The sequence below is a fragment of the Phyllobates terribilis genome, unplaced genomic scaffold (genome assembly GCF_046119375.1).
Source record: "Phyllobates terribilis strain yellow unplaced genomic scaffold, ASM4611937v1 Scaffold_4__5_contigs__length_816908805, whole genome shotgun sequence".
Lineage (NCBI taxonomy): Eukaryota > Metazoa > Chordata > Amphibia > Anura > Dendrobatidae > Phyllobates > Phyllobates terribilis.
This window is the reverse complement of record NW_027362764.1, coordinates 501,420,268-501,564,446: the sequence shown is the minus strand read 5'-3', so window position 1 is coordinate 501,564,446 and position 144,179 is coordinate 501,420,268.

Below are 144,179 nucleotides of genomic sequence, written 5' to 3'. Positions count from 1 at the left end.
TGATGGAAGACTCATCAGATGAGGGAGACCTTGATCACATTTCTGTTGTGCGAGGTTGGGGGGAGAGGACAGAGGAAGGAAGCATGATTGTTACCTCGCCACCAACACAACAGGGACTTGGTGCTCCTGGATGCGCAACACACATGAATGCCTTCTGACTGCACTACCTGCAACATGACCCTCGAATTGTGAGAATTAGAAATAATCCTGACTACTGGGTTGCCACACTGTTAGATCCCCGGTACAAAAGTAAATTTGCAGAAATTATTCCTGCCATAGAAAGGGATGCATGCATGCAGGAGTATCAGCAGAGACTGTTGCAGAATCTTACATGTGCTTTTCCACAAAACACCAGTGGTGCACGTACTGAATCTCACAGTTCCAACTTGCCAACCGTGGGACCGTCGAGTGTTCAGCACTCAAACCGTAACAGAAACACAGTATCTGCTGGTAACATCAATTTTGCGGAATCATTTCGGCACTTTTTTAGCCCATCCTTTGCAAGGCCACAGGAGACAAGAAGTCTGACACATAGTCAACGCCTAGAGACGATGGTACAGGAGTATCTCCAACTAAACATTGAAGCCATGACTGTGTCACTGGACCCTTGCTCTTTTTGGGCTTCCAATCTGGATAAATGGCCGGAGCTAGCCACTTACGCCTTGGAGATCTTGTCATGCCCCGCAGCCAGCGTTCTGTCTGAACGTGTGTTCAGCGCTGCTGGTGGTGTGTTGACAGATAAGCGCACGCGGCTCTCCACTGATAATGTAGACAGACTCACATTTATAAAGATGAACAAATCATGCATCCGAAATGACTTTTCTACCCCTGTGTCATCCTGGGGAGAGTAAAAGCTTGATGATTGGTTAAAATCACCTCACCAACCATTTTAAGCTTTCAAATTACTAATCATGTTTATCTGTATCTTGGCTGGAAAATTATTTGGGCTTTGTAGCAGTGTGCAGTACTGATTCTATTAGGCCATCTATGCTAAGCTCCACCAGATTTAAAATTAATAATAATTTTTAGCTGCATCTAGCCCGGAAAATAATTTTGGGGCTCCGAGATGCGCAAGACACATAAGTGCCTTCTTGCTGCACTACCTGCAACATGACCCTCAGATTGTCAGAATTCGAAGTAATCCTGACTACTGGGTTGCCACACTCTTAGATCCCCCACACTCTTCGATCAACCTTTTCATTTTAATAAAGACCAAAAAAATGGTAATTTTTGAAATTATAAGCATTAGCAGGTTATTAGAAACTGAAATCAAACAGTTTTCAACTCAAAACTTTATTCTAGGTGATGTTACATTTGCACATAGGACCCCTTGTTCGAAAGGAGCTTCTGAACTCTCTCGTCCATTGAATTTGTCAGGTTTTGGATGGTTTCTGCTTCAATTGTTTTGCATGAGGACAGAATACCCTCCCAGAGCTGTTGCTTAGATGTGAACTGCCTCCCGCCATCATAGACACTCCTTTTGATGATGCTCCAGAGGTTCTGAATGGGGTAGAGGTCAGGGGAGCATGGGGGTCACACCATAAGTTTGTCCCCTTTTATGCCCATATCAGCCAGAGATGCAGATGTGTTATGTGCAGCATGAGACGGTGCATTATCATGCATGAAAATGATCTTGCTGTGGAATACACGGTTCTTCTTGAACCATGGCAGGAAGTGCTGTTTGAGAAACTCCACATACATTATGGAGTTCATCTTTACCCCTTCAGGGATCCTAAAGGGGCTGACAATCTCTCTCCCCATGATTCCAGCCCAAAACATTACTCCACCTCCTCCTTGTTGGCGCTGTAGCCGTGTTTGCGTGGGGTGTCCATCAACCAGCCATCCTCCACTCCATCCATCTGGACCATCGAGCGTTGCACGGCACTCATCCGTGAACAAAACCGTTTTGAAATCAGTCTTCATGTAATGTTTGGCCCACTGGAGCCGTTTCTGCTTGTGTGAAGTGGATAGAGGAGGTCTACAGGATGGCGTATGCACAGCTGCAAACCTCTGAAGGACCCTGCATCTTGTTGTTCGGGGGACTTTGGAGGCACCAGCAGCTTCAAAAACTTGTCTGCTCCTATGACAAGTTTTTTTTGCCGCTGCTCTTTTAACCTGACGTAATTGCCTGTAGGAAAGAGTCCTCAATTTGCCCTTATCAACACGCACATGTGTGTACTGTGAATCAGCTACATACTTCTTGATTGCCAAGACACTTCATCCTGATCATCGCACAATGTTGATTGTAGTCATGCCTTGACCTAAACACTCCACAATTTGTTGCTTCTCAGCAGCCGACACATCCTTTTTCTTTCCCATTTTGGCAGAAAATGTAGGCTGCTTAATAATGTGGGACAGCCTTCTTAAGTAGTCTTGCCTGTCATTGGACACACCTGCCAAACTAATTAGCACAGGTGTCTGCAATTGCTTACAGTGATATAAAGAGCCCTGACACACATCACCATCAATGAGTTTAACTGACAAACAAACAAATTCTTCCCTTATCACTCCTAAACACTTTTTGCATAATAATTTGGAACACAGTGTACATGTGCTTTTCCACAAAACACCAGTGGTTCACGTAGTGAATCTTACAGTTCTAACTTGCCAACCGTGGTCTGTATGGAGTTGTTCAATAAAGGACCCAAAATTAAGATAACATAGATGGGAGAGGTCTATATGAATAGGAATTCCTAAGTATTTGATACCCTGTGAGGGCCAGGCAAAGGGAAAGTTGGACTGGATGGAATCCTGTATGGATTTGGGGAGGGAGACATCGAGGGCCTCAGACTTCGCTGCATTGATTTTAAAATTTGACCATGTAACAAAGTGATCTATTTCAGCCATAACAGCAGGGATGGATATATGTGATTGAGTGATATATACTAGGACATCATCAGCAAATAGAGAGCACTTGTACTCGGTGCCTCCCACCTCAATCCACCTAATATTGGGATTATGGCGAATTGATGAGAGCAGGTGCTCCGTCACTAGGATGTATAAGAGAGGGGACAGAGGACATCCCTGCCTTGTCCCATTGGTGATTATGAAAGGTGATGAAAATGTTCTGACGCGCCCCCTGGGCCTTGGGACAGCCGGAGTTGGACCCTTTTTGGTGGATGCTGGTGGTTGTAGTCTCCGTGGCGGCGACCCGGTTCCGTGGCTCAGGGCGGTCAAACCAGTGGCGGAACTATTTATGTGGTTTTGATGTTTAAATGTCCGACTACGCCACCCGTGGATTGCGAACAGAGTGAACCGCCGCTGCAGGGCAGACCGCTGAGGCTGGTGTTGTGGGTGCAGCAGAGTGTAGCATAACTCCCCACGGGAGGAGTATAGCCTCAGGGCAGTGTATGCGGAGGATGGGGGTGATGGTGCAGGGCAGCAGCAGTAACGACACGGAGTCAGTGATTCAGTCCAGGGCCTTTACTCACAGTTCTTATTATCCAGACCACTTCTGCAGGTAACGGCTGCCCAAGTCGTACTGTGCTCACCAGGTGAGGGGCTCAGACAACTCCCAGATAACTTTGGAGCACTTCACAGGACCCCCTTTGTGTGTCCTTTGTCTGGCCTTTCTTACCAACCCTTCTGTCCGGCTGCCTCGGGCCTCCTCTTGGTAAACTTGGCGCCAGTTTCCCTGACCCTATGTGGTGCCTTCCTAGCGGGTGTAGCGAGGGGCTGCGCCACATAAAATGTCACAGCCTCCGGTTTCTAGCTGAGGGTCGTTTCCCGCCTCCACTAGTTTCGAGGACCAGTCTCCCCCTTTGGCCTGACCCCTCCACGCAGGTGGATTCGGGCGTGCGGTGGCGACTCGCCCGTCTGCACCCCTGGGATCCCTTCGTTCCTCATTCCTGGAGCCTTCTCCGCTCCTCTTCCTTCCTTCTCCCTCTTCCAGGCCTGGGCCTCAGTTACTAGGCCCGCCTCTGGAGCAGAGCTCATGCAGAGCCCCTGCTCCCTGTCACTTCTGCTCAGACTTCTCTGCACTGAACTAAGATGGTGCCCACCTTTTATACTCCCTTCTCAATGCACCCAGGAACTGCTTCCTCCCTGCTCCTGCACTACAGGGTTCCCCTTCCTCAGTGTTCCCTCCCCCCACTCCAGCCAGGGACAGGGACTGTCGTGCCCATCTCAGGGGCATATTGGTCGCCCTGCCCCACGGCAATGTGGTGTAATGCATGCAGGTATCGGGTCCTGATCCACACTCCATCCTTACCTGAGAGTGAGATATCACACCTCTGGGTGAGGTGCAATACCTCTGTAGCAACCGAGCCCTCAGGGTGCTACAGTTCCATTTATCTTCAGCCTAGGTGACGTATTGCGATACAGGGCCGTGATTTTGGCTATAAAAGGGTCCCCTAGACCCCTACCCCAAGCTTTTTAAGAGAATAATATATGGCGTGCCAGGAGACTCTATGGAATGCTTTCTCAGCATCCAACGAGAGTATCTAATTACAAATTTTTAACTGCATCTAGCCCAGGAAATACTTTGTGCCTAGTAGCAGTGTCTGCTAGTCAGCGGATTATCCCGGCTGTTAAGCAAGCTACACCACCTGTAGTTTGGACACTTATTTTTTTTCAAAGGAAATGCTTCGGGACCACGGGATACTCAGTGAAGAGCATCAGGAGGCACCCCAAGGCATAGGGGCTGGGACTGGCAGTAGGATGCCTTGCGGTGGACAGCCGAGCTCGATCCTTATAAAAGCTTTTTAACTGCAGCAGCTTTAGTGGACGCTACTGGAGCTGGAATTACGCGCCTGCTGGCATGAGACTTGCCCTCCAATAGATCCTTGTAAATGGATTTAAAGTGTATTCATTCAAATTAGAGAGACAATTTAAATGAAAAAGCTTAGAGCTGCCTCCACCACAGGGGGGCTCGCTCGACCCACCAGCGGACAGGCACCAGTATTGGGAGAGGGGGGCTGGCCGTCAGGGTTCACCGCGGCTCTGGCACAAACCCGGCGACACGGAGGTGGTACGGGCAGGAGCGGACTGGCCGTGTCGGCTTCTCACTTTTTGGATTTTAGAAGGGCATGACATGCCTATATCTGTGTCTCCCCCTCCTTTTACTCCTCCACCTCTTTTCTTTTCGCATGACCATATGTACTTGTCACTTTTCCATGTGTTAGTTATGTCTTCTGAGCAGTTTGTCAGCTTTTGGACACCTTTTGAAGGTGTTTTCTATGTGTTTCTATGTGTTTTTGTTTGCCTGCCATTGGTTTTAACGGTGTTCGAAGGTGTTCGACGAACAGTTCGACGAACAGTTCGGCGAACACACGGGTGTTCGACGAACCGAACCGAACTCGAACACTACGGGGGTGGCTCAACACTAGTCAAAATCCCCAAAACAGTACTGTTTACTGATGATATTAGCTACTTACTTTTATCCTATGTATATACAATAAATTAGTTTGTAGCTGAAAATTATTAGGACACATACATCTATATGAGCTTTTAGGACACCCCATTCTAAACCCGTAGGCATTAAAGGGCTTATCTGGTACTTTGCTTATTTTTCCTTATGAGGCTAAGAATGTACAGACAGGTAGTTACTAACGAGTTAAAATGTTGTTTTGGCCACCTAGATTATATGGAACAGTAGGAAATGGCACAAATCTACAGTAAGTGTAGATGTTAGATGTAATTTCTGTATAGTTAGTTAAAAATGTGCCACAATGTTTAAGTGGCGTACTTCACTTTTTGACACATATTATTCCGCTGCCTCCTTAAGTCAGCCTGGCGAAAGAAAACTGCCAGTCTTAATAGAATTGGGCTTATGTCTCTACATGAGAACATGTACTTTATCATTTTTATTAATCTAAAAGGGAACCAGTCAGCAGACTTTTAGTCCCCAAAGTAATATCATCATAGTAAAGTACCTGCAATGATGATTTTGTCATCCGAGAGAATTGGGCGAATTAGGCGAAAAACACTCTGATCAAACACTGACCAGATTGTGAGCACAGTGTGAGCCGATTCTCTCGGATGAGGAGAAGATGGAGACCAAAATTTCTCCACCTTCTCCATTTTGTCAGTGCATGGAAATCAGACTGCACTCAGTTGTCATCCAAGCGCAGTCTCATTTTTTCCACGCACTCACTGACTTGCATGGCTGAGTGCGATCCAAATATCGGATCAAACTTGTGCATGCAGACTCTGAGGAAAAAAACAGACATGTGTACGACCCCATAGAATAAAATTGGTCCAAGTGCTACCCGATGTTCTGTCGGATCGTACTCAGACCGAAAATACGCTTGTCTGCACCTGCCCTTATTTACGGTGATAGTGACAGAATTGTGGTGCATTTTACTTAGTAAACCTCTTCTGTTGGTGGCAGTTCATACTGGTTTCGATTAATCCAAACCTTGCATTTCATCAGTATTGAGTGAATAGTTCACTGAATTACCATCTGTAGCCTGAGTTAATTGAACAGCTGACTATAAATATGACGCGCCCCCTGGGCCTGTGCTGTGGTGCAGCGTTGCGCACCCGGGGAATACCCGGAGCCGGATCTGTTGGGGGTAGTAGTCCTCGTGGCGGTGACCCGGTCCGTGCCCAGGGTGTCAAACTAAATGGCAGTCTTTAGCAGTAGATGTTAGAGTGTTCGACTACGCCACCCGTTGAATGCGGCTATGAAGCTGCCGCTGCAGGGCAGACCGCTGAGGCCGGTGGTACGGATGTGCAGCGTGGATGGTATAACCCCCAACGGGAGTTATGGCCTCAGGGCAGCCGACGTGAATGATGGGGTTAGCAGAGTTGCACGCAGGCACCAGGAACCACTCAGAGACGGTGCGGTGTAGTTCAGGGTCTTTACTGGTGGCAAAGGTAGACCCTCCCGGAGTACTGGCTAGCGATCGGGGCCTGGTCAGTCTGTGAGCAGATAGGATCTCCCCTGGCCAGGCGGAGTTGTAGGCCTCCCCAACTAATTGTACTCTTCTGGCTACCTTGCTAGAGGCGGGTAAAAGTAGCCCACGTCCCTGAGTGTACCGTGTGGTGCTCACCCGTATGGCCGGTGACTCGGGGCCTTCTGGTAGCTTCTGCTCCACGACGGCGGTGCTGGTCCCTTGCGTGTGACCGTGCCTTCGGGTTTCTGGGCCAGAGGACCTGAAATCCCCTGCCGGTCGGTTTCTGCTGCTGGGTAAGGATTAGTCCCCACAGCCTCGGACTCCGGGTCCGGTGAGAACTCTTCAATCAGGGCGAGCTCTACAGCTTCCAGCCCCTGACTCCTTTTAGCACTGCTCCCACTGAGCTCCTGATCTTTCTTTCCTTGCTTTTGCTACACTCCAGACCAGACTGTGTCTCTGGAGAAAAAAAAATGAACTTTTTAGAATTTACCAAATGGCTGCAATGAAACAAAGAGTGAAAAATTTAAAGGGGTCTGAATACTTTCTGTACCCACTGTACCTGTTCAAGGTTTCCACCTGGGCTGTTGGAAGGATTTCCAGAAAAGTTGGAGTCTTTTAGTTAATTGACTGTCAGTTAGAGATTAATGAATATATTCAAGTAGAATTGAATTGAATTCTACTCGAATATTACAAAAATCAGTTTTTGCAAAATGCGGATTTTTACTAATTCGCTTCCATGCAAAGCTATCAAAATGGTGGCCAAAAAGTTAAAAAATTCTTATTTTCTCCTCTCACCTCTCCGGCCCCTTCACTCTGCACCATTCCGTGTCTGGTCCTCTGCCAAGTAGTGTTGAGTGAATTTGTTCGGCATTTCAAATTCAGGTTCGTGTTCGGGGTTCTGGCTTGTTCGCGACAAAAAATCGGCTCCGCCCACAAACATCCCTGATTTGCCACACTGTTCTGGACGAACCCGAATTTGAAATGCCGAACAAATTTGCTCAACACTACTGCCAAGCACTGAATACCTGGGACTCTGCGCGCTTGACTGGGAGACCTTCGATGAGGCCTCGGACATTTCTGCACATGCGAGTGTAAACTCACTGCGCATGTCGTGACATTATGACCTTACACGTGCTTGTGTAGAAACATTCCGCACCTCATTAGAGACAGAAGTTTCGAGCAATCATGAAGAGGCACGGATATTCAGCGCTCGGTGGCTGATTACTGATTATTACTCTCTACATTTTACGTTTATTATGTCAATTATTAGAGAATAACATCATTGTGAATCAAATTTTTCAGGAAAATTCTTGAGATTTGGCAAATTTGAATTTTGTCAGATCTGCTCATCTCATGAGATGAGCGAACATGTTCGGAAAACGTTCGCTAATCTCGAAGTTGGCACGAACATTGCACATTCGGATTTGTGTTCGGATTCCAGAGCATTTTTCTCAAAACCGGCAAAATTCAGCAGACACGAACACGAACATCAGTGGTGTCCCACACTGTCATCTGTGTGACAGTGCAGGAAACAGGGGCTCTGATCGGCAGTAAAATCATTACCGCTGTAGCGCCGGCATCCCTGCCCTCTGCTAGGCAGGGACGCTGTTCCCCTCACCCCTCTGCTCCGAGCTCGGCGTCCTCCTCCCGCTCTGCTGGCAGCGCGCGCTCCTTCCCGGCCACTGTGCTTAGGGTGTGCGCGCTCCCTCCCTCTTAAAGGGGCCGCGCGCGCCGTCCTAAGGAGTCCCCGGCCAATGGCCGGAGGACTTCACCATATATAAGGCACCTCCTCCAAAATGGAGGTGCCCGAGCAATGTTGTTGCACTGTTCACTACTCTGCTTCAGCCCTCAGGTCCCGTTGCCAGTTACCTGCCAGTTACCTGCCAGAATCCTGCCAGTTTGCTGTCTGTTTCCTGCCTGACATTCCTCCTACCTGCTTGCTAGCCTGAGGTCCGACGGTCTGCCTTCCTACTCCTGTCAGTCTGTCTATGGACCAGCTTGCCCGCTCACCTGGGAGCGCACATCTGCTACCTGCCTGCTAGCCTACCTGGAGGCTCCGCCGTCACGTGCTGTGACCACCTGCCATTCCAGAGACTCCTGCCCGCTCACCTGGGAGCGCACATCTGCTACCTGCCTGCTAGCCTACCTGGAGGCCCCGCCGTCACGTGCTGTGACCACCTGCCATTCCAGAGACTCCTGCCCGCTCACCTGGGAGCGCTCATCTGCTGCCTGTCTGTTGGCCTACCTGGAGGCTCCGCCGTCACGTGCTGTGACCACCTGCCATTCCAGAGACTCCTGCCCGCTCACCTGGGAGCGCTCATCTGCTGCCTGTCTGTTGGCCTACCTGGAGGCTCCGCCGTCACGTGCTGTGACCACCTGCCATTCCAGAGACTCCTGCCCGCTCACCTGGGAGCGCTCATCTGCTGCCTGTCTGTTGGCCTACCTGGAGGCTCCGCCGTCACATGCTGTGACCACCCGTTTATCCAGAGACTCTCGCTTGCTCACCTGGGAGCACACATCTACCATCTGCCTGCTAGCCTACCTGGAGGCTCAGCCATCACAGGTCGTACCTACCCTTTACCCAGAGACTGCCCCGGTCACTTGCCGTGACCTCCTGCCCGTTCATCCAGAGACTGCCCCGGTCACTTGCCGTGACCTCCTGCCCGTTCATCCAGAGACTACCCCGGTCACTTGCCGTGACCTCCAGCCCGTTCACCCAGAGACTGTTCCGGTCACCTGCTGTGACTGCCTGCCCGTCTTCCCTGGTCGCCACCCGCTCCCTTACGAGGACCGCCCCCTTGTATAGTAGCTCAGAGGTTCCGCCTCCCAGACCCGTTACAACCGCCAGTCAGAGTGCTGTGGGATCACGCTGTCGGATGTCAGCGTGATCCCACAGCCATTACTGTGGCCCGCAGTTAAAGGCATCGGCTGATGAGACTACTACCCCCATCTTCCCATGCCTGCTGTCACTGTAAACTCCGAGCGCATGTGCCGCTGATGGGATGAGTAGGTGCTGCCGATCAGAGCCCGTTTCCTGCGCTGTCACACAGATGACAGCGTGGGAAATCACGATTGTTCTGGGCCCAATTCGGGTTCAAGTGCCCGAACCTTTTTTTGATGTTAGGGTAAAGTCGACGAACCCGAACATCCAAAAGGTTCGCTCATGTCTACTCATCTCTTCTGTAAATGAGTAATTCAGTCATCCGAAGGCTCCTATGTTAGGAAAGTTTACTGTGCAGTTCGGGATACCTCTGTATAGAAAAGTGGTATCCTTCATGTATACCACCCAATGGGGGCAAAAAGCACACACTCGATTAGAAGCGTTTGACGTATGCACGGGGAGCTTTCGTAGAGCATATGGCAAATGTGCAGGGGAAATCTGAAAGTAGCTTTACATTGCTAGATGCATTGAAAGAAAACAATAAATGACTTGGGAGCGTACAGACTGAGGCCTCCACTATACTCACTACTCAAACAAATAAATCAATAAATTCCATTTAGAGATGTTGAGGAACAGGGAGGTTCCCCTACACATTCCACCTGCGTGCACCTGTGCACATTCCTCTCTGGTAACGTTACCTTGGACTTGTGAAGGGACTCATTACTGCAAATTAAAAGAACGACTTATGCCATTGAAATCTTGTCATTACATTGTTTCTACATGTTATGTTTTCAAAATTTTGCAAATAAAAGGCAACAAAAAGAAGAGAAGTTGGTGTCCTTGCTGATTTCTTGCTTTATTTCACCTGATTTCCATTATTTTCCAAAATAGAATTATCTCACCATGATGTTAGAAAAAATCAGCATAGGGGCAGCTCTTAATCTAGAGGAATTCCTTGTCACCAGTCTTCAATGTCTGCAACGAATATCTTAGCAACCTGTAAGTGTGGAAAAGGAAACGTGTGAGCTAGAAAATTAATGAAGCTTACGTAAGTGATCAGCGTCACATGGCAAGTCATTCTTTTGCCCTTACTAAAATATTAAAATACTAAATGTTATTTAACCAGTTAAACACAAGGCATTTACCCCGGTTCCTGGCCAAGCATGTATACTGTATGCATATAATATGTGTGTGTGTGTGTGTGTATATATACATGTGTGTGTGTGTGTGTGTGTGTGTGTGTGTGTGTGTGTGTGTGTGATATATATATATATATATATATATATATATATATATATATATATATATATATATTTACATATATACAGAGTGGGCCACTTATATGGATACACCTAAATAAAATGGGAATGGTTGGTGATATCAACTTCCTGTTTGTGGTACATTAGTATATGGGAGGGGGAAAACTTTTCCAGATGGGTGGGGACTATGGCGGCCATTTTGAAGTTGGCCATTTTGGATCCAACTTTATTATTTTCAATGGGAAGAGGGTCATGTGATGCATCAAACCTATTGAGAATTTAATAAGAAAATCAATGGTGTGCTTGGTTTTAACGTAACTTTATTCTTTCATGAGTTATTTACAAGTTTATGACCACTTATAAAATGTGTTTAAAGTGCTGCCCATTGCCCAATGGCCGACTTCAAAATGGCCCCCATGATCCCCACACATCTGGAAAAGTTTTCCCCCTCCCATATACTAATGTGCCACAAACAGGAAGTTGATATCACCAACCATTCCCATTTTATTTAGGTGTATCCATATAAATGGCCCACCCTGTATACATATAAAAATAATTGTTTTGCAAAGGACAACAAAATGTAAAATGTAAAAAATGTGAAAAAAACTGACACATATTTCTTCTTTTTTCCCAGCAATATCGCTCGATATCGGCAGGAAAATAAAAAATGATAGTATGAAAATAGAATAAAACTTAAAACTACATATCTCAAAAATATGCAAAAATCAATTGAATATCTGAATGAGAAAAATTTTACAGCTCTTTAAAGTGCATGTATGAAAAAATATATATACAGTACAGACCAAAAATTTGGACACACCTTCTCATTTAAAGATTTTTCTGTATTTTCATGACTATGAAAATTGTACATTCACACTGAAGGCATCAACACTATGAATTAACACTTGTGGAATTATATACTTAACAAAAAAGTGTGAAACAACTGAAAATATGTCTCATATTCTAGGTTCTTCAAAGTAGCCACCTTTTGCTTTGATGACTGCTTTGCACACTCTTGGCATTCTCTTGATGAGCTTCATGGGGTTGGGACCATCAGTTGTGTTGTGCATAAGTCTGGTGGATACACAGCTGATAGTCCTACTGAATAGACTGTTAGAATTTGTATTATGGCAAGAAAAAAGCAGTTAAGTAAAGAAAAACGAGTGGCTATCATTATTTTAAGAAATGAAGGTCAGTCAGTGCGAAAAATTGGGAAAACTTTGAAAGTGTCCCCAAGTGCAGTTGCAAAAACCATCAAGCGCTACAAAGAAACTGGCTCACATGAGGACCGCCCCAGGAAAGGAAGACCAAGAGTCATCTCTCCTTCTGAGGATAAGTTTATCCGAGTCACCAGCCTCAGAAATCGCAGGTTAACAGCAGCTCAGATTAGAGACCAGGTCAATACCACACAGAGTTCTAGCAGCAGACACATCTCTACAACAACTGTTAAGAGGAGACTTTGTGCAGCAGGCCTTCATGGTAAAATAGCTGCTAGGAAACCACTGCTAAGGACAGGCTACAATCAGAAGAGACTAGTTTGGGCTAAAGAACACAAGGAATGGACATTAGACCAGTGGAAATCTGTGCTTTGGTCTGATGAGTCCAAATTTGAGATCTTTGGTTCCAACCACCGTGTCTTTGTGCGACACAGAAAAGGTGAACGGATGGACTCTACATGCCTGGATCCCACCGTGAAGCATGGAGGAGGAGGTGTGATGGTGTGGGGGTGCTTTGCTGGTGACACTGTTGGGGATTTATTCAAAATTGAAGGCATACTGAACCAGCATGGCTACCACAGCATCTTGCAGCGGCATGCTATTCCATCCAGTTTGCATTTAGTTGGACCATCATTTATTTTTCAACAGGACAATGACCCCAAACACACCTCCAGACTGTGTAAGGGCTATTTGATCAAGACGGAGAGTGATGGGGTGCTACGCCAGATGACCTGGCCTCCACAGTCACCAGACCTGAACCCAATCGAGATGGTTTGGGGTGAGCTGGACCGCAGAGTGAAGGCAAAAGGGCCAACAAGTGCTAAGCATCTCTGGGAACTCCTTCAAGATTGTTGGAAGACCATTTCCGGTGACTACCTCTTGAAGCTCATCAAGAGAATGCCAAGAGTGTGCAAAGCAGTCATCAAAGCAAAAGGTGGCTACTTTGAAGAACCTAGAATATAAGACATATTTTCAGTGGTTTCACACTTTTTTGTTAAGTATATAATTCCACATGTGTTAATTCATAGTTTTGATGCCTTCAGTGTGAATGTACAGTTTTCATACTCATGAAAATACAGAAAAATCTTTAAATAAGGTGTGTCCAAACTTTTGGTCTGTACTGTATATATTTTTTTTCGTACATGCGCTTTAAAGAGCTGTAAAATTTTTCTCATTCAGATATTCAATTGATTTTTGCATATTTTTGAGATATGTAGTTTTAAGTTTTATTCTATTTTCATACTATCTTTTTTTATTTTCCTGCCGATATCGAGCGATATTGCTGGGAAAAAAAGAAGAAATATGTGTCAGTTTTTCACATTTTTTACATTTTACATTTTGTTGTCCTTTGCAAAACAATTATTTTTATATGTGTTTTTTCTTTCGACGGCGGCGTGGCTGGTAACAGCAATTTGGATCGGCAGCGCCTTCTTTTTTAATTGCATTTTTTTACCCTATATTTTATTTAGCTTACATTTATTACACATACTGTACCCTGCTTGCAAGCTTACAATCTACTATCATTTAGACTGGCATATGGCCTTTGCCTTTAAAGAAATTGAATCATTCAATTTTAAGATTCAAATTGTTGCAGCAAGTTCTGGGTAACCTCTGAATTCCTGAACTTCACTCCTTAGAGGGGACATTATAGGGGAATCTTGTGAGAACTACCTTTTTCTGGGAGCTCTACAGCATCATTTCTGTGCGACCTCAGGGTCGAATGAAGGATACACAAAATTTGGAGCAACAGGGTCAAGCATTGGGAGGCTAACAATGGGGCTTTTATCTCTGGTCGTTATATGGCATTTGATACCCCCCTTGTTCAGGCTCGGCATTGTCACAGGTTACACAGATAGCCTATGACTTGATGTGTGAGGTCTTGGACCGCAAACTCTGCTCACGGGCCAGGTTGAATTTGACTCCTTTGATAGTGTTTGTGTTGCTTTCATCAAGAAGTAATTTGTAGGAGAAATGGACACTACAGAGTTACAATGAATTAGAATTAGTGCAGAGTATACGGTATACGGCAAGTAGTTGGATGTAATGCTGCAAAGTGCTCGGAGAAACGTTCAGATGTATCGGGGGATTGACCAATGGAGAAGGCCTGTTCATCCTCACAGCCTAATGTAGAGTTGCTGTTGGTGCAGGCGTTTCTGGTGTACAATAATAACCAGGAGGAACGCCCACTTGTCCTCTCCTGTCATTCTCATTTAGTTGTGATCTATGCCTGGTCTATGCGGGTGTGGACAAGCTGTCTGTGGCGGTGCTGACTGATTTCTACTAAATGTTAGTCAGGAGTAGGCAGCCAGGAAGTTTTGTATCCCGCTGCTGGACCAAACATTAGCTGTGGTGGAAGTGAAGGAGGCTTCGGGCCTGGTTGGGTCAATAGACTTTGATATATTTATGTGCCTGCACTCTCCTCAGGAAAAAATCAGTCCTTTTATTTGTTGATAAATTAAAAATGCTGCAGTGGAAAAGTCTCCGATTTCTTACTCTGAGACAAGCAGTTTGATATGTAAGCTTATGCAATCATGGTTTTTTTTCAGCCAGTATTTAGCCATTATTTTATTCTTTGCATCCCACCTTCTTTTAGATGTTGCTGCAAAAAAAAAAAACAACTAAAGGCATAGGAAATTTCCTCATAGGTAAAGTCTACAAAAATAGAATTAAGCAATCAGTAAAGCAAAAGGATTTAATGAGGTCTCAATAATGTTGAGCTTCATACTTCTCCCTCTCATTAACACAGCGGACAGCAATTAATTAAAGATATTCATAAAAATGATTTACCTTAGCCCATTCCTATCTGACAAATTACCCTTAAAGACTAACCGTTGTTTTCATTTCTTTCTTCATAAATCAATGGTACATGTGAAAATAATCGTATTAGAGATATCTGCTTCTCTCTCCTCCTGGGCTGATCTTTCATTCTCAATGATCTCACTTCAGGTATAAATTTGTTTTCAGTGAAGACAGTTGGAGCTCATAAAGTTCTATGGAGAGCTTCAAAAAGACGTGCAGCAAAATGTCTGTGCCTCTAGCTCCTCCCTCTTCCTCTCCCTCCATAGAATTTTAAAAGCACCAACAGTCACCTCTTATCCAAGTAATGTGAACATGAATACAGTGAATTCATTGAATACAGATTTTACAGATTTGACCTATGAATTAAGACTGAAAGATCAGTTTAGAGTGAGCAAAAAGCATTTTTTTCTGGCAAGATATATTTCAAAGTCGCTCATTTTAATGTGTACTATTGATCTTTCAAATAAAAATTAAAATAATGGTTACTCCTTAAAAATTAAGACTATTCTGGTATGAGGTGCAGCATTATGTAGTATTCTAAAGCTTTACAGCCTGTCATCTGATATAGTGGCAGGAAACCTTTTTTTTTTCTTAATTTTTATTGATAGCAGACTTAGGGGATTTTACCGTGTCCATGGCTGACATGATACCGCATCATGAAGAGAAACAAGGGAGCAAAAAGGTGACAGATTAAAGCCTCTTCCATCTGTCAAGCCATTTAGGTGTCGCAATTGCCAATTATACCAGCATCTAAGATATTGTGCTGCCAAAATTATAGTTTACCCTGGTTGAGACAGTTGTGTTGAGATTACGGTTTTGTATCCCTTCCACCCTCCTATTGTAATCTGGTGTGTAAAATGGCCAATGCCAAAAGAGTCACAGCAATGAATTTCAGTCACCTCGCCTCAGTAAGTTTCCATCTGCTATGTATGTGGTGCCCCTGCGGGTCCAGTTGCCACAGAGGTACTGCATCTCACCTAGAGGTGTGGTATCCCACTCTCAGGTAAAGAGGGAGCACTACACGGGACCCACACACTCACATCCAACACACACCATTCCTGAGGGAAGGGTGAGATTGCTCTTGAGGGAGAGCACAGTCCCTGTCCCTGTAAGGAGGGTGGAACCAAGTAGAGGGTGTGGGTGGAGGAAGGAGATCAGTGAAGCACAGAAGGTAGGAGTATAAAAAGAAGGGTAGAAAGTTCTAGAAAGAGTGAGTGAGGAGTCAGTTGGGAGCTCAGGAGAAGCTCTGCTCTGGAGAGCAAGGAAGGAGAGAGAGGAGTTGGGCCCAGTCAGAGAGGCCCAGGAGGAGGAAAGTGAGGAAAGAAGACAAGAGCAGTAAGGAGGTTTCCAGAGAGACAGAAGGGATCCCAGGGGCACGGCGAGTGCAGAGGCCACCCGTGGGCCCGAATTCACGCTGACGTGGAGGAATCAGGCCACAGTAGGGGACGGCCCCAGCCTAGTGGAGTACTTTAGGTCTCAGCTAGCAAACCGGAGGCTGCAGCATTTCAGGTGCTGCAGCCACACTTCACACTTAATCGCTGAAAAGGTGGCCATAGAGGACCAATTGGACTGCGGCCACTGGCTTGGGACACTGGGTGTGAGGCGCAGGGCAGGAGGGCGAGGGCCAGCGCAGTGAGATGACCAGGAGAGGTACACAGAATGGGGTCCCGTCCAAGTGCTCCTGAGATACCTGAGAGTTTGCTGGATCACTACCCCGGAGGACACAGAACGACGTGGGCGGTTATAACCGGCTGCAACGGTAAATCGGAACTGCCTAGAACTGTGAGTAAAGTCTGAAGACTGCACCCCACTGTGTCCTTGACTTATTACTGCGTCACCAGCCCTGCACTACACCGCACCAACAACATCTACCTCCACAATTCATCATTTACTTCCCTGGAGCTTAGCTCTGCCTGTGGAGAGCTAAACCAACTCTGCTGCGTCACCATCAGCTCCAGTGGATCTGCACTGCAGTGGCGGCACCATATAACCCCATACCACGGGTGGCGTCACGAACATTATCCCAAAATCTTTATTCCCCTTTTTCTTTAATTATTTGACCGCCCGGGGCCACGGACCGGTTCACTGCCACCGTGACTACCCCGAAAAGGACCAGCCGAGTACCCCACGGCCCCAGGGGGCGCGTCATATACATCGTTGGTCATTAAGGGGTTACTATATATAAAAGCTTTAATATGAAAATTATTATTATACTCCTTCTTATACTGTCCTTAAACGCCCAAATAAACATGCCAGGAAGCAATCTGGCACACTATTCCACAATATTCAAATGAAATTCATTTTTCCATATTAAATGTATTCATATGGTAATAACAAAAATACAGTACATAGCTGCATGTTTTTGGCTGTGAATAATCATTTGTTTTTTTTGAAGTGACTTTTCTTTTTTGTCTTGTGGTATCCGTTACCATTTTTAGAGGCATATTCTTTAAAATGGTGTAAGGGGTTAATAAATTAAAAATGGTATAAGGGGTTGATAAATTAAAAATGTTGTAAGGGGTTGATAAATTAAAAATATATTCTCTAAAAAGGTGCAAAAAAAGGTAAATGACAGAAAAAATGAAAAATCTCATAATCCTTTAAAATATTACACGTTAATTTCAACTGTGCCAAAATAAAAATTCATCAGAAAACTTACTCTAGGCAAGACCTGGAGTAGGATTCTCCAAAAATGTGACATTTTAAAAAGCTGTATTTTATGAATCTGTCTAAAACATTTGGCTAAAAAAAGTTATTGAAGAAAAGAAAAAAAAGACTCAAAGGAGAAAGACAACTTAAAATGGTGCTAAATGTATAGAGAATAAGCAACAAATTCTTAAAGGGGTTGTCCTTTAATCGGATAACTCCTTTTCAATCATATGTTCTCCCCAAGTAATATAATAGCAGATATACTCACCAAGTATTGGCTGTCCCGGAGCTCGTGGGACATTGTTCTGCTACGAGAGCCCTGCAGCCGATCAGCAGCGGCTTCACTTTCTCCACTGTCAAAGAAATCTAACCTCTGGAGGAAGTGAGAGCTATGGCTGCTCTCGCACTTCCTCTGGATGTCTGGATTGTCCAAAGGAGGGTGAAAGTGAAGCGGCTGCTGGTTGGCCCCAGGGCTATTGATGTTATGATCTGCAACATGTACTAAGGAAAGATAGGGGAAAGCTGTCCCTACAGTAAGACTAAGCTGAATCCCTACGATGTAGCGGGCTGCCTGTTCCTAGTTAACAGACCCGCCTTAGTCCTCGGCTAGTCTGAACGAAGACCTATAGAATTAAGGGAGGGGTCCCTAAAAGAACTAAGGACTGGGACAAAAATGGGACACCTCCTAAACAGAGAAGTTGTTGCAGAACACAAAAAGACAAACTGACAAAAATGTACTAGAGGTCCCAGAGGACCAAGCGAACTGACAGAGAAAGGCACCGAAGCACCAGGCTAGAGAAACAGTCAAATACTAAAGTCCAGCACAGCCACAAGGGCGGAGCTGGAATATAAAGGCAGATGGTCACGTTACCGCAAAACACAAGATGGAAAAAACAAACAGGAGGGTTCTAACAGTACCCCCTCTTTTATGAGGATCCTCCGGATCCTCCAGGCCCAGGTCTATCTGGAAACCTCCTGTGGAAAGCTTTAACAAGCCTAGGAGCAGAGACATCATCCATCCTTACCCAGGAGTTGTCTTCGGGACCAAAACCCTTCCAGGAGACAAGATACTGTAATCTCCCTCTATGCCATCTAGAATTCAAGATACGAGAAACTTCATATTCGCCGTCTTCCACTACAGGAGGAAATGTGACAGTGGCGTCCCTATCAGATACATCAGCCTTTTTCAACAAGGAAACATGAAACACAGGATTAATATTCCAGGAAGTAGGGACATCCAACCTAACAGCAGACGGGTTAACAACCTGAAGCACTTTAAATGGACCCACAAACTTAGGACCCAGTTTTTTAGAGTGAATCCTCAACCGCAGGTTCTTCGAGGACAACCAAACCATGTCACCCACAGTAAACAAAACCTCCTTACGTTTCCTGTCAAAATACTTCTTGGATTTCTTGTTAGCATCTTGAAGGTTGCAACGTACATTAGTCCAAACTCTCTCCAAATCACCGGAAAAATTCTCTTACACCGGCACCGCCAACCCCAATTTGGAGAATGAACCAAAAGACGGATGTCTCCCAGTACAACAAAAAAAAAGAACACCCAGCAGAGGAGGATGTATGATTGTTAAGAGCAAATTCTGCGAGAGGCAGAAACTCAGACCACACCTCTTGATTGTCCGCCACAAAACAACGCAAAAACTGTTCAACATCCTGGTTCTTTCTTTCAGTCTGTCCATTCGACTCAGGATGATAACCAGACGAAAATGACAAATAGACTCCCAACCTGTCACAAAAAGCACGCCAAAAGTGAGCCACAAACTGAGGTCCTCTATCAGAAACAATATCCGTGGGAACGCCATGGAGCTTGACAATCTCCTTAACAAACGCCTTTAGTGAGTGTCTTGGCGCAGGGCAACTTAATTAATGGAACCAAATGACACATCTTACTAAAACGGTCCACGACCATCCAGATGATAGTAAAACCCTCGGACACAGGAAGATCAGTAATAAAATTCATTGTGAGATGCGTCCAAGGCGCACTAGGAACCTCCAGAGTGCAAAGCAACCCCGCAGAAGGAGTATGTGAAGCCTTTGAGCTAGCACACACAGTACACTGACGCACCCACTTGATGACTTTCTTCTGCCATCCAGGCCACCAAAAACTGCGACTGATAAGTCTCTTAGTCTCCGAAATTCCAGAATGACCTGCCAATCGAGACTCATGACACTTGTAAGGTGGCGGTGTTCACACCATGCAGTAACTGAGGCAGTGACCCAAGCAAGTCCAACATAAACCGCTTTATTCAGCAACTCACGGGTAAACAGGACAGTCCTCCGGTTCGCAGCCGGGTTAACACAAGTCTTTAAACAACGGTTGCCGTGGGCAACGGCCGCGCCGGGCCGCTTAGAGCCAGACAGGTGCAGAGCTTTCCCAGGCGTGGGTTCAACCACACTCAATACTGCTGAGCTTTCCTGCTGTGCTCCTAGCAGGTTCAACATAGAACACCACTAATCCTTAGTGCAGGGATTTTAAAGGACCTGTGGCAAGAGCCACTGGAAAACCCGGGTTGGAGGGAGGAGGCTGCCCCACTGCCTCCTGTGACCTCCTCCAAGAAATGAAGGCCCTGCCGGGTTTTACTTAATCTGCCTTAGCCAGGTAGTCTGACCAGGTCATTGCTCACCTTCATTCCCGCATTGCAGCCGCAGCTGTGTCTGTGACTGTAATGCACTCCAATGGATTTAATAGGTCTCTGTACACATTCTGGGGGATATATAACGTCCCTCGTATACGATCCCGGTCACTGCCTCACATATCCCCCCCATCTGATCAAACTTGTGGGGTTGAACATTTGCCACCATACAGGGTGCCCGGGACAGGGCATCCGCGTTTTCTTGCAACTTCCCAGGGCGATGCTCTACAGAGAAACTGAAATTTTGCAGTGACAGGAACCACCTGGTGACTCGCACATTCCTCTCCTTTGCATTCCTCATCCATACCAAGGGTGAGTGGTCCGTCATCAAGCGGAACTGACGCCCGAGTAAATAATAACGTAGTGATTCCAAGGCCCACTTAATAGCCAAACACTCCTTCTCTACCACGCTATAGTTTTTCTCTGCCGGGACAAGTTTTCTACTCAAGTAGGTGACCTGGTGCTCTTCACCATTCACTTTTTGTGACAATACCGCCCCTAGGTCTACCTCCAAGGCATCTGTCTGTACAATGAAGGTTTCCTTGAAGCTGGGGCTGATGAGGACCGGCTGTCCAGACAGAGCCAGCTTCATGGACTGAAAAGCTTCTTCTGCCTGAGGGTTCCACCAAACCATTACCGATTTTTTTTTCCTTTCAAGAGATCGGTCAGGGCCGCCGTTCGCCCAGCAAAATTAGGTATAAACCGGCGGTAATACCCAAGGATGCCAAGGAACACCCTCACCTTTTTTGTACTTGACGGTTTAGGCCAGTTTTTTATGGCCTCAACTTTATTAATTTGGGGCTTGATAGCTCCTCGGCCTATCACATACCCCAAATATCGGGCTTCCTCTAGCCCTATCGCACATTTTTTTGGGTTTGCCATTAACCCCGCGGCTCTGAGAGAATCCAGCACCGCTTGTACCTGTGATAGGTGCGTATGCCAGTCGGTGCTAAAGATGATAATATCATCTAGATACGCGGATGCGAACTCCTGATGAGGCTTGAGCACTATGTCCATCAACCTCTGGAATGTAGCCGGGGCCCCATGTAACCCAAAAGGTAAGACCACATAGTGGTATAGACCCTCCGGAGTTACGAAGGCGGTCTTTTCCTTCGCCGAATCTGTGAGAGGTACCTGCCAGTAACCCTTGGTGAGATCAAGTGTGGTAAAGTACTGGGCCTGCCCCAGTCTCTCAATCAGCTCGTCCACCCTGGGCATTGGATAAAGGTCAAACTTTGACACTTCATTCAATTTCCGGAAATCGTTACAGAAGCATAATGATAAGTCTGGTTTTGGATTCAGTACGATGGGGCTAGCCCACTCACTCCGTGATTCCTCTATGACGCCTAATTGAAGCATTTGTTTTACCTCAGCCGTGATGGCTTGCCTCCGGGCTTCGGGTACTCGGTACGGTCTTATTCGCACCCTTACCCCAGGTTCGGTGACAATGTCATGTTGGATAACCGTAGTCCTACCTGGTAGCTCTGAGAACACGTCGGTATTGTGCTGCACCAGCGAGCGAGCCTCCCGTCGCTGCTGTTTAGTGAGGGCATCACTTATCCTGACCTCCCCCTCGGACGCTTCCTGGTTGAAGGTAGAGAACTCTCTGGTGATATGCCCGGGGTGACATCTGTAACTAAACACTCTCGATCTTTCCAAGGCTTTAGCAGGTTTACATGGTAAAGCTGCTCAGGTTTCCTCCTTCCGGGCTGATACACCCGGTAATTTACCTCCCCCACTTTTTCTCGAATCTCATATGGCCCTTGCCACTTGGCCATGAGCTTACTCTCGGCTGTGGGTATCAGTACTAACACCCAATCGCCCTTGTTAAAAGACCTGACTCTGGCTCTTTTATTATATGTGCGCCTCTGGGCTGCCTGGGCATCTAACAGATGTTCTTTCACGATGGGCATGACCGCCGCGATCCGGTCCTGCATACTAGCCACGTGTTCAATTATACTCCTATGTGGAGTCGGCTCTTGTTCCCATGTCTCTTTGGCTACGTCCAACAGAGCCCTAGGGTGTCTGCCGTACAATAACTCAAAGGGAGAGAACCCTGTGGAAGCCTGGGGTACCTCACGGATGGCGAACATCAAATAGGGTAGCAACATGTCCCAATCCCTTCCATCCTTAGAAACCACCTTTTTTAACATGGACTTGGGTTTTATTGAACCGTTCTACTAGCCCGTCGGTTTGAGGGTGGTACACCGAGGTGCGCAATTGTTTAATTATTAGCAATTTGCACAGTTCCCTTGTCACTTTGGACATAAAAGGGGTCCCCTGATCCGTCAGGATCTCCTTAGGTAGTCCAAGGCGACAGAACATGGCAAACAGCTCCCGTGCAATCAGTTTTGCCGAGGTGTGGCGTAGTGGTATAGCCTCCGGGTACTGGGTGGCATAGTCGACGACCACCAGAATATGTTGGTGGCCACGGGCGGATTTTACAATGGGCCCTACCAAATCCATTGCAATCCGTTCAAAAGGTACCTCTATCACTGGCAGGGGTACCAATGGGCTACGGAAACTTGCAGTGGGTGAGGTCAACTGACATTCGGGGCAGGATTCACAGTACCTTTTGACCTCCGCGTAAACCCCTGGCCAAAAGAACCGCTGCAAGATACGTTCTTGCATTTTTTTTCCCCTAAGTGTCCACCCAGCAGGTGTGTGTGTGCCAAATCTAGAACCACCCGACGGTACGACTGAGGTACTACCAACTGTTCCACGACCTCGTCCCTGATCTTATCTATCCTATAGAGCAACTCACCGTTGACTACCATGCGTGGAAATACAGTATCTGCATTGGGCTCTTGGGCTACGCCGTTTACCTCTACCACCCTTTCCCGCGCCTGAGTCAGAGTGGGATCCTGTAGCTGAGCCGTCCCAAACGTGTCCCGGGACACTTCCAGCTCGGGGATCGATGGGGTCTCCTCGACCTCTCCTGCCAGCACCTCTAAGGGAAACCTATCGGGGTCACACTCTGTCCCTAGGTTGGACACCCCTACGGCAGGTTCGTCGGGTACAGCGTCTGTAATACATTTTACCGGGGGAGAGTGGATTTTGTTTTTCCACAGAGTCCAGAACAGGGGCAAGTCTCTTCCCAACACAGTCCCATAGGGAAGAGTTTTTACCACTCCCACCACATGTTTTATGTCTCCACATGGCGTGGACAAAACTACCTCCGCAGTTGGGTACTCTCGGAGGTCCCCATGGATACACACAACCCCAACTGGCCGTCTACTGGGGTTGTCTCCGGCCACCAGCGACCCATGTACCAGAGTCACGAGGCTCCCTGAGTCCAGGAGGGCCTCCGTGTGGTACCCATTAACCAGTACCTGGCATAGTTGGAGTTCACTGTCCCGGGGGTCGGCGCTCGCTGTGCAGACGGTCTGGGCATACATTGAGACCCGGCGGCTATATCCACAGTCCATGGGTTCCGTAGTCAGGGGACAATTAGCAACCACATGTCCCGGCCCCTGACACCGCCAGCACCTAAGGGTGGAGGTACTGTTAGGTCTTATGACAGTTTGGGAGGGAATCGGTCTCCTGCCACTCTCACTCCGAGGTTCCCCTTCTGCACGGGTATGGTGCTGACTGTCCCCAGCAGTGGGACGCGACCCCTTTCCCGACTCCTGGGTTGGCAGGGATCGGCATGACAGCCGCGTGGGGGCAGAGTTCCGGATAAAGTCCTGAGTGGCCGAGTAGCGCTTGATCAGGCTGACCACCTGGTCGAGTGTGCCGGGGTCCCCTTGCCCCACCCAACGTTGGATAGCGGCTGGCAGAGTCCTCACCAGCCGGTCAACCACCACCCTCTCCACCATCTGGGCTGGAGACAAAGTCTCAGGCTGGAGCCACCTCTTTACCAGCTGCAGGAGGTCATAAGCCTGAGACCGGGCGGGTCGGGTCTCCACATAGGCCCACGAAAACACACGCTGAGCCCTCACGTATGTATTAACCCCCAGCCAGGCAAGGATCTCACCTTTGAGCCTCTGGTAGTCCTGGGCGTCCTCTCAACTTAGGTCGAAGTAGGCCTTTTGGGCATCGCCGATTAAAAACTGAGCCACCACTTCTGCCCACTGGCCTGCTGGTAGGTTTTCCCGCTCTGCCGTGCGTTCATAGATGGTAAGGAAGGCTTCCACGTTGTCCTCCGGTCCCATCTTCCTCAACGCTGAGCGAACCTTGTCCCGGGCCTCTCGACGTTCTGGGGCTGGTGCCGTTGACGTCTCCTGCAGGGCTGTGAGCTGCTGCACGATCAGCCCATTGGTGTGCTGCTGCTGCTTGAACTGCTCCTGCTGCTGCCGCTGCGTGAGGACCAATTGCCTTAACAGCTCCTCCATTTTGTCCACGGGGTGGAACTGAAAGGTGGCAGGCCGGATTGTGGTCATGCAGCTGCCAGTGGGGTATGCCTCAGTCACAATACCCGCATTCTCCACCAAGCTGTAAGGTGGCGGTGTTCACACCATGCAGTAACTGAGGCAGTGACCCAAGCAAGTCCAACATAAACAGCTTTATTCAGCAACTCACGGGTAAACACGACAGTCCTCCGGTTCGCAGCCGGGTTAACACAAGTCTTTAGACAACGGTTGCCGTGGGCAACGGCCGCGCCGGGCCGCTCAGAGCCTGACAGGTGCAGAGCTTTCCCAGGCGTGGGTTCAGCCACACTCAATCCTGCTGAGCTTTCCTGCTGTGCTCCTAGCAGGTTCAACATAGAACACCACTAATCCTTAGTGCAGGGATTTTAAAGGACCTGTGGCAAGAGCCACTGGAAAACCCGGGTTGGAGGGAGGAGGCTGCCCCACTGCCTCCTGTGATCTCCTCCAAGAAATGAAGGCCCTGCCGGGTTTTACTTAATCTGCCTAAGCCATGTAGTCTGACCAGGTCATTGCTCACCTTCATTCCTGCATTGCAGCCGCAGCTGTGTCTGTGACTGCAATGCACTCCAATGGATTTAATAGGTCTCTGTACACATTCTGCGGGATATACAATGTCCCTCGTATACGATCCCAGTCACTGCCTCACACACTCCACAAACAAATCTCTCCTAAAGGCTCTAGGCATGAACAACCTCCCATGGGGAGTGTTAGATGGAGCATCATCTTGAGCTTTCAGAATCCTATTCTCCAAAACGGAGTCCAAAGCCGCCACAACTCCTTTCTGTAAAATGCTCTCCTCCTCCTCGGCACCGACCGTAGGATAGAATTAAGGGAGGGGTCCCTAAAAGAACTAAGGACTGGGAGAAAAATGGGACACCTCCTAAACAGAGAAGTTGTTGCAGAACACAAAAAGACAAACTGACCAAAATGTACTAGAGGTCCCAGAGGACTAAGCGAACTGACAGAGAAAGGCACCGAAGCTCCAGGCTAGAGAAACAATCAAACACTGAAGTTCAGCACAGCCACAGGGGCGGAGCTGGAATATAAAGGCAGATGGTCACTTGACCGCAAAACACAAGATGGAAAAAACAAACAGGAGGGTTCTAACAATTGAGGCAGAACAATGTCAGACAAGCCCCGGGTAAAGCCAGTGCTGACACCACTCCAGAGGTGAGTATAGGTGTTATTATTTTGCTTGGGTGGAACATAGTGATTGAGAAGGGGTTGTCCGAATAGTGGACATCCCCTTTAAGCCATTAAAAATGAGTAAATTACTCCAGAAAACATGAAACAGCAATGATGAATCAAGGACTTTGTTTTTTTAAGTATATATTCAAACCTTGGTATTAATAGTTAGAACTGTATATTCATTTAAAAAAAATGGAATGAATGGATCCTGTAAGTCAAAAGTAGGAAACTTTGTTTTCCCTATTTTATCCATTATTATCTTAGGAAAGTATTATACTGTTGACTCGCCCCCAGGGCCGTGGGGTACTCGGCAGCCGGGCCTTATGGCTGTTTTTTTGGGGAGATCACGGTGGCTGGCCCGGTCCGTGACCCAGGGCGGTCAGTGCAAAAAGGGGATATTTATAGGGGGATTTGTCGTGACGCCACCTGTGGTGTCTGGTGAGGATCACCAGCGCTGCGACAGTCTTCTGAAGCAGGTGTTAGGGCAGCTTGAGATGGAACGGCTCCCCACAGGTGGAGCAGGCCTCAGGGCAGTGGAAACAATGCAGGTTGCGCTGGGCGTTGTGGTGCAGGGGGAGCGATGGCACAGCAGAAGTAACGGACAGAGACAGGGGATTTGCTTCATTACCTTTACTGGTGCTGTTGTTAGGTACGGTCCAGGGTACTCCAGGTGAAGGGCGCAATTTTGGACTCTCCCCAGTGAGCGGGTATAGGGCCTCCTGATCCGTTGCTGTCTCTGTGCATGTTCCTGGCCAGCCTGCAACTGAGCTTAGACTATGTGTCCTGCTTTTACTTCACCTGTTGCTCAGAAGTAGGACCTCTGGTTGGTAACCACTTTCCCTGGGCGTCGGGGCCTTCGTGGTTCCTGGTCCTGTAGGTGTCTAGCTTCAGGTTTGCCAGGGACTTGTAGTCCTCCTGGGATTCCGGTTATCCCTACTGGGTGTAAAGGGTCCCTATAGGCTCGGACCCGGTGTCCGGTTTGTATAACGGGGTGAGCTTACTAGGCTCCTCTGCCCCTTTAGCTCCACTCTCTTTTCCTCCTCGCCATCGACCACACTCGGGGCCCTCACTACTCGGCAGCTGGCTTGCTGTGTCTTCACCACTCTTTGAGCGTCGGCACGCTCTCTGCTCACTCTGAGCTGTGTTCCTCTCTGAACACTGACTGAAACTAACTTCAAACTGAGCTGCCCGTCTCCACCCTCCCTATATATATCCCTATCAGGGCTCCCTCTGCTGGTCTGAGGTGGTAGGGTGGAGGTGTGTGAATGTGTGAGGGCCTCTTGTGGAGAATTCCATCCATGCACCCTTCTGGGTTCTGTGGCACCAATGCGCAGCAGGGTTCCACATTCCCCCCTAGTAAAACTCAGTACTCCTGGACTGAAGCATTTTTTTTTCACAAACAGGTTAACAATAATAATAACAATTACAATAATAACAATATGGTTACAGCAAGTCCCCTAACCTGGTGTCCTTTTCACCGAAAGTGGATGAGTAGCATGAGGGACCCGTCCGAAAACCCTCAACGTAGGCCCTGGGCGTGATCCAGGTGGTGGACCACGTCTTCGGCCACGCCAAACGGGTTTTTGTTCAGTGGTTACTTATAAGGCACTCCAGGGAGTGCAATTATGTACATGAACAGTTTTTGGGCTGCTCACAGTCCTCAGTCACAGAGTCTTTTATATATATATATATATATATATATATATATACCTTTACGGGTAACTAAATGCAATGCTAAGTGTCCATGTCACCTAAATTGTCCATTGTAAGGCAAAACACATCAATAATTAAATTCATGAAAATTACACAAAAACAACATACCCCAGGGGCAACTATTTATACTACCAGAGTTCCTCTTTTTACTCTCTGTATCTGACAGGGTTCTGACCTTGCGTGCTATGTGTTGACCTACAGTTAGGTCCATACATATTTGGACAGAGACAACGTTTTTCTAATTTTGGTTCTAGACATTACCATAATGAATTTTAAACAAAACAATTCAGATGTAGTTGAAGTTCAGACTTTCAGCTTTCATTTGAGGGTATCCACATTAAAATAGGATGAAGGCTTTAGGAGTTTCAGCTCCTTAACATGTGGCACCCTGTTTTTAAAGGGACCAAAAGTAATTGGATAATTGACTCCAAGGCAATTTCACGGACAGGTGTGGACAATCCCTTCGTTATGTCATTCTCAATTAAGCAGATAAAAGGCCTGGAGTTGATTTGAGGTGTGGTGCTTGCATTTGGAAGGTTTTGCTGTGAAGTAAACATGCGGTCAAAGGAGCTCTCCATGCAGGTGAAACAAGCCATCCTTAAGCTGCAAAAACAGAAAAAACTCATCCGAGAAATTGCTACAATATTAGGAGTGGCAAAATCTACAGTTTGGTACATCCTGAGAAAGAAAGAAAGCACTGGTGAACTCATCAGTGCAAAAAGACCTGGGCGCCCACAGAAGACAACAGTGGTGGATGATCGCAGAATAATCTCCATGGTGAAGAGAAAAGCCTTCACAACAGCCAACCAAGTGAACAACACTCTCCAGGAGGTAGGCGTATCAAAATCCAAATCTACCATAAAGAGAAGACTGCATGAAAGTAAATACAGAGGGTTCACTGCACGGTGCAAGCCACTCATAAGCATCAAGAATAAAAAGGCTAGACTGGACTTTGCTAAAAAAACATCTAAAAAAGCCAGCACAGTTCTGGAAGAACATTCTTTGGACAGATGAAACCAAGATCAACCTCTACCAGAATGATGGAAAGAAAAAAGTATGGCGAAGGCGTGGTACAGCTCATGATCCAAAGCATACCACATCATCTGTAAAACACGGCGGAGGCAGTGTGATGGCTTGGGCATGCATGGCTGCCAGTGGCACTGGGTCACTAGTGTTTATTGATGATGTGATACAGGACAGAAGCAGCCGAATGAATTCTGATGTATTCAGAGCCATACTGTGTGCTCAGATCCAGCCAAATGCAGCCAAACTGATTGGTCGTCATTTCATACTACAGATGGATAATGACCCAAAACATAAAGCCAAAACAACCCAGGAGTTTATTAAAGCAAAGAAGTGGAATATTCTTGAATGGCCAAGTCAGTCACCTGATCTCAACCCAATTGAGCATGCATTTCACTTGTTAAAGACTAAACTTCAGACAGAAAGGCCCACAAACAAACAGCAACTGAAAACCACCACAGTGAAGGCCTGGCAGAGCATCAAAAAAGGAGGAAACACAGCATCTGGTGATGTCCATGAGTTCAAGACTTCAGGTAGTCATAGCTAACAAAGGGTTTTCAACCAAGTACTAGAAATGAACATTTTATTTACAATTATTTAATCTGTCCAATTACGTTTGGTCCCTTTAAAAACAGGGTGGCACATGTTAAGGAGCTGAAACTCCTAAACCCTTCATCCAATTTTAATGTGGATACCCTCAAATGAAAGCTGAAAGTCTGAACTTTAACTGCATCTGAATTGTTTTGTTTAAAATTCCTTGTGGTAATGTCTAGAACCAAAATTAGAAAAATGTTGTCTCTGTCCAAATATATATGGACCTAACTGTACGTAGTACTGGGATGCGTGTGGTACTGATGTTTGTACTACCTCCCATTCTGTCAGTTCTAGGTGTGGAGGAACTGCAAGGCTGCCTTAACCTCCCTACGGGACTGGCAAGTGTACCATTGGCTGGGCCTTCTTGCTCTGCTCCAACCGGAGATCCTTCTTCCGGGGATTCTTCCTGAGCAGGCTCTTCTGGGGCACCTACAGGTTCTACTTGCTGTGGAGGGTCTTCTGGCTGTTGGTAGAAGTGGATCACAGGTATTATCACTACTCCTCCTAGTTGGGGCCAATCTGCCGGGAAATCTCCTAATTCAGTATGTATTACTGCTTCTTTAGGCTCCTCCGGTACGATGAGAGGCACTTCTTCCTGGGGCTTTAGCAGACCTGGACACAACTTCAGATGGTCTCTAGATACCATTGCAGTCGTTCTTCCTCCGTCCTTGGTAATTAAACAGGTCTTCCTGTTATCAAATCTTGAATTTAACACACTGTAGGGTTCCCTCTCCCACTGGTCATCAAGTTTGTGGTTTCTTCTTTTTCTCTTTAGCACAACTTCTCCAGGTGTAAAGGGTTCTGCTGATGCACTCTTGTTGTACTGTGCTTCCTGTTTGTCTCTTACCCTACTTAGACTGTCTTCGACACAGGCCTGTACTCTCTTGTACTGCTCCTGTCGAGTCGTATTCCAGTCCTCAGTGGACATATCTGCTTCTGGCTCTACCACTCCAAGCTCCAGGTCCATGGGCAACTTTCCGGGTCTTGCTCGCATGAGATATGCTGGAGTACAATTGGTGGAACTCACAGGTATGTGGTTGTACAAATCTACCAGGTCAGGTAGCTTGTCGGGCCACTGGTTTCTTTCTTGTAGCGGTAAGGTCTTCAACAGGTCGATGACGATGTTATTCAACTTTTCACATAACCCATTGGTTTGGGGGTGGTGCGGTGTAGTCCGGATCTTCTTACACCCGTACAGATGGCAGAACTCCTTGAACAATTCGGCTTCGAAGGCAGTGCATTGATCTGTCAGCACCTGCTCCTGGTATCCATGGGGCCTGCAGAAGTACGCCTGAAACATCTTTTCCGCAGTTTCTTCCGTCAGATCCTTGACGGGGGCGACCACCAGGAACCGGGAGTAGTGATCCACCATGGTCAGGGCATAGGAATATCCTGACCTGCTGGGTAACAGCTTGACATGATCCAGGGCCACGATCTCCAAGGGTCGAGTTGTCTTGATGGGTTGCAGGGGTGCCTTCTGGCTGCTGTAGTCTTTTCTTCTGAGGCTACAGGGTCCACAATCCCGGCACCATCTCTCTATGGAACCGCGCATTCCAACCCAATAAAACCGACCTTTCAGCAGGGTTTCTAGCTTTTTCTAGCCAAAGTGCCCTGCTTGATCGTGGTAGGCCTCCAACACCATCTGGATGTCCGTCCTGGGCACTACAATCTGCCATACCATCTCATGGGTCCTCGGGTTGACGTACCTTCGGTACAGCTTCTCCCTATAGATGAACATCCGGCTTCTCTCATTCCACAGTTGCTTGGCTTGTGGAGACACGTCCTTCTCCAGGGAGGAACCTTCCTTAGCTATCAGTTCTTTGATACGGCTGACAACTGGGTCGCTGTCCTGGGTCTCCTTCCAGCTGTGGTGAGGCAAAGGGTTTAACGTCTTACCGCGATCCCTCCTGGAGGCTCGTTGCTCGTGGACCACTCCATTACGGTAGAAGGCAGGTAGCTCAATCTCCTCCAGGTCATCCACTTCTTCTTCAGTGTCCTACTGGTGAGGCATCCTGGACAGGGCATCGGCGTTGGCATTCTTGCGGCCTGCCCGGTACTTAAAAGTGAATTGGTAGTTTGACAGCCGAGCCATCCATCGTTGTTCCATGGCTCCTAACTTGGCTGTTTCCAGATGAGTCAAGGGGTTATTATCAGTGTAGGCAGTGAACTTACTGGAGGCTAGGTATTGCTTGAAGCGCTCGGTGATGGCCCAGACCAGGGCCAGGAACTCCAACTTGAAGCTGCTATAGTTCTCTGGGTTCCTCTCGGTCGGGCGGAGCTTCCTGCTTGCATAGGCGATCACCTTCTCTTGGCCATTCTGCTTCTGACTTAACACAGCTCCTAATCCCTCGTTGCTGGCATCAGTGTACAGCAGGAACGGTTGGCTGTAGTCAGGGTAGGTTAGGATCTCTTCGCCGGTCAGGATCTCCTTCATCACCTTAAAGGATTCAGCTTGCTCATTACCCCACTGGAACGGAGGGTTTCTGCCTCTCCCGGACTGTCCTACCAGGAGATCTTGCAAAGGCACCGCTTTCTTGGTATAGTCCTTCACAAACCTCCGGTAATACCCGACTAGTCCCAGGAACTGACGTACTTCCTTGAGGCTCTTCGGCTCCGGCCATTTCTGGATGGCAGTGACCTTCTCCGGGTCTGGTGCTACTCCTTCTGGACTGACGATGTGCCCCAGGTACTGTACCTTTCGCTTGAGCAGGTCGCACTTGGAGGGCTTCAGCTTCATCCCATACCGGGACAGCGACTCAAATACCTCTGCCAGGTGCTTCAAATGGTCCTCGTACGTTTTGGAGTACACTATCACGTCATTCAGGTATAGCAGTACAGTCTCAAAGTTGCGGTGTCCCAGGCAGCACTCCATCAATCTCTGGAACGTTCCGGGGGCGTTGCAGAGTCCGCACGACATACTGTTGAACTCGCAGAGTCCCATCGGGGTAGTAAAGGCCGTCTTCTCCCGATCCTCCTCAGCAACAGCTACTTGCCAGTACCCACTAGTGAGGTTAAGGGTGGAGAAGTAATTTGCAGACTTTAATGCAGCCAGGGATTCCTCTATACGGGGCAAAGGGTATGCATCTTTGTGTGTGATGCGATTTACCTGTCTGTAATCTACACACATTCTCATGCTTCCGTCCTTTTTCCTGACTAGGACAAGGGGAGCTGCCCAGGGACTACAGCTATCCCTTACTACCCCTGCCTTCTTCATGTCGTGCAACATCTCCTTCGCTTTCTGGTAGTGTGCTGGTGGTATAACCTGTAACGTTCTTTGATAGGTGGATGGTCACCTGTGGGTATATGGTGTTGTACCCCTTTAATCCTCCCAAAGTCAAGTGGGTGTTTACTGAATACCTACTCGTATTCCTGAACCACCCGGTGTACACCCTGCTTCTGATGGGCAGGAGTGGTGTCTGTCCCAACATGGAGCTGTTGACACCAATCCTCCACCTGGGTTCCCGATTCATTATCCTCCACTTCGTCTGGTGAGGTTAAGGACTCCGCCGTGTGTATGGAGTTGTTATCTACCGTGTACAGTTTGGCAACAGTGACGTAGCGTGGTAATCTAACCTCGTCCTCCCCATAGTTTAGGAGGCGTACGGGCACCCTCCCATTGCGTACATCCACCACCCCTCAGGCAGTCAAGAGCGTAGGTTTATGCTCCGAGCTAAGGGGCTCTACTACCGCCTGGTAGCTCCATCCTTTGAGACCTATTGCTACTCTACACCAAATCAGCATCTCACTCATCTGGGTTATCATAATGGGTATTGGGTCTGTCACCCGTACATTACCAATTTCACCACCTGTTAGCTTTACCTGTTGCTGGTACATAAGGGCTCGGATCTCTTTCTGGAGCACCCTCCTCTGCCCTGGTCTGGCGGTGTCAGCCATCTGTTGGAGCAAGAACATTTCTCCCAAACAGTTACTAACAATATTTGTGCCAAGTACCATATACAAGTCTGTATCATCAGGATTAGTCTCTACTATAATTAGTCCCTGGTCCTTCAGTTCCACTCTTCCCACCTTTACTGCCACATCCTTAACCTCGACTAGGTTAAGGGGGAGTCCATTAGAGGCATACACGGAAAGGTTTGGATCCTGCGGGTGAAGTTCGTCTATGGACCAGAACCTTTTGTAGAGGACATCAGGCATGATCGTTACCTGAGATCCTGTGTCCAGCAGGGCAGGTGTCGCGATGCCGTCCAGCACAATGGACAGGAAAGGTCTTCCTCCCACGAACCGGCGGTAGCAGTTTGATGGGCCTAGTTGGTCTACTCCTGGGTGTCGGCCCTCGGCCCCAGGGTTTCCTCGTTTAAAGGGCAGGTCCGCGTGGTGTGGCCTGCTTTATGGCAGCGGTAGCAGATGAAGTCTTCTGGAGGGTGCCGTTGGTCGTTGGTCCTCCCATGGGGTGGCGTTGTCCTCCTCCGGGGTGGCGTTGTCCTCCTTCTTCTTCTCATCCAGGGGACATCCTCAGGGCTGTCAGCGAGTAGTATCCTTCCTTCCGGCTTGGGCTCCGTCTGTAGCTGCAGGGTACTCATGACAGTGGCCAGAGTTTTACTTAACTGGCGCACTTCAGAGCGTAAGCTGTCCAGCTCGCTAGGGGGCACTGTTTGCATCCTTGTTTCAGCCGTCAATGGAGGAGCAGTGGGTGCTGCGGGCACTGGGGTGGCCCCACCCTGGTAACGCTGGATAGCAGTGTTTGTTGTTTCCAGGGGCTGCAGGCCCTTTATAGCCATGTCCTTAAGGGTGTCAAAGGTGGCATCTGGATGGTCTAAGGCCCACCACCATACAGTTCTGCTCTCTTCCTGGGACTTCAACCCCCGGATGAATTGTTCCATAAGCATTTTATCTTCCTCATGGATGCTGGCTGGGCCCGCAGGGCCTCCTGTAAGCACCAGGCATAGTCCCGGATACTGTCCTCGGGTTTCTGGACACACTGGTAGAACCTCATCCGGAGATCTGTCTCGGTGTGGTTTTCAAACGCTGTTTGCAATCTTTTAAAGATGATGGACACTGATTCTTGGTCTGCGGCTTGCCAGGTTTCAACTTTTCGCTCAGTGGCACCATTCAATTGTCCTAACACTACAGCGGCTCTCTGCTTGCCAGTCATAGAATACATATCCAGTATGCCGCATATTTTCCTCTTGAATCCGGACAGTGTGTCTGGCGTACCATTATACTGGGGGAACCACTTCGCTCCAGGGATATACGGCAGGGCCATATGTATCAACTCAGTTACAACCCCTGCTGGTGGAGCGGCAGCTCCGGCCTGTGCGGCGCCGGGCGCAGGTTGGGCCTCACGAGCGCTAACCGGCGCTCCAATGGCTTGCTGGTCGTCGGCCATGGTTGTGCCCCCCTAGTGAACCGGAGCCTACCTTCTTCACTTTCTTTGCCAGGTAGGCCGCAGCTCCGCGGGCGACTGTCTTCTTCCAGGACCTTGCGTCGCTCGCGTCTGATGTCAGAGCGTGCTCTGGCTCCTTCCAGGACCTGACGCTTCCTGGTTCGACGTCAGTGGCGGGGCGTGTCCTCAACTTTGCGCGCTTCCAGCGGATACACCTCTCTGATTCCCACGGTTACGCCCTCTTCTTCCCGCGCGGCGACAGGAAGATGGCGGACAATGGCGGGAAATCTCGGGAATGGCGGGAAAACTTCACCACAGTGAGTACTACAGTCTTTTTAAGGCGCACAGTACCCGGTGGCAACGGGCACGCAATCCTGTTCGTGACGCCAGGATCTGACTCGCCCCCAGGGCCATGGGGTACTCGGCAGCCGGGCCTCATGGCTGTTTTTTGGGGGAGATCACGGTGGCTGGCCCGGTCCGTGACCCAGGGCGGACAGTGCAAAAAGGGGATATTTATAGGGGGATTTGTCGTGACGCCACCTGTGGTGTCTGGTGAGGATCACCAGCACTGCGACAGTCCTCTGAGGCAGGTGTTAGGGCAGCTTGAGATGGAACGGCTCCCCACAGGTGGAGCAGGCCTCAGGACAGTGGAAACGATGCAGGTTGCGCTGGGCGTTGTGGTGCAGGGGGAGCGATGGCACAGCAGAAGTAACGGACAGAGACAGGGGATTTGCTTCATTACCTTTACTGGTGCTGTTGTTAGGTACGGTCCAGGGTACTCCAGGTGAAGGGCGCACTTTTGGACTCTCCCCAGTGAGCGGGTATAGAGCCTCCTGATCCGTTGCTGTCTCTGTGTATGTTCCTGGCCAGCCTGCAACTGAGCCTAGACTATGTGTCCTGCTTTTACTTCACCTGTTGCTCAGAAGTAGGGCCTCTGGTTGGTAACCACTTTCCCTGGACGTCGGGGCCTTCGTGGTTCCTGGTCCTGTAGGTGTCTAGCTTCAAGTTTGCCAGGGACTTGTAGTCCTCCTGGGATTCCGGTTATCCCTACTGGGTGTAAAGGGTCCCTGTAGGCTCGGACCCGGTGTCCGGTTTGTATAACGGGGTGAGCTTACTAGTAGAGATGAGCGTTGTTCTACTCGAACTGTTCGCCAATCTCAAATTCGAGCTGTTTTGGGCGGTGTTAGAGCCGTTCGGCGAACACGAACAATTTGAGAAAAATTCGGCTGTTCGAGGTTATGTTCGATAACTGTTCGTGCACCAAAATCATAACTGGATTTTTTCTCAGTAATGATGAAAATTAATGTTAATACGCAGTTTGAGTGTACAGCGGGGTGGGGGGAGGGGCAGGGGATGGATCTCTGCAGGAACAATGATGATCTCCATTTTTTTTTCTCTTTCCCGCATTTGCAGTGGGGAGGTGCAATCTGTCAGCCTATCAGCAGCGCACACACGGAGTGAAGTGCTTTTTTTCACACAAGCAAGGGCATGTGTCATTGGCAGTGTATGTCACATGTCCTTGCCCTATAAGACCAAGCCATTTTCCCCGTCGCCACCATTTTCTCACTGCTGCAGCTGCGTGTTAGACGGCACCGCTGTTGCTGTGTGCGCTATACCTTGTTAATTTCAAGCCAATTTTCGCACAAATCTACAGATAGCTTGGGAGTAGGGAATAGTTGTGATTGCAGTCCTTTTAAGGACTAGGTTACAGCATTTCCTACGACTTTTATCAGGGAGGTCTGTGCTCTTAAATAGATAGGTTGTGGGAGTAAAGACTAATTGTAATTGGAGTCCTTTTCAGGACTAGGTTACATGAGTTCCTATCAGTTTTTGCCAGGCAGGTCTGTGCCAGTGCTGTGCAAGTTTTTTTCACAGCATTTGGCTGAATCTAGCAAAGCTAATCCTTTTTGGCCTATTGCAGAGTGTGTTAGTCAGTGGAGTAGCCTATCTGTGTTGCAAGATATAACACCTGTGTATAGAATACCAATTTTTTTACTGCACCTAGTGAAGTAAAATCTTTTGGGCATAGCATCATTCTATTAGTCCATCTATACTGACCTCCATCAGGTTGCAAATTGAATATAATTTTTTTCTGCATCTAGCTCTGAAAAAATAGTTGGGCTTCTAGCGGTGTGTGGGACTTGGTCTATTAGTCCATCTATACTGACCTCCATCAGGTTGCAAATTAAAAATAATTTTTTTCTGCATCTAGCTCTGAAAAAATATTTGGGCTTCTAGCAGTGTGTGGGACTTGGTCTATTAGTCCATCTATACTGACCTCCATCAGGTTGCAAATTAAAAATAATTTTTTTCTGCATCTAGCTCTGAAAAAATATTTGGGCTTCTAGCAGTGTGTGGGACTTGGTCTATTAGTCCATCTATACTGACCTCCATCAGGTTGCAAATTAAAAATAATTTTTTTCTGCATCTAGCTCTGAAAAAATATTTGGGCTTCTAGCAGTGTGTGGGACTTGGTCTATTAGTCCATCTATACTGACCTCCATCAGGTTGCAAATTAAAAATAATTTTTTTCTTCATTTAGCTCTGAAAAAATATTTGGGCTTCTAGCAGTGTGTGGGACTTGTTCTATTAGTCCTTCTATACTGACCTCCAGCAGGTTGCAAATTGAATATAATTTTTTTCTGCATCTAGCTCTGAAAAAATAGTTGGGCTTCTAGCGGTGTGTGGGACTTGGTCTATTAGTCCATCTATACTGACCTCCATCAGGTTGCAAATTAAAAATAATTTTTTTCTGCATCTAGCTCTGAAAAAATATTTGGGCTTCTAGCAGTGTGTGGGACTTGGTCTATTAGTCCTTCTATACTGACCTCCAGCAGGTTGCAAATTGAATATAATTTTTTTCTGCATCTAGCTCTGAAAAAATAGTTGGGCTTCTAGCGGTGTGTGGGACTTGGTCTATTAGTCCATCTATACTGACCTCCATCAGGTTGCAAATTAAAAATAATTTTTTTCTGCATCTAGCTCTGAAAAAATATTTGGGCTTCTAGCAGTGTGTGGGACTTGGTCTATTAGTCCATCTATACTGACCTCCATCAGGTTGCAAATTAAAAATATTTTTTTTCTGCATCTAGCTCTGAAAAAATATTTGGGCTTCTAGCAGTGTGTGGGACTTGGTCTATTAGTCCATCTATACTGACCTCCATCAGGTTGCAAATTAAAAATAATTTTTTTCTGCATCTAGCTCTGAAAAAATATTTGGGCTTCTAGCAGTGTGTGGGACTTGGTCTATTAGTCCATCTATACTGACCTCCATCAGGTTGCAAATTAAAAATAATTTTTTTCTTCATTTAGCTCTGAAAAAATATTTGGGCTTCTAGCAGTGTGTGGGACTTGTTCTATTAGTCCTTCTATACTGACCTCCAGCAGGTTGCAAATTGAATATAATTTTTTTCTGCATCTAGCTCTGAAAAAATAGTTGGGCTTCTAGCGGTGTGTGGGACTTGGTCTATTAGTCCATCTATACTGACCTCCATCAGGTTGCAAATTAAAAATAATTTTTTTCTGCATCTAGCTCTGAAAAAATATTTGGGCTTCTAGCAGTGTGTGGGACTTGGTCTATTAGTCCATCTATACTGACCTCCATCAGGTTGCAAATTAAAAATAATTTTTTTCTGCATCTAGCTCTGAAAAAATATTTGGGCTTCTAGCGGTGTGTGGGACTTGGTCTATTAGTCCATCTATACTGACCTCCATCAGGTTGCAAATTAAAAATAATTTTTTTCTGCATCTAGCTCTGAAAAAATATTTGGGCTTCTAGCAGTGTGTGGGACTTGGTCTATTAGTCCATCTATACTGACCTCCATCAGGTTGCAAATTAAAAATAATTTTTTTCTGCATCTAGCTCTGAAAAAATATTTGGGCTTCTAGCGGTGTGTGGGACTTGATCTATTAGTCCATCTATACTGACCTCCATCAGGTTGCAAATTAAAAATAATTTTTTTCTGCATCTAGCTCTGAAAAAATATTTGGGCTTCTAGCAGTGTGTGGGACTTGGTCTATTAGTCCATCTATACTGACCTCCATCAGGTTGCAAATTAAAAATAATTTTTTTCTTCATTTAGCTCTGAAAAAATATTTGGGCTTCTAGCAGTGTGTGGGACTTGTTCTATTAGTCCTTCTATACTGACCTCCAGCAGGTTGCAAATTGAATATAATTTTTTTCTGCATCTAGCTCTGAAAAAATAGTTGGGCTTCTAGCGGTGTGTGGGACTTGGTCTATTAGTCCATCTATACTGACCTCCATCAGGTTGCAAATTAAAAATAATTTTTTTCTGCATCTAGCTCTGAAAAAATATTTGGGCTTCTAGCAGTGTGTGGGACTTGGTCTATTAGTCCATCTATACTGACCTCCATCAGGTTGCAAATTAAAAATAATTTTTATCTGCATCTACAGTACCTCTGAAAAAATATTTGGGCTTCTAGCAGTGTGTGGGACTATTTGTATTAGTCCATCTATACTGACCTCCATCAGGTTGCAAATTCAAAATAATTTTTTTCTGCATCTAACCCAGCCAATAGTTTTGGCCTAATACCACAGTTTGGCCACTCAGCTCTGCTCGGTTACCATCCATTGTTTTTTTGTGCAAACAACTCCAGAGTTGTGAATTAGTTAACCACCAAAATGAGTGGAAAAAGGCCTGCTGCTGGTGGAAAGGGGAATAGGCGTGTTGGGAAGGGGAAAAAAGGTTGTGTCCGTGGGGTAGGTGTTAAAGCAACAGTAACATCTGCAGAAGAAAGACCATCTTCCAGCCAAACTAAAATGTCTACTTCTTTTAGCGAACAATGTGATAAGATCCCTTTCTTACGGCCACGCCAATCGCTACAAATTCCAGATGAGGCACAAAAACAGCAGGTGCTTCAACGGATATCAAATGCTCCTTTAAGTGGGCTCTCCTCCACATCAACTTCAACATCACAAATACTCCAGTCCTCAAAGGTGTCACCCAAATCGCACTTGCTTCCTCACAGCTCCCAAATCTCCAGCTGCCCGTCTGAGTATGAGGTAGAACAGATGGTTGAGTCTGCAGAGCTGTTTACTCATACTATAGCCTGGGAATCAGAGGTCGACTCCAGCGCTTCTGTGAATCCAGACGAGGAAATGATCTGCACTGATGCCCAGAATCTTTATGAGTCGGATCCAGGACCAGACGCAGAAGGTTCTGACCATAATGTAGACCCTCATTCCCAAACTGTAACTCCTGTTGGTGGAGACAATGAGGAAGACGATGATAAGACTCAAATACCTGATTGGAGCGACAACTTTAGTTTTTTGTCAGGGCAGGAACAGGTTGGCTCTGAGGACGACGGGTGTGATAACGCACAGGGTGATGATGATGAGGTCGGAGATCCCACTTACTGTCAACCCACAGTCAGCCAAGAGATGAGGTCAGCAGAGGAGGTGGAGGAAGATGCTAGTGACGACGAGGTCAGGTTGCGCCTTCCTGGACAGAGACGTAGTACTGGAAGCACGTCAACAACTGCATCCTCAAACACAACTCTGCCTCTCACCACAAGTCATGGTGGCTCTTCAGGTCGCATGGGTGCTAAGCCTTGCATAGCCTGGGCATTTTTTCAGATCGATAAAGATGACCCAACTCGTGTTATCTGTAACATTTGTCAGCAAAAGCTAAGTAGAGGCCAAAAAATACATAGTTTGAGTACTTCATGCATGAACCGGCACATGGACATGAAGCATAAGTTGCAGTGGGAAGCTCAGTGTGCTACAATGCGGCCTAGCCGGCCGGGCCAATCACCGTCTGCCATATCTTGTGCATCCGCGGCCTCTTCATCCTCTGTGACTGGGGGGACAGCAGTCACACCTGTTTTGGGGCGCAGACCTGCCACCTCTTTACCCGCAACAGCCAGCGTGATTGGCAGGTCATCATTTTCTTTGGAGGTGGTAACACCAGCTGGTGTTGAGCGCTGTCCGACATCGATAGCACCACCTTTGGATCAAGGCAACCTAACATGTCCGCCTGCATCTTCCTCACAGACCGGCAGTTTGCCGGGGACACCCTTATCAACCCCGTCTAAGCACAATAGCCAGCCCTCGGTCCCTCAGATGTGGACAAGTAAAAGACCATTTCCTCCTAGCCATGAGAAAGCTAAGAGGTTGAATTTCACCATCTGCAAGCTCTTGGCTACAGAAATGCTGCCTTTCCGCCTGGTGGACACAGAGGATTTTCGAGACCTTATGTCCGTCGCAGTGCCCCAGTACCAGATGCCCAGTCGGCACTACTTCTCAAAGAAAGGTGTGCCTGCGCTCCACCAGCATGTCGCACACAACATCACCGCTTCTTTGAGAAACTCTGTGTGTGACAGGGTGCATTTCACCACAGACACTTGGACGAGTAGGCATGGACAGGGGCGTTACATGTCGCTGACTGGGCACTGGGTAACTATGGTGACAGCAGGACAAGGGGCTGCTGTCCAAGTCTTGCCGTCCCCACGAGTTGTGCATCAATCCTCTTTATGTCAAAGTTCCTCCACTGCTTCTGCCTCCTCAACCTCCTCTCGGTCTTCCACCTGCACCCAAAGCCTGTCTGGTCATGCCACAAGCTTTCTAACTACGCAGAAGGGATCCTGCACACCTCCTTACTATGCTGGCAGTAGGGCTCAACGTCATCAGGCGGTTTTTACATTGAAATGTCTGGGAAATGTGAGTCACACAGCTGAGGAGTTGTGGTCAGCTCTGGAGAACCAATTTCATGAATGGTTGTCTCCACTGGACCTGAAACCAGGGAAGGCCGTGTGCGACAATGCTGCAAACCTGGGTGCGGCCCTTCGCCGGGGCAATGTCACACACGTGCCTTGTATGGCTCACGTGTTGAACCTGGTTGTCCAGCAATTTTTAGCCCACTATCCCAGACTAGATGGCCTTCTGCAGAGGGCACGGTCGCTGTGTGCTCACTTCCGCCGTTCGCATCCCGCAGCTCAGCGACTTACATCTCTACAGAAGTCGTTGGGCCTGCCACTTCACCGGCTAAAATGCGATGTGCCTACCCGGTGGAATTCAACTCTGCACATGTTGCAGCGACTGTGGCAGCACCGACAAGCCCTGGTGCAATACGTTCTGACGTATAGCCTGGGCCAACGAGATTCAGAGGTGGGGCAAATCACGCTGGAGGAGTGGTCTCAGATCAGGGACCTATGCACCCTTCTGCACAGTTCTGAAATGGCGACGAAGATGTTTAGTGCTGACGATGCCATTATCAGCATGACTATTCCGGTGATTTACATGCTGGAGCACATGTTAAACAGAATTCGGAGTCAGGTGGTGGCACAAGTGGAGGTGGAAGAAGTAGAGGAGGAGGAGTTGTATGCGGAAGGGCTAACATCTGCAAGGTCCAGACGGTCGGCAGCACCAAGGCGGCAGGCATGTGAGGGTGGGGGAGATGGTTTTACCAGGGCGCATGGTAGCAGCCAAACTAGTGAGGAAGGTGCAGGAGCCCAGGAAGAAGTGGAGGACGAACTGATGGAAGACTCATCAGATGAGGGAGACCTTGATCACATTTCTGTTGTGCGAGGTTGGGGGGAGAGGACAGAGGAAGGAAGCATGATTGTTACCTCGCCACCAACACAACAGGGACTTGGTGCTCCTGGATGCGCAACACACATGAGTGCCTTCTTGCTGCACTACCTGCAACATGACCCTCGAATTGTGAGAATTAGAAATAATCCTGACTACTGGGTTGCCACACTGTTAGATCCCCGGTACAAAAGTAAATTTGCCGAAATTATTCCTGCCATAGAAAGGGATGCACGCATGCAGGAGTATCAGCAGAGACTGTTGCAGAATCTTACATGTGCTTTTCCACAAAATACCAGTGGTGCACGTAGTGAATCTCACAGTTCCAACTTGCCAACCGTGGGACCGTCAAGTGTTCAGCACTCAAACCTTAACAGAACCACAGTATCTGCTGGTAACATCAATTTTGCGGAATCATTTCACCACTTTTTTAGCCCATCCTTTGCAAGGCCACAGGAGACAAGAAGTCTGACACATAGTCAACGCCTAGAGACGATGGTACAGGAGTATCTCCAAGTAAACATTGAAGCCACGACTGTGTCACTGGACCCTTGCTCTTTTTGGGCTTCCAATCTGGATAAATGGCCGGAGCTAGCCACTTACGCCTTGGAGATCTTGTCATGCCCCGCAGCCAGCGTTCTGTCTGAACGTGTGTTCAGCCCTGCTGGTGGTGTGCTGACAGATAAGCGCACGTGGCTCTCCACTGATAATGTAGACAGACTCACGTTCATAAAGATGAACAAATCATGGATCCGAAACGACTTTTCTACCCCTGTGTCATCCTGGGGAGAGTAAAAGCTTGATGATTGGTTAAAATCACCCTACCAACCGTTTTAAGCTTTCAAATTACTAATCATGTTTATCTGTATCTTGACTGGAAAATAATTTGGGCTTTGTAGCAGTGTGCAGCACTGATCCTATTAGGCCATCTATACTAAAGCTTCACCAGATTTAAAATTAAAAATAATTTTTAGCTGCATCTAGCCCGGAAAATAATTTTGGGGCTCCGACATGCGCAAGGCACATAAGTGCCTTCTTGCTGCACTACCTGCAGCATGACCCTCATATTGTCAGAATTCGAAGTAATCATGACTACTGGGTTGCCACACTCTTAGATCCCCCAAACTTTTCGATCAACCTTTTCATTTTAATAAAGACCAAAAAAATGGTCATTTTTGAAATTATAAGCATTAGCAGGTTGTTAGAAACTGAAATCAAACAGTTTTCAACTCAAAACTTTATTCTAGGTGATGTTACATTTTCACATAGGACCCCTTGTTCGAAAGGAGCTTCTGAACTCTCTCGTCCATTGAATTTGTCAGGTTTTGGATGGTTTCTGCTTCAATTGTTTTGCATGAGGACAGAATACCCTCCCAGAGCTGTTGCTTAGATGTGAACTGCCTCCCGCCATCATAGACACTCCTTTTAATGATGCTCCAAAGGTTCTGAATGGGGTAGAGGTCAGGGGAGCATGGGGGTCACACCATAAGTTTGTCCCCTTTTATGCCCATATCAGCCAGAGATGCAGATGTTTTATGTGCAGCATGAGATGGTGCATTATCATGCAGAAAAATGATCTTGCTGTGAAATACACGGTTCTTCTTCTTGAACCATGGCAGGAAGTGCTGTTTGAGAAAATCCACATACATTATGGAGTTCATCTTTAGCGCCTTCAGGGATCCTAAAGGGGCCGACAATCTCTCTCCCCATGATTCCAGCCCAAAACATTACTCCACCTCCTCCTTGTTGGCGCTGTAGCCGTGTTTGCGTGGGGTGTCCATCAACCAGCCATCCTCCACTCCATCCATCTGGACCATCGAGCGCTGCACGGCACTCATCCGTGAACAAAACAGTTTTGAAATCAGTCTTCATGTAATGTTTGGCCCACTGGAGCCGTTTCTGCTTGTGTGAAGTGGATAGAGGAGGTCGACAGGATGGCGCATGCACAGCTGCAAACCTCTGAAGGACCCTGCATCTTGTTGTTCGGGGGACGTTGGAGGCACAAGCAGCTTCAAAAACTTGTCTGCTGCTATGACAAGGCTTTTTTGCCGCTGCTCTTTCAACCTGACGTAATTGCCTGTAGGAAAGAGTCCTCAATTTGCCCTTATCAGCACGCACACGTGTGTACTGTGAATCAGCTACATACTTCTTGATTGCCAAGACACTTCATCCTGATCATCGCACAATGTTGATTGTAGTCATGCCTTGACCTAAACACTCCACAATTTGTTGCTTCTCAGCAGCCGACACATCCTTTTTCTTTCCCATTTTGGCAGAAAATGTAGGCTGCTTAATAATGTGAGAGAGCCTTCTTAAGTAGTCTTGCCTTTCATTGGACACACCTGCCAAACTAATTAGCACAGGTGTCTGCAATTGCTTACAGTGATATAAAGAGCCCTGACACACATCACCATCAATGAGTTTAACTGACAAACAAACAAATTCTTCCCTTATCACTCCTAAACACTTTTTGTATAATAATTTGGAACGCAGTGTACATGTGCTTTTCCACAAAACACCAGTGGTTCACGTAGTGAATCTTACAGTTCTAACTTGCCAACCGTGGTCTGTATGGAGTTGTTCAATAAAGGGCCCAAAATTAAGATAACATAGATGGGAGAGGTCTCTATGAATAGGAATTCCTAAGTATTTGATACCCTGTGAGGGCCAGGCAAAGGGAAAGTTGGACTGGATGGAATCCTATATGGATTTGGGGAGGGAGACATCGAGGGCCTCAGACTTCGCTGCATTGATTTTAAAATTTTACCATGTAACAAAGTGATCTATTTCAGCCATAACAGCATGGATGGATATATGTGATTGAGTGATATATACTAGGACATCATCAGCAAATAGAGAGCACTTGTACTCGGTGCCTCCCACCTCAATCCACCTAATATTGGGGTTATGGCGAATTGATGAGAGCAGGTGCTCCGTCACTAGGATGTATAAGAGAGGGGACAGAGGACATCACTGCCTTGTCCCATTGGTGATTGTGAAAGGTGATGAAAATGTTCTGACGCACCCCCTGGGCCTTGGGACACCGGGAGCCGGACCCTTTTTGGTGGATGCTGGTGGTTGTAGTCTTCGTGGCGGCGACCCAGTTCCGTGGCTCAGGGCGGTCAAACCAGTGGCGGAACTATTTATGTGGTTTTCATGTTTAAATGTCCGACTACGCCACCCGTGGATTGCGGTCAGAGTGAACCGCCGCTACAGGGCAGACCACTGAGGCTGGTGTTGTGGGTGCAGCAGAGCGTAGCATAACTCCCCACGGGAGGAGTATAGCCTCAGGGCAGTGTATGCGGAGGATGGGGGTGATGGTGCAGGGCAGCAGCAGTAACGACACGGAGTCAGTGATGCAGTTCAGGGCCTTTACTCACAGTTCTTATTATCCAGACCACGTCTGCAGGTAACGGCTGCCCACGTCGTACTGTGCTCACCAGGTGAGGGGCTCAGACAACTCCCAGATAACTTTGGAGCACTTCACAGGACCCCCTTTGTGTGTCCTTTGTCTGGCCTTTCTTACCAACACTTCTGTCCGGCTGCCTCGGGCCTCCTCTTGGTAAACTTGGCGCCAGTTTCCCTGACCCTATGTGGTGCCTTCCTAGCGGGTGTAGCGAGGGGCTGCGCCACATAAAATGTCAGAGCCTCCGGTTTCTAGCTGAGGGTCGTTTCCTGCCTCCACTAGTTCGGGGACAGGTCTCCCCCTTTGGCCTGACCCCTCCACGCAGGTGGATTCGGGCGTGCGGTGGCGACTCGCCCGTCCGCACCCCTGGGATCCCTTCATTCCTCGTTCCTGGAGCCTTCTCCGCTCCTCTTCCTTCCTTCTCCCTCTTCCAGGCCTGGGCCTCTGTTACTAGGCCCGCCTCCGGAGCAGAGCTCATGCAGAGCCCCTGCTCCCTGCCACTTCTGCTCAGACTTCTCTGCACTGAACTAAGATGGTGCCCACCTTTTATATTCCCTTCTCAATGCACCCAGGAACTGCTTCCTCCCTGCTCCTGCACTACAGGGTTCCCCTTCCTCAGTGTTCCCTCCCCCCACTCCAGCCAGGGACAGGGACTGTCGTGCCCATCTCAGGGGCATATTGGTCGCCCTGCCCCACGGCAATGTGGTGTAATGCATGCAGGTGTCGGGTCCTGATCCACACTCCATCCTTACCTGAGAGTGAGATATCACACCTCTGGGTAGCAACCGAGCCCTCAGGGTGCTACAGTTCCATTTATCTTCAGCCTAGGTGACGTATTGCGATACAGGGCCGTGATTTTGGCTATAAAAGGGTCCCCTAGACCCCTACCCCAAGCTTTTTAAGAGAATCATATATGGCGTGCCAGGAGACTCTATGGAATGCTTTCGCAGCATCCAACGAGAGTATCTAATTACAAATTTTTAACTGCATCTAGCCCAGGAAATACTTTGTGCCTAGTAGCAGTGTCTGCTAGTCAGCGGATTATCCCGGCTGTTAAGCAAGCTACACCACCTGTAGTTTAGACACTTAATTTTTTCAAAGGAAATGCTTCGGGACCATGGGATACTTAGTGAAGAGCATCAGGAGGCACCCCAAGGCATAGGGGCTGGGACTGGCAGTAGGATGCCTTGCGGTGGACAGCCGAGCTCGATCCTTATAAAAGCTTTTTAACTGCAGCAGCTTTAGTGGACGCTACTGGAGCTGGAATTACCGAGGCTGCTGGCATGAGACTTGCCCTCCAATAGATCCTTGTAAATGGATTTAAAGTGTATTCATTCAAATTAGAGAGACAATTTAAATTAAAAAGCTTAGAGCTGCCTCCACCACAGGGGGGCTCGCTCGACCCACCAGCGGACAGGCACCAGTATTGGGAGAGGGGGGCTGGCCGTCAGGGTTCACCGCGGCTCTGGCACAAACCCGGCGACACGGAGGTGGCACGGGCAGGAGCGGACTGGCCATGTCGGCTTCTCACTTTTTGGATTTTAGAAGGGCATGACATGCCTATATCTGTGTCTCCCCCTCCTTTTACTCCTCCACCTCTTTTATTTTCGCATGACTATATGTACTTGTCACTTTTCCATGTGTTAGTTATGTCTTCTGAGCAGTTTGTCAGCTTTTGGACACCTTTGAAGGTGTTTTCTATGTGTTTCTATGTGTTTTTGTTTGCCTGCCATTGGTTTTAACGGTGTTCGAAGGTGTTCGACGAACAGTTCGACGAACAGTTCGGCGAACACACGGGTGTTCGACGAACCGAACCAAACTCGAACACTACGGGGGTGGCTCAACACTACTTACTAGGCTTCTCTGCCCCCTTAGCTCCACTCTCTTTTCCTCCTCGCCGTCGACCACACTCGGGGCCTTCACTACTCGGCAGCTGGCGTGCTGCGTCTTCACCGCTCTCTGAGCGTCGGCACGCTCTCTGCTCACTCCGAGCTGTGTTCCTCTCTGAACACTGACTGAAACTAACTTCAAACTGAGCTGCCTGTCTCCACCCTCCCTATATATATCCCTATCAGGGCTCCCTCTGCTGGTCTGAGGTGGTAGGGTGGAGGTGTGTGAATGTGTGAGGGCCTCTTATGGAGAAGTATATCCATGCACCCTTCTGGGTTCTGTGGCACCAATGCGCAGCAGGGCGCCACACTGTCATACATATTTTTTCCCTTGTGTTGATGGTATCAACTCTGATTTTGGTAAAACTGTATTATTGAGATGTGAGCCTCTTTGTTTCTTCCATGCACAGGTACAATGCTCTGGTGCCGGCTGCATATTGAGAAGAAAATGAACTGAAATGTGAATCTGACAACGAAAATTGTCATTTTTTTTTAAGTAATTTTGTACATTGAAATGCATGGACCACCAGGTACAACCTTGTATAATACAAATAAAATGACTCATAAAGCAAGAGAAAAGCTAACAGAATAAACAGATTTGCTAGTTGTCATTTATCAAAACAGCTTTCTAGCCATGTTTTTTTTTGCTTGTACATGAAAAATATACATAATAATCCCTTTTAAAATTGGCCTGTCACCGTAAATTGACATTGTGGGATTAATGCGCAGTTCTTGTCATCACTGGTATTCATTCTTTGTTGATCTGCAATAGAATTCTACTGAAATGAGACAGTGTACATAGATTTTGATCAGTGTAGAAGTAAAGATGACCTCCTGTCCATATAGAAATGACTTGGCCACTGATGGTGGAGCATGTGACAAGACCTGTCCATAAGCCTTTTCCAATTGAAAAACAGATTTCCAATGTGTTGTGTTTCTTAATTAGAGTGGCAATCAGAAATTGATCTATCCTATCCTAGGAAAATGTTAAACCTTTGGCGACATCTGCCTTATATTTATTGCTGGGCTTCAAAGGAGTCCATTCATTTTACAATATTATACCATACTTAAAGAGGTTGTCCAGGACTTGATGGCCTATTCTTAGCATAGGTCATCAATGTCTGATCGGTGGCAGTGCGACACCTGGTACCCCCACCGATCAGCTGGAACTAGTCAGTTACAGATTTGCACTACTGTATAGTGGCCATGACCGGGTACTGCACATCCGTCCCATATTCATATCAAAAGGGGGCAGACGTACAGTACCTGTCCATGACCACTATACAGTAGACGAAGCTGCGCTGTGCAGCTTAGTAACTGAGCAGTTCCGGCTGTCGCCGACTCCAAAAACAGCTGATCGATTAGGGTTCAGGGTGTCACATCCCCACCGATCAGACATTGATGACCTACCCAAAGGACAGGCCATCAGTGTTAAAATAGTGGAGAACCTCTTTAAGTATGGCTGTATATTATATAGGCAATCACGCAATTTCATGTTCAAGTCCCCTATGAAGACTAATTAACAATGCAAAAAAACATTTAAAACAAAAATATAAAAGTTTAATCCCTTCTTGCTCCATGATGAACTATTATGTCATGATGTGTTTGCTGGGTGTATGTAGCTGGATCATAAGGTTACACTAGCTGTGTTACACAGTCAGCATCTGAATCCAACAGCCCTAATCGGCACTAGCACCAATCGCTGCTATTAACCCGTTAAATATCTCTGTCAATGACTGACAGCAGCATTTCAACTGCACTATCCTGCCCATTTGTCCATTACTGATACCCATCGGCGACAAGATTACCGGGAGATGATTGGTTACTATGGCAGCTGAGGCGCCAGCTGAAGGCCCCCAATGCCTGCCATGTTGATTCTCATGTCCAGCCACAAGCATAAGAGTTCTTTCGTATATATTGCAATGCAATAGTAATGCAGTATATAGAACAAGTTTAAGCCCCTAAGGGGACTAAAAAAGTTAAAAGTAAAAAAAAACAATTTAAATTGAAATAATTTTAAAATAAAGAAAATGTAGAAATCAGCTATTAGGTTCCTTTTAACTTGTCATACAAAAAACTAGTCCTCAATGACTGAAAAATATAAAAGTAATGGCTCTAAAAAAAGGTTGACTTAAAGGGAACCTGTTACCAGAAATAACACTATTAACCTGCAGATATGCAGTTAATCTGCAGGTTAAGAGCGTTATTTTGCTGCCCGGCGCCTGTACGCAGCCGAATGCAGCAGGGAGAAAATTAACTTTATTCTCCCTGCCAGCATTTGGTTTCAGTCATGGGGCAGGGGTGGGGCTAGTTCAGTCACCAGAAAGGAGGCTGCAATCCCGCCCCTGGCCCTGACTGACAGCTGGCCTCAATGCAGAAGGAGTGTCAATCAGGGCCGGGGGTGCAGTTACAGCCACTGCTCTGTATACTCAGAATAGTGTCTGAACCCTCGGCGTCCCCGCCCCTGTGACTGAAACCATATGCTGGCCGGGAGAATAAAGTTAATTTTCTCCCGCTGCATTCGGCTGCGTGCAGGCGCTGGACAACATAATAACGCTGTAATAATCGCATCTCTGCAGGTAATCAGCATTATTTCTGGAGACAGGTTTCCTTTAAGCAAATATATTTTTTGAAAGTTTTTTAAATAGGGAAGCAAAACAAATAAAGTAATAATTTGCTATAACCGTAACCATACTGATCAATACAAGAAAGGTACAAGGTTATTTTTTACTGAAAAGTAAACATCATAATAACAAAGACAAAAAAATAACAACAAAAATTTCATTTTTCTTCAATTTCAGTTGTGTACTGTTTTTCAGTACATTCTATTGTAAAATGAATGGTGTCATTAAAAACTACAACTTGTATCACAAAAAAAAGCCCTTATGTGCCTATGTTGGCAAAAAAATTAAAGAATCTATAGTTTTAAAAGGCTAGAGGGAAAAAGCTAGGCAAAAGAAAAAGAAGAATAACTACGTCTGCAAGGGGTTACGGACCAGCCTCTCTGCATGTTGTAAGCAATATCTTTTTATGAGGCATTGTTTAACAATGTAGTAAATTGTATTTTTCAGCACTGTTTGGGAGTATATGCTGTATAAATTACTGTAAATTTATTTATTTTTTTGTGGTGGGAAAATAAAAAAATGTTTTTGACAGTTCATTTTTTTATGCCATTCATTTTCACACTGAAAAAAAGTGTTAATTTAATTCTTCAGGTTATATTAGTCATGTGCATATCTGATAAATGAAGGTTGTTTTTACGCAATGTGTGTACAAGAACATGCATATTTTACTGAATAATGAGTTTTTTTGTATTTTTGCTGATGATTTAAAATTTGTTTTTAAAACACTTTTTCCTCAATGTGAATACTGTGTTACATGTTTAGTTTACACTTAAACTTAATATATTAACATACTCTTACAGGCATATGTTACAGGTTATTGTTAAGGCAATGTTACGGATCCGGGTGGAGGAACCTCTGTGCTGCGATGCAAGGAGGGACCAAAGGGGCATGACTAAGTATCTACTCGGCCTGACCAAGGTCGCACGGCGGCTCAGTCGACTCCGTGAACCAGGGAGCGACCGAGCAGAGAGACCAGGTGCCACTCTGGGACCGACCTTGTATGAGAGCAGGTGACTCCCACGGGTCAGAAGGCAGGAACTGACTGGTACAGAGGAAGAGCACGGCAGGCAGGCTGACGGGTGGTCCAGGTAGTCAGGCAGGCTGATTCGGCTGATAGCAGACAGGTGCTCCGGGTAGTCAAGCTGGTGGGCACAACAGATAACAGGCAGGTGCTTCCAGGTAAGCAGGCAGGCGGGCACAGCAGGTAAAGGCAGGCAAGTGGGCACGGCAGGCAACAGGCAGGTGCTTCCAGTTAAGCAGGTGGGCAGAGCCCATAGACAGACTGGCGGACTGGACTGTATGCAGACTGTCGGGCTGGAAAGTAGTCAGACTGGCGGACTGGACTGAAGATCAGACTGGCGGACAGGACTGACTTGCAGAGGACCTGAGGGCTGAAGCAAAGTAAGTATCACAGAGCAACAACCTTGCACGGGCACCTCCATATTGGAGGAGGTGCCTTATATAGGGAAAGTCCTCCGGCCATCGGCCGGGGACTTTTTAGGACGGTGCGTGCGGCCCCCTTAAGAGAGAGGGAGCGCGCGCGCGCGCCCTAGGCACCGAGCCAGGGAAGCTGCGTGCACCAGCAGCAGCTGCAAGGAGGCCGGAAGACGCCGCAGCAGGACCGCGGCAGTAAGGGGGACGGCGTCTCTGCCTGGCAGGGGGCAGAGACGCCGATGCTACACGCAAAACTTATGGTCCGTTTACATAAACTAACTGGTGGTAAAATACAACTCCCGATCGGTAAACTTTTACCTATTGGCGGTAGTTTAAGTGTCTGCTTATACAGGCAGGCCAAAGCAATTGATGCGCACTGGGCGATCTTTCTTAGATTACTCAGTGAGCATAGGTTGCCATACTTCACGGCAGTGCAAGCCCTGTTTACTCAGGACGATGCACTGCCAAGAAAGACAATTTTTTGTGCTGCGGAAAAGATCATTTTACATAACGAACATGCGTTTTCCTTGCTCACAGGGTGATCCGCAGCCTGTTTACACAGCAAGATAACTGTGAAAAAAGCATTTTTAACAACGTTCGTTCACGATTAATTTACGGTATAAATGCAGATTTCGTTTGCCTACCAGTATGGCTACATAGGGGTTTCTCTATCCCTGATCATGTCACTGGGTAATCTGGTGACTTGATCAAGAGGAAAGTCCCCTTTAATTAATTGTAAATGCTTTTCGACCACAGTTAAAAGATTGGGTTCCAAGCTTCTACTAATCCTTCCAATCATAAAGGAGAATGATATCAGACATTCGGACACCTGCTGCCGGGTTGCACAGGAAAATGTTTGTTCAAACTAGTGCAAAGCATGATGAGTAATTCTAATAAAGAGGGTGTTAGAACTCTCCTGTTAGGTTTTTTCTATTTTGCTGGTCACATCACTTTTTGCCTATTTAATCCTGCTCCGCTCTTCTGGCCATGCTGGACTTCATTGTAATTTCTACTCTTAAGCTAGCCAGGTGCTTTGTAACCTTTCTCAGTCAGTTTAGCTAGGCCTTTTGACCTTTATGTTCTATGTTGTGTGTTTGTCTTTTTACTGCTACAATTTCTGCTAGGAGGTGTCCATCTTTCTCCCAATCCCTAGTTCTTGTAGGGATCCCTCCCTCACATCTATAGGTCTTCGTTCAGACTAGCTGAGGACTTTAGCGGGTCTGATAGCATGATCAGGTTCCCCGTTACATCGTAGGGATCTAGCTTAGTTCTATTGTAGGGACAGATCTCCTGTCTTTCCTTAGTGCTTGTAGCCTATCATAACAGAGGGCAATTCATCAAGACCAGCTATTCTCTTGCCGGTCTTGATGATGGGGCGTTTTGGAGAGAATGATACTAATTCATTAAGAGGCACACACCTCTTAATGATTCAGGTTTAGGCGCATAGTGGCGTGTGCGCTGCTATATGACCCTCGCCATCAATCATCATGAAATTGATGATCTGGACTCACCGCGCCCAACCCCACCCTAGTTTTGCCCAATTTGTCAGACCTAGAGGAAGAATGGTGTGAAAACGCCAGAAGTCGTATTTTTTGCACCTCGTGTTATGCAAAATAAATTGTGACTTTTCAAAGCTTTTTTCACCACAAGTGTGGCAAAAAGCTTTCATGAATCGCCCCAAATTGTTTTTAGAAGTGGGACGTATCTGAGAACATGATCAGGAGCAAAGTTGACAGAAGGGAACATTGTTTAAAGGGAACCTGTCAGCAGGATTTTCCTAAGTAAAGTGAACACATGGCCATATTGGCTCTGTGATACTGATTAAAACAATACCTGTAGTGAAGAAATCTGTTTTGTGGATTTTGTCTGAGTGTTTGAAGTTTACTTATAATCATAACTTCGTGCATCAGGGTTGGACTGTGAGTAGGGTCTTTGGATCTGCCATGGCCCCTCTGCTGTTCATGTTGTCTTTATACTTCGCGCCAGTGCCATCCTAGCCACGGGTGCCGCTTACGCAGATTGATATCCTGGCAGTCTTCAGGAAAATTGCTCTGGTGGCGGTGCACATGCAAATTGACCTCCCGGCGGTCTTCAGTAAAATGGATGGAGCATGTGCAGATTGAGATTTCAGAATGTAATTGAGCCGAGATGTAAATTTGAGCATGCACTGCCACCGGCGCCATTTTCATGAAGACTGCCAGGAGATCAATCTGCGCAAGCGCCATGCACGACTAGGATGGCGCCGATGCCAAGTTTAAGCCAGGAGGATGATAAGACAACAGAGCAGTGGATGAGCCAGGGCAGAGCCAAAGACCCTACCCACAGTCCTGCCCCGATGCATGAAACTATGATTATAAGAAAACTTCAAACCCGTATTGTGACGACACTGCATTTAATTTTAATTATCCAGAAGTGTATTTTCAGTAGGCCCAGACTCTAGAATTTGAGTTTGTGTTTTTCTTCAGTAGGTCTAGAATCGTAGACTATTGTTTGATTGTTGACTCTTGAGTTGTTTGCTGCACCTTATTGTCTGCTATCTTTGGGGGACTGGGACATAGGGTAATTGAACAATATATGTTTGTTAATATGTTGATTACAAATTGTACTAGGCCAGCTAGTTTGTTGACCTGCAAAACAGAAGAGAATAAACTAGGCATATTGATTAAATACTAAAACAATGCGAAATAATCTTATAACACCTTCCCCTTGACCTGTGGGATATGCCTCTGTATCAAGAGTGACAAAACCACAGCCAGGACACTATAGCTCCATCAAGAGGGACATAGATTTGGATTCTACAGGATGCCAGCTTAAGGGACCATGGCCCTGGCTGGAAGAATATAGATCTGCTCCATTGACGATCACAGGATCCATGGATATGTTCGGAGGTTGGGAACATCCAGTCACCTGTTCCCATTGCGACGCTTGGGCAATCCAGGTTGGGACCCTCCAGTCACTTGGCTCCATGAAAACGTTCAGAGAAGCCAGGTTGGGACCATTCAGTCACCTGGCCATGTGTCTCAATGGACTGTCAGCTTCCTAAGCTTGTTATTACCTTTTCTCTGTGGGTACCCACCAAAAGCAGGGTGCCACTGTGGGGGTAGTCGGCCCTGGAAGCCCCGAAGTCACAGCTGCTCTAATCCCGGTGAGTCAGTGGAAGGGTGATTTTGCACCATCTTGGGTATTTTGCTGAGACTGTTCTATATGTTATTGTCTGTTGGTGGTTCAATAAAGTATTGCAACGCTATTTTACCTTTACCTTCACCCTGTGTTGTCTGAGTAGTATTATCCCCATGGGAAAAGGAGAGCAGGCGTTCAGTGGAATGAGCCCTGGTCCATGCAGTCTGGGCTAGCAGATTAGAGCATCCACTGACCCCCTTATCTCCACACTAATTACACAAAATCCACTAAATGGATTTAATCACCACAGGTATCATTTTAATCAGTATCATAGTGCCATATGTGCACTTTATCCTGCTGAAAGGTTCTCTTTAAATAAACACAAATTAGGAAGATTCTTATATAGTAATTTATTAAGGATAACATTTTTAATATCAGCAATCCTTTTAACACTGTAACAAGGTGCATTGCATGTCATTCAGAGATAGCATCAACTGTCATTTGATTCTATCTTTGATAGTGGATCCTTCCTTTCTATTGTCTTTACCAACTTGCTTCAAATGGTATGAAGAATGCTTCGAGCTATGAAGCTTCATTTTTCTTCACCCTGTGATAACAACAGAAGCCACCTTGACAGACAAATTTGGTACAGATTGCCTCTCATGAAAGTCACACATGCCCCTATGACAGTCACAGATGGCCACATATGTTATGTAGGCCACATATTGTGTGTGATGCCTCTACTTCAGTGATTTATAAATGTGGTAGAGGTACAACATCTAGCCTAAAATAAGTTGGGAGAAAGTAGAGATATCTTCTGTTTTTGTGGTATAGAATGAGAAATCTATGAAGAAATCTTCTCTGTTTGTTCCAGGAACACAAACATGCCAGGACGAGTCAACCATGCAATTTGTATAGCTGTCTCCTGAATCTCACACAACAGCAGACATCAGGAGAGAAAAGAATTGGTCAGTTGAGTTTTCCTGAGGAAGAGAAGTTGCAATTAAACGTGTGGCTTACCCCCCACCAAGATCAACCTCTACCAGAATGATGGAAAGAAAAAAGTATGGCGAAGGCGTGGTACAGCTCATGATCCAAAGCATACCACATCATCTGTAAAACACGGCGGAGGCAGTGTGATGGCTTGGGCATGCATGGCTGCCAGTGGCACTGGGTCACTAGTGTTTATTGATGATGTGACACAGGACAGAAGCAGCCGAATGAATTCTGATGTATTCAGAGCCATACTGTGTGCTCAGATCCAGCCAAATGCAGCCAAACTGATTGGTCGTCATTTCATACTACAGATGGATAATGACCCAAAACATAAAGCCAAAACAACCCAGGAGTTTATTAAAGCAAAGAAGTGGAATATTCTTGAATGGCCAAGTCAGTCACCTGACCTCAACCCAATTGAGCATGCATTTCACTTGTTAAAGACTAAACTTCAGACAGAAAGGCCCACAAACAAACAGCAACTGAAAACCACCACAGTGAAGGCCTGGCAGAGCATCAAAAAAGGAGGAAACACAGCATCTGGTGATGTCCATGAGTTCAAGACTTCAGGTAGTCATAGCTAACAAAGGGTTTTCAACCAAGTACTAGAAATGAACATTTTATTTACAATTATTTAATCTGTCCAATTACGTTTGGTCCCTTTAAAAACAGGGTGGCACATGTTAAGGAGCTGAAACTCCTAAACCCTTCATCCAATTTTAATGTGGATACCCTCAAATGAAAGCTGAAAGTCTGAACTTTAACTGCATCTGAATTGTTTTGTTTAAAATTCCTTGTGGTAATGTCTAGAACCAAAATTAGAAAAATGTTGTCTCTGTCCAAATATATATGGACCTAACTGTACGTAGTACTGGGATGCGTGTGGTACTGATGTTTGTACTACCTCCCATTCTGTCAGTTCTAGGTGTGGAGGAACTGCAAGGCTGCCTTAACCTCCCTACGGGACTGGCAAGTGTACCATTGGCTGGGCCTTCTTGCTCTGCTCCAACCGGAGATCCTTCTTCCGGGGATTCTTCCTGAGCAGGCTCTTCTGGGGCACCTACAGGTTCTACTTGCTGTGGAGGGTCTTCTGGCTGTTGGTAGAAGTGGATCACAGGTATTATCACCACTCCTCCTAGTTGGGGCCAATCTGCCGGGAAATCTCCTAATTCAGTATGTATTACTGCTTCTTTAGGCTCCTCCGGTACGATGAGACGCACTTCTTCCTGGGGCTTTAGCAGACCTGGACACAACTTCAGATGGTCTCTAGATACCATTGCAGTCGTTCTTCCTCCGTCCTTGGTAATTAAACAGGTCTTCCTGTTATCAAATCTTGAATTTAACACACTGTAGGGTTCCCTCTCCCACTGGTCATCAAGTTTGTGGTTTCTTCTTTTTCTCTTTAGCACAACTTCTCCAGGTGTAAAGGGTTCTGCTGATGCACTCTTGTTGTACTGTGCTTCCTGTTTGTCTCTTACCCTACTTAGACTGTCTTCGACACAGGCCTGTACTCTCTTGTACTGCTCCTGTCGAGTCGTATTCCAGTCCTCAGTGGACATATCTGCTTCTGGCTCTACCACTCCAAGCTCCAGGTCCATGGGCAACTTTCCGGGTCTTGCTCGCATGAGATATGCTGGAGTACAATTGGTGGAACTCACAGGTATGTGGTTGTACAAATCTACCAGGTCAGGTAGCTTGTCGGGCCACTGGTTTCTTTCTTGTAGCGGTAAGGTCTTCAACGGGTCGATGATGATGTTATTCAACTTTTCACATAACCCATTGGTTTGGGGGTGGTACGGTGTAGTCCGGATCTTCTTACACCCGTACAGATGGCAGAACTCCTTGAACAATTCGGCTTCGAAGGCAGTGCCTTGATCTGTCAGCACCTGCTCCTGGTATCCATGGGGCCTGTAGAAGTACGCCTGAAACATCTTTTCCGCAGTTTCTTCCGTCAGATCCTTGACGGGGGCGACCACCAGGAACCGGGAGTAGTGATCCACCATGGTCAGGGCATAGGAATATCCTGACCTGCTGGGTAACAGCTTGACATGATCCAGGGCCACGATCTCCAAGGGTTGAGTTGTCTTGATGGGTTGCAGGGGTGCCTTCTGGCTGCTGTAGTCTTTTCTTCTGAGGCTACAGGGTCCACAATCCCGGCACCATCTCTCTATGGAACCGCGCATTCCAACCCAATAAAACCGACCTTTCAGCAGGGTTTCTAGCTTTTTCTAGCCAAAGTGCCCTGCTTGATCGTGGTAGGCCTCCAACACCATCTGGATGTCCGTCCTGGGCACTACAATCTGCCATACCATCTCATGGGTCCTCGGGTTGACGTACCTTCGGTACAGCTTCTCCCTATAGATGAACATCCGGCTTCTCTCATTCCACAGTTGCTTGGCTTGTGGAGACACGTCCTTCTCCAGGTAGGAACCTTCCTTAGCTATCAGTTCTTTGATACGGCTGACAACTGGGTCGCTGTCCTGGGTCTCCTTCCAGCTGTGGTGAGGCAAAGGGTTTAACGTCTTACCGCGATCCCTCCTGGAGGCTCGTTGCTCGTGGACCACTCCATTACGGTAGAAGGCAGGTAGCTCAATCTCCTCCAGGTCATCCACTTCTTCTTCAGTGTTCTACTGGTGAGGCATCCTGGACAGGGCATCGGCGTTGGCATTCTTGCGGCCTGCCCGGTACTTAAAAGTGAATTGGTAGTTTGACAGCCGAGCCATCCATCGTTGTTCCATGGCTCCTAACTTGGCTGTTTCCAGATGAGTCAAGGGGTTATTATCAGTGTAGGCAGTGAACTTACTGGAGGCTAGGTATTGCTTGAACCGCTCGGTGATGGCCCAGACCAGGGCCAGGAACTCCAACTTGAAGCTGCTATAGTTCTCTGGGTTCCTCTCGGTCGGGCGGAGCTTCCTGCTTGCATAGGCGATCACCTTCTCTTGGCCATTCTGCTTCTGACTTAACACAGCTCCTAATCCCTCGTTGCTGGCATCAGTGTACAGCAGGAACGGTTGGCTGTAGTCAGGGTAGGTTAGGATCTCTTCGCCGGTCAGGATCTCCATCATCACCTTAAAGGATTCAGCTTGCTCATTACCCCACTGGAACGGGGGGTTTCTGCCTCTCCCGGACTGTCCTACCAGGAGATCTTGCAAAGGCACCGCTTTCTTGGTATAGTCCTTCACAAACCTCCGGTAATACCCGACTAGTCCCAGGAACTGACGTACCTCCTTGAGGCTCTTCGGCTCCGGCCATTTCTGGATGGCAGTGACCTTCTCCGGGTCTGGTGCTACTCCTTCTGGACTGACGATGTGCCCCAGGTACTGTACCTTTCGCTTGAGCAGGTCGCACTTGGAGGGCTTCAGCTTCATCCCATACCGGGACAGCGACTCAAATACCTCTGCCAGGTGCTTCAAATGGTCCTCGTACGTTTTGGAGTACACTATCACGTCATTCAGGTATAGCAGTACAGTCTCAAAGTTGCGGTGTCCCAGGCAGCACTCCATCAATCTCTGGAACGTTCCGGGGGCGTTGCAGAGTCCGCACGACATACTGTTGAACTCGCAGAGTCCCATCGGGGTAGTAAAGGCCGTCTTCTCCCGATCCTCCTCAGCAACAGCTACTTGCCAGTACCCACTAGTGAGGTTAAGGGTGGAGAAGTAATTTGCAGACTTTAATGCAGCCAGGGATTCCTCTATACGGGGCAAAGGGTATGCATCTTTGTGTGTGATGCGATTTACCTGTCTGTAATCTACACACATTCTCATGCTTCCGTCCTTTTTCCTGACTAGGACAAGGGGAGCTGCCCAGGGACTACAGCTATCCCTTACTACCCCTGCCTTCTTCATGTCGTGCAACATCTCCTTCGCTTTCTGGTAGTGTGCTGGTGGTATAACCTGTAACGTTCTTTGATAGGTGGATGGTCACCTGTGGGTATATGGTGTTGTACCCCTTTAATCCTCCCAAAGTCAAGTGGGTGTTTACTGAATACCTACTCGTATTCCTGAACCACCCGGTGTACACCCTGCTTCTGATGGGCAGGAGTGGTGTCTGTCCCAACATGGAGCTGTTGACACCAATCCTCCACCTGGGTTCCCGATTCATTATCCTCCACTTCGTCTGGTGAGGTTAAGGACTCCGCCGTGTGTATGGAGTTGTTATCTACCGTGTACAGTTTGGCAACAGTGACGTAGCGTGGTAATCTAACCTCGTCCTCCCCATAGTTTAGGAGGCGTACGGGCACCCTCCCATTGCGTACATCCACCACCCCTCAGGCAGTCAAGAGCGTAGGTTTATGCTCCGAGCTAAGGGGCTCTACTACCGCCTGGTAGCTCCATCCTTTGAGACCTATTGCTACTCTACACCAAATCAGCATCTCACTCATCTGGGTTATCATAATGGGTATTGGGTCTGTCACCCGTACATTACCAATTTCACCACCTGTTAGCTTTACCTGTTGCTGGTACATAAGGGCTCGGATCTCTTTCTGGAGCACCCTCCTCTGCCCTGGTCTGGCGGTGTCAGCCATCTGTTGGAGCAAGAACATTTCTCCCAAACAGTTACTAACAATATTTGTGCCAAGTACCATATACAAGTCTGTATCATCAGGATTAGTCTCTACTATAATTAGTCCCTGGTCCTTCAGTTCCACTCTTCCCACCTTTACTGCCACATCCTTAACCTCGACTAGGTTAAGGGGGAGTCCATTAGAGGCATACACGGAAAGGTTTGGATCCTGCGGGTGAAGTTCGTCTATGGACCAGAACCTTTTGTAGAGGACATCAGGCATGATCGTTACCTGAGATCCTGTGTCCAGCAGGGCAGGTGTAGCGTTGCCGTCCAGCACAATGGACAGGAAAGGTCTTCCTCCCACGAACCGGCGGTAGCAGTTTGATGGGCCTAGTTGGTCTACTCCTGGGTGTCGGCCCTCGGCCCCAGGGTTTCCTCGTTTAAAGGGCAGGTCCGCGTGGTGTGGCCTGCTTTATGGCAGCGGTAGCAGATGAAGTCTTCTGGAGGGTGCCGTTGGTCGTTGGTCCTCCCATGGGGTGGCGTTGTCCTCCTCCGGGGTGGCGTTGTCCTCCTTCTTCTTCTCATCCAGGGGACATCCTCAGGGCTGTCAGCGAGTAGTATCCTTCCTTCCGGCTCGGGCTCCGTCTGTAGCTGCAGGGTACTCATGACAGTGGCCAGAGTTTTACTTAACTGGCGCACTTCAGAGCGTAAGCTGTCCAGCTCGCTAGGGGGCACTGTTTGCATCCTTGTTTCAGCCGTCAATGGAGGAGCAGTGGGTGCTGCGGGCACTGGGGTGGCCCCACCCTGGTAATGCTGGATAGCAGTGTTTGTTGTTTCCAGGGGCTGCAGGCCCTTTATAGCCATGTCCTTAAGGGTGTCAAAGGTGGCATCTGGATGGTCTAAGGCCCACCACCATACAGTTCTGCTCTCTTCCTGGGACTTCAACCCCCGGATGAATTGTTCCATAAGCATTTTATCTTCCTCATGGATGCTGGCTGGGCCCGCAGGGCCTCCTGTAAGCACCAGGCATAGTCCCGGATACTGTCCTCGGGTTTCTGGACACACTGGTAGAACCTCATCCGGAGATCTGTCTCAGTGTGGTTTTCAAACGCTGTTTGCAATCTTTTAAAGATGATGGACACTGATTCTTGGTCTGCGGCTTGCCAGGTTTCAACTTTTCGCTCAGTGGCACCATTCAATTGTCCTAACACTACAGCGGCTCTCTGCTTGCCAGTCATAGAATACATATCCAGTATGCCGCATATTTTCCTCTTGAATCCGGACAGTGTGTCTGGCGTACCATTATACTGGGGGAACCACTTCGCTCCAGGGATATACGGCAGGGCCATATGTATCAACTCAGTTACAACCCCTGCTGGTGGAGCGGCAGCTCCAGCCTGTGCGGCGCCGGGCGCAGGTTGGGCCTCACGAGCGCTAACCGGCGCTCCAATGGCTTGCTGGTCGTCGGCCATGGTTGTGCCCCCCTAGTGAACCGGAGCCTACCTTCTTCACTTTCTTTGCCAGGTAGGCCGCAGCTCCGCGGGCGACTGTCTTCTTCCAGGACCTTGCGTCGCTCGCGTCTGACGTCAGAGCGTGCTCTGGCTCCTTCCAGGACCTGACGCTTCCTGGTTCGACGTCAGTGGCGGGGCGTGTCCTCAACTTTGCGCGCTTCCAGCGGATACACCTCTCTGATTCCCACGGTTACGCCCTCTTCTTCCCGCGCGGCGACAGGAAGATGGCGGACAATGGCGGGAAATCTCGGGAATGGCGGGAAAACTTCACCACAGTGAGTACTACAGTCTTTTTAAGGCGCACAGTACCCGGTGGCAACGGGCACGCAATCCTGTTCGTGACGCCAGGATCTGACTCGCCCCCAGGGCCATGGGGTACTCGGCAGCCGGGCCTCATGGCTGTTTTTTGGGGGAGATCACGGTGGCTGGCCCGGTCCGTGACCCAGGGCGGACAGTGCAAAAAGGGGATATTTATAGGGGGATTTGTCGTGACGCCACCTGTGGTGTCTGGTGAGGATCACCAGCACTGCGACAGTCCTCTGAGGCAGGTGTTAGGGCAGCTTGAGATGGAACGGCTCCCCACAGGTGGAGCAGGCCTCAGGACAGTGGAAACGACGCAGGTTGCGCTGGGCGTTGTGGTGCAGGGGGAGCGATGGCACAGCAGAAGTAACGGACAGAGACAGGGGATTTGCTTCATTACCTTTACTGGTGCTGTTGTTAGGTACGGTCCAGGGTACTCCAGGTGAAGGGCGCACTTTTGGACTCTCCCCAGTGAGCGGGTATAGAGCCTCCTGATCCGTTGCTGTCTCTGTGTATGTTCCTGGCCAGCCTGCAACTGAGCCTAGACTATGTGTCCTGCTTTTACTTCACCTGTTGCTCAGAAGTAGGGCCTCTGGTTGGTAACCACTTTCCCTGGACGTCGGGGCCTTCGTGGTTCCTGGTCCTGTAGGTGTCTAGCTTCAAGTTTGCCAGGGACTTGTAGTCCTCCTGGGATTCCGGTTATCCCTACTGGGTGTAAAGGGTCCCTGTAGGCTCGGACCCGGTGTCCGGTTTGTATAACGGGGTGAGCTTACTAGTAGAGATGAGCGTTGTTCTACTCGAACTGTTCGCCAATCTCAAATTCGAGCTGTTTTGGGCGGTGTTAGAGCCGTTCGGCGAACACGAACAATTTGAGAAAAATTCGGCTGTTCGAGGTTATGTTCGATAACTGTTCGTGCATCAAAATCATAACTGGATTTTTTCTCAGTAATGATGAAAATTAATGTTAATACGCAGTTTGAGTGTACAGCGGGGTGGGGGGAGGGGCAGGGGATGGATCTCTGCAGGAACAATGAAGATCTCCATTTTTTTTTCTCTTTCCCGCATTTGCAGTGGGGAGGTGCAATCTGTCAGCCTATCAGCAGCGCACACACGGAGTGAAGTGCTTTTTTTCACACAAGCAAGGGCATGTGTCATTGGCAGTGTATGTCACATGTCCTTGCCCTATAAGACCAAGCCATTTTCCCCGTCGCCACCATTTTCTCACTGCTGCAGCTGCGTGTTAGACGGCACCGCTGTTGCTGTGTGCGCTATACCTTGTTAATTTCAAGCCAATTTTCGCACAAATCTACAGATAGCTTGGGAGTAGGGAACAGTTGTGATTGCAGTCCTTTTAAGGACTAGGTTACAGCATTTCCTACGACTTTTATCAGGGAGGTCTGTGCTCTTAAATAGATAGGTTGTGGGAGTAAAGACTAATTGTAATTGGAGTCCTTTTCAGGACTAGGTTACATGAGTTCCTATCAGTTTTTGCCAGGCAGGTCTGTGCCAGTGCTGTGCAAGTTTTTTTCACAGCATTTGGCTGAATCTAGCAAAGCTAATCCTTTTTGGCCTATTGCAGAGTGTGTTAGTCAGTGGAGTAGCCTATCTGTGTTGCAAGATATAACACCTGTGTATAGAATACCAATTTTTTTACTGCACCTAGTGAAGTAAAATCTTTTGGGCATAGCATCATTCTATTAGTCCATCTATACTGACCTCCATCAGGTTGCAAATTGAATATAATTTTTTTCTGCATCTAGCTCTGAAAAAATAGTTGGGCTTCTAGCGGTGTGTGGGACTTGGTCTATTAGTCCATCTATACTGACCTCCATCAGGTTGCAAATTAAAAATAATTTTTTTCTGCATCTAGCTCTGAAAAAATATTTGGGCTTCTAGCAGTGTGTGGGACTTGGTCTATTAGTCCATCTATACTGACCTCCATCAGGTTGCAAATTAAAAATAATTTTTTTCTGCATCTAGCTCTGAAAAAATATTTGGGCTTCTAGCAGTGTGTGGGACTTGGTCTATTAGTCCATCTATACTGACCTCCATCAGGTTGCAAATTAAAAATAATTTTTTTCTTCATTTAGCTCTGAAAAAATATTTGGGCGTCTAGCAGTGTGTGGGACTTGTTCTATTAGTCCTTCTATACTGACCTCCAGCAGGTTGCAAATTGAATATAATTTTTTTCTGCATCTAGCTCTGAAAAAATAGTTGGGCTTCTAGCGGTGTGTGGGACTTGGTCTATTAGTCCATCTATACTGACCTCCATCAGGTTGCAAATTAAAAATAATTTTTTTCTGCATCTAGCTCTGAAAAAATATTTGGGCTTCTAGCAGTGTGTGGGACTTGGTCTATTAGTCCATCTATACTTACCTCCATCAGGTTGCAAATTAAAAATAATTTTTTTCTGCATCTAGCTCTGAAAAAATATTTGGGCTTCTAGCGGTGTGTGGGACTTGATCTATTAGTCCATCTATACTGACCTCCATCAGGTTGCAAATTAAAAATAATTTTTTTCTGCATCTAGCTCTGAAAAAATATTTGGGCTTCTAGCAGTGTGTGGGACTTGGTCTATTAGTCCATCTATACTGACCTCCATCAGGTTGCAAATTAAAAATAATTTTTTTCTTCATTTAGCTCTGAAAAAATATTTGGGCTTCTAGCAGTGTGTGGGACTTGTTCTATTAGTCCTTCTATACTGACCTCCAGCAGGTTGCAAATTGAATATAATTTTTTTCTGCATCTAGCTCTGAAAAAATAGTTGGGCTTCTAGCGGTGTGTGGGACTTGGTCTATTAGTCCATCTATACTGACCTCCATCAGGTTGCAAATTAAAAATAATTTTTTTCTGCATCTAGCTCTGAAAAAATATTTGGGCTTCTAGCAGTGTGTGGGACTTGGTCTATTAGTCCATCTATACTGACCTCCATCAGGTTGCAAATTAAAAATAATTTTTATCTGCATCTACAGTACCTCTGAAAAAATATTTGGGCTTCTAGCAGTGTGTGGGACTATTTGTATTAGTCCATCTATACTGACCTCCATCAGGTTGCAAATTCAAAATAATTTTTTTCTGCATCTAACCCAGCCAATAGTTTTGGCCTAATACCACAGTTTGGCCACTCAGCTCTGCTCGGTTACCATCCATTGTTTTTTTGTGCAAACAACTCCAGAGTTGTGAATTAGTTAACCACCAAAATGAGTGGAAAAAGGCCTGCTGCTGGTGGAAAGGGGAATAGGCGTGTTGGGAAGGGGAAAAAAGGTTGTGTCCGTGGGGTAGGTGTTAAAGCAACAGTAACATCTGCAGAAGAAAGACCATCTTCCAGCCAAACTAAAATGTCTACTTCTTTTAGCGGACAATGTGATAAGATCCCTTTCTTACGGCCACGCCAATCGCTACAAATTCCAGATGAGGCACAAAAACAGCAGGTGCTTCAACGGATATCAAGTGCTCCTTTAAGTGGGCTCTCCTCCACATCAACTTCAACATCACAAATACTCCAGTCCTCAAAGGTGTCACCCAAATCGCACTTGCTTCCTCACAGCTCCCAAATCTCCAGCTGCCCGTCTGAGTATGAGGTAGAACAGATGGTTGAGTCTGCAGAGCTGTTTACTCATACTATAGCCTGGGAATCAGAGGTCGACTCCAGCGCTTCTGTGAATCCAGACGAGGAAATGATCTGCACTGATGCCCAGAATCTTTATGAGTCGGATCCAGGACCAGACGCAGAAGGTTCTGACCATAATGTAGACCCTCATTCCCAAACTGTAACTCCTGTTGGTGGAGACAATGAGGAAGACGATGATAAGACTCAAATACCTGATTGGAGCGACAACTTTAGTTTTTTGTCAGGGCAGGAACAGGTTGGCTCTGAGGACGACGGGTGTGATAACGCACAGGGTGATGATGATGAGGTCGGAGATCCCACTTACTGTCAACCCACAGTCAGCCAAGAGATGAGGTCAGCAGAGGAGGTGGAGGAAGATGCTAGTGACGACGAGGTCAGGTTGCGCCTTCCTGGACAGAGACGTAGTACTGGAAGCACGTCAACAACTGCATCCTCAAACACAACTCTGCCTCTCACCACAAGTCGTGGTGGCTCTTCAGGTCGCATGGGTGCTAAGCCTTGCATAGCCTGGGCATTTTTTCAGATCGATAAAGATGACCCAACTCGTGTTATCTGTAACATTTGTCAGCAAAAGCTATGTAGAGGCCAAAAAATACATAGTTTGAGTACTTCATGCATGAACCGGCACATGGACATGAAGCATAAGTTGCAGTGGGAAGCTCAGTGTGCTACAATGCGGCCTAGCCGGCCGGGCCAATCACCGTCTGCCATATCTTGTGCATCTGCGGCCTCTTCATCCTCTGTGACTGGGGGGACAGCAGTCACACCTGTTTTGGGGCGCAGACCTGCCACCTCTTTACCCGCAACAGCCAGCGTGATTGGCAGGTCATCATTTTCTTTGGAGGTGGTAACACCAGCTGGTGTTGAGCGCTGTCCGACATCGATAGCACCACCTTTGGATCAAGGCAACCTAACATGTCCACCTGCATCTTCCTCACAGACCGGCAGTTTGCCGGGGACACCCTTATCAACCCCGTCTAAGCACAATAGCCAGCCCTCGGTCCCTCAGATGTGGACAAGTAAAAGACCATTTCCTCCTAGCCATGAGAAAGCTAAGAGGTTGAATTTCACCATCTGCAAGCTCTTGGCTACAGAAATGCTGCCTTTCCGCCTGGTGGACACAGAGGATTTTCGAGACCTTATGTCCGTCGCAGTGCCCCAGTACCAGATGCCCAGTCGGCACTACTTCTCAAAGAAAGGTGTGCCTGCGCTCCACCAGCATGTCGCACACAACATCACCGCTTCTTTGAGAAACTCTGTGTGTGACAGGGTGCATTTCACCACAGACACTTGGACGAGTAGGCATGGACAGGGGCGTTACATGTCGCTGACTGGGCACTGGGTAACTATGGTGACAGCAGGACAAGGGGCTGCTGTCCAAGTCTTGCCGTCCCCACGAGTTGTGCGTCAATCCTCTTTATGTCAAAGTTCCTCCACTGCTTCTGCCTCCTCAACCTCCTCTCGGTCTTCCACCTGCACCCAAAGCCTGTCTGGTCATGCCACAAGCTTTCTAACTACGCAGAAGGGATCCTGCACACCTCCTTACTATGCTGGCAGAAGGGCTCAACGTCATCAGGCGGTTTTTACATTGAAATGTCTGGGAAATGTGAGTCACACAGCTGAGGAGTTGTGGTCAGCTCTGGAGAACCAATTTCATGAATGGTTGTCTCCACTGGACCTGAAACCAGGGAAGGCCGTGTGCGACAATGCTGCAAACCTGGGTGCGGCCCTTCGCCGGGGCAATGTCACACACGTGCCTTGTATGGCTCACGTGTTGAACCTGGTTGTCCAGCAATTTTTAGCCCACTATCCCAGACTAGATGGCCTTCTGCAGAGGGCACGGTCGCTGTGTGCTCACTTCCGCCGTTCGCATCCCGCAGCTCAGCGACTTACATCTCTACAGAAGTCGTTGGGCCTGCCACTTCACCGGCTAAAATGCGATGTGCCTACCCGGTGGAATTCAACTCTGCACATGTTGCAGCGACTGTGGCAGCACCGACAAGCCCTGGTGCAATACGTTCTGACGTATAGCCTGGGCCAACGAGATTCAGAGGTGGGGCAAATCACGCTGGAGGAGTGGTCTCAGATCAGGGACCTATGCACCCTTCTGCACAGTTTTGAAATGGCGACGAAGATGTTTAGTGCTGACGATGCCATTATCAGCATGACTATTCCGGTGATTTACATGCTGGAGCACATGTTAAACAGAATTCGGAGTCAGGTGGTGGCACAAGAGGAGGTGGAGGAAGTAGAGGAGGAGGAGTTGTATGCGGAAGGGCTAACATCTGCAAGGTCCAGACGGTCGGCAGCACCAAGGCGGCAGGCATGTGAGGGTGGGGGAGATGGTTTTACCAGGGCGCATGGTAGCAGCCAAACTAGTGAGGAAGGTGCAGGAGCCCAGGAAGAAGTGGAGGACGAACTGATGGAAGACTCATCAGATGAGGGAGACCTTGATCACATTTCTGTTGTGCGAGGTTGGGGGGAGAGGACAGAGGAAGGAAGCATGATTGTTACCTCGCCACCAACACAACAGGGACTTGGTGCTCCTGGATGCGCAACACACATGAGTGCCTTCTTGCTGCACTACCTGCAACATGACCCTCGAATTGTGAGAATTAGAAATAATCCTGACTACTGGGTTGCCACACTGTTAGATCCCCGGTACAAAAGTAAATTTGCCGAAATTATTCCTGCCATAGAAAGGGATGCACGCATGCAGGAGTATCAGCAGAGACTGTTGCAGAATCTTACATGTGCTTTTCCACAAAATACCAGTGGTGCACGTAGTGAATCTCACAGTTCCAACTTGCCAACCGTGGGACCGTCAAGTGTTCAGCACTCAAACCTTAACAGAACCACAGTATCTGCTGGTAACATCAATTTTGCGGAATCATTTCACCACTTTTTTAGCCCATCCTTTGCAAGGCCACAGGAGACAAGAAGTCTGACACATAGTCAACGCCTAGAGACGATGGTACAGGAGTATCTCCAAGTAAACATTGAAGCCACGACTGTGTCACTGGACCCTTGCTCTTTTTGGGCTTCCAATCTGGATAAATGGCCGGAGCTAGCCACTTACGCCTTGGAGATCTTGTCATGCCCCGCAGCCAGCGTTCTGTCTGAACGTGTGTTCAGCCCTGCTGGTGGTGTGCTGACAGATAAGCGCACGCGGCTCTCCACTGATAATGTAGACAGACTCACGTTCATAAAGATGAACAAATCATGGATCCGAAACGACTTTTCTACCCCTGTGTCATCCTGGGGAGAGTAAAAGCTTGATCATTGGTTAATCACCCTACCAACCGTTTTAAGCTTTCAAATTACTAATCATGTTTATCTGTATCTTGACTGGAAAATAATTTGGGCTTTGTAGCAGTGTGCAGCACTGATCCTATTAGGCCATCTATACTAAAGCTTCACCAGATTTAAAATTAAAAATAATTTTTAGCTGCATCTAGCCCGCAAAATAATTTTGGGGCTCCGACATGCGCAAGGCACATAAGTGCCTTCTTGCTGCACTACCTGCAGCATGACCCTCATATTGTCAGAATTCGAAGTAATCATGACTACTGGGTTGCCACACTCTTAGATCCCCCAAACTTTTCGATCAACCTTTTCATTTTAATAAAGACCAAAAAAATGGTCATTTTTGAAATTATAAGCATTAGCAGGTTGTTAGAAACTGAAATCAAACAGTTTTCAACTCAAAACTTTATTCTAGGTGATGTTACATTTTCACATAGGACCCCTTGTTCGAAAGGAGCTTCTGAACTCTCTCGTCCATTGAATTTGTCAGGTTTTGGATGGTTTCTGCTTCAATTGTTTTGCATGAGGACAGAATACCCTCCCAGAGCTGTTGCTTAGATGTGAACTGCCTCCCGCCATCATAGACACTCCTTTTAATGATGCTCCAAAGGTTCTGAATGGGGTAGAGGTCAGGGGAGCATGGGGGTCACACCATAAGTTTGTCCCCTTTTATGCCCATATCAGCCAGAGATGCAGATGTTCTATGTGCAGCATGAGATGGTGCATTATCATGCAGAAAAATGATCTTGCTGTGAAATACACGGTTCTTCTTCTTGAACCATGGCAGGAAGTGCTGTTTGAGAAAATCCACATACATTATGGAGTTCATCTTTAGCGCCTTCAGGGATCCTAAAGGGGCCGACAATCTCTCTCCCCATGATTCCAGCCCAAAACATTACTCCACCTCCTCCTTGTTGGCGCTGTAGCCGTGTTTGCGTGGGGTGTCCATCAACCAGCCATCCTCCACTCCATCCATCTGGACCATCGAGCGCTGCACGGCACTCATCCGTGAACAAAACAGTTTTGAAATCAGTCTTCATGTAATGTTTGGCCCACTGGAGCCGTTTCTGCTTGTGTGAAGTGGATAGAGGAGGTCGACAGGATGGCGCATGCACAGCTGCAAACCTCTGAAGGACCCTGCATCTTGTTGTTCGGGGGACGTTGGAGGCACAAGCAGCTTCAAAAACTTGTCTGCTGCTATGACAAGGCTTTTTTGCCGCTGCTCTTTCAACCTGACGTAATTGCCTGTAGGAAAGAGTCCTCAATTTGCCCTTATCAGCACGCACACGTGTGTACTGTGAATCAGCTACATACTTCTTGATTGCCAAGACACTTCATCCTGATCATCGCACAATGTTGATTGTAGTCATGCCTTGACCTAAACACTCCACAATTTGTTGCTTCTCAGCAGCCGACACATCCTTTTTCTTTCCCATTTTGGCAGAAAATGTAGGCTGCTTAATAATGTGAGAGAGCCTTCTTAAGTAGTCTTGCCTTTCATTGGACACACCTGCCAAACTAATTAGCACAGGTGTCTGCAATTGCTTACAGTGATATAAAGAGCCCTGACACACATCACCATCAATGAGTTTAACTGACAAACAAACAAATTCTTCCCTTATCACTCCTAAACACTTTTTGTATAATAATTTGGAACGCAGTGTACATGTGCTTTTCCACAAAACACCAGTGGTTCACGTAGTGAATCTTACAGTTCTAACTTGCCAACCGTGGTCTGTATGGAGTTGTTCAATAAAGGGCCCAAAATTAAGATAACATAGATGGGAGAGGTCTCTATGAATAGGAATTCCTAAGTATTTGATACCCTGTGAGGGCCAGGCAAAGGGAAAGTTGGACTGGATGGAATCCTATATGGATTTGGGGAGGGAGACATCGAGGGCCTCAGACTTCGCTGCATTGATTTTAAAATTTTACCATGTAACAAAGTGATCTATTTCAGCCATAACAGCATGGATGGATATATGTGATTGAGTGATATATACTAGGACATCATCAGCAAATAGAGAGCACTTGTACTCGGTGCCTCCCACCTCAATCCACCTAATATTGGGGTTATGGCGAATTGATGAGAGCAGGTGCTCCGTCACTAGGATGTATAAGAGAGGGGACAGAGGACATCACTGCCTTGTCCCATTGGTGATTGTGAAAGGTGATGAAAATGTTCTGACGCACCCCCTGGGCCTTGGGACACCCGGAGCCGGACCCTTTTTGGTGGATGCTGGTGGTTGTAGTCTTCGTGGCAGCGACCCAGTTCCGTGGCTCAGGGCGGTCAAACCAGTGGCGGAACTATTTATGTGGTTTTCATGTTTAAATGTCCGACTACGCCACCCGTGGATTGCGGTCAGAGTGAACCGCCGCTACACGGCAGACCACTGAGGCTGGTGTTGTGGGTGCAGCAGAGCGTAGCATAACTCCCCACGGGAGGAGTATAGCCTCAGGGCAGTGTATGCGGAGGATGGGGGTGATGGTGTAGGGCAGCAGCAGTAACGACACGGAGTCAGTGATGCAGTTGAGGGCCTTTACTCACAGTTCTTATTATCCAGACCACGTCTGCAGGTAACGGCTGCCCACGTCGTACTGTGCTCACCAGGTGAGGGGCTCAGACAACTCCCAGATAACTTTGGAGCACTTCACAGGACCCCCTTTGTGTGTCCTTTGTCTGGCCTTTCTTACCAACACTTCTGTCCGGCTGCCTCGGGCCTCCTCTTGGTAAACTTGGCGCCAGTTTCCCTGACCCTATGTGGTGCCTTCCTAGCGGGTGTAGCGAGGGGCTGCGCCACATAAAATGTCAGAGCCTCCGGTTTCTAGCTGAGGGTCGTTTCCTGCCTCCACTAGTTCGGGGACCGGTCTCCCCCTTTGGCCTGACCCCTCCACGCAGGTGGATTCGGGCGTGCGGTGGCGACTCGCCCGTCCGCACCCCTGGGATCCCTTCATTCCTCGTTCCTGGAGCCTTCTCCGCTCCTCTTCCTTCCTTCTCCCTCTTCCAGGCCTGGGCCTCTGTTACTAGGCCCGCCTCCGGAGCAGAGCTCATGCAGAGCCCCTGCTCCCTGCCACTTCTGCTCAGACTTCTCTGCACTGAACTAAGATGGTGCCCACCTTTTATATTCCCTTCTCAATGCACCCAGGAACTGCTTCCTCCCTGCTCCTGCACTACAGGGTTCCCCTTCCTCAGTGTTCCCTCCCCCCACTCCAGCCAGGGACAGGGACTGTCGTGCCCATCTCAGGGGCATATTGGTCGCCCTGCCCCACGGCAATGTGGTGTAATGCATGCAGGTGTCGGGTCCTGATCCACACTCCATCCTTACCTGAGAGTGAGATATCACACCTCTGGGTGAGGTGCAATACGTCTGTAGCAACCGAGCCCTCAGGGTGCTACAGTTCCATTTATCTTCAGCCTAGGTGACGTATTGCGATACAGGGCCGTGATTTTGGCTATAAAAGGGTCCCCTAGACCCCTACCCCAAGCTTTTTAAGAGAATCATATATGGCGTGCCAGGAGACTCTATGGAATGCTTTCTCAGCATCCAACGAGAGTATCTAATTACAAATTTTTAACTGCATCTAGCCCAGGAAATACTTTGTGCCTAGTAGCAGTGTCTGCTAGTCAGCGGATTATCCCGGCTGTTAAGCAAGCTACACCACCTGTAGTTTAGACACTTAATTTTTTCAAAGGAAATGCTTCGGGACCATGGGATACTTAGTGAAGAGCATCAGGAGGCACCCCAAGGCATAGGGGCTGGGACTGGCAGTAGGATGCCTTGCGGTGGACAGCCGAGCTCGATCCTTATAAAAGCTTTTTAACTGCAGCAGCTTTAGTGGACGCTACTGGAGCTGGAATTACCGAGGCTGCTGGCATGAGACTTGCCCTCCAATAGATCCTTGTAAATGGATTTAAAGTGTATTCATTCAAATTAGAGAGACAATTTAAATTAAAAAGCTTAGAGCTGCCTCCACCACAGGGGGGCTCGCTCGACCCACCAGCGGACAGGCAGCAGTATTGGGAGAGGGGGGCTGGCCGTCAGGGTTCACCGCGGCTCTGGCACAAACCCGGCGACACGGAGGTGGCATGGGCAGGAGCGGACTGGCCATGTCGGCTTCTCACTTTTTGGATTTTAGAAGGGCATGACAGGCCTATATCTGTGTCTCCCCCTCCTTTTACTCCTCCACCTCTTTTATTTTCGCATGACTATATGTACTTGTCACTTTTCCATGTGTTAGTTATGTCTTCTGAGCAGTTTGTCAGCTTTTGGACACCTTTGAAGGTGTTTTCTATGTGTTTCTATGTGTTTTTGTTTGCCTGCCATTGGTTTTAACGGTGTTCGAAGGTGTTCGACGAACAGTTCGACGAACAGTTCGGCGAACACATGGGTGTTCGACGAACCGAACCGAACTCGAACACTACGGGGGTGGCTCAACACTACTTACTAGGCTTCTCTGCCCCCTTAGCTCCACTCTCTTTTCCTCCTCGCCGTCGACCACACTCGGGGCCTTCACTACTCGGCAGCTGGCGTGCTGCGTCTTCACCGCTCTCTGAGCGTCGGCACGCTCTCTGCTCACTCCGAGCTGTGTTCCTCTCTGAACACTGACTGAAACTAACTTCAAACTGAGCTGCCTGTCTCCACCCTCCCTATATATATCCCTATCAGGGCTCCCTCTGCTGGTCTGAGGTGGTAGGGTGGAGGTGTGTGAATGTGTGAGGGCCTCTTATGGAGAAGTATATCCATGCACACTTCTGGGTTCTGTGGCACCAATGCGCAGCAGGGCGCCACACTGTCATACAGATTTTTTCCCTTGTGTTGATGGTATCAACTCTGATTTTGGTAAAACTGTATTATTGAGATGTGAGCCTCTTTGTTTCTTCCATGCACAGGTACAATGCTCTGGTGCCGGCTGCATATTGAGAAGAAAATGAACTGAAATGTGAATCTGACAACGAAAATTGTCATTTTTTTTTAAGTAATTTTGTACATTGAAATGCATGGACCACCAGGTACAACCTTGTATAATACAAATAAAATGACTCATAAAGCAAGAGAAAAGCTAACAGAATAAACAGATTTGCTAGTTGTCATTTATCAAAACAGCTTTCTAGCCATGTTTTTTTTTGCTTGTACATGAAAAATATACATAATAATCCCTTTTAAAATTGGCCTGTCACCGTAAATTGACATTGTGGGATTAATGCGCAGTTCTTGTCATCACTGGTATTCATTCTTTGTTGATCTGCAATAGAATTCTACTGAAATGAGACAGTGTACATAGATTTTGATCAGTGTAGAAGTAAAGATGACCTCCTGTCCATATAGAAATGACTTGGCCACTGATGGTGGAGCATGTGACAAGACCTGTCCATAAGCCTTTTCCAATTGAAAAACAGATTTCCAATGTGTTGTGTTTCTTAATTAGAGTGGCAATCAGAAATTGATCTATCCTATCCTAGGAAAATGTTAAACCTTTGGCGACATCTGCCTTATATTTATTGCTGGGCTTCAAAGGAGTCCATTCATTTTACAATATTATACCATACTTAAAGAGGTTGTCCAGGACTTGATGGCCTATTCTTAGCATAGGTCATCAATGTCTGATCGGTGGCAGTGCGACACCTGGTACCCCCACCGATCAGCTGGAACTAGTCAGTTACAGATTTGCACTACTGTATAGTGGCCATGACCGGGTACTGCACATCCGTCCCATATTCATATCAAAAGGGGGCAGACGTACAGTACCTGTCCATGACCACTATACAGTAGACGAAGCTGCGCTGTGCAGCTTAGTAACTGAGCAGTTCCGGCTGTCGCCGACTCCAAAAACAGCTGATCGATTAGGGTTCAGGGTGTCACATCCCCACCGATCAGACATTGATGACCTACCCAAAGGACAGGCCATCAGTGTTAAAATAGTGGAGAACCTCTTTAAGTATGGCTGTATATTATATAGGCAATCACGCAATTTCATGTTCAAGTCCCCTATGAAGACTAATTAACAATGCAAAAAAACATTTAAAACAAAAATATAAAAGTTTAATCCCTTCTTGCTCCATGATGAACTATTATGTCATGATGTGTTTGCTGGGTGTATGTAGCTGGATCATTAGGTTACACTAGCTGTGTTACACAGTCAGCATCTGAATCCAACAGCCCTAATCGGCACTAGCACCAATCGCTGCTATTAACCCGTTAAATATCTCTGTCAATGACTGACAGCAGCATTTCAACTGCACTATCCTGCCCATTTGTCCATTACTGATACCCATCGGCGACAAGATTACCGGGAGATGATTGGTTACTATGGCAGCTGAGGCGCCAGCTGAAGGCCCCCAATGCCTGCCATGTTGATTCTCATGTCCAGCCACAAGCATAAGAGTTCTTTCGTATATATTGCAATGCAATAGTAATGCAGTATATAGAACAAGTTTAAGCCCCTAAGGGGACTAAAAAAGTTAAAAGTAAAAAAAAACAATTTAAATTGAAATAATTTTAAAATAAAGAAAATGTAGAAATCAGCTATTAGGTTCCTTTTAACTTGTCATACAAAAAACTAGTCCTCAATGACTGAAAAATATAAAAGTAATGGCTCTAAAAAAAGGTTGACTTAAAGGGAACCTGTTACCAGAAATAACACTATTAACCTGCAGATATGCAGTTAATCTGCAGGTTAAGAGCGTTATTTTGCTGCCCGGCACCTGTACGCAGCCGAATGCAGCAGGGAGAAAATTAACTTTATTCTCCCTGCCAGCATTTGGTTTCCGTCATGGGGCAGGGGTGGGGCTAGTTCAGTCACCAGAAAGGAGGCTGCAACCCCGCCCCTGGCCCTGACTGACAGCTGGCCTCAATGCAGAAGGAGTGTCAATCAGGGCCGGGGGTGCAGTTACAGCCACTGCTCTGTATACTCGGAATAGTGTCTGAACCCTCGGCGTCCCCGCCCCTGTGACTGAAACCATATGCTGGCCGGGAGAATAAAGTTAATTTTCTCCCGCTGCATTCGGCTGCGTGCAGGCGCTGGACAACATAATAACGCTGTAATAATCGCATCTCTGCAGGTAATCAGCATTATTTCTGGAGACAGGTTTCCTTTAAGCAAATATATTTTTTGAAAGTTTTTTAAATAGGGAAGCAAAACAAATAAAGTAATAATTTGCTATAACCGTAACCATACTGATCAATACAAGAAAGGTACAAGGTTATTTTTTACTGAAAAGTAAACATCATAATAACAAAGACAAAAAAATAACAACAAAAATTTCATTTTTCTTCAATTTCAGTTGTGTACTGTTTTTCAGTACATTCTATTGTAAAATGAATGGTGTCATTAAAAACTACAACTTGTATCACAAAAAAAAGCCCTTATGTGCCTATGTTGGCAAAAAAATTAAAGAATCTATAGTTTTAAAAGGCTAGAGGGAAAAAGCTAGGCAAAAGAAAAAGAAGAATAGCTACGTCTGCAAGGGGTTACGGACCAGCCTCTCTGCATGTTGTAAGCAATATCTTTTTATGAGGCATTGTTTAACAATGTAGTAAATTGTATTTTTCAGCACTGTTTGGGAGTATATGCTGTATAAATTACTGTAAATTTATTTATTTTTTTGTGGTGGGAAAATAAAAAAATGTTTTTGACAGTTCATTTTTTTATGCCATTCATTTTCACACTGAAAAAAGTGTTAATTTAATTCTTCAGGTTATATTAGTCATGTGCATATCTGATAAATGAAGGTTGTTTTTACGCAATGTGTGTACAAGAACATGCATATTTTACTGAATAATGAGTTTTTTTGTATTTTTGCTGATGATTTAAAATTTGTTTTTAAAACATTTTTTCCTCAATGTGAATACTGTGTTACATGTTTAGTTTACACTTAAACTTAATATATTAACATACTCTTACAGGCATATGTTACAGGTTATTGTTAAGGCAATGTTACGGATCCGGGTGGAGGAACCTCTGTGCTGCGATGCAAGGAGGGACCAAAGGGGCATGACTAAGTATCTACTCGGCCTGACCAAGGTCGCACGGCGGCTCAGTCGACTCCGTGAACCAGGGAGCGACCGAGCAGAGAGACCAGGTGCCACTCTGGGACCGACCTTGTATGAGAGCAGGTGACTCCCACGGGTCAGAAGGCAGGAACTGACTGGTACAGAGGAAGAGCACGGCAGGCAGGCTGACGGGTGGTCCAGGTAGTCAGGCAGGCTGATTCGGCTGATAGCAGACAGGTGCTCCGGGTAGTCAAGCTGGTGGGCACAACAGATAACAGGCAGGTGCTTCCAGGTAAGCAGGCAGGCGGGCACAGCAGGTAAAGGCAGGCAAGTGGGCACGGCAGGCAACAGGCAGGTGCTTCCAGTTAAGCAGGTGGGCAGAGCCCATAGACAGACTGGCGGACTGGACTGTATGCAGACTGTCGGGCTGGAAAGTAGTCAGACTGGCGGACTGGACTGAAGATCAGACTGGCGGACAGGACTGACTTGCAGAGGACCTGAGGGCTGAAGCAAAGTAAGTATCACAGAGCAACAACCTTGCACGGGCACCTCCATATTGGAGGAGGTGCCTTATATAGGGAAAGTCCTCCGGCCATTGGCCGGGGACTTTTTAGGACGGTGCGTGCGGCCCCCTTAAGAGAGAGGGAGCGCGCGCGCGCCCTAGGCACCGAGCCAGGGAAGCTGCGTGCACCAGCAGCAGCTGCAAGGAGGCCGGAAGATGCCGCAGCAGGACCGCGGCAGTAAGGGGGACGGCGTCTCTGCCTGGCAGGGGGCAGAGACGCCGATGCTACACGCAAAACTTATGGTCCGTTTACATAAACTAACTGGTGGTAAAATACAACTCCCGATCGGTAAACTTTTACCTATTGGCGGTAGTTTAAGTGTCTGCTTATACAGGCAGGCCAAAGCAATTGATGCGCACTGGGCGATCTTTCTTAGATTACTCAGTGAGCATAGGTTGCTATACTTCACGGCAGTGCAAGCCCTGTTTACTCAGGACGATGCACTGCCAAGAAAGACAATTTTTTGTGCTGCGGAAAAGATCATTTTACATAACGAACATGCGTTTTCCTTGCTCACAGGGTGATCCGCAGCCTGTTTACACAGCAAGATAACTGTGAAAAAAGCATTTTTAACAACGTTCGTTCACGATTAATTTACGGTATAAATGCAGATTTCGTTTGCCTACCAGTATGGCTACATAGGGGTTTCTCTATCCCTGATCATGTCACTGGGTAATCTGGTGACTTGATCAAGGAAAGTCCCCTTTAATTAATTGTAAATGCTTTTCGACCACAGTTAAAAGATTGGGTTCCAAGCTTCTACTAATCCTTCCAATCATAAAGGAGAATGATATCAGACATTCGGACACCTGCTGCCGGGTTGCACAGGAAAATGTTTGTTCAAACTAGTGCAAAGCATGATGAGTAATTCTAATAAAGAGGGTGTTAGAACTCTCCTGTTAGGTTTTTTCTATTTTGCTGGTCACATCACTTTTTGCCTATTTAATCCTGCTCCGCTCTTCTGGCCATGCTGGACTTCATTGTAATTTCTACTCTTAAGCTAGCCAGGTGCTTTGTAACCTTTCTCAGTCAGTTTAGCTAGGCCTTTTGACCTTTATGTTCTATGTTGTGTGTTTGTCTTTTTACTGCTACAATTTCTGCTAGGAGGTGTCCATCTTTCTCCCAATCCCTAGTTCTTGTAGGGATCCCTCCCTCACATCTATAGGTCTTCGTTCAGACTAGCTGAGGACTTTAGCGGGTCTGATAGCATGATCAGGTTCCCCGTTACATCGTAGGGATCTAGCTTAGTTCTATTGTAGGGACAGATCTCCTGTCTTTCCTTAGTGCTTGTAGCCTATCATAACAGAGGGCAATTCATCAAGACCAGCTATTCTCTTGCCGGTCTTGATGATGGGGCGTTTTGGAGAGAATGATACTAATTCATTAAGAGGCACACACCTCTTAATGATTCAGGTTTAGGCGCATAGTGGCGTGTGCGCTGCTATATGACCCTCGCCATCAATCATCATGAAATTGATGATCTGGACTCACCGCGCCCAACCCCACCCTAGTTTTGCCCAATTTGTCAGACCTAGAGGAAGAATGGTGTGAAAACGCCAGAAGTCGTATTTTTTGCACCTCGTGTTATGCAAAATAAATTGTGACTTTTCAAAGCTTTTTTCACCACAAGTGTGGCAAAAAGCTTTCATGAATCGCCCCCAAATTGTTTTTAGAAGTGGGACGTATCTGAGAACATGATCAGGAGCAAAGTTGACAGAAGGGAACATTGTTTAAAGGGAACCTGTCAGCAGGATTTTCCTAAGTAAAGTGAACACATGGCCATATTGGCTCTGTGATACTGATTAAAACAATACCTGTAGTGAAGAAATCTGTTTTGTGGATTTTGTCTGAGTGTTTGAAGTTTACTTATAATCATAACTTCGTGCATCAGGGTTGGACTGTGAGTAGGGTCTTTGGATCTGCCATGGCCCCTCTGCTGTTCATGTTGTCTTTATACTTCGCGCCAGTGCCATCCTAGCCACGGGTGCCGCTTACGCAGATTGATATCCTGGCAGTCTTCAGGAAAATTGCTCTGGTGGCGGTGCACATGCAAATTGACCTCCCGGCGGTCTTCAGTAAAATGGATGGAGCATGTGCAGATTGAGATTTCAGAATGTAATTGAGCCGAGATGTAAATTTGAGCATGCACTGCCACCGGCGCCATTTTCATGAAGACTGCCAGGAGATCAATCTGCGCAAGCGCCATGCACGACTAGGATGGCGCCGATGCCAAGTTTAAGCCAGGAGGATGATAAGACAACAGAGCAGTGGATGAGCCAGGGCAGAGCCAAAGACCCTACCCACAGTCCTGCCCCGATGCATGAAACTATGATTATAAGAAAACTTCAAACCCGTATTGTGACGACACTGCATTTAATTTTAATTATCCAGAAGTGTATTTTCAGTAGGCCCAGACTCTAGAATTTGAGTTTGTGTTTTTCTTCAGTAGGTCTAGAATCGTAGACTATTGTTTGATTGTTGACTCTTGAGTTGTTTGCTGCACCTTATTGTCTGCTATCTTTGGGGGACTGGGACATAGGGTAATTGAACAATATATGTTTGTTAATATGTTGATTACAAATTGTACCAGGCCAGCTAGTTTGTTGACCTGCAAAACAGAAGAGAATAAACTAGGCATATTGATTAAATACTAAAACAATGCGAAATAATCTTATAACACCTTCCCCTTGACCTGTGGGATATGCCTCTGTATCAAGAGTGACAAAACCACAGCCAGGACACTATAGCTCCATCAAGAGGGACACAGATTTGGATTCTACAGGATGCCAGCTTAAGGGACCATGGCCCTGGCTGGAAGAATATAGATCTGCTCCATTGACGATCACAGGATCCATGGATATGTTCGGAGGTTGGGAACATCCAGTCACCTGTTCCCATTGCGACGCTTGGGCAATCCAGGTTGGGACCCTCCAGTCACTTGGCTCCATGAAAACGTTCAGAGAAGCCAGGTTGGGACCATTCAGTCACCTGGCCATGTGTCTCAATGGACTGTCAGCTTCCTAAGCTTGTTATTACCTTTTCTCTGTGGGTACCCACCAAAAGCAGGGTGCCACTGTGGGGGTAGTCGGCCCTGGAAGCCCCGAAGTCACAGCTGCTCTAATCCCGGTGAGTCAGTGGAAGGGTGATTTTGCACCATCTTGGGTATTTTGCTGAGACTGTTCTATATGTTATTGTCTGTTGGTGGTTCAATAAAGTATTGCAACGCTATTTTACCTTTACCTTCACCCTGTGTTGTCTGAGTAGTATTATCCCCATGGGAAAAGGAGAGCAGGCGTTCAGTGGAATGAGCCCTGGTCCATGCAGTCTGGGCTAGCAGATTAGAGCATCCACTGACTTATCTCCACACTAATTACACAAAATCCACTAAATGGATTTAATCACCACAGGTATCATTTTAATCAGTATCATAGTGCCATATGTGCACTTTATCCTGCTGAAAGGTTCTCTTTAAATAAACACAAATTAGGAAGATTCTTATATAGTAATTTATTAAGGATAACATTTTTAATATCAGCAATCCTTTTAACACTGTAACAAGGTGCATTGCATGTCATTCAGAGATAGCATCAACTGTCATTTGATTCTATCTTTGATAGTGGATCCTTCCTTTCTATTGTCTTTACCAACTTGCTTCAAATGGTATGAAGAATGCTTCGAGCTATGAAGCTTCATTTTTCTTCACCCTGTGATAACAACAGAAGCCACCTTGACAGACAAATTTGGTACAGATTGCCTCTCATGAAAGTCACACATGCCCCTATGACAGTCACAGATGGCCACATATGTTATGTAGGCCACATATTGTGTGTGATGCCTCTACTTCAGTGATTTATAAATGTGGTAGAGGTACAACATCTAGCCTAAAATAAGTTGGGAGAAAGTAGAGATATCTTCTGTTTTTGTGGTATAGAATGAGAAATCTATGAAGAAATCTTCTCTGTTTGTTCCAGGAACACAAACATGCCAGGACGAGTCAACCATGCAATTTGTATAGCTGTCTCCTGAATCTCACACAACAGCAGACATCAGGAGAGAAAAGAATTGGTCAGTTGAGTTTTCCTGAGGAAGAGAAGTTGCAATTAAACGTGTGGCTTACCCCCCTCTTCCCATTCAGAACACATGCTCAACATACATGGGCCCATGTATGTGTATGGTGGTGGGCTGGAAAAGATAGCTGCTAATTAACATGTGATTAAGTTCTGTATTTTGTGCAGTATTCCTACAAGGCTGCTTCAGGAATATGAAGAAAGTCCTACAGACTGGCAAATAATGGGGTAAGAATATTTACTGTACATAACAAAAAAGTAAAGCCAGCTCACTTGTGTGGTTCATGAATGGAGCATGGAAAAACGTTCTGATTAAAACGTGGTAAATAGCCAAGAAAAACGTGGTATCCAGCTCCAAGTAAAAACATGCATTTAATTAGTCCATATTAAAAATTACATCCATGAGAAAAGAGTATGGAGGATAGGTGAACAGAGGTAAAAGGAAGGACATTGCCCCCTGAGGAAGCCAACGTGAGACGCGCATCGGGGCCCCGGCAGTACCCACTGCCAACATCATAGTGCATAGGTAAGAAACTCCTTCCTTGCTTCCCCTTCCTTTTACCTCTGCAACTAGCATGGAACAATAATCTATTGAGCTCCTTTGAGATAGGTCTATCCTAGCACACCTTGCATATACCACTGGTGCAACATGTGACACTGTTTTGTGCCTCTTGTTCTGCAATTGTTACACACATTACTTATCTCAGGTTACGGAAGGATTTGGAAAAGCAAGGTATTTAGTGAAGTGCCTATCTGTGGCACTTCGTTCACATGAAAGGGACAAGTAAAGTAGTGACCAACACCTTTAACATGTTTACAGCCCATAATACTGATATACAGACATTCCCAGCATTCATTGCTAACTGTAAAATGATGCTGATTGCAAAGACAATAATCTGTCCAAGCTTCTCTAGCTCCCAAAAAATTATAGGCACATCAATTTTTTCACAAGCACTGGAAAACTGTCTCATTATTTTAGACTGCCCAGGAATTTCAGTTGGAAAACCTACTACTATCCATAGAAATTGTAATCAAGAGCCAAACAGGGAGAAGTCACTATGTAAAATAGAGCTTTTAATCTGTGCAAAATAGAGTTTATAAAAACAGATTTCTCTGCAATCAAACCTCTACTATGGGCCATACAGGTATGTATAGATTTACTTTTCTATAAAGTGTATGCCCATAGTAGAGGTCTGCTATCTCCCAGGGGGGGGGGTGACAGATTCCCTTTAAGTACTGAGGGCTTTGGGCACTCGCAGTTAAGTATATGTGAGTAAATGTTAATATATGCATCATATGAATAAACTGGTATACATTTTTCCTTTTAATCGATATGTAGTAAAAAAGAATTCAACATACTTATGTTAATTTCGTTTATGTATTCCACCAGATGGACACTTTTTATATACATTCAACAAGTCTACATTTTCATTTTTGTTGTGCCAAATAGACGACTGTCAAAAATTAGAACAGGCAGTGCTTGTTTCTCTCATTAAATAGTGTTGTACAAAATTTAGGCTATTTCTGTTTGGATGGTACATTCATTAGAACATAGTCCATCCTTACCACAACTGTCCGTGTGCTGAAGTCAGCTTCATCTCGATCTAAGTCAAAGTTGTCAAAATACCAGACACATTCTCCAGGGTAGATTTCCAGTACACGCTCACTTGGCTTTTACATATCATTTTCTGCTGAAATGTTGTGATGAAATATCAATAAAATGTAATTATTAACAGATCTGATCATATGAGTCACAGTAAAACTAGGTGCCACAAAATGAATGTTTAAGGACTAGGTATCAATCTATGTTTGAGAAGTGTACTGTTCACTGCAAATTTACTTCCATGGTATTTCACTGTTAGACACAATTTACTATCATGGAGCTATTGATATTGCATGAAAAACCACAAAGATGGACATGATGAAATGTACATTGATATTGTTCCCTCTGTACCCTCTGTTGTCTTACAAATGCCAAGTACAGCTCTGTAATAGTTGATTGTCCTATTGGTAAAATGTTGGGAAAGCCACAACTCACTCATTCTCATTCTTAACTTGTAAGTGGAATTCAACATCTCTCCTACAGGTATGCAACCCAACTTTACCTATGCTATGATTTCTCCCTTCTTTGCTGGCATTAGTCTCTGGTATGCATGTCACCTACTCACTGTTCTACCCCCACCCTTATTTACCACCTCCTTGTTTACTCTGGCTTAAATATCCTGCATGTGGCTCAGTGTAAATTATCTGACATAGATGAGCAGAGGCCACTCCCCTCTGTTTAACAGCTACCTGCACTTTGTAGCAAATATATTTGTGAGCTGTACGTCTGCAGGACGTGTCGTCTGCCAGTGTACCATACAAGTGTAACATAGAAGTGTACAGCTCTGAATTAGTCCTGAATTGGAACTGAAGGGAACTGGATACTTAGTCACAGTAAACATTGTTCTTGTTTGTTTTCACTCTCTCCTCTATAATCCTTCACTTTCTACTAACCCCCTAATCCCTACACCTAGTATGGAACTGGTCATCTTTTCCTCCATCCTCCCCATCCACCTCACCTCCTCCTCAGAACTATTCTTCAACATTCAATCCTGCATCTCTAAGCACAGACAACTAACTCATGCCCTCTCCTGCTCCCACCTGCTAACATTTTCTCTGCTCCTCCTCACTGCTGGCGATATCTCTCCAAATCCCGGCCCCTCCACCACATCCCCACAGTCACTTCTACCTTTCATTCTAGATCTAGCACACATTTCCGCAACCACTCTAACCTTATACCCATCTGCCCAGCCCCCGCTTCCCCAGTCCCACTAACAGGAGCTTTATGGAACGCTCGCTCCATCTACAACAAACTTTCCTACATCCATGATCCTTTCATCACTAACAAACTTTCCTTCCTCGCCATCACCGAAACCTGGCTCACCCCCTCTAACACAGCCTCACAAGCTACACTTTCGAATGGCGGACTCCACCTTTCCCACACCCCCCGTCCCAGCAGTAAGCATGGTGGAGGAGTTGGATTTCTCCTGTCAGACAACTGCTCCTACTCACATATCCCACTGCCACCCTCCATTACTTTCCCCTCTTTTAAAGTGCACTGCGTGCTCATTTACTCCCCCTCCAACCTCCAACTGGCTGTCATCTACCACCACCTTCTTAGACCACTTCACCACTTGGCTACTTCACTTCCTTTCCGCTGACATCCTCACTATCATCATGGGTGACTTCAACATCCCCATTGACACTTCCCACCCATTTGTCTCTAAGCTTCTATCCCTCACTTCCTCCTTTAGCCTTGCTCAATGGTCTTCAGCCCCCACTCACAAAGATGGCCACACTCTGGACCTCATCTTCACCCGCCTCTGTTCCCTATCCAACCTCTCTAACTCTCCTCTCCCTCTTTCTGAACACAACTTACTCACTTTCTCTCCCCTCTCCTCTCCAGGTCCACAATCCCCCATCTAGAAACTTGCACACCCTCGCAGAAATCTCAAACACCTCAACCTACACTTACTCTCCAAATACTTCCTCCCTCTTACAGACAAATTCCTTACACAATGCCGCTGCTGCTGCCTTTTATAACACCACAACAGCTGCAGCTCTTGAATCGGTCTCCCCCCACATACATACCAAAGCTCGCACAATCAACAGGCAACCCTGGCACACTAGCCTGACTAAAGAGCTGAGACGGGCTTCCAGGGCTGCAGAGCGGAGATGGAAAAGGTCCCACTCCAACGAGCGCTTCATCGCCTTCAAACAAGCCCTCACTACTTTCAGGTCCACACTGACTGCAGCAAAACATAATTATCATCTCTCATATCCTCCCTGTCTCACAACCCTAAACAGCTATTCAGTACTTTCAATTCTCTCCTCCATCCCCAGCACCTCCTCCCTCTCCACTCATCTCAGCTGAAGACTTTGCCTCATTCTTCGAGCAGAAGATTGACACCATCAGACAAAGCTTTTGCCATAAGTCCCCACAGTCCCTCCTCATATCTACTCAACTTTCCTCCTCCAAAACCAGCTTCTCTGCCGTCATGGAAAATCAACTTTCCTCTTTACTGTCCAAATCACATCTCACCACCTGCGAACTTGACCCAATCCCGTCCCACCTCACCCCAAACCTTACCGCAGTCTTCATCCCAACCCTAACCCACCTCTTCAACCTGTCACTAGCAATTGGTGTCTTCCCCTCATGCTTCAAACATGCCTCGATCACACCCATCTTCAAAAAGCCATCCCTTGACCCATCCTCTCTGTCTATCTGTCTAGCTATCGCCCCATATCACTTCTCCCCTATGCCTCAAAACTACTGGAACAACAAGTCCATCTTGAGCTGTCCTCCCACCTTTCCTCTTGCTTCCTCTTTGACCGCCTCCAATCAGGCTTCCGACCGCACCATTCTACTGAAACTGCTCTGACATAAGTCACCAAAGACCTACAGACTGCCAAAGCCAAGCGACACTACTCTGTCCTTCTCCTTCTGGACCTGTCATTTGCCTTTGACACAGTAGAGCTTTCCCTTCTACTACAGACTCTCATCTCTCGGCATCACAGACTTGGCCCTATCTTGGATCTCCTCATACCTAACAGACCGGACATTCAGCGTCTCCCACACACACACACCATCTCTTCACTTCGCTCCCTATCTGTCGGTGTTCCCCAAGGCTCAGTTCTAGGACCCCTGCTCTTCTCCATCTACACCTTTGGCTTGGGACAGCTCATAGAGTCTCACGGCTTTCAGTATCACCTCTATGCTGATGACACACAGATCTACCTCTCTGGACCTGATATCACATCCTTACTAACCAGAATCCCACACTGCCTGTCCGCTATTTCATTTTCTTCTCTGCTAGATTCCTAAAACTTAACATGGATAAAACTGAATTCATCATCTTTCCACCATCTCGCTTAACCCCCCCCATCTGACCTATCTATCAAAGTCAATGGCTGTCCACTCTCCCCAGTCCCGCAAGCTCACTGCCTCGGGGTAACCCTTGACTGATCTCTCCTTCAAACCTCATAACCAAGCCTTTTCCACTTCCTGCCGACTCCAGCTCAAAAATATTTCTCGGATCCGCACATTCCTCAACCACGAATATGCAAAAACACTAGTGCATGCCCTCATCTCTCCCGCCTCGACTACTTCAACCTCCTGCTCTGTGGCCTCCCTTCTGCCACTCTGGCACCCCTCCAATCTATCCTAAACTCTGCTGCCCGACTAATCCACCTGTCCCCCTGCTATTCGACGGCCTCTCCTCTCTGTCAATCCCTTCACTGGCTCCCCATTGCCCAGAGACTCCAGTTCAAAACTCTAACCATGGCGTATAAAACCATCCACAGCCTGTCTCCTCCATACATCTGTGATCTAGTCTCCTAGTACTTACCTGCACACAACCTTCGATCCTCACAAGATCTCCTTCTCTACTCCCCTTTTATCTCCTCTTCCCACAATCGCATAAAAGATTTCTTCCGTGCATCCCCCCTACTCTGGAACTCTCTACCCCAACACATCAGAGTCTCCTACTGTGGAAATCTTCCAAAGGAACTTGAAGACCCACCTCTTCCGACAAGCCTACAACCTGCAGTAACCCTCGCTCCACCATACCGCTGCACTACCAGCTCTACCCTCACCTACTGTATCCTCACCCATACCTTGTAGATTGTGAGCCCTCGTGGGCAGGGTCCTCTCTCCTTCTGTACCAGTCGCTGACTCCTTTTTGTTCAAATTATTGTGCTTGTTGTTTGCTATAAGAAAAAAAGAGGCCAAATGTTCAATGTTGGACAGACCATGGTACCTAGACCCAGTGTCAGGCACCAAGTCCGTATTGCCTACTCCAATACATACATGTAAAAATAGGAGGACGCTTGAGTATTATGGCAAACAATTGATATAATTTTATTTAAGTACAAAATACCAAATATAAAAGATATATTAAAATTGCAGTGACAAGAGGGTAAGGTGAAAGAGTGCCAGCGGCTGGGGAGTACCGAGAAGGGGGTGGGCAGTATAAAGTAATCGATTATATATATAGTCAAGGTAGACTTAGGTGAGTCATTAGTAAAATATACAGTATAGAGCAAACAACATATATTAGGATTAACAATTGATGAGGTATAGCATACAGGGAAACTTTAGCATCATTCGCTATCTGTATATGGATACCCTAATACTGAGAAAAGGGAGGTATAGGTAAGAACAATGGTCCCTATAACACATAAATATATTGACTCACCACAAAGGAGCAGGGTGAAAAGAGCCCACGACCCCAACAGGGAGTCCCCAGCTGTGCAACGGGTAGGAACGTGCCCCGATGCACGTTTCGGCGATTTTTTTTCAAGAGGCACACCTTACCCTCTTGTCACTGCAATTTTAATATATCTTTTATATTTGGTATTTTGTACTTAAATAAAATTATATCTATTGTTTGCCATAATACTCAAGCATCCTCCTATTTTTACATTGTTGTTTGCTATGTATACCTCTTTTAACCACTTCGCGCCAGAGCCTGTTTTTGCCTTCGTGACCGGGCCAATTTTTTCAATTCTGACCACTGTCACTTTATGAAGTAATTACTCTGGAACGCTTCAACCGATTCCCCTGATTCTGAGACTATTTTTTCGTGACATATTGTAATTCATGATAGTGGTAAAATTTCTTCGATATCACTTGTGTTTATTTGTGAAAAAATCAGAAATTTGGCGAAAATTTTGAAAATTTTGCAATTTTCAAACTTTTAATTTTCATGCCCTTAAATCAGAGAGATATGTCACACAAAATAGTTAATAAATAACATTTCCCACATGTCTACTTTACATCAGCACAATTTTGGAACCAGAATTTTTTTCGTTAGGGAGCTATAAGTGTTAAAAGTTGACCAGCGATTTCTCATTTTTCCAACAAAATTTACAAAAACATTTTTTTAGGGACCACATCTTATTTGAAGTGACTTTGAGGGGCCTTTATGACAGAAAATACACAAAAGTGACACCATTCTAAAAACTGCACCCCTCAAGGTGCTCAAAACCACATTCAAGAAGTTTATTAACCCTTCAGGTGTTTCACGGGAATTTTTGGAATGTGGAAGAAAACAATGAACATTTAACTTTTTTTCACAAAAATGTTACTTTAGACCCAATTTTTTTATTTTCACAAGGGTAACAGGAAGAAATGGAATAAATAATTTGTAGTGCAATTGCTCATGAGCGCGCTGATACACCATATGTGAGGGAAAACCACTGTTTGGGTGCACTGCAGGGTTCGGAAGGGAAGGAGCGCCATTAGACTTTTTGAATGTAAAATTTGTTTGAATAATTAGCAAACGCCATGTTGCGTTTGGAGAGCCCTTGATGTGCCTAAACAGTGGAAACCCCCACAAGTAACACCATTTTGGAAACTAGACCCCTTATGGAACTTATCTAGATGTGTGGCGAGTACCTTGAACCCCAAGGTGCTTCACAGAAGTTTATAATATTGAGCTGTAAAAATAAAATTTTCACATTTTTCCCACAAAAACGTTTTTCATCCCTTAATTTTGCATTATCATAAGGGTAATAGGATAAATTGCACCATGAAATTTGTTGTGCAATTTCTCCTGAACACGCCGTTACCCCATATGTGGGGGAAAAACACTGCTTTGGGCGCACGGCAGGGTTTGAAAGGGAAGGAGCGCCATTTGACTTTTTGAATGTAAAATTTGTTTGAATAATTAGCGGACGCCATGTCGCATTTGGGGAGCCCCTAATGTGCCTAAACAGTGGAAACCCCCCACAAATGCCACCATTTTGGAAACTAGACCCCTTAGGGAACTTATCTACAGTGGTGGCCAAAAGTATTGGCACCCCTGCAATTCTGTCAGATAATACTCAGTTTCTTCCTGAAAATGATTGCAATCACAAATTCTTTGGTATTATTATCTTCATGTAATTTGTCTTCAATGAAGAGTCGCTGACATGCCGAAACAGCAGAAACCCCCACAAGTGACCCTATTTTGTAAACCTCTCAAGGAATTCATCTAGGGAAGTAGTGAGTATTTTTTAATTTTTAAATTTATACCATTGGGCAGTGAAAAAAACCTAATTATATTTTTACTACAAAAAAATGTTTTACCCTCAGATTTTACATTTTCACACAGGGCAATGGGTAAAAATGGTGCCGAAATGTGTCACACAATTTCTTCTAAAAGTGGCAATACCCCATATGTGGCTGTATCGTACCGCTTTGCCATACGGCGAGATCTGGGAGGGACGGAGCGCTATTTGACAATTGGAGAACAAATTATTGTAGAATAGGCATTTGGATTTGGGAGCACAAAATTTTCTGAATTTCTTTTGGGGGGCAAGGGCCATTTCGCTTTTCCAGAGCCTTTCTGCTACCAGTAACTTGGAATATTTTTAACAGATGACGGACCTGAGTGGGGACTAGCTTTTTTTGAGGACTGAGTTGAAGCTTTTATTGGGAACATTTTACGTAACATTTATCCGGCGCTCGAGGCTGAGCACTTACATTGGGGTTGCCATCTAAATTTCCAAGTGATGTAATTCAGATGAAACCCCTGCAGGATCCATTCACTGTAATGAGGCAGCAGAGTTACTCTGGACTCCGTCTGGCCTCTGTTTAGCGGTGTCCTTTTTTTCAGAAGTGCACAAAACTGTGGCCAACCGCACTTTTATGCACGTCTAAAAAAACTGACACTGTGGGATCACAGGCCAGATGGCATCCACAGTGGCCTATATCTGCCTCATTACAGGGAATCTTTCATCATGGGTTCCGTCTGAATCACGTATTTCAGAGATTTACACGGAAACTCTGGTGTAAGTGCTCAGCGCAGAGCGCAGGATAAATGTGAGCAGAGCCTTACTGCGATCTTTGGGAGACATAATAAACAAATCAGTAGCAGGTGAAGAATTGGTTTTATTTATTTTTTACGTTGTTCCTCATGCGGTATAAGTGATGAGATTACTTTATTCTTCGGGTCGGTGCGATTACAGAGATACCAGATTTATATCGGGTTTTTATGATTGACAGCTACCATTTTTGGGTACGTGACATTTTTTTATCGCTTTCTATTCCGTTTTTTGGGAGGTAAAATTAACAAAAACCAACAATTCAGTAATTGTTTTTTGAGTTTTTTTTTATGCCATTCTGCGTGTGGTAAAAGTGATAAGGCAGGATTATTCTTCGGGTCAGTACATTTACAGCGATACTACACTTACTGTATATTTTTTTATGTTTTGGCGCTTTTACACAATACAACAATTTTATAGAAAAAATATTTTTTTTGCATCGCTTTATTCTGGGCGCTATAACTTTTTTATTTTTCGGCTGATGGAGCTGTATGGCGGCTTTTTTTTGCGGATCAAGATAACGTTTTCAGCGGTACCATTTTTATTTCCATTTTGCTTTTTGATCGCATGTTTTTCCACTTTTTGCTTGGCGATATGATGAAAAAGCATGTTTTTTTGCTCCGTTTTTTATTTATTTTTATTACGGTGTGCACAGAAGGAGTTAATTAGTGTGACAGTTTTATAGATCGGGTTGTTTAGGACGCGGCGATACCAAATATGCTTATTTTTTTGTTTTTGCATAAATATACGGATTTATTGGTTTAATATTTTATTTATTTATTTTTATTTATTTTGTGATTTTTTTTTTTTCACAGTTTGAAAACATTTTTTTGACTTTTTTTTTTACATTTTTACTTAGTCCCTGTATGGGACATTAATTTTTATTTTTCTAATAACTGATGTCATGCAATGTAATAGACATGTATTACATTGCATGACATCTTTGCTGACTGTTTCCCAGTCAGTTTCTCCTGCCAGGCTTCAGCTGCAGGCTGAGCCTAGCAGGACACCATATATGGCAGATCTGGAGGCGGTCATGTGACCTCCAGCTGCCATAACAACGGCAGGTCCTGGAAGATATCGGGGGCTGTCGGAGAGGTAAGTTGACGACCCCCCTCCCCTCTCACTATCTTCTATATGCCGCGATCACTATAGATCGCGGCTTATAGAAGATAGCAAAGGGTTAATGTAGCACCCTGAGGACTCGGCTGCTACAGGGGTATTGCACCTCAAACCAGAGGTGTGGTATTCCACTCCCGGGTAAGGATGGAATGTGGGACTGAGCTCAGATAGCTGCATGCACTACACTCATCCCATTTCCGGGGGACAGAACTACGGTACTCCCACCAGTTAGATGTGCAGGTACGACAGCGTCTGTCCCTGGCTGGAGTGGGAGGGGGGGAGGAACATCCCAGTAGTGTAGGGGCAGATAGGGGAGGGGCTCTGGGCATAGAGGTAGGAGCCCATTGGGTGCTAGTCACCTGGGCTCACACATAGAGGGAGTATATATGGTGGGCACCATCTAGAGATAGGGTCAGTCTGTCAGGAGAGTTCTGAGGAGGAGTTCAGCCAGGAGGGCTGACAGGGAGCTGTGGCTCCGGCTGGGCCCAGCTCCAGGGCCAGGCCTGAAGCAGAGAGGAAGAGGAAGAAAGGCCCAGAGGCATAAGACCAAGAGGGAACCCTGAGATCCCACGAGTGAGCTAAAAAGGGTGAAGGGTTGGCAGAAGAGGGCACCGGATCCCAAACTGACGGAGGCAAAACATCCTTAATCAGGAACCGGAGGTCGTGGTCAAGTTTTGCCACGACCCTCACCACATTCACCAGGAAGGTACACCACGAGTAGGGTCAGGAAAGCCTTAAAAGGTTTTACCATATAGAGGCCCAAGGGAACCGGACAAAGGTGGATCCCTGGTGGGGATGGCCGGAGAGAGAGAGAGAGAGGGGAGCTCAGGACCACGTTCCGGAATTGCCTGGGGGTTGGCCGAGTCCCGCACCTGGTGGACGCAGCACGGCTCGGGTGGTCACTCCCGGCCGAAGTGACTGAAGCAACACCAGTGAGTAAAAACCCTGAAACTGCATCCCACGTCTCTGTGCCTCCTTACCGCACCATCACAACCTCCATCATCTACTCCTGCTGCCCTGAGGCCATACCCCTCCCGTTGGGGGTTATACCATCCCCGCTGCACCATCCTTCCACCGGCCTCAGCGGTCTGCCCTGCAGCGGCAGCTCCAAAGCTGCATTCAACGGGTGGCGTAGTCATCCAACATCTACTGCTAATAGACTCGCCACTTGGTTTGACTCCCTGGGCACGGACCGGGTCACCGCCACGAGACTACTACCCCCATCTGATCCGGCTCCGGGTAAGCCCCCGTGCGCGCGATGCCGCACGACACAGAAGGCCCAGGGGCGCGTCATTAACATCATTTGGACCTAATCCAATCACCCACCGTTTTTAAACATCGGCGCTGCACAGAGCCCAGGCAGCGCCGACGGTTATGTACAGTGGGCGGTCCTGAACCGGTTAAACATGTAAAGCGTCATGGAATTAATGGCGCTATAATAATAATAGTGGGTTCTGTGGCATGGGTGCCATTAATAGTTTGAGCTCCATTAGGAAATCATAATTACAATGTACCAGCAAGAACGCACAAGGTTGCTACATGATTGCTGCATAACAGATTACCGTAATCCACATCACAGCTCTGTCAACTGCATAGTGGCTGTGGCCAAGTTCGGCATATTTCCCCAATCAAATGCATAGGGGTGGATCTGCAGTAGCCTGCTACAGTCACTATGCAGATGACGCACCTGTTTTTCCGTTCCACAGCTAAGCACATCCGACAGCCTCCGGCACTGGGAATAGCTGATCGCTGAGAGTGCAGTGAGTCGCACCCTCATTTGTCTCATATTAAAAATGACCTATCTTTTTTCCTAAGGATAGGCACATCAATGTTAAAGTACCAGTCAATTCCTTTAAATAAAAAAAAATCTATTTACACCTAGTATGGTAAGATGTGTATTTGCTTAAATTTTTTACCATTTTTCATCACTCCCACTTAATAAATTTGGTCTAAACTTTGTCTCCTGGGAAACCAAGCCCAATTTTTTCATCACATTTCAAATTTGGTCAGCACGAAGAATTGTAAAAAAAATTGTAACATTGGTGTATGTTTTAGTGTGAAAAAAAATTCAATTTGCCCCAAAAAATGGTATAAATAGATTGATATGAGAGTCAACATTTATTTTAGTTCAGATTTATTTCTGCTTATTCATCTTTTATCTACTTATAATACTGCCCTGTACTTATGTAATTTAGCTCTGCAAGTATTTAAAGGGAATCTGTCAGCAGGTGTTTGCTACCTCATCTGAGAGCAGCCTGATGTAGGCAAAGAGAAGTTGTAGAAGAATTCACCGCACACTCTTATTTCAATGATCAGTAGTGAGTAGTGTTGAGCGATACCTTCCGATATCAGGAAATAACGTATCGGATTGGATCGGACCGATACCCAAAAAGTATCGGATATCGCCGATTCCGATACCGGAAACCAATGCAAGTCAATGGGACACAAATATCGGAATGAAAATAAACCCTTTCTTTCCTTGTAGGTTAATTCTACATGAAGTAAAACAACTAAGAATAATGTAGAATGTATTACGTGAAAAGCCGGCAATTCAGCAGCGGCATACACCGGTACCCGACAATTTACAACAGAAAGAATAGAACATCACACATAGATTAGATACATAGAAACATGTCAGTCACATATATAAGAAGTACAGTGACAGTGTTGATTACTGTACTTGTCATTTAGTGTAAAGGATTTATTTAAAAAAATAATTGTGTTTTCATGCACCGTCTCTTTAAAAAAGCCGGCTGGCAATTCAGCAGCGGTACCCGACAATTTATAACAGACAGAATAGAGCTTCACACATAGATTAGATACATAGAAACATGTCAGTCACATATATATGAAGTACAGTGACAGTGTTGCTTACTGTACTTGTCATTTAGTGTAAAGGATTTATTTAAAAATATAATAGTGTTTTCATGCACCGTCTCTTTAAAAAAGCCGGCCGGCAATTCGGCATCTGTACCCGACAATTTAGAATAGAAGGAATAGAGAATCATACATAGATTAGATAGATAGAAACATGTCAGTCACATATATATGAAGTACAGTGACAGTGTTGATTACTGTACTTGTCATTTAGTGTTAAAATAAAGGATTTATTTAAAAAAAAATTGGCGTGGGGTTCCCCGTAATTTTAGTCTCTAGCGGAGGTTAAGCAGACGGCTGGGGCAGATGTTTGAAGCCTGGGAAGGGGGTAATACCCACGGAGCTTCCCAGGCTACTAATATCAGCCCCCAGCTGAATACCTAGCCTTTACTAGCTATTAAAATGGGGGACCCCCTCAAAAAAATGACGTGGGGTCCCCCCTAATTTAATAGCTAGCAAAGGCTAGGCAGACAGCTGGGGGCTTATATTAATATATTAATAGCCCAGGAAGGGTGCCATGAATATTGGCCCCCTCCCAGGCTAGAAACACCAGCCGTCAGCCGCCCCAGAAATGGCGCATCCACAGGATGCGCCAATTCTGGCACTTAGCCTCGCTCTTCCCACTGCCCTGTAGCGGTGGCAGTGGGGTAATAGGGTTGGGGTTGATGTCAGCTTATAATGCCAGCTGACATCAAGCCCAGGTTAGTAATGGAGAGGCGTCTATAAGACACCCCCATTACTAACCCCATAGTCAAAGTTAAAAAAAAAAAAACACAAACACCCAGAATAAAGTCCTTTAATTGAAATAAACACACAATTCTTTATTGTTCTAAATTAAACCATACTTACCGTCACGCCCATTCCAGCTGAAGCCAACGATCTCCTGCAATAAAAGAAAAATAATAAAGCAACATCATCCTTACCTTTCCATGGTTCCCAGGATGGCTCCAGCTCTGCTACATCGAGATGACAGGCTGGACCGCAGCAGAACGCTGCCATCCAGCCTGTCATCCCGCAGACACTGAGAAGCGCAGGCATGCTTGCGCTCCTCAGTGTCTCTCTGTGACGGCATCCAGATGAGCCGAGTTCATGTCCAATGAACTCAGCTCACCTCATGCACGTCACTGACAGCGTGGGAAAATTCTCCTGCACTCAGCGCTTCAGCGTGAGAATTTTCCCACGCTGTCAGTGACGTGCATGAGGTGAGCTGAGTTCATTGGACATGATCTCACCTCATTGACGTCACTGACACCGTGGGAGAATTCTCACGCTGAAGCGCTGAGTGCAGGAGAATTCTCCCACGCTGTCAGACCGGAGACCTCCTTTACGGCACTGCTGTACCGTGGGAATTTCTCACGATACAGCAGGGCCGTAAAGGAGCTAACCGGAGCAGCGCTGCCTGAACTCCGGCGAACCCGCTTATGCAATGACGGGGCTGCTTTACGGCCCCATCATTCTAGCGGCGGCAGTGGTTCAGAGCGGTCACATTCTATGTGGCTGCTCTAAACTGCAGATCTTCGTGGGACACTCGTGGACTACTACGGAGGGGTAAGGATAAGGTTGTGGTTTATTATTTTATATTTTATTACAGGAGATCGATGTCTTCAGGGAATTAGGTGTCTAGGTGAGTATAGGTGTAGTTTTTTATTTTTTACTTTATTTTAGGTGGCGATCAGCGGGGACAGGTAATGTATAAACTAATTTATTGTAGGTAACCACTGGCCACCAATGACATGTATTTAAAATTTATTGGGGACACAGTAGGGCAATTTAAATAGCAGCATCAGGCTGATGGGAACTACTGCTCCCATTGAGCTGATCCTGCTGGCACGAGTGGACGGGGGACAGACATAGGCCGATGGGAGTAGTAGTGTCACATCGGCCTATGTCTGCCTGCACGCACACACCCGCACACATCGCACAGACACCGCACACACCCGCAGACATCGCACAGACACCCCGCACACACTCGTAGACACACGCACAGACACCTCGCACACACCAATCATGATGGGTCTGATCGTCTGGGAGGTGAGGCTGACCTGTGCGGCCGTGGGAAAGTTCATGTGAGTTCATGCAATGCAGTCAAGCATGAACTCACATGAACCCTCTGAGGGCACCGCGGCTTCTTCAAATGAACAGGTGATCGGCATCACCTGATACCTCAGCTGTTCATTTGAAATAACCGGCGGGAAAGCGCAGCACAGAACGGGAAAGCCGGCGGTGAAGTCTTTTCACTGCCGGCTTCCCCGCCCGGGTCCTTCGCTCCCCGCTCCTTGGTGCTGCGCTCCCCGCCTGGTCCTAACTTACGATCGGGATGGGAGGTGGCGAGGGGAGCGGAGGATTGGGGTGGGAGGCTGCGGGGAAGCAGTATGGGGCTGTGCGATTGTTTAAAAGCCGGCGGCTTTTTACCGCCCGCCGGCTTTTAAACGATCAGGAGAATTCTCCCACGCTGGGATGGCATTCTGATGACAGGCTGGATCTCAGCTGAGCGCTGCCATCCAGCTTGTCATCCTTCAGAGACACTGCAGAGCGCAGGCATTATGGGAACTTCCGATTCCGGTATTCGATATTGTAAAAGTATCGGAATTAAGTATCGGAATTCCGATACCGTGAATATCGGCCGATACCCGATATTTCAGTATCGGAATGCTCAACACTAGTAGTGAGTAAGACTTTATGTACTGATTTCAAAAAGGTGCAGGGAAATTGCGACAAGAGATTCAATGCAACCTTTCGACCCAGCCAGGGTCGCTCATATTGTCGCTGTGAACAAAAAAAGAAAATTCAATATACAACAAAGTTTAACAAAGTTTACAATAATATACATATATACAGATCATTCGTAACATAACAAACCCTAGTGGTTTGTAACAAAAATTTTATTCCAAGTAAATCCTTTCTGAACACAAGAGAAGCCAGAGTATTAAATCAAGGGATGGCTGGTTTGAGGCAAAAGGTGCATGAGGAGGGGGGGGGGTATGTGTTAGATGTAAAACTGACGAGAGGAAGAGTATATATGGGAAGATAATGTATACTTTATACAATGTAGGATTGTTCACCTTATATATTATCCAACTTATATAGTGTTGCAATGAGTGTTCAAAAGAGGCAAGGTGATGTATGGGTATATGTCAAAGGTATGTGACAGGTACCTGCTCAACAGTAAATGCTCCAAGGTGGCCAGGTAGTGTGTGTGGGTAAGTGTACAAGATATGTGTCAGGTACACTGCAATGCCTAAATGCAAAGATGTCCCTTTATGGTAAAATAAGCAATACCTAGTGCCCTATTGAGTAACTGTGGAGAGATCTGGTTGGAAAAAGCAGTAGAGTGGTATGACCCTCCTAGTGCAAGGCAAGACATGATGTATAGCACCCCAGTGAGTGTGAGATCAATGGTGCGTCCTCTATTGGAAAGAGAGGGAAGTCATTTACCTTGTGACGTGGGAAAGATGAGCACTCCTGCGCCTTCATCATGTGCGTCTGGTAGTTGACACCCCCCCAGAAGTAGCGTCACTGTGGCATCCCAGGGGTCCGGTTGCCACAGTGGCATTGCCTCCCTCACAAGAGGTGATGCCATGCCTGGAAGCAAGCAGGGGTCCCCTAATCAGGTTTTACTAAGCATGCAACACTTTCCTGGCTCCAGACCAGCAAGGGAAGTTCCTCCCCTTGGCAACTGGGATCTGGAGGCAGGGTTAGTTAGACTTAGTGTGAGGAGTTGAAGTCAGGACGTCGAGGAGAGAGGAGCTGGGGACTGGAGCTACGTGGCAGCTCACCCCAGTAGAACCAGCACAGAAGAACCGGACACGGGAGTCCGAGGCTGTGGGGCACCGAAGGCCAAGCAGGAGAAACCGGAGGGCAGGAGACTGCAGGTCTCCTGGCCCCATCAGACGCCCGGAGGCTCAGCAGCACAGAGGGTCCAGCACCGCCACGTGGGAGCGACACACCAGCAAGGCCCGAGCTGCCTGCCATATGGGTGAGCTCAGAAACGTTGCACTCAGGGACGAGGGCCACCGCACAGCTACAAGCAGCAGGGCCAAAGAGTTTAGTGGAAAGGGAAGGCCTCCAACTTCACCTGGCAAGGAGGATTCTTTACTTGCTTCCAGGCTGCCCGGACTTCCACCTCAGGCCACAGGTGGCATCACGAACTTTATACAATCACTATAAATCCCCTATCAATAACCCCTTTTTATTGACTGCCCTGGGTTACGGACCGGGTCACCGCCACTGTGACATCCCCCAGCATTTACCAGCCCGGCACAGGGTACCCCACAGCTCAGGGGGCGCGTCAACTTGGTGTCACGAACAGGATTCACGAAGCCCGGTATAACCGGGTCCTGTGTGCCATAGACTTTATTGAACGGTGTTATCACATGGTTTGCCGCCCGCCGAAGGGGAAGAAAGAAGCCCCGATCCGGAACCGCCGGGTAAGAGATCCCTCCGCCTGCAGAGCAGCATACTGGTATGTCAGCAGACGCCCAGGACCTGGCTGAGGTTCACTCGGGGGGGGATGCCACTGTGATGCCGTTATCAATGCCATATATACCGGGGGCAGCGTGGTTGCCCCAGTACTCAGGGGAGTTGCACACCCTGAACGAAATTGAGGAGAGACTGCGCAGTGTGTTTAAAGTATACTCCCTGTCTGAGGAGCAAAAGGTCAGAATCCTCACAGGTCAGCTAATCGGTGCAGCCCAGAGAAAGGTGAAGTCCTGGCCAGGCAGAGAAAAAGGCACTGTAAAAGAAATACTGGCCCGATTGAAGGATACCTTTGACACCGGCAGCGCAGCAGAAATTAAAATGAAGTTTTACGGGTGCAAACAAAGGGTGCAAGGACAGTGTAAGGGACTATGCTCTAAACCTGCAGGAGGCGCTGCAGGCCATCAAACAGTTAGACCCTGACAGTGTGCATGATGAGGACAGATTGCTAACTGAGCAGTTTATTGAGGGGCTCCTGTCCAGCGCTCACAGGACACGGCTGCGCATTATGGCTCTGCAAAACTCTGATCTGGACTTTGCGCAATTTAAAGACAGAGCCATCCGGGTACTGCGAGAATCAACACCAGGAGGCGCTGCATCCCACCGGCACCCAGCTATCACCTACCACCAGGAGGTGGCATCCTTTTCCCCAGAACCTGTGGAGGCTTACACGCAGACTCTGGACAATGACCCGTCTGCAGACCTGCGCCTTCAGGTCCAGGAGCTGACCAAAAGTGTGGCTGCGTTAACCAAAACCGTGCAGGCCATTCAAGTGTCCCCCAAGGAAAAGATCCAGCTGGCTTCCAGTCCAGATGACGTCCCGTGGCGACGACAGAAGAGAATTCCACTAATCAGAGGGAGGAACAGAGATCGCTACGACCAGGATGGACAACCCATCTGCCGCTGGTGTCAAAAGGCGGGGCACTACGCAAGATTCTGTAATTTAAAAGGAGCAACCCCTGGGGCAGAGGGCCAACCCCCAAGACTAAGACGACCAGGCCCACAAAGCTGGCGACACAACTACGTGGGAGGACGACCGGTCCTGCCTGTCGTGCTTGATGGCATCCCAATGAACGCGTTGCTGGACACTGGGTCCCAGGTGACCACGATGCCATATATCCATTATAAACAATATTAGACTGATTCAGACATTACCCACCGTCCAGATAAACATCTTAGTATCTATGCCAGCAATGGTCAGCCCTTGCCTCAGGTGGGGTATAAAGAGGGACCATAAAAGTTGGCAAAGTAGAATTGCCATCACAAGGAATGATTATTGTTGATATTAACTGGCGAGAAAGTCATCCCATGATAACCTTAGGCACTAATGTGATAGAAAATTGTCTTGAAGAAATTATTGTTTTGTTGCAACAGGTCGCAGAGACTGCCAGTTCCAGTCAGCAGCAAGTCCTGCAGAAGACGATCAGAGCCCTGATGAAAAGACAACAGGTAGAGCTGTCTGGAGGGGAAATTGGCAGTGTCAGGATGAGTAATCCGTTCCCCATTGCAATGCCCCCTAGGAGTGAAATGTTGATATGGTGTCGAGCAGCAATTGGTCTCAGGGGTCAAGATTATCAGGCCCTGGTAGAACCCGTGTACTCTGACAGTAGGCCCCCCATCTTGACAGCCAGGGGGTAGGACGATGTCCGCAAGGGGAGAGTACCGATACGCATCCTGAATTGTGGGGAGAAAGAGGTCCATTTACTCCGGTATGCTACCCTTGCTAAGCTATTCACTGTCAGTAACAACTCAATAAAGACAGTGGAACCCTTGCCTCCATCCAAACCAGCAGAGGATAATGGCTCCAAGGGACAGGTGGAGGATTGGTGTCAGAAGCTATAAGTGGCCACTGACTCCACCCCTTTGCACCAAAAGCAGGGAGTATACCGGGTGGTCCAAGAGTATGAGCGGGTCTTCAGCAAACACCCGCTAGATTTTGGGCAGGTAAAAGGGGTCCAACATCATATCCCCACAGGAGATCATCCGCCCATTAAAGAGAGGTACAGGCCTGTGCCCCCAGCTCACTATCAATGTGCCAAAGGAATGCTACGGGAGATGAAGGAGGCTGGGGTGAACAGAGATAGTTGTAGCCCCTGGGTAGCTCCATTAGTTCTCGTTAGAAAGAAGGATGGTACAATGAAGATGTGTGTTGATTACAGGCAGATTAACCACATTACACATAAAGATGCCTACCCATTACCCAGGATTGAGGAGTCATTAGCTGCACTAAGATCTGCTAATTATTTCTCCACTTTGGATCTCACCAGTGGGTATTGGCAGGTTCCTGTGGCAGAGGCGGACAAAGAAAAGACCGCGTTTACAACACCAATGGGCCTCAGCGAGTTCAACTGCATGCCATTCGGGCTCTGCAACACCCCAGGAACCTTCCAGCGGTTAATGGAGTGTTGCCTAGGACACAAGAACTTCGAAACTGTCCTGCTGTACCTGGACGACGTAATTGTCTACTCGAAGACATATGAAGACCACCTGGAGCACCTGGCCGAGGTGTTTGAAGCCCTCTCTGGTTTTGGCCTGAAAGTAAAGCCGTCCAAATGCCACCTGCTGAAGCCCAAGGTGCAGTACCTAGGTGATGTGGTAAGCGCCGAAGGTGTAGCGCCAGACCCTGAAAAAGTCACCGTAATCAAGGACTGGCCAAGACCCTCCACTATCAAGGAAGTGCAGCAGTTCCTCGGGCTGGTAGGCTACTACAGGAGATTTATCAAGGCTTTCACCAAGATAGCAGCACCCATGCAGGACCTCCTGGTAGGCCAGTCCAAGAAGGCCAAGAACCCGACACCTCCGTTCAAATGGGGTAAACCAGAAGGCGAATCTTTCAGCCGACTGAAGATGGCTCTGACCGAAGACGAAGTTCTGGCCTACCCCGACTTTGGTCAACCTTTTATACTTCATACAGATGCCAGCAACGTGGGATTGGGAGCGGTGCTGTCCCAGGTACAGCAAGGCAGAGAGAGAGTGATTGCCTACGCCAGCAGGAAGCTCCGGACCACGGAAAGGAACCCCGACAACTACAGTTCCTTCAAGTTGGAGTTTCTCGCAATAGTCTGGGCAGTAACACTATCTCGCCTCCTCCAGATTTACAGTCTTCACAGATAACAACCCACTGACGCACCTGGAGACTGCGAAGCTTGGTGCCCTAGAACAACGATGGATGGCCCGACTGTCTAACTATGAGTTTACCATCAAGTATCGGGCGGGGCATAAAAACACTAATGCTGATGCGCTGTCCAGGATGCCCAACTTGCCAGATGGGGGAGAAGACCCGGAAGAGCTGGAGGAGATAGAGCTACCTGCTTTCCATCGTCACGGGGTGACCCAGTGCTCCCACTGTGTGGGGGACAAGCGCTCCACCAACAGAGAGGCCACGTTCAACCCAGTGCCCCACCATGGATGGGCAGAGATGCAGGATAGCGACCCGGCTGTCTGCCTGGTAAAGGAGTTGCTGACACAAGCTGACTCGCACCCTGATCCAGATGCTCCACAGGAGACCCAACAGTTGTGGAAGGAGAAGGGCAAACTGTTCATCTACGAGGGAAAGCTGTGTCGAAGAAGTATCAACTCCCGGACACACAAACTGGTCTGGCAGGTGGTAGTCCCGAGTAGTGTTGAGCCACCCCCGTAGTGTTCGAGTTCGGTTCGGTTCGTCGAACACCCGTGTGTTCGCCGAACTGTTCGTCGAACTGTTCGTCGAACACCTTCGAACACCGTTAAAACCAATGGCAGGCAAACAAAAACACATAGAAACACATAGAAAACACCTTTAAAGGTGTCCAAAAGCTGACAAACTGCTCAGAAGACACAACTAACACATGGAAAAGTGACAAGTACATATAGTCATGCGAAAAGAAAAGAGGTGGAGGAGTAAAAGGAGGGGGAGACACAGATATAGGCATGTCATGCCCTTCTAAAATCCAAAAAGTGAGAAGCCGACACGTTCAGTCCGCTCCTGCTCGTGCCACCTCCGCGTCGCCGGGTTTGTGCCAGAGCCGCGGTGAACCCTGACGGCCAGCCCCCCTCTCCCAATACTGGTGCCTGTCCGCTGGTGGGTCGAGCGAGCCCCCCTGTGGTGGAGGCAGCTCTAAGCTTTTTAATTTAAATTGTCTCTCTAATTTGAATGAATACACTTTAAATCCATTTACAAGGATCTATTGGAGGGCAAGTCTCATGCCAGCAGCCGCGTAATTCCAGCTCCAGTAGCGTCCACTAAAGCTGCTGCAGTTAAAAAGCTTTTATAAGGATCGAGCTCGGCTGTCCACTGCAAGGCATCCTACTGCCATTCCCAGCCCCTATGCCTTGGGGTGACTCCTGATGCTCTTCACTGAGTATCCCGTGGTCCCGAAGCATTTCCTTTGAAAAAATTAAGTGTCCAAACTACAGGTGGTGTAGCTTGCTTAACAGCCGGGATAATCGGCTGACTAGCAGACACTGCTACTAGGCACAAAGTATTTCCTGGGCTAGATGCAGTTAAAAATTTGTAATTAGATACTCTCGTTGGATGCTGAGAAAGCATTCCATAGAGTCTCCTGGCACGCCATATATGATTCTCTTAAAAAGCTTGGGGTAGGGGTCTAGGGGACCCTTTTATAGCCAAAATCACGGCCCTGTATCGCAATACGTCACCTAGGCTGAAGATAAATGGAACTGTAGCACCCTGAGGGCTCGGTTGCTACAGAGGTATTGCACCTCACCCAGAGGTGTGATATCTCACTCTCAGGTAAGGATGTAGTGTGGATCAGGACCCGACACCTGCATGCATTACACCACATTGCCGTGGGGCAGGGCGACCAATATGCCCCTGAGATGGGCACGACAGTCCCTGTCCCTGGCTGGAGTGGGGGGAGGGAACACTGAGGAAGGGGAACCCTGTAGTGCAGGAGCAGGGAGGAAGCAGTTCCTGGGTGCATTGAGAAGGGAGTATAAAAGGTGGGCACCATCTTAGTTCAGTGCAGAGAAGTCTGAGCAGAAGTGGCAGGGAGCAGGGGCTCTGCATGAGCTCTGCTCCGGAGGCGGGCCTAGTAACAGAGGCCCAGGCCTGGAAGAGGGAGAAGGAAGGAAGAGGAGCGGAGAAGGCTCCAGGAACGAGGAACGAAGGGATCCCAGGGGTGCGGACGGGCGAGTCGCCACCGCACGCCTGAATCCACCTGCGTGGAGGGGTCAGGCCAAAGGGGGAGACCGGTCCCCGAAACTAGTGGAGGTAGGAAACGACCCTCAGCTAGAAACAGGAGGCTGTGACATTTTATGTGGCGCAGCCCCTCGCTACACCCGCTAGGAAGGCACCACATAGGGTCAGGGAAACTGGCGCCAAGTTTACCAAGAGGAGGCCCGAGGCAGCCGGACAGAAGGGTTGGTAAGAAAGGCCAGACAAAGGACACACAAAGGGGGTCCTGTGAAGCGCTACAAAGTTATCTGGGAGTTGTCTGAGCCCCTCACCTGGTGAGCACAGTACGACGTGGGCAGCCGTTACCTGCAGACGTGGTCTGGATAATAAGAACTGTGAGTAAAGGCCCTGGACTGCATCACTGACTCCGTGTCGTTACTGCTGCTGCCCTGCACCATCACCCCCATCCTCCGCATACACTGCCCTGAGGCTATACTCCTCCCGTGGGGAGTTATGCTACGCTCTGCTGCACCCACAACACCAGCCTCAGCGGTCTGCCCTGGAGCGGCGGTTCACTCTGACCGCAATCCACGGGTGGCGTAGTCGGACATTTAAACATCAAAACCACATAAATAGTTCCGCCACTGGTTTGACCGCCCTGAGCCACGGAACCGGGTCGCCGCCACGGAGACTACAACCACCAGCATCCACCAAAAAGGGTCCGGCTCCGGGTGTCCCAAGGCCCAGGGGGCGCGTCAGAACATTTTCATCACCTTTCACAATCACCAATGGGACAAGGCAGGGATGTTCTCTGTCCCCTCTCTTATACATCCTAGTGACGGAGCACCTGCTCTCATCAATTCGCCATAACCCCAATATTAGGTGGATTGAGGTGGGAGGCACCGAGTACAAGTGCTCTCTATTTGCTGATGATGTCCTAGTATATATCACTCAATCACATATATCCATCCATGCTGTTATGGCTGAAATAGATCACTTTGTTACATGGTAAAATTTTAAAATCAATGCAGCGAAGTCTGAGGCCCTCGATGTCTCCCTCCCCAAATCCATATAGGATTCCATCCAGTCCAACTTTCCCTTTGCCTGGCCCTCACAGGGTATCAAATACTTAGGAATTCCTATTCATAGAGACCTCTCCCATCTATGTTATCTTAATTTTGGGCCCTTTATTGAACAACTCCATACAGACCACGGTTGGCAAGTTAGAACTGTAAGATTCACTACGTGAACCACTGGTGTTTTGTGGAAAAGCACATGTACACTGTGTTCCAAATTATTATGCAAAAAGTGTTTAGGAGTGATAAGGGAAGAATTTGTTTGTTTGTCAGTTAAACGCATTGATGGTGATGTGTGTCAGGGCTCTTTATATCACTGTAAGCAATTGCAGACACCTGTGCTAATTAGTTTGGCAGGTGTGTCCAATGAAAGGCAAGACTACTTAAGAAGGCTGTCTCACATTATTAAGCAGCCTACATTTTCTGCCAAAATGGGAGAGAAAAAGGATGTGTCGGCTGCTGAGAAGCAACAAATTGTGGAGTGTTTAGGTCAAGGCATGACTACAATCAACATTGTGCGATGATCAGGATGAAGTGTCTTGGCAATCAAGAAGTATGTAGCTGATTCACAGTACACACGTGTGCGTGCTGATAAGGGCAAATTGAGGACTCTTTCCTACAGGCAATTACGTCAGGTTGAAAGAGCAGCGGCAAAAAAGCCTTGTCATAGCAGCAGACAAGTTTTTGAAGCTGCTGGTGCCTCCAACGTCCCCCGAACAACAAGATGCAGGGTCCTTCAGAGGTTTGCAGCTGTGCATACGCCATCCTGTCGACCTCCTCTATCCACTTCACACAAGCAGAAACGGCTCCAGTGGGCCAAACATTACATGAAGACTGATTTCAAAACTGTTTTGTTCACGGATGAGTGCCGTGCAGCGCTCGATGGTCCAGATGGATGGAGTGGAGGATGGCTGGTTGATGGACACCCCATGCAAACACGGCTACAGCGCCAACAAGGAGGAGGTGGAGTAATGTTTTGGGCTGGAATCATGGGGAGAGAGATTGTCGGCCCCTTTAGGATCCCTGAAGGCGCTAAAGATGAACTCCATAATGTATGTGGATTTTCTCAAACAGCACTTCCTGCCATGGTTCAAGAAGAAGAACCATGTATTTCACATCAAGATCATTTTTTTGCATGATAATGCACCATCTCATGCTGCACATAAAACATCTGCATCTCTGGCTGATATGGGCATAAAAGGGGACAAACTTATGGTGTGACCCCCATGCTCCCCTGACCTCTACCCCATTCAGAACCTTTGGAGCATCATTAAAAGGAGTGTCTATGATGGCGGGAGGCAGTTCACATCTAAGCAACAGCTCTGGGAGGGTATTCTGTCCTCATGCAAAACAATTGAAGCAGAAACCATCCAAAACCTGACAAATTCAATGGACGAGAGAGTTCAGAAGCTCCTTTCGAACAAGGGGTCCTATGTGAAAATGTAACATCACCTAGAATAAAGTTTTGAGTTGAAAACTGTTTGATTTCAGTTTCTAACAACCTGCTAATGCTTATAATTTCAAAAATGACCATTTTTTTGGTCTTTATTAAAATGAAAAGGTTGATCGAAAAGTTTGGGGGATCTAAGAGTGTGGCAACCCAGTAGTCATGATTACTTCGAATTCTGACAATATGAGGGTCATGCTGCAGGTAGTGCAGCAAGAAGGCACTTATGTGTCTTGCGCATCTCGGAGCCCCAAAATTATTTTCCGGGCTTGATGCAGCTAAAAATTATTATTAATTTTAAATCTGGTGAAGCTTTAGTATAGATGGCCTAATAGAATGAGTGCTGCACACTGCTACAAAGCCCAAATTATTTTCCAGTCAAGATACAGATAAACATGATTAGTAATTTTAAATCTGGTGGAGCTTATTATAGATGGCCTAATAGAATCAGTGCTGCACACTGCTACAAAGCCCAAATTATTTTCCGGCCAAGATACAGATAAACATGATTAGTAATTTGAAAGCTTAAAACGGTTGGTAGGGTGATTTTAACCAATCATCAAGCTTTTACTCTCCCCAGGATGACACAGGGGTAGAAAAGTCGTTTCGGATCCATGATTTGTTCATCTTTATGAACGTGAGTCTGTCTACATTATCAGTGGAGAGCCGCGTGCGCTTATCTGTCAGCACACCACCAGCAGCGCTGAACACACGTTCAGACAGAACGCTGGCTGCGGGGCATGACAAGATCTCCAAGGCGTAAGTGGCTAGCTCCGGCCATTTATCCAGATTGGAAGCCCAAAAAGAGCAAGGGTCCAGTGACACATTCATGGCTTCAATGTTTACTTGGAGATACTCCTGTACCATCGTCTCTAGGCGTTGACTATGTGTCAGACTTCTTGTCTCCTGTGGCCTTGCAAAGGATGGGCTAAAAAAGTGGTGAAATGATTCCGCAAAATTGATGTTACCAGCAGATACTGTGGTTCTGTTACGGTTTGAGTGCTGAACACTTGACGGTCCCACGGTTGGCAAGTTGGAACTGTGAGATTCACTACGTGCACCACTGGTATTTTGTGGAAAAGCACATGTAAGATTCTGCAACAGTCTCTGCTGATACTCCTGCATGCGTGCATCCCTTTCTATGGCAGAAATAATTTCTGCAAATTTACTTTTGTACCGGGGATCTAACAGTGTGGCAACCCAGTAGTCAGGATTATTTCTAATTCTCACAATTCGAAGGTCATGTTGCAGGTAGTGCAGCAAGAAGGCACTCATGTGTGTTGCGCATCCAGGAGCACCAAGTCCCTGTTGTGTTGGTGGCGAGGTAACAATCATGCCTCCTTCCTCTGTCCTCTCCCCCCAACCTCGCACAACAGAAATGTGATCAAGGTCTCCCTCATCTGATGAGTCTTCCATCAGTTCCTCCTCCACTTCTTCCTGGGCTCCTGCACCTTCCTCACTAGTTTGGCTGCTACCATTCGCCCTGGTAAAACCATCTCCCCCACCCTCACATGCCTGCTGCCTTGGTGCTGCCGACCGTCTGGACCTTGCAGATGTTAGCCCTTCCGCATACAACTCCTCCTCCTCTACTTCCTCCACCTCCTCTTGTGCCACCACCTGACTCCGAATTCTGTTTAACATGTGCTCCAGCATGTAAATCACCGGAATAGTCATGCTGATAATGGCATCGTCAGCACTAAACATCTTCGTCGCCATTTTAAAACTGTGCAGAAGGGTGCATAGGGCCCTGATCTGAGACCACTCCTCCAGCGTGATTTGCCCCACCTTTGGATCTCGTTGGCCCAGGCTATACGTCAGAACGTATTGCACCAGGGCTTGTCGGTGCTGCCACAGTCGCTGCAACATGTGCAGAGTTGAATTCCACCGGGTAGGCACATCGCATTTTAGCCGGTGAAGTGGCAGGCCCAACGACTTCTGTAGAGATGTAAGTCGCTGAGCTGCGGGATGCGAACGGCGGAAGTGAGCACACAGCGACCGTGCCCTCTGCAGAAGGCCATCTAGTCTGGGATAGTGGGCTAAAAATTGCTGGACAACCAGGTTCAACACGTGAGCCATACAAGGCACGTGTGTGACATTGCCCCGGCGAAGGGCCGCACCCAGGTTTGCAGCATTGTCGCACACGGCCTTCCCTGGTTTCAGGTCCAGTGGAGACAACCATTCATGAAATTGGTTCTCCAGAGCTGACCACAACTCCTCAGCTGTGTGACTCACATTTCCCAGACATTTTAATGTAAAAACCGCCTGATGACGTTGAGCCCTACTGCCAGCATAGTAAGGAGGTGTGCAGGATCCCTTCTGCGCAGTTAGAAAGCTTGTGGCATGACCAGACAGGCTTTGGGTGCAGGTGGAAGACCGAGAGGAGGTTGAGGAGGCAGAAGCAGTGGAGGAACTTTGACATAAAGAGGATTGACGCACAACTCGTGGGGACGGCAAGACTTGGACAGCAGCCCCTTGTCCTGCTGTCACCATAGTTACCCAGTGCCCAGTCAGCGACATGTAACGCCCCTGTCCATGCCTACTCGTCCAAGTGTCTGTGGTGAAATGCACCCTGTCACACACAGAGTTTCTCAAAGAAGCGGTGATGTTGTGTGCGACATGCTGGTGGAGCGCAGGCACACCTTTCTTTGAGAAGTAGTGCCGACTGGGCATCTGGTACTGGGGCACTGCGACGGACATAAGTTCTCGAAAATCCTCTGTGTCCACCAGGCGGAAAGGCAGCATTTCTGTAGCCAAGAGCTTGCAGATGGTGAAATTCAACCTCTTAGCTTTCTCATGGCTAGGAGGAAATGGTCTTTTACTTGTCCACATCTGAGGGACCGAGGGCTGGCTATTGTGCTTAGACGGGGTTGATAAGGGTGTCCCCGGCAAACTGCCGGTCTGTGAGGAAGATGCAGGCGGACATGTTAGGTTGCCTTGATCCAAAGGTGGTGCTATCGATGTCGGACAGCGCTCAACACCAGCTGGTGTTACCACCTCCAAAGAAAATGATGACCTGCCAATCACGCTGGCTGTTGCGGGTAAAGAGGTGGCAGGTCTGCGCCCCAAAACAGGTGTGACTGCTGTCCCCCCAGTCACAGAGGATGAAGAGGCCGCGGATGCACAAGATATGGCAGACGGTGGTTGGCCCGGCCGGCTAGGCCGCATTGTAGCACACTGAGCTTCCCACTGCAACTTATGCTTCATGTCCATGTGCCGGTTCATGCATGAAGTACTCAAACTATGTATTTTTTGGCCTCTACTTAGCTTTTGCTGACAAATGTTACAGATAACACGAGTTGGGTCATCTTTATCGATCTGAAAAAATGCCCAGGCTATGCAAGGCTTAGCACCCATGCGACCTGAAGAGCCACCACGACTTGTGGTGAGAGGCAGAGTTGTGTTTGAGGATGCAGTTGTTGACGTGCTTCCAGTACTACGTCTCTGTCCAGGAAGGCGCAACCTGACCTCGTCGTCACTAGCATCTTCCTCCACCTCCTCTGCTGACCTCATCTCTTGGCTGACTGTGGGTTGACAGTAAGTGGGATCTCCAACCTCATCATCATCACCCTGTGCGTTATCACACCCGTCGTCCTCAGAGCCAACCTGTTCCTGCCCTGACAAAAAACTAAAGTTGTCGCTCCAATCAGGTATTTGAGTCTTATCATCGTCTTCCTCATTGTCTCCACCAACAGGAGTTACAGTTTGGGAATGAGGGTCTACATTATGGTCAGAACCTTCTGCGTCTGGTCCTGGATCCGACTCATAAAAATTCTGGGCATCAGTGCAGATCATTTCCTCGTCTGGATTCACAGAAGCGCTGGAGTCGACCTCTGATTCCCAGGCTATAGTATGAGTAAACAGCTCTGCAGACTCAACCATCTGTTCTACCTCATACTCAGACGGGCAGCTGGAGATTTGGGAGCTGTGAGGAAGCAAGTGCGATTGGGGTGACACCTTTGAGGACTGGAGTATTTGTGATGTTGAAGTTGATGTGGAGGAGAGCCCACTTAAAGGAGCACTTGATATCCGTTGAAGCACCTGCTGTTTTTGTGCCTCATCTGGAATTTGTAGCGATTGGCGTGGCCGTAAGAAAGGGATCTTATCACATTGTCCGCTAAAAGAAGTAGACATTTTAGTTTGGCTGGAATATGGTCTTTCTTCTGCAGATGTTACTGTTGCTTTAACACCTACCCCACGGACACAACCTTTTTTCCCCTTCCCAACACGCCTATTCCCCTTTCCACCAGCAGCAGGCCTTTTTCCACTCATTTTGGTGGTTAACTAATTCACAACTCTGGAGTTGTTTGCACAAAAAAACAATGGATGGGAACCGAGCAGAGCTGAGTGGCCAAACTGTGGTATTAGGCCAAAACTATTGGCTGGGTTAGATGCAGAAAAAAATTATATTCAATTTGCAACCTGATGGAGGTCAGTATAGATGGACTAATAGAACAAGTCCCACACACAGCTAGAAGCCCAAATATTTTTTCAGAGGTAGATGCAGAAAAAATTTTTATTCAGTTTGCAACCTGATGGAGGTCTGTATAGATGGATTAATAGAACAAGTCCCACACACAGCTACAAGCCCAATATTTTTTCAGAGGTAGATGCAGAAAAAAAATATATTCAGTTTGCAACCTGATGGAGGTCAGTATAGATGGACTAATAGAGAAAGTCCCACACACTGCTAGAAGGCCAAATATTTTTTCAGAGCTAGATGCAGACAAAAAATTATTTTGAATTTGCAACCTGATGGAGGTCAGTATAGGTGGACTAATAGAACAAGTCCCACACAAAGATAGAAGCCCAATATTTTTTCAGAGGTAGATGCAGAAAAAAATATATTCAGTTTGCAACCTGATGGAGGTCAGTATAGATGGAGTAATAGAACAAGTCCCACACACAGCTAGAAGCCCAAATATTTTTTCAGAGGTAGATGCAGATAAAAATTATTTTTAATTTGCAACCTGATGGAGGTCAGTATAGATGGACTAATAGAGAAAGTCCCACACACTGCTAGAAGGCCAAATATTTTTTCAGAGCTAGATGCAGATAAAAATTATATTCAATTTGCAACCTGATGGAGGTCAGTATAGATGGACTAATAGAGAAAGTCCCACACACTGCTAGAAGGCCAAATATTTTTTCAGAGCTAGATGCAGATAAAAATTATATTCAATTTGCAACCTGATGGAGGTCAGTATAGATGGACTAATAGAACAAGTCCCACACACAGCTAGAAGCCCAAATATTTTTTCAGAGGTACTGTAGATGCAGATAAAAATTATTTTTAATTTGCAACCTGATGGAGGTCAGTATAGATGGACTAATACAACAAGTCCCACACACAGCTAGAAGCCCAATATTTTTTCAGAGGTAGATGCAGAAAAAAATATATTCAGTTTGCAACCTGATGGAGGTCTGTATAGATGGATTAATAGAACAAGTCCCACACACAGCTAGAAGCCCAATATTTTTTCAGAGGTAGATGCAGAAAAAAATATATTCAGTTTGCAACCTGATGGAGGTCAGTATAGATGGACTAATACAACAAGTCCCACACACAGCTAGAAGCCCAATATTTTTTCAGAGCTAGATGCAGAAAAAAATTATATTCAATTTGCAACCTGATGGAGGTCAGTATAGATGGACTAATAGAATGATGCTATGCCCAAAAGATTTTACTTCACTAGGTGCAGTAAAAAAATTGGTATTCTATACACAGGTGGTATATCTTGCAACACAGATAGGCTACTCCACTGACTAACACACTCTGCAATAGGCCAAAAAGGATTAGCTTTGCTAGATTCAGCCAAATGCTGTGAAAAAAACTTGCACAGCACTGGCACAGACCTGCCTGGCAAAAACTGATAGGAACTGATGTAACCTAGTCCTGAAAAGGACTCCAATTACAATTAGTCTTTACTCCCACAATCTATCTATTTAAGAGCACAGACCTGCCTGATAAAAGTCGTAGGAAATGCTGTAACCTAGTCCTTAAAAGGACTGCAATCACAACTATTCCCTACTCCCAAGCTATCTGTAGATTTGTGCGAAAATTGGCTTGAAATTAACAAGGTATAGCGCACACAGCAACAGCGGTGCCGTCTAACACGCAGCTGCAGCAGTGAGAAAATGGTGGCGACGGGGAAAATGGCTTGGTCTTATAGGGCAAGGACATGTGACATACACTGCCAATGACACATGCCCTTGCTTGTGTGAAAAAAAGCACTTCGCTCCGTGTGTGCGCTGCTGATAGGCTGACAGATTGCACCTCCCCACTGTAAATGCGGGAAAGAGAAAAAAAAAATGGAGATCTTCATTGTTCCTGCAGAGATCCATCCCCTGCCCCTCCCCCCACCCCGCTGTACACTCAAACTGCGTATTAACATTAATTTTCATCATTACTGAGAAAAAATCCAGTTATGATTTTGGTGCACGAACAGTTATCGAACATAACCTCGAACAGCCGAATTTTTCTCAAATTGTTCGTGTTCGCCAAACGGCTCGAACACCGCCCAAAACAGCTCGAATTTGAGATTGGCGAACAGTTCGAGTAGAACAACGCTCATCTCTAGTCCCGAGGCGGGATGCGCCAATGGTCTTAGAAGCGTACCACGATGAAGCGGGACACTTTGGGTGGAAGAAGTTGGAAGTCCTGCTAAGTGAGCAATTCTACTGGGTTGGCATGAGGAAAGCAATCGAGAGATGGTGTCGAGAATGTGGTCCATGCAACCTGAGACGGAAAGACCGTGACAGCCAGAGGGCTCCCCTGCAGCCCATAATCACCAAACAACCACTTGAACTGGTAGCCTTGGACCACGTGAAGCTAGCTCCAAGCCGGTCAGGCTATGTCTACGCTCTCACCATAGTATACCACTACTCCAGGTTCATGGTAGTAGTGCCAGTGAAAGACCAGATGGCTCAGAATGCAGCCAAAGTGTTCCAACAGCACTTTTGTCGTCCGCACGGTTACCCTGAACGGGTGCTTACCGACCAAGGTCCAGCCTTTGAAGCAGAGGTGTTCCAGGAATTCTGTAACTTGTACGGCTGCAAGAAAATAAGGACGACGCCGTATCATCCCCAGACCAACGGGTTGTCATCCCCAGACCAAAGGTTGTGTGAGAAGATGAACCAGGTGGTAATAGACCTGTTGAAGACGTTGCCCCTTGAAGAACATAGCCTGTGGCCAGAGAAGTTACCAGATTTGGTGGACCTATATCACCACATCCCGGTGAACTCTACCAACTGTACACCTGCTTACCTGATGAGAGCAAGACTTGGTAAGCTACCCATTGACTTAGACATGGGAGTTTTAACACCAGAGGTGACATCACCAGATGCGGATTGGGATACCGAGCGGCAGCAACAGTACCACAAGGTGCAAGAGTGTGTTGAGAAAAGTTTGTCCCAGGCGAGACAGAAGCAAGAGAAAACTTATAATCAGCATTCACCTGCCGTTCCCTTATCAACTGGAGAACAGGTACTTAAGAGGAAAAGATGAGTCCACAAGTTAGATGACCAGTGGGAGGTTGAGCCATACACAGTCCTACCCTCGAATTACGACAACACCAAAGTGTGCCTCATCAGCAAAGATGGAGGGGAAACTTCAGCAGCAGTCTCAAGAGATCACTTAAAGATATGTCCTGAACAGTTGAAACACACAGAAGAAGACCCAGACAGCCCCCCGGCCCACAGAAAAAGTGGAGTAAACGGTTCAGACAGTCCTCAGAGAATTTCCCTGGTCTTGGACGCAGGTGAACAGAGCGATTGTGGTACCGGTCTTGACCGTTCTCCAAGCGGCCTCACCGGAAGCTGCAGAAGTCCCAGAACAGCTGGAAGACCAGTCGGCCCCAGAGACAGAGGTTTCATCATCAGCAGACCAGGAGAATCGACCCTCTGCTAGCAGTGAACCTGTCGTACCCATGGTGAGCCAAAGAATTCGTAGGAGATTACCCAGCCTACCGGTGTTACCTCAGACTACCTGTAGTGTAGTTCACACTGAATCTACCGCACCAGGGGTAGACACTAGGGACCAGGGTAGGACAGTGACAACTAACGTACTACGTAGATCGACCAGGAGTACAAAAGGTCAGCTCCCTGCTCGCTGGAGAAACTTAAGTATAAAGTATAAGAGAACTAAAGTGTATGTTGTTTATAGTTGTACCCGTTAAATAGTCTTGGAAAAGTGTATTTGTTGAATTTATGGACAATTGGACCACAGGACTAGGTGTGGTCAGGACAATATTGAATCTAGTTACTAATAGGCCTAGAAAATAAACCGCAGGCGTGGCTGAAGACCAGGCCCAACGAAAGAGTGCGCTGAAGCCACCCCCAGGGACAATGCACAAAGTGGGTTGATGCGGTTCCCACCAGCCAAATTACAGTTACCAGGATTGTGGCGTAAGGACTAAGCGCCGCAGTGACTGCTTTCAATTTTTGTTGGGTTTTTGTAATTTTTGACCTTGTGAACTATTTTGTAATGTGAATTGTTCTTGTCAATTGTTAATTTTAAAAGGTATACTCAGTCCGGGAGTACTGAAGTTAACTAGGGGGGAATGTGGCACCCCAGGGGTCCGGTTGCCACAGTGGCATTGCCTCCCTCGCAAGAGGTGATGCCATGCCTGGAAGCAAGCAGGGGTCCCCTAATCAGGTTTTACTAAGCATGCAACACTTTCCTGGCTCCAGACCAGCAAGGGGAGTTCCTCCCCTTGGCAACTAGGATCTGGAGCCGGGGTTAGTTAGACTTAGTGTGAGGAGTTGAAGTCAGGACGTCGAGGAGAGAGGAGCTTGGGACTGGAGCTGCGTGGCAGCTCACCCCAGAAGAACCAGCACAGAAGAACTGGACACGGGAGTCCGAGGCTGTGGGGCACCGAAGGCCCAGCAGTAGAAACCGGAGGGCAGGAGACTGCAGGTCCCCTGGCCCCATCAGACGCCCGGAGGCTCAGCAGCACAGAGGGTCCAGCACCGCCACATGGGGGCGACGCACCAGCAAGGCCCAAGCTGTCTGCCATACGGGTGAGCTCAGAAACGTTGCACTCAGGGACGAGGGCCACCGCACAGCTACAAGCAGCAGGGCCAAAGAGTTTAGTGGAAAGGGAAGGCCTCCAACTTCACCTGGCAAGGAGGATTCTTTACTTGCTTCCAGGCTGCCCGGACTTCCACCTCTGGCCAGTACCCTAGTCACGGTTTGCCTAATCACCGCCAGCAAAGATAAGAGAAAACCGTCATTAAGTTGTGGACTGATAATTGCTGCGCCATCAAACCCTGCACTACAACGCCCAGCATAACCCATAACATCTACACTTCCCTGGAGCTAAGCTCTACCTGTGGAGAGCCATACCATCCCTGCTGCCGTAACATCAGCTCGAGAGGACCAGCTCCGCAGCAGCGGCTCCCCTAGCCGCATACCACAGGTGGCGTCACGAACTTTATACAATCACTATAAATCCCCTATCAATAACCCCTTTTTATTGACAGCCCTGGGTCACGGACCGGGTCACCGCCACTGTGACATCACCCAGCATTTACCGGCCCGGCACCGGGTACCCCACGGCCCAGGGGGCGCGTGATCACCGGCGTGTGAGGTGGCCGGAAGTGTGCACCCGGACTGAAGGAGAACTGCGGGCTTGTGCATGCATGCGAGTGCAAGAACCTAAAGCAAAATTGAAAGAAATGAACTGGAGTACAAGTTGGTATACATGCAACGTGTAGGATGTTCCCACTGGCCATTAAACAGAGAAAACCTAAGATAGAAACAAAATATATACACTGCTGTAAGTAAGTATATAAAAAACAATAGTGCATATAAATAACAATGGGGACACTGTGAAGATTTTCAAATGTAGTTTGTATGTGCACAAAAGTAGATTTCAATGGCAGAGATTGGAGTAAATGGACAAATTGATCCAACCTCAAGGTCCCTATGGGAGTTCTGTCCAAGATAGAAGGAAGCTGTAGCATCGGCGTCTCTGCCCTATGCCCCCTTACCGCCGCGCTCCTGCTCCGGCGTCTTCCAGCCTCCCTGCTGCTGCTGGTGCTAGTGCACGCAGCTTCCCGGGCACTGTGCTTAGGGCGCGCGCGCGCTCCCTCCCTCTTAAGGGGGCCGCGCGCCCCGTCCTAAAAAGTCCCCGGCCAATGGCCGGAGGACTCTCCCTATTTAAAGCACCTCCTCCAATATGGAGGTGCCCGTGCAAGGTTGTTGCTTTGTGATACTTACTTTGCTTCAGTCCTCAGGTCCTCTGCAAGTCAGTCTTGTCCGCCAGTCTGACCTTCAGTCCAGTCCGCCAGTCTGACTACTTTCCAGCCCGACAGTCTGCCTTCAGTCCAGTCCGCCAGTCTGTCTATGGGCTCTGCCTGCCTGCTTACCTGGAAGCACCTGCTTGATACCTGTCGTGCCTGCCAGCCTGCTTACCTGGAAGCACATGCCTGTTACCTGCCGTGCCCACCTGCCTGCTTACCTGGAAGCACCTGCCTGTTATCTGTTGTGCCCGCCAGCTTGCCTACCCGGAGCACCTGTCTGGCTATCAGCCGAATCAGCCTGCCTGACTACCTGGACCACAAGTCAGCCTGCCTGCCGGGCTCTTCCGCTGTACCGGTCAGTTCCTGCCTTCAGACCAGTGGGAGTCACCTGCTGTCATACAAGGTCGGTCCCAGAGTGGCACCTGGTCCCTCTGTTTGGTCCCTCCCTGGTTCACGGAGTCGACTGAGCCGCCGTGCGACCCTGGTCAGGCTGAGTAGATAGTCACGCCCCTCTGGTCCCTCCTTGCACCACAGCACAGAGGTTCCACCACCCGGATCCGTAACAGTTTGCACGGGCCATGGAACCCGGTGCCTCCCAGGCTCCTTCGCTTTCTGACCTGTACCAGGAGGTTTCTCATCAGAGATCCCAACAGGAAACTATCCTGACCTACCTCCGGTCTGTCAACTCCCGCCTGGACACGCTGTGCATCCCACCTGTGTCCGTCTCGAGCCGAGCGGCACCTGCTCCAGCGGCGCCTCAACCTACTATTGCCATGGCATCCAGCTCTGGACCCCGGCTCTCTGCGCCTCCAAATTTTGGTGGTGATCCCGTCTTATGTCGGGGTTTTCTAAACCAGTGCACGCTGAACTTTGAACTCCTGGCACATCAGTTTCCCTCTGAACGGGCCAAGGTGGCGTTCATCATGTCTCACCTCACCGGGCAAGCCTTGGCATGGCTAAACCCTCTATGGGAGAGAGGGGATCCCCTGGTGTCCGATCTTCCAGCTTTTCTCACTGCCTTTCGGAAGGTCTTCGATGAGCCCGGACGAAAGACTTCTACTGCCTCCTCTCTTCTCCGTCTCTGCCAAGGGAATCTCACCGTGGGCCAATATGCCATACAGTTCCGTACCCTCGCATCTGAGCTTGCCTGGAACAACGCGGCCCTGGAGTCCACCTTCTGGGAGGGTCTTTCCAGACGGATCAAGGATGAGCTAGCCGGTCGTGACATCCCTTCCACCCTGGACGACCTGATGTCACTAGCTACCCGGATTGACATCCATTTCCTGGAACGAGTTAAGGAGACTACCCGGGAGAGAAGATTTCCGCATCTCGCTCCTGTATTCCAGAAACCTGCCTCCCAACCAGCAATTCCCCGGTCACGCTCGCCTGACCAAGATGGTCAAGTCTCGCCAAGAGACTCGCCGAGCCGAGGGGAGCTGCTTCTACTGTGACTGTAAGGAGCATCTGTTCCGTTCCTGTCCGGTGAAGCCGGGAAACTCCAGTGTCTAGGACCGCTTGGAGAGGTCGTCCTAGGCAAGAGTAAATCCTCTCCGTCCTTGACTCTTTCCGTTTCTATTTCCAGTGGAGAGACCCGCTTCTTTGAGACCGCCCACCTGGATTCTGGAGCCGCTGAGAATCTAATTTCTCAGGCCCTTGTGGAGCGGTATCAGATCCCTACCAAACGCCTGGCCGAACAATTGTCAGTTGCTTCAATGGATGGGAGACTCCTTACGGAGACCATCTTGCTCGTCACAGAGCCAGTGACCTTGCAGGTGGGAATGCTGCACTCGGAGAGGATCTCCTTTCATGTGCTATCCGGACTCTCTCACTCCCTATTTCTAGGTCTACCCTGGCTACAGAATATACAAAAACTATCGCACCTTCTGATTGTTTTTTTGGTGTACGGGTAAGGTACCAAACCAGAATCAAGTCTATCAAAAACCCGGCACTCAAAGAGATAAGTGAAGTTATGGAGTTTTTAATAAGGTGAGTACAATATTATAAACAGACGTTTCGGTCCCTCAGGACCTTCATCAGTGTACTACAAAATAAAAATAACAGACAAGAAGAAATTAAATACAGACAGTGGTCCAATTACAGTAGTAAATACACAAGATCAAAAATTATATAAAAAATTATATAAATAAGTGCAGTTCGTCCGAGCTGCAAATCTACCTTACTGGGAGATGACAAAGGAGGAGGGAGGGATTTGGGAGGAATTTGGTTGGATGTCCCGTGAGAGAGGAAAAAAGGAGGGAAAAAAAAGGAAAGAGTAACATACCAGAGTGGAGGTCATGTAGGTGGACAAATTCCACTACGGTGACTGTAAGGGAGAAGTGGCTAAATTAGTTGTGACCTATGTATATAACTGGGGTGAAGAACAAATGAACTAGAGCAAACCTGAAATAGAAGCTGGAATCAAGAAGCTGTAATATCCAAAAGATATGGAAAATCTTGTAATGGAGACTGAAAGAAGAGAAAGAGGGCTGAAGTGAGAGAGGCACATTCAATAACTCCCTCAATAAAGGAAATATGTAGTGGGTAGCGTGTACCTGTAGTCTCCTGTCCTGTGGAAAATCCTCTAGAGAAGCGGAGTCCACCGCTTGTCAGTAGGAGATGTAGTGTCCCCGGTGTGTCCACCCGAAGTTATATATGATAGGGGGAGTGATGGCTGTAGGACGCCGCAGGAGCGCGCGAATGAGTGAGGACCCGGAACCGGAAGTGATGCGGAGTGCGCGTCATAGGGTACATAGTCAGGTGCCGGTCACGTGAGCGGAAGTGCCACTGTTTGCGTTCCAGCAGGGGGAAATGCGTTCCACTGCGTGTTGTTGGAGAGGAGCAGGCTAATGGAGGAAAGGGAGCCAAAAACGGGAACATCCAAGGGGAGCAGGAGAGGAGGCAGAGGTCTAGGTGGGATGCTGGGAATAAAGGAAAACACAATTAGCAAGATATGCAATAACATAGAAAAGTAGTCAATGTACACACCACATATTTGTCTGTCTGGATATAATCATAAATAGTGGGGACAATACTTGTATCAATTCCTAATTATTTCTATTATGCATCCAAATGTGTTGTGTTGTATAGTCGTGGTTCACCTGTTATATGAAGGAAAGCAAATCATAATCTCGATTAAGACCTTTGGGGGGTTGTAATTCGTGAATCCAAAATGATTCCCTACGTTTGAGCATCCGAATTCGGTCGCCGCCTCTGCGTGGTATAGGTACATGGTCTATGACCTGGAACTTTAGTTGTGAAACAGTGTGGCCAGCGGATGAGAAATGTTGTGGCAATGGTAGTAACAAATTTTTACAGCGGATGGTGGACTTATGTTTAGAAATGCGATCTTTTACTGGTTGAGTGGTTTCTCCAATGTAGATAAGGCCACATGGGCATTTGATAAGGTAAACTACAAAAGAAGAATTGCATGTGAAGTAGTCCCTGATGTGGTATTGTTTGCCTGATTGTGGATGGTAGAAGGTACTACCTCTGGTGACATTGTTGCATTGGAAACAATGGAGACAAGGGAAAGTACCAGTTTTTGGGTTTGAGAGGAATCTTTGTCTCAATCTGGGGGTGTTGGTAGGAAGGTCAGCTCGAATGAGGTGGTCCTTGATGTTAGGAGCCCTTTTGAAACATGGGAGGAAAGGGTTCTTAAATTCAGGGACAGAAGGATACGCTGTATGTAGGATTTTCCAATGCTGGTGAATTTTTTTATGAAGGATACGTACTGCTGGATGATAAGTGTGGACAAAAGGTAGACGATCAGAGATGGTTTGACGGTTTTGGGTGTCAGAATCGAGAGATTTTTGTAAAAGGGCAGGGGGGTATCCCCGTTCCACAAACTTGTGTTGCATTTCCCTGAGTCGGGTATCCCTGGTGGTGGTATCACTAACTATGCGTCTAACCCTATGGAACTGGGATTTGGGTATGGATGAAATAGTGGATTTAGGATGTAGACTGTCAAAGCGGAGTAGGCCATTTCTGTCCGTCGGCTTGACGAATAGATCTGTGGATAAGAAACCTTCCCCATCTTTTATGACCTTAGTGTCTAGAAAATTAATGGATTCAAGGCTGGATGAAATGGTGAAATTGAGACCCTCCCAAGCCGTATTGATGGTGTTGAAAAAGATGTCAAGAGATTCCATGGATCCTCCCCATAAGCAGAATATATCATCTATATATCTTTTCCATACCATCGCATGTTTTTTGTACAGATCGTTAGAATAAATGACCTTCTGCTCAAATTCCGCCATATAGCAGTTCGCGTATGGGGGTGCTACATTTGAGCCCATTGCGGTTCCTTGTTTCTGGAGATAAAAGGTGTTCCCAAATAAGAAGAAATTTTTTTTAAGGACTAAAGTCAGTAGGTCCAAACAGAGATTCCGTGTGTCGATGGGTATGTTAAATCTCTCTAATAGATTGTCCACACATTCTATGCCTTTGTTGTGTGGAATCGATGTGTATAAACTATTCACATCTAGGGTTACAAGCAAAGAGTTAGGTGGTATCTGGTGGATGGAATGAATTGTGTCCAGAAATGCCCCTGTATCCAGTAGGTAAGACGGGTTTTTTTGGGTGAGTGGGGTGAGTACTTTTTCAAGAAAGATGGACAAGGGGGACAATAAGGAGTCGGTGGAGGCGACGATCGGACGTCCTGGAGGGTTTTCAAGGCATTTATGTATTTTAGGAAGAATATAAAATACAGGTGTGATGGGAAATTTCTTGATCAAAAAATCACGTGTTTTAGGATCTATAGTATTGTTTGTTAGATAATGGTCTAATAATGGTCTGTGTTGAGGATAGAAGCACTGATGTTTTGTGTGGGGTCAACATCTAGTTTCGAGTAAATCTTAGTGTCACTCAGTTGGCGTTGTATTTCTAAGATATTGTATTTCTAAGATATATTTATCTTTATCCATGACTACAATTGCCCCTCCTTTGTCCGCGGGTTTGATTATAATGGATTTGTCAGTTTCCAGTGTTTTGAGGGCTTGTTTGTCTATGTTTGACATATTGTGGTGGTAGTGAATTAGGCCTTTTTGCATGTCTCCCCTCAATTGTTCAAAGGAATTGTTAATAAAGCCTATGAAGGTTTCCACAGCATGTTTATCCCGGGGTGGACGGTATGTGCTCCTGGATTTGAGACCTAAACTCGCCGCAGTGATCTGAGCTGGGTCTGATGGGGAAGTATTTGGAGCCATAGGGGATAGAGGCTCCTGTGAAAAGTGTGCTTTAAGGCGAATGGAACGATAAAATCTTTGTAGCTCCATATCGAGCAGAAATGTGTTGAATTTGCCAGAGGGGCAAAAATTTAGTCCTTTTTGTAAAGTGGAAATCTCAGCGACACTGAGAGATCGCGAGGAAATATTAACAACTAACGTGGTTGTACCTGTGAGCGTGTCACTCGAATGAAGTCCGTATTGCTTCTTCCAGGTGCCTCCTCTTCTGGTCCTTTTCTTCTGGGAAGTCTCTTCTGATTGCCTAAAAAACGGGTGGAGGAAGGGGGGTCTCGTCGGTCTGTCTCCGAACCTGAAGTGGATGGTTCTGATGAGGAGTTTCTGAAGCGTGAAAAATTGCGCCTGGGGGCTTGTCTGTCGCGCCATCTGTAGACTTTATTTTGCTGATAATCTTCTAAGTCTCTGGCGAATTTGATCCGTTTTCTGCTCTCAGTATCTCGTCCACCCGGGGACACTACATCTCCTACTGACAAGCGGTGGACTCCGCGTCTCTAGAGGATTTTCCACAGGACAGGAGACTACAGGTACACGCTACCCACTACATATTTCCTTTATTGAGGGAGTTATTGAATGTGCCTCTCTCACTTCAGCCCTCTTTCTCTTCTTTCAGTCTCCATTACAAGATTTTCCATATCTTTTGGATATTACAGCTTCTTGATTCCAGCTTCTATTTCAGGTTTGCTCTAGTTCATTTGTTCTTCACCCCAGTTATATACATAGGTCACAACTAATTTAGCCACTTCTCCCTTACAGTCACCGTAGTGGAATTTGTCCACCTACATGACCTCCACTCTGTTATGTTACTCTTTCCTTTTTTTTCCCTCCTTTTTTCCTCTCTCACGGGACATCCAACCAAATTCCTCCCAAATCCCTCCCTCCTCCTTTGTCATCTCCCAGGAAGGTAGATTTGCAGCTCGGACGAACTGCACTTATTTATATAATTTTTTATATAATTTTTGATCTTGTGTATTTACTACTGTAATTGGACCACTGTCTGTATTTAATTTCTTCTTGTCTGTTATTTTTATTTTGTAGTACACTGATGAAGGTCCTGAGGGACCGAAACATCTGTTTACAATATTGTACTCACCTTATTAAAAACTCCATAACTTCACTTATCTCTTTGAGTGCCGGGTTTTTGATAGACTTTACCCTGGCTACAGAGTCATGAACCCGTCCTGAATTGGCGTTCAGGTGAGGTACTTCATTGGGGGCAGGATTGCCATGAGACCTGCCTAGTTCCGGTTCGTCCGGCTCGACCTCTGTCTTCTCCGGCTAATCTACCTGGTCTGCCGACACCCTACTGATCCTATGCAGACGTCTTTGACAAGAAGGAGGCAGAGACACTTCCACCTCATAGGCTGCATGATTGCCCAATCGACCTGGTACCCGGTGCTTCTCCTCCCCGCGGGGCGAATCTACCCCTTGTCGCTGGCTGAGACCCGGGCCATGTCTGAATACATTGAGGAGAATCTTGCTAGGGGTTTCATTCAGAAATCTACTTCCCCGGCTGAAGCAGGATTCTTCTTCGTTAAAAAGAAAGACTGCTCACAACGGCCGTGGATCGACTACAGGGGCCTAAACCAGATCACCATCAAGAATAAGTACCCCCTGCCTCTCATCTCGGAGCTGTTCGACCGCCTTAAAGGCGTGAAGATCTTCATCAAGCTCGATCTTCGTGGGGCGTACAATTTGGTCCGGATCCGCCAGAGAGACTAATGGAAGACGGCATTTAACACCCGAGACGGTCACTATGAATACCGTGTGATGCCCTTTGGTCTCTGTAATGCTCCAGCCGTCTTCCAGGAGCTGGTTAACGACATCTTCCGAGATCTCTTGTATTCTTGTGTAGTGGTGTACCTGGGCGATATCCTGGTCTTCTCTCCGGATCTGCCCACACACCGGAGGAATGTTCGTCAGGTTCTGCTTAGGCTCCGGCAGAATCGTCTCTACGCAAAATTTGAGAAATGTCTCTTCGAACAGACTTCCCTTCCATTCCTGTGATATATTATCTCCGAGACCGGTCTTCGTATGGATCCTGAGAAGGTTTCTGCCGTCTTAAAATGGCCCCGACCGGAGGGGTTGAAGGCAATTCAGCGATTCCTGGGCTTCGCAAATTATTACTGCCTCTTCATCCCTCATTTCTCTTCCCGGACCGCTCCCATCTCCGTGCTCACCCGTAAGGGAGCGAATTCCAAGGAGTGGACTCCCGAAGCGGATCCCAAGGAATGGACTCCCGAAGCGGAGGAGGCCTTCGTCTCCCTAAAACAAGCCTTCTCCTCCGCCCCTGTGCTGCACCGTCCGGATTGCAACAAGCAGTTCTTCCTGGAGGTTGATGCTTCCTCCTCCGGAGCCGGAGCTGTGCCCACCCAGAAATCTCCGTCCGGAAGAATGGTAACCTGCGGCTTCTTCTCCAAGCTCTTCTCCTCATCTGAGCGCAACTACTCCATAGGAGATCGTGAGTTGCTGGCCATCAAATTGGCGCTGGAGGAGTGGTGCTACCTGCTGGAAGGGACTCTGCACCCGGTAGTCATCTACACAGACCACAAAAACCTGGCCTATTTACAAAACGCCCAGAGACTCAATCCACGTCAGGCCCTGTGGTCTCAGTTCTTTGCCCGACTCTGCTTTACTCTACATTACCGCCCTGCGGACAAGAACGTTAAAGCCGACACTCTGTCCCGATCATTCCTGTCCTCCGACCAAGAGGAGGAGCCTCTGCATATCATCGACCCCTCTAGAATAATGACTGTAGCCCCGTTTGACCTGTCTCGTCTTCCACCCGGTAACACTTTTGTAGCTGTTCAAGGTTCTTCTCTGGGGTCATTCGTCCAAATTAGCCAGCCATGCTGGCCAGAGGAAGACCTTCCTGCTCATCGCCCAGCATTACTGGTGGCCCTCTCTACGCAAGGATGTTGCGGATTTCATTACGGCCTGTTCCTCCTGTGCCCGTAATAAAGTTCCCAAGCATCTTCCCGCTGGTCGTCTCCTGCCCTTACCTGTACCTTCCGCCCCGTGGCAACACATAGCTATGGACTTTATTACGGAACTCCCTGTTTCTGCCGGTTGTCCTGTCATTTGGGTGGTCGCTGACCGCTTTTCTAAAATGGCTCACTTCATCCCTCTGCCTGGTCTCCCGTCCGCATCTGAGCTGGCTAAGGACTTCATCCAGCACATCTTTTGTCTCCACGGCCTTCCCCTCCACATTGTGTCTGATCATGGGGTTCAGTTCACTTCGCGCTTCTGGAGAGCTACGTGTAAACTGCTGTATGTCACCCTGGTCTTCTCTTCTGCTTATCATTCCCAGTCCAATGGTCAAGTGGAACGTATCAACCAGGTTGTCACCAGCTTTCTCCGGCATTTTTTCTATGCTCACCATAACGATTGGGTTGAGCTCCTGCCCTGGGCCGAGTTCTCCTATAACAACCATGAGAATGAGTCTTCTTCCAAATCCCCGTTCTTTGTGGTCTACAGCCAACACCCCCAGATTCCATTTACCGTCTCTGCTTCTGTGGACAATCCTGCCGCGGAGTCTCTGGTCAGCGAATTTTCTACCATTTGGGAGAACACTAGATCCACACTTCTTCTGTCCTCTGAGCGGATGAAGAAACATGCCAATAAGAGACGTCTGGATCCACCTCAATTCCATCTGGGAGACAGGGTCTGGCTCTCCTCCAAACATGTTCAGCTCAAAATACCATCTTATAAGTTGGGTCCGTGGTTCATCGGCCCGTTTGAGGTTCTCAAGCAAATCTATCCCGTGGCTTACAAGCTAAGACTTCCGGCCACCTTACGGATTCCCAACTCCTTTCACGTATCTCTCCTCAAACCAGTTGTTCTTAATTCTTTTTCTGACAATCCAGGACGTCTATGAGGTAGAGAACATTTTGGCCACCAAAAGAGTAAGAGGATAAACCTTTTTTCTGGTGGATTGGAAGGAGTTTGGCCCGGAGGGAGGTCTTGGGAGCCCAGGGAGAACATCCATGCCCCCCTTCTTCTTAAAAAATTTCTTGCAGGCCAAAAAAAAGAGGGGGCGTCAAGGGGGGTACTGTAGCATCGGCGTCTCTGCCCTCTGCTAGGTAGATACGCCATCTCCCTTACCGCCGCGCTCCTGCCCCGGCGTCTTCCGGCCTCCCTGCTGCTGCTAGTGCATGCAGCTTCCCTGGCACTGCACTTAGGGCGCGCGCTCCCTCCCTCTTAAAGGGGCCATGCACGCCGCCCTAAAAAGTCCCCGGCCAATGGCCGGTGGACTCTCCCTATTTAAAGCACCTCCTCCAATATGGAGGTGCCCGTGCAAGGTTGTTGCTTTGTGATACTTACTTTGCTTCAGCCCTCAGGTTCTCTGAAAGTCAGTCTTGTCCGCCAGTCTGATCTTCAGTCCAGTCCGCCAGTCTGACTACTTTCCAGCCCAACAGTCTGCCTTCAGTCCAGTCCACCAGTCTGTCTATGGGCTCTGCCTGCCTGCTTACCTGGAAGCACCTGTCTGTTACCTGTCGTGCCTGCCAGCCTGCTTACCTGGAAGCACCCGCCTGTTACCTGCCGTGCCCGCTTGCCTGCCTTTACCTGTCGTGCCCACCTGCCTGCTTACCTGGAAGCACCTGCCTGTTATCTGTTGTGCCTGCCAGCCTGCCTACCCAGAGCACCTGTCTGGCTATCAGCCGAATCATTCTGCCTGACTACTTGGACCACCCGTCAGCCTGCCTGCCGGGCTCTTCCGCTGTACCGGTCAGTTCCTGCTCTCATACAAGGTCAGTTCCAGAGTGGCACCTGGTCCCTCTGCTCAGTCCCTCCCTGGTTCACGGAGTCGACTGAGCCGCCGTGCGACCCTGGTCAGGCCGAGTAGATACTTTGTCACGCCCCTCTGGTCCCTCCTTGCACCGCAGCACAGAGGTTCCACCACCCGAATCCGTAACAGAAGCTAATCCATAAAAGGCCAGTCTTGGCCTTCCTCAAAGTGCATGACTCTAAAGTGGTTTACTTTTGCCCTGGAACAGAGGGAGAAGGTGACAGTAATATATGAAGCCAGATAGTAGAGTACTGCTTAAGAGATGGTAGGAGGACTAAGCCTGGACAAGGCAAATCAGGGGAATTGAGGAAAAATGTCATGATTCAGAGGAAAAATCTTGGGTGAATATTAAACATAGTATAAATCCACTCTGTTCTTGGGGAATCTACAGTGCTCAGCATAAATGAGTACACCCAACAGATTCATCAGAAAGCCTTTAGTTTCCTTATGGGATCAACATTTTCTTTGGTATACCATAGTACTAAATATTCCCACAAATGTGGGCCATTGATTGCAAAAAAAGATTTGTTATTTTACACACCCAAAAAAGTAATTACCTAACAAATTAATTCAAGACCCTGTTGCAAAAATGAGTACACCCCAATGAAAGTCTTAAGAACAAAGCTAAAAATTAGAGTACAAAATTCTAATTAGCAAGAATCAATCAATCACGGGTAAGTCTAATTATTCAAACTTCAAAATGAGGAAGAAGGACTGTGTCCTTCTAAACGCGTCGGTGGATTTTTGGCCCTTTCCAGACCCCGTTCTTTTGGCTGTGACGTCACGTGTTGCCCCACCCCCCCATCAGCCTTGTGGTCACGTGACAGCGCTTCTGGCCATAGCGAGTTATGTTTGAATCACCTCCGCAGAGCTGCAACGAGGCTTACTGACAGGAGGACGCTCCCGCTCCCTACCACTAGCACTAGGCGCCGCCTCGCACAGGCACACTCTGCACCACTTGCCAGTATGGAACTCACCACTCCAGCAGGCAGGTATTTGTTGCTGTTCTGTTCTTACAGCCTGATTGGAGCGACGCATCCCTTTCTAAGTAAGTGCTTCTTGTAAAAAGTGCACCCCTAGCATGCGGGCTCCTCAAGGGAGTTCACTGGTTTGCATTTCTATTATACCCCTAATGTGTAAATATTATTAACACCTTTGTATGTATTGACTTTTTCTGCATTCATTTAACAAGAACGAGGTCTAAATATTCCTATCCTATTTCTGTTTCCTTCTATTTTTGTTCACATATATAGTGCAATTGAATTGCATAATTCATCCCTTTGTATAAAGCGGTAGTTTGTTTTGAAGTTTGGATTTATTATTTTTGAGGGCTAGTACACACACAGGACCCTCTTTCTACCTGCAGCTTTTCCCCCCTTTTTTGTGTGAAACGCCAGTGTGGTTTTTGCATTATTTGTTTTTATTAGGTCTAATTATTCATTAAACAGGTGTCCAGCCGACAGTTGACTATAAAAGTGCATTACTTAACAAAGAAAATCCATTCCCATTTCATGCTGTCAGCAATGGTACCACATGGAAGAGAAATGTCTTAAAACCTGACAAAGAAAATAATTTCTCTGTATAAGAAAGCTGAAGGCTACAAGAAAATTAGCAAAGCTTTACTTATCAGTCAGAATACGGTAGCAAAACTGATAGAAAAATGTAAGAAAGATAGAACTACAAAGATTTCACAGAGTGTCCAGGCCAACCACAAAAGATAACACCTAAATAGGAGCAACCTCTGATGAGAGGGGTTGAAGAAAATTGACATGTAAGTTTACTGCAATTTGCTAAAGAAGTAGAAAGCCAAATCGGGGTGAGTGTTTCCCGTGACACAATACAGCAGCGTATCTAGGAAAGGGCGGTGGGGCATTATCCCCTGTTGTAGCCGGCAGAGGGGCACCGTTGGTAAACAGGCACTTCTCTGAGCAAGCTGACAGCCTGCCAAAATGCCGACTCCCAGCATTCAATTGTACTCGCGTCTTTCATGCACAAGTATAATTGAAGCCCTGACCACCAACACCTCCGGTTCAGTGTGGCATCAGCAGCATGATAAGGTGATCTGAACATGTTGGTGATGTATTCATATACAGATGGTGGTTCTGGTGATGTTTTCCTGTACTGATGTGGGTGGTGATGCTGTATTTCTGTACTGGTGATGGTTCTGGTGATGTATGTCTGTACTGCTGTTGGTTCTGATGGTGATGTATTCTTATGGTGTTATTAGGTCTGATGCTGTACACATGTAACAATCTAATTCAAAACGTCAATGGAGTAAGTAGGATCATCTTTAACAACTTTTAAAGTCAGGAAAAGGGAAAAATATTGTGGCAAGTACTCAGGATTTATACCAATACTGAATGCCTTTAATGTTCTCATCTACTATTTTACTCCTTTTATGACCCTTAAAGAGTATAATGACCTAAAAAAGGCACCACATACTGCAAGAAACCCCTACAGTGAATTCCCCCACAATTTCATTTCACTGTCCCCCCACATGCCCAGTATGATGACAGCACAATGCCCACACGCAAATCATAATACTGTCACAGTAAATCCAACACAATATAATATCTGCCACCGCATGATGCCCCCAAAGTACCCCCCCCCACACACAGTTTGATGGCCCCACAGCTTCCCATATATATGGCATGATGGCCCTACAAAACCTTATACACAGTATTATGATTCCCATAGGCATTATGAGGGCTCCTAAAAAGCCACACACAGAATGATGTCTCCCATGGGCAGTCTGAGGGCCCCTATACATATTATAAGGGTCCCACACTATGAGGGTTCTCACACACACACACAATATGATGCCCCCAACAGCCCAAACATGCAGTATGAGGGCTTCCACAGCTCACCACAAAATATGAGGACCCCCACACGCAATATAATGTCTCAAACACCCTCAACATGCAGTCTGAGGGCTCTCACAGACTTCCACATAGTATGAGTGCCCCAACACACAATATGATGTCCCTTGAACCAATGTAGTACGAGATACTCTCACACAGTGTGAGCCCTCCCACAATATGTCAACTACAGTCCCAACATGCAGTATAAGGGCCCCAAGAGTCCTTTGCATAGTATGAGGTCCCCCACACACAATATGAGGACTCGCGCAGCCCTCCTTTTAGTATGAAGGCCCTAACAGCCACCACTCAGTATGAGGGCCCCCACAGCATACAGTACAGTATGAAGACCCATACACAGTTTGATAGCCCTGCAGTCCCAACACACTATGATGCACCATCATGTCCCTCACAAGTACTGACAATAAACAAATAAAAACTACCCACCTTCCACCAATCGCCTGATGTCTTCCCGTCATTGCATTGTGCAGACTAAGCCTCCGTCCACAAAGGAAGCGTGATCTAATGATATATTCATGCCTTATGTGCTGAGTTACCCTCAAACTCCCAGGCTGAATGTTGCAGCAGTGAGCTAACGGCTTGTTGCTGCACCATTCTATCCAACATTATCTGCACCCTATAGATGTAGATATCATTGGAATTGTGAAGACACTAGGGGAGTTGTGAGAGTGGTGCCACTCGGCACTGATCCCCGAAAGCTCATGGGCCACATAGCGGCTGCATGGTCGGGGACATTCATTTACTGAACAGGAACAACACCTTTAATTATGTTTATAGTACACAAATATAAAAAAACAGAGTAGATCAGAGCCCCACCGGCATCCCTAGCGCCTCTTCTAATTAGTATGCCTGGTGCAATGTCAAGATGTTGCATTGGGCCTACTAATCAGAGGTGTCAGGGATGCTGGCCGGTAGAAGGAGGTTCATAGGGCTTTAGTCCGGCAGGCACGGACAACACACATGGCCACTGGACCAGGGTCTTGCAAATCTTTTTGCTGAAAAGCTCCATAAGAAAATGATCTGTAAAGAAGAAGTATCATCTCTGACTTGAAGAGTTAAGCTCCCCAGAAGCCAGGAATACTCCGCAGGGTGTGATGTAGTGTCTGTCTTCCCAACTTGTTTATAAATTGTTAGGCAACCTGATTAAAATGTGAAGGTGTCTGTTCATTCCCTAGGTTTTACATATCCAGCAGTAAATTAGCAGCCAGGAGAACTTTGCTGTGTGACATGTGAAAAATATATCTAGGCCTTCTCTTATTTCTTTGCAGACAGGCATAATAAAATAGAGCTTGTGTTTACCCTTGACACATCTTTCCTCTGCTGTTAATGGCTGCCTTAACTCAAAGCGGTAAATCCTGTATGTTTAAAGGTGATATCTCTTTTACTGTATTTTCATTAAGTTAATGTTTAAGCGACGCATGTATAAGCTGGCACTGGGAACACTTGGTCCTTGTACTGCTATAAATGGCAGAGAGGTTGGGTCTGTTGAAGCTTGTCTGTCAGCTGTTTGAACAAGACAAGCACCTTGATACAGCTGGCCCGCCGCATTCAGTTTCATGCTTCACACACCGCCCCGGTGTCTGACTCTATCCCTATCCCCTTTCCAGTGACTGCTGCTATTCGTATCCTGTCCTCCCGTTCACATTACTCTGCTTCATGACCTACTTTGAAAATATGGTGTGAATAAAGATTCACAAATTAGATTGGAAGCCTGCCATAGACTGTGCAAACAAGCTAGGTCTGGGAAGTTCCTGTTAGAACAAACATGGCTCTCTCAGCACCTTACCCTTGTAGGGCCCTGCTTTTTACTATTCAGCTGGTCACGTCCCACAAGTCAGGACTGATTGGCTCGCTTTCCTCCCTACATCAGAGCTCTGCTGTGCAATCACATGAAGGCTTTATCATATTGCCTAGCACGCGAAACAGCTGAGGTGGTAATAAAGATGAATGCGTGCTGCTTCCTGGCCGAGCTGTCAGCTGCCGCTCACTAATAATATCAGTACTACAGGTCAAAGTCAGTGCAAAGCACTCGGTGACATGGGCTTTGTTTACACAGGATGGATGCGTGCCAGGTCCAAGATACGTCAGATACACTATGGCCAATAAATGACACGTTTATTTTCAATCTACACAATGTTAATATGTAACCAAAGTGCAGGTTTTGTTACTATGTTACTAGATGCACGAAATAAACAGAGACACATGAGTCAGGGTTATTTTTCTCTTGTCAGGAAAGGGCATAAGATAAAATCAGCTGCATAGTAGTAGTAATATTCCGACCTCCTGTGTGAAAGCAAAGTCACGTAAAGGAAATGGATCACCATTTTTAAAAAAAAATCTACGTAATGACACAAACTTTTTTTAATCAGTTTTTTTATTATCTGATTGCAGCTTTTTTATTCTATTTTCTGTACATAATGATGGGGGAGGCCATGTTACCTGAGCTGCGGCTAGGAGCACTGGCGGACACAGACAGAAAATGGCCCCAGTGCAAGAACAATTTATAAGCACTTTAGGCCAGGGTTCCCCAACTCCAGTCCTCAAGGCCCACCAACAGGCCATGTTTTCAGGATTTCCTTAGTATTGCTCAGTGCTCAGGTGATAATTACATCACCTGCACAGGCAATAATTCCATCACCTGTGCAATACTAAGGAAATCCTGAAAACATGACCTGTTGGTGGGCCTTGAGGACTGGGGTTGGGGAACACTGCTTTAGGTTACGTTCCCTCGATGAGTTTTTGATGAGTTTTTTAAGCTGTGTATTTTTGAAAAAGTGTAAGTAGCCTATTTTACTGAAAGGGATTGCCGGTCCAAATCGAAAAGTCTGCAGTCACTCTGTGTGACTACAGACTTATGAATCCTCCCAGTACAAGCACTATGCACTGCGGGGATTCATTGTTTTTTGAGTTGGAACTGGAGGGTATGTATGAGATATGCATACTCCTGCCAGTGGGCGCAGCTTCGCTTCTATACAGTTGTATGGAGCAAGGCCACATCAACTAGATGGCTTCTGCCAGGAGTAGGTATAACTCATGTGGAATGGACAACCCCTTTAATGGGTGTAGAAATAGTGCAGAAAATCTGAAACATGAAAAACTCAACAAAAGCTCATCGTGGGAACGTAGCCTTACAGTCCAATATATCATCATAATGCACAATTCCACTTGCTTTTGGAGGTGGAAATGGGCCCCCTTACTAGTGTTGAGCGAGTATGTTCTATTAACCCTTTCGCCGAGTATGCTCGGGCCGAGCATACTGTCTATTTCTTACACATTCCTCACATGTAATAAAGCTGTCAAACAGTTGCAAATCATGCACACGGGAGCGATTTAACCTTATCACCGAGCAGCTGTAAATACTCAAAGCTCTGCCCGAGCATACTCGGACAGAACATACTCGCTCAACCCTACCCCTTACCTCTTGGGCCCCTGTGTGACAGGTTGAATCAATGAAATATCTGCTCCTGGCTAGGAGCATTCACAGATATATGATTTACAGCATTTACCATGAACAGCAATGGTCTGGAGACGTTCATTGATTTTTATGGAAGAATTTCTAGACTACAGTGTCCATTTTAGGTCATGATCTGATATCAAAATCAAACATCAGAATGTCAGTTTGAGGCTAAATACCCTGTCTGACAAGTGATTTTGACAAATGATTCTGACAAGTGATTCTGACGAGTGATTTTGACGAGTGATTTTGACGAGTGACTTTGACAAGTGACTTTTACAACTGTAATAATAAAAAAAAAGTAACTGTTCGCTGATGGGACTTGAACCCAAAATTTTGTGCACTAAAGCCAGTGCACTAACCACTAAGCTATAAACTCAGTTGTAAAGATGTAGGAGTTCTATTTGGTTATATGATTTTCAGTGCAATTTGTCTAAAACTCATTGGGATTTATGCACAGACTGCAAGCAAGCCAAATTCAAATGATGTTTGATTTTGATGTGTAAGTCTGATGTGTGACTTTCTTCAAACATCAGAATCAGAATCACAATGACTTTTAGTCACCCTGAGTATTTTCATGGTTGATGTCATAAGACAAGAAAAGCTGCTAGATAGTATCACTTGACTTGATAGCTTAATGGTAAGGCATTAGCCTCTGAAGCTGCAGTGTTAAAGTTCAAATCCTGATAGGGATAAGATTTTTTTTTTAATTATGCCTATTTAGCAGACAAACTACAGGGGTGTTTTACTTGTAATATCTGACGCACTGATTGTCATCCTGATGTGTTTAGAGTTTCAGACACGCTGTCTATTTGCATGGTAAATTATATAGCCAAAGTAAATTGGGAGGTACTAATTTACTAGTGACTTTATATTTGCATAATTTCTTAAAGGGGTCTAATCATAAATTGCATAGCCAAAGTAAATTGGGAGTTTGCAGCCAGTACTTGGGTGGATGGAAATAAAAATTTACCATAAAGACATGCAGTCGAGATTCCAAGATGACCTGTAGGATGAAATGGTGATATTAGGATTCAGAGTAAACACATATTGGCAAATAATACTCTCCACCAGATTACACAAATAACCATTAATTTTCTTTCAATTCTTCAATGCAGAAGAGATTTGATTCTTACTTTCATATAATTTATATTTCAAATTTTATTTTTATCGAATAATTTATCACTCAAAACTTTGGAACCACTAGTAAGAACCTACATCATCAGTGCACCAGTTGACACTTGTACTTTTTATACCCAAAGTAACATTTAGAAAAAATTTGACAGAAGTCTTGGCACAAAAGTTTAGGAGTGTAATATTGAATGTGTAATCAAGATCTGAAATGAAATGATAAAGAAACATATCAGTTATGGCACTAACTCCATAATTATACTTTCTTAGACCCTTCACGCCTTGGCCATTTTCCATTTTTTCTGTAAAAGTCCAAAATGACTCCATGTGCCTCATACATAAGTGGTTCCATCAGGGATTTCGTCTGAATTGCATTTTTGTGGATTTACACCGAAACCCGACTTAAGAGCTCAGCGGAGAGCGCAGGATAAATGTGAGCCAAACCTTGCTACGAGGCAGTGTGAGCAAATATATAACAGTACAAGAATAGTTCTTATTTTTATTTTTGCGTGGTTCACTGTGCAGTATAGGTGATAAGATGACTTTACTCTTAGGGTTGGCTCAATTACAGCGATACCAGATTTATTTAAGTTTTTTTTGTTTTGCTGCTATCACACAGTAAAAATGCTTTTCTATTAAAAAAAAAAACATTTTTTCATCACCTTATTCTGAGAGCTGTAACTTTTTTCACCTTTCAGTAAAAGTGATAGGACTGATTTGTTTGTCAAGTCGGTACGATTACAGTGATACCAGATTTATATACTGTATATACTCGAGTATAAGCTGACTTTTTCAGCACATTTTTTATGCTGACAAAGCCCCCTCGGCTTATACTCCTATATATACTTATACACACGTGGTCAAAATTGTTGATACCCCTCATTTAATGAAAGAAAAACCCACAGTGGTCACAGAAATAACTTCAATCTGACAAAAGTAATAATAAATTAAAAATCTATGAAAATGAACAAATGAAAGTCAGACATTGCTTTTCAACCCTGCTTCCACAGAATGTTTAAAAAAATTAAACTCATGAAATAGGTACCCCTGAAAATAATGTGACAAAAGGGACATGTTAAATCAAGTTGTGTCCACTAATTAGCATCACAGGTGTCTACATTCTTTTAATCAGTCAGTGGGCCTGTATATAGGGCTACAGATACTCACTGTGCTGTTTGGTGACATGGTGTGTACCACACTCAACATAGACCAGAGGAAGCAAAGGAAAGAGTTGTCTCAGGAGATTAGAAAGAAAATTATCGACAAGCATGTTAAAAGGTAAAGGTTATAAGACCATCTCCAAGCAGCTTGATGTTCCTGTGACTACAGTTGAACATATTATTCAGAAATTTAAGATCCATGGGACTGTAGCCAACCTCCCTGGATGTGGTCGCAGGAGGAAAATTGATGACAAATCAAAGCGACGGATAATTTGAATGGTAACGAAAGAGCCCAGGATAAGTTCTAAAGAGATTAAAGGTGAACTTCAAGCTCAAGGAACATAAATGTCAGATCGCACCATCTGTCGTTGTTTGATCCAAAGTGGACTTCATGGGAGATGACCAAGGAGAACACCATTGTTGAAAAAAAAATCATAAAAAAGCCAGACTGGAATTTGCCAAACTACATGTTGACAAGCCACAAAGCTTCTGGGAGAATGTCCTATGGACAGATGAGACAAAAATGGAAGTTTTTGACAAGGCACATAAGCTCTATGTTCACAGACGGAAAAAATGAAGCTTATCAAGAAAAGAACACTGTCCCTACTGTGAAACATGGAGGAGGCTCTGTTATGTTCTGGGGCTGCTTTGCTGCATCTGGCACAATGATTATTGAATCTGTGCAGGGTACAATGAAATCTCAAGTCTATCAAGGGATTCTAGAGAGAAATGTGCTGCCCAGTGTCAGAAAGCTTGGTCTCAGTCGCAGGTCATGGGTCTTGCAACAGGATAATGACCCAAAAGACACAGCTAAAAACACCCAAGAATGGCTAAGAGGAAAACATTGGATTATTCTGAAGTGGCTTTCTATGAGCCCTTACCTAAATCCTATTGAGCATCTTTGGAAAGAGCTGAAACATGCCATCTGGAAAAGGCAACCTTCAAACACGAGACAATTGGAGAAGTTTGCTCATGAGGAGTGGGCCAAAATACCTGTTGAGAGGTGCAGAAGTCTCATTGACAATTACAGGAATGGTTTGATTGCAGTGATTGCCTCAAAAGGTTGTTTAACAAAATATTAAGTTAAGGGTACCATCATTTCTGTCCAGGCCTATTTCATGAGTTTAATTTTTTTTTAAAATTCTGTGGAAGCAGGGATGAAAAGCAATGTCTGACTTTCATTTGTTCATTTTCAAAGATTTTTAATTTATTATTAATTTTTGTCAGATTCAAGTTATTTCTGTGACCATTGTGGGTTTTTCTTTCATTAAACGAGGGGTACCAACAATTTTGACCACGTGTGTATATACTTCTATATAGAGTATATACCAGAGGGCAGGGGTTGCGATGGCGGAGGAGCGGGCACAGGCAATAGCCGCTGCTGCAGCTACCACGTGTGCTCGCTGCTAAAGACAATGAATATTTACCCCTCTCCACGCCCATGGGAGTGAAGAGGGTGAATATTCATTCTCCTTAATATCACAGTGTGAGTCGCAGCTGCCACTTCCTGCAGCTGCTCTGCGATCCTCCGTGCCCACTATTAAAGAGAATGAATATTCATTCTTCTCCACGTCCATGGGCATGCAGAAGAGTGAATGTTCATTCTCTTTAGTAGTGAGCACATGTGAACGCAGAGCAGCTGCAGGAAGTGGCAGCTGCAACTCACACTGCACTATTAAGGAGAATGACTATTCTCTCCTCTCTATGCGCATAGTCCCGGCATGGAGAGGGGTGAATATCACGACAGCTAACCTCGGCATCTGAGGGCGCATGGCAGTGATGTCATGCGCTGCTCAGATGTTGAGGTGAGCGGCTGTCAAACAGGACGCAGTGCTGGAGCAGAGCAGAGGGGAGGAAGGAATAATTGTTTATTTTTTTCATGTGTGCAGTGATAGGGTGCCATGCATACTAGGATAGTGGGGCCTTGCTTACCAGAATTGGGATAAGGGGTGCCATGCACACCAGGATTGGGGATGATGGGACCATGCATACCATGATTGGGGATGAGGGGGCCATACATACCATGATTGGGATGAGGGGTGCCATGCATACCAGGATTGGGGATGCGGGAGCCATGCATACTATGATTGGGATGAGGGGTGCCATGCATACGAGGATTTGGGATGAGGGGTGCAATGCATACCAAGATTGGGATGAAGGGTGCCATGCATACCAGGATTAGGGATGAGGATGCCATACATAACAGGATTGCGGATGAGGGGTGTCATGCATACCAGGATTGGGGATGAGGGGTGCTATGCATACCGGGATTGGGGATGAGGGGAGCCATACATACCAGGATTGGGGATGAGGGAGCCATGCATACCATGATTGGGATGAGGGGTGCCATGCATGCCAGGATTGGGATGAGGGGTGCCATGCATACCAGGATTGGGATGAGGGGGGCCATACATACCAGGATTGGGATGAGGGGTGCCATGCATACCAGGATTGGAATGAGGGGGGCCATGCATACCAGGATTAGGGATGAGGGATGCCATGCATACCAGGATTGGGATGAAGGGGGCCATGCATACCAGGATTGGGATGAGGGGTGCCATGCATACCAGGATTGGGGATGAGGGGTGCCATGCATACCAGGATTGTGGAAGAGGGGTGCCATGCATACCAGGATTTGGGATGAGGGGTGCCATGCATATCAGGATTGAGGATAATTGGTGCCATGCATACCAGGATAGGGATGAGGGGTGCCATGCATACCAGGATTGTGATGAGGGGTGCCATGCATACCAGGATTGGGATGAGGGGTGCCATGCATACCAGGATTGGAATGAGGGGTGCCATGCATACCAGAATTTGGATGAGGGGGGCCATGCATACCAGGATTGGGATGAGGGGTGCCATGCATACCAGAATTGGGATAAGGGGTGCCATGCATACCAGAATTTGGATGAGGGGTGCCATGCATACCATGATTGGGATGAGGGGTGTCATGATAATCAGGATTTGGGATGAGGGGTGCCATGTATACCTGGATTGGGATGAGGGGTGCCATGCATACCAGGATTGGGATGAGGGGTGCCATGCATACCAGGATTGGGATGAGGGGGGCCATGCATACCAGCATTGGGATGAGGGGTGCCATGCATACCAGGATTTGGGATGATGGGTGCCATGCATACCAGGATTTGGGATGAGGGGTGCCATGCATACAAGCATTGGGGATGAGAGGGCCATGCATACCAGGATTGGGGATGAGAGGGCCATGCATACCAGGATTAGGGATGCGGGGGTCATGCATTCCAGGATTGGGGATGATGGGGCCATGCATTCCAGGATTTTGGATGAGGGGACCATGCATAACAGGATTTGGGATGAGGGGTGCCATACATACCAGGATTGGGGATGAGGGGGTCATGCTTGCCAGGATGGGGAAATTTACCAGTAGCTGCTGCATTTCCCACCCTAAGCTTATACTTGAGTAAATAAGTTTTCCCAGTTTTTTGTGGTAAAATTAGAGGCCTCGGCTTATATTCGGGTCGGCTTATACTCAAGTATATATACGGTAGTTTTTTGCTACTTATGTCTACTAAAAACAATATTTTACGAAAATGAACTTGTTTTTGCATCTCCATATTCTGAGAGCTGTAACTTTTGTATTTTTGTTGACGAAGGAGCTATACTAGGGCTTGATTTTTGCAGGACGGTTTGACGTTTTCATTCACACCATTCTTTTACATATGACTTTGTTATCGCTTTTTATTAAATTTTTTGAAATTCTGATGAAAAAGCGACATTTTTGGCGTGTTTTTTTAATTTTTTTATGATCTTTGCCATGCAGAATAAATAACATGACAGTTTTATAGCTCAGGTTGTTCCGAACATGGCAATACCAATTAAGTGTACTTTTTTTTGTTTATTTTTGTTTCAACATAAACACTGCATTTTTAGTGGAGAACGGCTTTTCGTGATTTGTGTGCGCTTTTTTCTGTGTTTTCTACTTTTTAACATATTTTATTTAATTTATTTTCCCTGTTTCACTTAGTCCCACTGTGGAACACGTATATTTTTTACTTTGATCGTTGGTCTCATACACTGTACTAATTGTGTACTGCAGTGCCTGAGATCTGTCAGTGAGTCAATGACTGTACCTGTGAGATCCTGCTTATGACAGGATCTTACAGGCCACCATACCAAGGGATCATCAGATGACCTCAGGATACCATAGCAACTATCGCGGAGGGGGTTAATCCTGCCAAAGGGGGTCTTTTAACCCCCTTTTAACCACTTAGATAGCGCTGTCAGTTGCGACACCGGTATTTAAAGGGTTAATCGACTGCTATCCATTCCAAAACCAGTCGGGGCTGATTCCGCAGGGTTTCAGCTGTCATGTACAGCTGTCACCTGCGGAAATTACACTCACTGAATGGCGCTATTTACTTTTTCTTCAGCGCAGTTAAAAAGCGACGCTAAGGAATAAGGCTCCTTAAAAGGCGTATTAGCGGTTGTTAAGGGATTAAAGGAGTTTTCCCAAGAACAAAGTTTATTTTAATCAATAGCTCTAGGAATAATAATAAGTTCCACAGTTGGATGTATTTAAATAAAATGTTCCTGTGCTGAGATAATCTTATAAATGTGCCCCTGCTGTGTACTGTGTAATGGCCGTGTCTGACCGTACAGGAACATAGTCTGATTATACCTGATCAGAGGGGAAGCAAAAGAATATATAGACAGGACAGCAGGGGATCGCAGCTGATTCTTTCTGTGAGGTAAAACATTTCTCTGTCTGTTTAAAAACATTTTTTCCTTACAGAAAGAATCAGCTGCGATCCCCTGCTGTCCTGTCTATATATTCTTTTGCTCCCTCCCCTGCCCAGGAGAAGTGATATGATCAGACCATGTTCTGTGCATGGTCAGACACAGCCATTACACAGTACACAGCAAGGGAACATTTAAACAAGCAAGACATTCCCAATAGCCTTTGTCCATAATTCACAATCAGGCAATTGAACTGCCCAAAGCATTATATTACTAAGTATAAGCACATACGTTTCTAGTAAATCGCTTCAATTCATTCCTAGATAATATGAACATGTCCATAGCACTGACAAGGGATTATCTTTATGTGAACTACAGATTGCTTGATCTTTGATTAATGTATTTTGGTCATGCTATCGGATTTAGTAAACTGCTCATTAATTGCCATCAAAAGATAAATGAGGTTTGTAAAATATCTGCAGTAACCATAGCAATGCAAGTGTAACCAGCCAGTAGGAAATCTATGTGAAATATGGCTTTATCATTCGGGACAACACTACACATGTCTTCATCAATAATCTACAGGCAGGAGACAATGGTGTCAACAAAAATGCTAACCAGTTATTTGAATAGCAATTCAAATCAGTATATTCCATGGAAAGTCACTGACCATGATCAAATATCAACTGTTTGCTTGGATTCACAGAAAATCCACTATACAGTAAATGCTGCCTCTATTCTGAAAAACAAAGATGTATGATGCCCCCACATAGCCACCTCCCCCATATACTATGATTTCCTCAGAAAGCCCCTCACACAGTATGATGTTTCAACAAAGCCCTGAACACAATACGATGTTCCCACAAAGCTCCTAACACAGTATCATGTCCCCCCACACACTTGCCCATACGGCCTCCCATGCACTGGCCCACCCACCTGCTACTCTTCTTCCTGCTCATTCAGTGTGAAGTTGGAGGCCGTCTCTGTCTGCTGCCTGCCTGCAAACTACTAAGTACTACTAAGTTCAACCTTACTGACTGCTGCCTGTCTTAAAGGTGATATTTTAGTAACCTAATACGTATCCCTTATACACAACATATGAGATAATTATTAGGGCCAGTTCACATGGCAAATCTTCAAGCAGAAGTTTGGCGTGGGTAGCCACGCTGACATTCTGTTGAATATCCACAGCAGCCACTTACTTCATGCCTCCCATTTATCTCTATGGGAGACAGCAATGAGGATTGCGGAGCTTCAACATAACCTATATTTCTATTTACCGTACTTCATATTTAGTACCAAAATTCCAGAAAGACCATATTAGTAAGTGTCTTATCATCATTTTAAACACATTGGTCAACAATAACCAGAAAATGGCCAATCCCTTTAATTGTAGTTTAAAGTTTTGAAAGAATTTACTTTAAAGAGGTTGTCTGACCCCGAAATCCAGCATTTTTTAAGCTAATCTGTGCTGTATTATAATATACAACACTCCTATACATTTTATTTTTTGATTCTACCTTTCATTCCTCCTGAATTTCACTTGATTACCTGCACCCACTTTGTTTACCTGCAGCTCTACCAAACTTGACAACTCCCTGTGCTTTATTATCTAACCTCACGACCAGAGATGGCACAGCCGGGCCTCAGTGTCCAGCCCTGCCCTCTTCCCTCCCACAGCACACTCATTGGCTGATAGTAATTTGCCCCTGGGCTGACCTCTGTCATCACTCCGGTATTGGAAATAAGAGAGCAGTGATCCTGTGTTCTCAACCCTGGAAAACAGCACAATAACTCCACTCCACAGCACATCCACAGTGCTGAGCTTCACATGTCTCCCACATCAGCCCTGACATAGGAAGTGAAGTGAAAAGTCTATAGTGATGTGTGTGTGCAAGAGTGTAAGTATGTGTGTATTTTTTTCCACAAAAATAATGTTTTAGTCCCAATTTTTTATTTTCACAAGGGTAAGAGGAGAAAATGGACCCCAAAAACTGTTGTGCAATTTCTCCTGAGTACGCCAATACCCCATATGTGGGGAAAATACAGTGTTTGGGCACACGGCAGAGTTCGGAAGGAGCATTGCGTGACTTTTTGAACGCAAAATTGGCTGGAATTGAGAGCGGATGCCATGTCGCGTTTGGAGAGCCCTGATGTGCCTAAACAGTGGAAACCCCCCCCACAACTGACCCCATTTTGGAAACTACACCACTCAAGGATTTTATCAAGGAGTATAGTGAACATTTTGAATCCAGAGGTACGACACAGAATTTGATAACATTAGGTCATCATATTGAATAAATTGTCATTAGTCTTGAGCGCAAGTGCTCGCTACTTGAGTTTGCATCAGGTACACGGGTATGCGCCATGTATCACGGGTGCTCGAGTGACATGCTTGAGTCTCTGCCACGCATGTTTCATGGTTATTAGACACCCAAAAAAGCATGCGGGGATCGCTCATGCATGGCAGGCAATCCCCGCAAGGCTTTTTGGCCATAAAGCATATGGGGCAGAGACTCGAGCATGTCACTCGAGCACCCGCGATACTCAGTGCATACCCGAGCACCCGATGCAAACTCAAGTAGCGAGCACTTGCGCTCAACACTAGTCGCCATATCGTCATTTTTTTTTTTACTTTTGAAAAAAATCCCTAGCCCAACCCTAACCCTAACACAACGCTAACTCTAGAATTTATTTTTTACGCCGTTCCTCGTGCGGTATAAATGATTAGACTACTTTATTCTTTCAGTCGGTGCGATTACAGCGATACCAGAATCATATCGGGTTTTTATGATTGACAGCTGCCACACACTAAAAGACGCAGTTTTTGCAAAATATAGTTTTTGCATCGCCATATTTTGAGAGCTATAATTTTTCCATATTTTGGCCGACAGAGTCATATGATGGCTTGTTTTTTGCGGGATGACTTGACGTTTTTATTGGTGCCATTTTCAGGCACTTGACATTTTTTGATCGGTTTCTATTCTGATTTTTGGGAGGCAGAATAAACAAAAACCAGCAATTCCAGAATTTTTTATATATTTTTTTTTATGCTGTTCTGCTTGTGGTAAAATTGATAAGGGAGCGTTATTCTTCGGGTCAGTATGTTTACAGCGGTACCACATTTATATAGTTTTTCTATGTTTTGGCGCTTTTACACAATAAAAGCTATTTTATAGCAAAAAAAATATTTTTGCATCGCTTTATTCTGAGAGCTATAACTTTTTTATTTTTCGGCTGATGGAGGTGTATGGTGGCTTGTTTTTTGCGGGACAAGATGACATTTTCAGCGGTACCATTTTTATTTATATTAATCTTTTTGATCGCGTGTTATTTCATTTTTTGTTTGGCGGTATGATGATAAAGCATCGTTTTTTTGCTTCCTTTTTTTTTTTTTTGTACCATGTTCACTAAAGGGGTTAACTAGTGGGACAGGTTTATAGGTCAGGCCGTTCCGGACGCGGCGATACCAAATATGTGTACTTTTATTGTTTTTTTTTCATAATAATATTTATTGATGGGTACATTATATTTTTATTTTTGGTGGATTATTTATTTATTTTTATTTTTTTCATTTTGTAACACTTTTTGGACTTTTATTCTGTGTCCCACTCTGGGACTTTCACTGTTTTTATTCTGATCGCCAGTATAGCACAGGAATGCAGCACCATTCCTGTGCTATACAGGCTGTCAGTTCTGTACAGGGAGAAGATAGTTTGGTCATGCACTGCGCATGACCAAAGAATCTTCATGCTGTCTGGTGACCCGGATGTTGTCATCACGACATCGGGTCATCATGGCAACATCCGGGAAGCCGCGGCAGACAGCGCATTGAGGGGGTTAATGTGCCGGGAGCGGTGCGGTACCGCTCCCTGCACATAGTACCGGGTGTCAGCTGTGACAATCAGCTGACACCCAGCAGCGATCGTCCCGCACCGCTTGTGACCTAATAATATGTCATTGGTCCAATCGGCCCAGGTCACCATGACGTACTATTAGGTCATACGTCAAAAAGGGGTTAAAAAGCTATCCAGAGTACACCATTTTTCTGCTCCATTTGCTTGTTTTCACTGCATAATAAAGCCAGATCTGTTCAATATTTCAGCGCTAGAAATCCAGAAATTTAAACTGAACGTGGACAATATTGGCCTCCTTTTCCATTCTGTTGCAGTGTGTCGGTGAAG